This window comes from Ochlerotatus camptorhynchus, unplaced genomic scaffold (assembly GCF_037179485.1).
Source record: "Ochlerotatus camptorhynchus isolate MF236.1 unplaced genomic scaffold, CSIRO-AGI_Acam_v1.1 ptg000055l, whole genome shotgun sequence".
NCBI lineage: Eukaryota > Metazoa > Arthropoda > Insecta > Diptera > Culicidae > Ochlerotatus > Ochlerotatus camptorhynchus.
The window spans coordinates 2,665,764-2,781,120 of record NW_027040545.1 but is presented as its reverse complement, the minus strand read 5'-3'; the positions used below and the strand labels follow the sequence as shown (position 1 = coordinate 2,781,120).

The 115,357-nt window shown below is 40.4% G+C and overlaps 2 protein-coding genes across 2 annotated transcripts; both read left to right on the top strand.

Annotated features, from left to right (window-relative positions):
- The first annotated feature begins 23,986 nt into the window (after positions 1–23,986).
- Positions 23,987–70,882, top strand: LOC135717379 (dynein axonemal intermediate chain 7). Its single transcript, XM_065239438.1, has 10 exons — positions 23,987–24,050; positions 24,260–24,535; positions 24,859–25,182; positions 37,988–38,166; positions 38,233–38,426; positions 38,520–38,846; positions 50,078–51,251; positions 52,314–52,727; positions 70,567–70,630; positions 70,707–70,882. Exons 1-10 carry the CDS (start codon positions 24,048–24,050, stop codon positions 70,842–70,844), a joined length of 3,093 nt encoding a protein of 1,030 aa, XP_065095510.1. The 5' UTR covers positions 23,987–24,047; the 3' UTR covers positions 70,845–70,882.
- Positions 70,883–71,383: 501 nt separating this feature from the next.
- Positions 71,384–113,903, top strand: dpr14 (defective proboscis extension response 14). The gene is made up of 7 exons (XM_065239501.1): positions 71,384–71,810; positions 99,427–99,644; positions 99,796–100,034; positions 100,167–100,380; positions 100,563–100,740; positions 111,598–111,734; positions 111,831–113,903. Exons 2-7 carry the CDS (start codon positions 99,575–99,577, stop codon positions 111,935–111,937), a joined length of 945 nt encoding a protein of 314 aa, XP_065095573.1. The 5' UTR covers positions 71,384–71,810; positions 99,427–99,574; the 3' UTR covers positions 111,938–113,903.
- Positions 113,904–115,357: the final 1,454 nt, after the last annotated feature.

The window sequence follows — 115,357 nt, the reverse complement described above, 5'->3', positions numbered from 1 at the left end:
AGCCATTTATCCCCAGTAAGCGTATATAAATAGGGAAAAAATAAGGTTTCTGTTTACTTTCACAAATATGTTGCCGTTTTAGAAGAAGCCTGTTCTAACATGCTTGTTAGAGGAACATGCAGTAGTGCATTATTCGTACTACGGAGTTACACATAAAATATCTAGATAGAGCTGGAATTAGGGCGTAACAGCTTTTGTAAACAATGACTTCTCTTGATGTCTAGAAAGCCAATACTCGCTCACTCAAATCAACGTCACCATCGGGTAGGGGAAAACTTCCACTTCCCGTTGGTTATGTTGGTTTGCGAGGGCGCGCCTTAAGGGGGTATTCCCGATCTTTTTTTTCAAAAAATCAAATTTTTTTTTTCACGTTTTTTTTGTACTTTAGACTATATACTTTCATCCCTCCAAGCCGTTTTCCGATCAGCGAATTCGGTGTCCAGGCATAGCTGACTAATGGTAAGAACCCCCAAATGGTTTTAACTAAAGTCATAACTTTAAACGCGTTTTTCTCGAAACCACATTTTTTATCGGGCGAAGATTTTTCTCAGAAACTATAAGAGATATTGACTTGAATCTTTGCGCATTGTGTTCCTTATTAAATTCTTTGGAGCTTCTCCCACTTTCAGCCAAAAATATTAACATTTAACATTGTTTGAAGCACCTTAAAGCTGCAAAAAAGCGGGCTAAAAATCGCCTGGTTTTTCATATGGCCGCCATTTTGTTAATTTGCAAGATTTTTTGCTGCCAACGGGAGAAGCTCCAGAGAATCTTATGCAGATTATTAATTTCATCACGAAATCTGTTTCAGATGAAGCCGTTCCAGAGAAAAGTCTTCGCCCGTCCAGGCGTTTGCGGCGAGCAGGGGTCTGTTTGCCGCCATTTTGTGACGTCAATAATGTCTTTTTTTATGTCGAAAAAAATTTATTTGCAAACTTTAATGTTCAATAAACAAGAATCCCAAAGAGTTAGGCGCATTACTATTCATTTTCCTTGAAAAAAAAAATTAATTGAAAAACAGGCCGAAAAAAGGCAAAAGATTGGGAATACCCCCTTAAGTTTCGAGAAATCATCGAGAGAAGTCATTGTTTACAAAAGCTGTTACGCCCTAATTCCAGCTCTATCAAGATATGTGGAACTTGAGTCTCAAAAGTTTAAGCTTTGAAGTGCTATACATGATTTGTCAAAGTGTTAAATGCAGTTTTCAATCGACCCAAAGCATCAAAGTTCTTAGGGCGTTCACAATGCTTAGCTTAAAAATTGTTTCAAACTTCTCGACAGTTCTAAAATTTGAAAGTGTCAAAACTGAAACAGTAACACGATCAGCGCAACGCACAATTTTAAAAGGTGTTTGGTATTCATCTCTATAAATGTGAGCGTGTGTTTGCTTCGGTGATTTTAGCATGAACGGAGAAGGTGACTCTGATTCAAGAACATGTCCCCTAGAACAAAACGATTACAACAGAGTAATCCAGTGTCAGGTAACGAGTTTGAACCACGAGAAGAGGTTCCGGACAATTCTGCGAGTTACTCCATGGAATTGAAGCTGCTTGTGAGGTGAAAGCAACCTACCTCCCAGCGTTCTAAATGATAACCAGGGTGAACCCAAGGGGTAGGTCACTCCACACAGTGCGCCAAAGCACTATTTGGGCACACCTGGGCACCTTCATTGGCACTGTTTGGCACCCACACGGCGATAAAAAAGTACCCAAAATAAGTACATTTCCCTAAATTCCGGGGTTCAGCCCTATAATCCAAAATTTGAGTAAATCGCATATAGTAGTTGCCATTCAACACCTGTAAAAAAAATACCGGGACTAACGGCTTTACTTTCCTTCCGAAGGAAGACGTGACCAGAGATTTTTATGCCTCAGAAAAATCCCACCGACCTCGGCTATGATTGAACCCAGACCTATTGGGGTGAGAAAGCAGTCACGCTTAGCACTACACCACCGGTGCCAGCAAAAAAACAATTCTTAAGTATATTCTACCCAAAATTATGTTTAATTCACGTAAATTTGCGAATACGCAATTTACTCAAAAGTAACTTATTGGGCTGAACTATATTGTTGGGTTGAATCTCTCAGTGCAAGTGAGAGGCTGAACTCAATATTAAGTAAAAATAACTCAAATTTTGGGTAGTATTATTTCTCCGAGCATGGTTTGACATATGCATAACCTTTAAAGTTACTGGCAACACTGTTTTATCTCTACGCAGTGCGCATCTGTCAAAATTTGATTTAACCATTTTTGTTTTGAAAACTTGACCGTGAGTTTCCACCAAGGCCCGCCATGCATCAGCAATGCCTTTCCACAAACGATTCAGCCAGCGTTCACACATTTGGACCGCCGCGCATACCAAAACCAGGACAATCGCTAAAATGATCAAGAACAGCTGGCTACGGATTAATGCCCGGAAGGTCAATAATAAAACCAAAATTTTCTGGCTATCAGGACGTTTCTAGCTGTTCGTCATGTAACCGAGCGTTTAATATCCGTCTGATCATTCGTTAGCCTTCCAACATCAGCAGTACATTTCCCCAGCGGTTGTAGAATTCGAATTCCATCAGATGCGTTTCGATGCTGTTTTTCCGATTATCTGCAGCAGTCGGTGAAACTTTATCGCCAGCACGAGGGGATCTTCCGGTTGAATAAATCTATCTTGTATTAGCTTCTCCAACAGAGGTGCCTCTGGATCACCGTTTTGGTTCGGATTCCACTACTTTTGTTCTCACAAACCAATACCAATACTACCACCACATTTACACTGTCAAAATACCGGGTTGCCAAGCATGCCATTATTCACAAGCAAACAATGTCAGTTAAATGATTGGCACTCTCGCTACTGCCGGCACAGCTGCGGCACATTGTGAAAAAAGTTGGCGCAAAATGAGTGTGTAGAGTGCCCACCCCTTGGGTGAACCCACAGTTTTAGAAGACGTGGATGGTTCGATGCAGCAAAGTATGTGGGAAAATGCCGACACAGCATACTCTTGAACTTGAAGCTTTCAGTTTGGCGAAGAACTTTGAATTTGCATGATCCATACCGACAACCTACAAGCTTCTACAATGTTTTATCCACAAATTGACGACAAATTGAATTCTCTATACGATCAAAAAGGTGGTATCAGATTAATTTTAGATCAGGGAGATCTTCGATTCAACGATTGCGCAATGTAACCGGATATAATCTTGAACACGAACAGTTTCTTCGCGTATGATAGTCGGTAAAGGACGTGAACTTCCATATAGGAAAGCTGAAGATTTGGGTGGTACGTTTCAATACGGAACCACCTTCTTTGGATTCGAGTGCCAAGATCCGAGTCAAGATCTACAGGATGAGTTGTTCAAGAATGGTTGCAACTTCATTGGAAAGCATATCTTCTACTCCCTGTTCCACTCGGAAATCACCGAAGAACCTCTCGAAACGTACATCTATTCCAGTCTGGTCTACTGCCAGAAACTCAACCACTTAACCTAGGATAAAATGCACGTTTCTCTACCTAAAACTGCAATGGGCCTATCAGCTTTAGCAAACAAAACTTTGTAAGCCCTTTACTCGCATAGCATAAGCAGCCCACACAAACCAACATGGGCACCTGAAGGTCTTTCGAATAATTTCTGAGTAACCTAGGTCCATGAAAGGATATCTGAAAGACATGATTTCAATTTGAGGACAGTAGAAGCAAGACCAGAAGGTTCCGAAGAAACGTCCTCAACTTTTTGGCTCAGCTCTCGTACTGTCTTCCATTCCGAGCTAATCGATGCACCCCTCAAAACTTAGGAAAATCCACGAACCCCTCATTTTATCTGTCAAACTTTCATAGCAAATCAAAACACTTGGGACCAATAGGCTAGTTAAGTAGTGAGCCAATTTAAAATAGTTAGTTTCCCCCGGTAGAAGGTCTTCAGAAAAATGTTTAGATCAACCTGAAGTATTGTAAAATATCCAAGGCTTAGGAGTTCTCTGATCACCTGATGATCTTATTTTCTGAGACACCTGGTGTCATGAGACAATATCTAACAGACGTGATTTGAATACTTGGACAGTTTGAGATATTCATAATGGTACCTGATCAACCTCATGTCTTGAACAAATATCTTGAGGATTTCATTGAGATCACTGATCACCTGATGCTTTTTAAATAATTTCTAATCATCCTGGTGTCATGCTTGAATATCTGAGAGACGTGATTTGATTTGTCGAACAGTTGATTTAGAATAATACTTGATCATCCTGAAGTATTGAACAAATACCTAACGAAGTTTTTTGAGATATCTGATCACCTGAAGGTTTTTAGAATAATTTCGGATTCACGTGGTGTCAGAATATCTGAGAGGCGCAATTTGATTTGTTGGATACCTTCAGAATGGTACCTATTTAACCTGAAGGATTGAAAAAATACCTTGGGAATTTAATGAAGGTGTCTGATCCCCTTATGGCCTTTGAAATAATCAATGAGCAACCTGGAATCATAAGATAGTACTTAATGGAGATTCCGGATTACCTGAAAGGTTATGAAGTGGTTTCTGAGTCGCTTGGTATCATATGTGAACGTCGGAGATGAACCAGCCTACGGCTAAAAATCTCCTAAATAAAGAAAAAAAAAATCATATGTGAAAATATCTTAGGAATGTGATTTGGATTGTTGATTATTAATAGCGATTATTTAATGGAGATCGCGGATCGCCTTATAGTATTTTAAAAAAATCCGAGCCACCTGGTATCGTGGGTGAAATTTCTGAGAAATGTGATTTAAATTGTTAGACAGTTGTAGATCTTCAGAATAAGATATCATGAAAACTTTATGGAAATTTTCAAACACATGAAGGTTTTTGAAATAATTCCTGAGCTACCTGGTATCATATCAAAGAATATCTAAAAGATGTGATTTGGATTGTTGGATAGATAAAGATCTTCAGGCATCATGCCTGATCTAACTGAAGTCTTGAACAAATATCCATAGAAGGTTTTGGAGACCTATGAGCACCTGATGATCTTTGCAATAATTTCTGAGACACCTGATATCATGATAGAATCTCTGAGGGACATTTTTTTTGATATTCGTGGTGCGTTACTGATATAAGATCTACCACATCGAACTCTGGCCATTAGGTCCTGTTGACGGTTATAAGCCTCGGTTTCGAGATTGGAAACTAGAAAAGGCTCGTACCAGGGTTCTGATGCATGGTCAAACATCAGTATTATCGCTTGTTTTTGTCACTAAGAAGACCTATTTTGATTGATGAGAGACGCGTATTTATTTGAAATGGTCCCAGAACTCTTCAAATTATATAGAACATCACAATTGAAAAAGGATTTATGTGAGACCTTTTTTGAGAGAAGAGCAAGTAGGTGTGATTAAACTGTATCGAAAAAGGAAACTTTTCCATATAGTAATGAGGTACTACGAGATGCACTACACAAAGGACACGGACATGTTACACAACATCAGTGTGTTGTTCGCAGTGATTAAGACTAGGAACAAAGGGAAAAACACTTCAGAAAAATTGCAGGACCTTTACCAAGAACTAAGTCCAGAAAGCTTCAAAGAGTCCCATAAATTTTAGGAAAGTTGCGGGAACATTCATGAAGTTCCGAGAATTTCATGGAATTTCCGAATACTTTAGGCAGTCTCGAGAACTTCAAGGACGTTCAGAACAACAGTTTTATGATCTTAAGGGTAAGTTCTGATAGCTACAGGGCAATTCCATGAATTTCAGGAAAATTTCTATAACTTCAGTGAAGATCACAACCCAAGTAACAATCTAAATGCTTGGAAGATTTATTCTTATTTTATCATTGTTTTATCATAGCATCCCTTCCAGCCTGTGGTTGTATTACGGTTTTGTGTGCTTGTCATAAAATCAGGCCGTCAAGTCGTCTATAAAACTGCTTTATGACTACTAAATTAAAACTCAGACTTCATAGTTTTAACGGTAGCTGTAAGGTGGTTCTGCATCACTACTTATAACTGAAGAATAAAACCAAAACAAAACATACAATTATGTTTTATGGTACACTTTTTATGACCGATATAAAACTTGAAGCAGTCTTAGACCTTCATTAAAGCTTCATTACAACTATCATCTTTATCAGAGGCCTAAGATTCACAGATAAGAAATATACTGCTACAACAAAAAATACTCTGAAATTTTTTGTCATTATAAAAAACAAATCTATTCAGATATATGAAATTAAAACCCCTTCAGTGCTTCTGAACACGATGAAGATGAGACGATCGACAATATGAAACTCCTGGAGGAACTACAGTTATACGATCCCTACATAAGGCACAGTGCGGTGAAGGAGCTCTTTAAAATATTGAACAAGCGGCTTTCCGATACACTTCCGAAAGATCCACGAACCCTTCTTAAAGCAACGCCGACAGTTTCACAGAAATCCGTTTGGAGATGGCCAGTATTGACATCACGGCTTTAAACCTTGTATTGAAAAAGCTTTTAGTGGATCGAATAAGCATTTCTTACATCTTGATTACAAGCGAAAATAGGAGGATCGCTTGGAATGTTGACTTTTTGACAGGTGGTCATGGTTTTTGTTTTGTTTTGATTCGCTGTACCGAATAAAACCAGCAAGCTAGTTATATAGCTTAAATACAACTTAACGCTCTCAATTTGGACTACGAAATGCTAAGATACAACCATTAGGTTTATGTTATGCTATAGAATTCCAATCTAGGAGAATATGTTATATTGAGGTATTTTTAAGGAGTAGCAAGTTATAACGAAAAAAAATGTCGCCGTATGAACAAATTTCACACAGTATGAATAATTACGCTTTAATTGATAGGCAATAAAACACTTTCATACATCTATGTATAATTAAATAATATGTGACTGGTTATTGCTCAACAGTAGTAACAGTTTTGTACTAAATAGATAATCTTTGAATGACTCTTTAATGCATGGTGCTAATGCAGACAAATTAAAAATATCCCTATATTTTAGAATTCATATGGCGCACTAAATTTATGCTCCTATTTGGTATAATAATCACCATAAATATTGCACGGCATGCTGTGAAGCATATACAGATTGGTTTAAAATTATAATAAAGTCGTCTTATTTTCAATGTACAATAATATCAGCCATTATTACCAACTGACAAGGATCATGATTTCACATCAAACATCGAAAGAATAAAACCACAATAAAATATTTCTCAATATTAACTATCATCCAAAAACCCCAACTTAAAACCTTCAAAGTTGTCAAAATGTTTTGCGTATCATGTTTTATCAACTTCTTCAGGAGCGATTTATGCGGTTGTAATATAGTTTTATGGTAGTCATTAGAAGGCTGTTAAAACTTTCTGACCTGGAGGAGGTTTTATGTTTTCATTTTTAACAATCACGTCTAGAGTGTGATAAAACTGACATAAATCCTATGCTCCTAAAGTAGTTCGCATATCAAGTTTTAATGACTGCATTAAAACTGGGCCAATTGGCCATGACATGGCTGTATTGCGCTTCTCAGGAGATTGTTAAAGCAATGTGGTCGTCAGTGAAGGTTTTATAATTTGGTTATATCAACTGCTATAAAACTTAAATAAAACAAAAATTGTTGCTTGGGAATGCTTCAGGGCAGTTCCATTAACTTCTGGAAAATTTCTGAAACTTAACTGAAGTTTCCGAAACTTCAGATTCGTTTAAAGATCTTAAGGGATAATGCGTAACTTTGGGCAGTTCTGAGAATTTAGGGCAGTTCCATGATTATCAAGAAAATCGCACGCATACATTTTGAATGCTTAAGGGCAGTTGCATTATGTTCAGGAAAATAGAGAGACGCTTTAAGTAGTTTCATTCCTAGTTGAACACTCAGTCGGTTAACAACGTCCCGGTCTCAGTCGCGCGGCATCTAATTTTTTTCGGTGTTTTTTCCGCCCGAGCGGTTTTTTCACCCCCCCATTGGGTGCCCCAAGTGACCAGTGTGCAACAGAGGAAGTGGAATTCCATGGGCCGAGCCCCTTGGAGTTGCCATCCAGCTTTAATCCACCCCGGTAATCCATCCGGTCGTCAAGTCATTTTATCATCATCGTGCCGACCCACCAACACCAATCATCACCACCAGCAGCAGCAAACGGACCATCTAGCTGCAACGGCTGATAGGTTGTTTACAACCGGCATAAGTATTAGACAATACATTTTGCAAGTCCATTGCCTCCCTATTGTAGTTTAATTTTGCCTCGTGGCGCGTGACTCTGTCTCTCACCCCTGGTAGGGGAGTATGGGTCATAGTGAGACAACTTTTTGCAAGTAGATATAAGTTTTTTTTTTTGTTTCGATTTTTTTTTTTTTTCTTTTTGATTTGTTCGTACGTCGGGCAAAAAATTTAATTACTAGTAATTAAAATTAATTAATTAGTGAAGGTTTTATTTTTTTTTTTCCTTCTTAAGTGGTTGCGCACCGCTTTTGCGCAACACTTATGGCATCTTCCGATGCCTACGTTACGCGAACCAGATACTATGAACCGTCTTCGAAAGGACCATGGGTTGTCTTTTTTCGGCCCAAAAATAAACCTTTGAAAACTCTCGACATAACGAGAGATTTGCTGCGTAAGTATCCGGGAATCTTGGTACACAAAGAAAGATTCAACAAACTGCGTGTAGAAGCACCGACTTTTGATGTGGCAAATAAAATTGCTGATCACGAGTTGTTTAGTGTTGAGTACAACATCTACATCCCTTCTCGAGATGTGGAGATAGAAGGCGTGGTCTCCGACGCGAGTCTGACTGTCGAGGACTTGAAACATGCCTCGGGAACTTTTAAAAACTCGACATTCGCTACCGCGCTAGTGAAGATACTGGATGTAAGGCAACTGCATTCAGCATCTTTGCTAGACGGTAAAAAAGTTTATCAACATTCAGACTCGTTCCGGGTGACTTTCGCAGGTTCAGTTCTCCCAAACTTTGTTAAAATTGATGGTGCTTTTTTCCCAGTGCGGCTGTTTGTACAGAGGGTATATAATTGTACCAACTGCAAAAGGCTGGGACACTCGGCCAGCCATTGCGGCAACAAAACTCGTTGTGGCAAATGTGGTGAAAACCACAAAGAGGATTCTTGCCACAAAGAATCAGTAAAATGCGCTTACTGTGGCGAGAATCCTCACCCCTTGCAGGAGTGCCCGATGTACAAACAGCACTCCGATAAAGTGCAGCGTTCAATCTCTGGACGCTCCAAGCAGACATATGCTCAAATGTTGAAGGCTGCATCAGCCGTCCAAGATGCAAACCAATTTTCGGTTTTGTCAGTTGAAGAATCGGACTCTGACTCATCCGATGAAGGTGATTCTACGGTGGTACACGCACCTTCAAAAATAGACGGTTCCTCAAAAAGAAAATGCCCCTCCCCGAAAGTGCGCCGTAAGAAAACTAAAGTCACCTCCAGACGATTGCCAAATTCCCAGGGTAATGGGGATGAAAAAACAAAACCGAAGGCTCCTGTTGATCCAATCCCTGGATGCAGCAAGAATTTTCCGCCATTGCCCAACAAAGATAAAAAAAATAAAAAAGCTGCTCCTCAAACTTCTCAAAAGAAATCCAAGTCCGAACGAGGTTTGCTAGCTTTTTCGGACATTGTGGAATTCATATTAAACATGTTCAACATACAAGACCCTCTAAGAAGCTTAGTTTCTGCCTTGCTTCCAACGTTAGAATCATATCTTAAGCAATTGACTGTTTCATGGCCCCTCCTTGCATCAATCATATCTTTCGATGGATAATTCGTCGAACGAGGTTGAAGATATGATCACTGTGCTACAGTGGAACTGCCGTAGTCTAGTGCCTAAACTAGACTCGTTCAAATTTTTACTTCACAATTCTGATTGTGATATATTTGCTCTCTGTGAAACATGGCTTTCTTCCGATAAAGAACTCAACTTCCACGATTTTAACATTATACGCCTGGATAGAGACGATTCTTATGGAGGAGTACTTTTAGGGATCAAAAAGTGCTACCCTTTCTACAAAATTTCCCTTCCTGCTCTATCCGGCGTCGAAATCGTTGCTTGCCAAATAAATGTGAAGAACAAAGATCTTTGCATAGCTTCAGTATACGTTCCGCCAAGAACCTCCATTAGCCGTAGTCAACTCTGGAATCTAGTTTCGATTCTTCCATCCCCAGTATTAATTCTGGGTGATATGAACTCCCATGGTACTGGGTGGGGCGATCTATATGACGACAATAGAGCGGCTATTTTTTACGATTTATGTGACGATTTCAATTTGACTATTTTGAACACTGGTGAAGCGACACGTATAGCAAAACCTCCGGCTCGAGAAAGCCGACTCGACCTATCTTTGTGTTCAAGATCGCTATCATTGGATTGTCAGTGGAAGGTTATCAATGATCCCCATGGTAGCGATCATTTGCCAATCATCATTTCAATAAAGTGTGGCCCTCACTCTGCAGAACCATCTCGGGTTCCATTTGATCTTACAAGGAACATCGACTGGCAGAAATATGCAACGGCGGTGACAATCGGTGTCGAATCAATAGATGCGCTTCCACCATTGGAAGAATATCGATTCCTAGCCGATTTGATTTACAAAAGCTCACTGGAAGCACAAAAAAGAAAAGTTCCAAGTGCACCCTTTAAAAGGAGACCAGCCACACCTGGTTGGGACGAAGAATGCACAAAATTGTATGTAGAAAAATCTGATGCTTTCAAAGCTTTTCGTAGACACAAAACCTCCACTTACTTCGAGGAATATTCAAAGCTTGAGACAAAGCTGAAACAATTAATCAAAGCAAAAAAACGCGGTTATTGGCGCAATTTCGTCGAGGGACTCTCACGAGAAACCTCAATGAACACCTTGTGGAGGGTGGCTCGCAACATGCGTAACCGCTCATCTTTCAATGAGAGTGAAGAATACTCCAACCGATGGATATTCGATTTCGCTAAAAAGGTCTGTCCGGACTCAGTTCCAGCACAAAATATTCTTCGAGAAGCGTCTCCTAGCGGCGGCTCTCTGGATAGACCATTCTCAATGCTGGATTTCTCTATGGCTCTTCTTTCATCGAACAACTCCTCACCGGGAAGCGATATGATTAAATTCAATCTTCTGAAAAATCTCCCAGATATCGCTAAAAGACGCTTGCTAGATTTATTCAATTCCTTGCTAGAAAACAACATTGTACCGCCTGAATGGAGACAGGTCAAAGTAATAGCCATTAAAAAACCTGGCAAATCAGCGTCTGACCATAACTCATACCGTCCGATTGCTATGCTTTCGTGCATTAGGAAATTGTTGGAGAAAATAATCCTTCGGAGACTCGATCACTGGGTCGAATCAAATAACTTGCTATCAAATACACAGTTTGGGTTCCGCAAGAGCAAAGGAACAAACGATTGTCTAGCGCTGCTTTCCACAGATATTCAACTGGCCTTTGCGCACAAGGAGCAATTGGCTTCAGTATTCTTGGACATTAAGGGGGCTTTTGATTCAGTTTCCATTGAAATTCTGTCAGACAATCTGCACAGATGTGGACTTTCTGGAATTTTAAATAATTTCTTGTACAATTTGTTGTCAGAAAAGCAAATGAACTTTTCCCTTGGACAACTGACAACTTCCAGAATTAGCTACATGGGCCTGCCCCAAGGCTCATGTCTCAGCCCTCTTCTTTATAACTTTTACGTCAAAGATATCGACAACTGTTTGGCAGAACAATGCACGCTAAGACAACTTGCAGATGACGGTGTGGTTTCCGTAAGAGGTCCACATGCCGTGGACTTGCAAGGACCATTGCAAAATTCCTTAGATAACTTGTCTTCTTGGGCTATGAATCTAGGGATCGAATTCTCGCCGCAGAAAACTGAACTGGTAGTGTTTACTCGAAAGCGGTACCCAGCCCAAATGCATCTTAATCTTTTGGGCAGAAACATTACTCAATCATTGTCTTTCAAGTACCTTGGGGTCTGGTTTGATTCAAAGTGCACTTGGAATGCCCATATTACGTATTTGAAGCAAAAATGTCAGCAGAGGATCAACTTTCTCCGTTCAATTTGCGGCACATGGTGGGGTGCTCATCCGGGAGACCTCATAACGCTTTATAAAACAACTATTCTCTCTGTTCTAGAGTACGGCTCTTTCTGCTTTCTCTCGGCAAGAAAAAGTCACCTAATAAAATTGGAACGAATTCAATATCGTTGTCTGCGTATTGCTCTAGGCTGTATGCACTCAACGCATAACATGAGTCTCGAGGTTCTGGCAGGAGTAACACCCCTCCAGAACCGTTTCTGGGAGCTCTCTCTCAGAATACTAATCAAATGCGGAGTGACGAACACACTTATAATTGCTAATTTTGAAGAAATTCTTGGGCTGAACACACAATCTCGATTTATGAGAATCTACCACCACTACATATCATCAGATATGTGTCTTCCTTGTTATACTCCAGACCGTGTTCACTTCACCAATCGCAGTTCCTCAATTGAATATGATCTGACCATGAAACAAGCAACTCATGGGATTCCCGATCAACTTCGACCTATTATTATCCCACGTATTTTTACTGAAAAGTACCAACAAGTCAATTGCATGAAAAGATATTTTACAGACGGGTCCCGTCTCAATGGATCCACTGGCTTCGGTGTCTTCAATGAAAACTCTAGCGCCTTCCGCAAACTTCAGGAACCTTGTTCCGTTTTTGTTGCTGAGCTGGCAGCAATCAACTTCGCATTGGGGATGATTTCCAATATGCCCACAGACCATTACTTCATCTTCTCGGATAGTCTCAGTTCGATTGAGGCTATTCGGTCGATGAAACAAGGTAGGCACTCATCTTATTTCCTTTCAAAGGTAAGGGAGCAGATGTGTGTGCTGGTCGAAAGATCATATATGATTACCTTTGTATGGGTCCCCTCACATTGCTCAATCCCAGGCAATGAGAAGGCGGACTCTCTCGCAAAGGTGGGCGCGCAGGAAGGCGAATTGTATGACAGGCAAATTTCACACGATGAATTTTACCATTTAGTGCGTCAGAGTACCCTTTCGAGTTGGCAAACCGATTGGGACACTGGAAATCTTGGACGGTGGTTACATTCAATTATTCCTAATGTTTCTTCGAGAGCGTGGTTTAAAGGCTTGGGCTTAAGTCGTGACTTCATTCGCGTGATGAGTAGACTTATGTCCAACCACTACTCGCTAGATGCTCATCTCAATAGAATAAACCTCGTGGACAGCAACATCTGTCGGTGTGGAAACGGTTACGATGACATCGAACACGCAGTTTGGCAATGTACGGATAATGACGCCGCCAGAGAGCGACTTTTGAATACCCTCGAGGCCCAAGGAAGACAACCCTATGTTCCTATCAGAGACGTGTTGGCAACCCGTGATCTCTGCTATATGCAGTCCGTTTATGTTTTTCTTCAAATGTCTAGTATAAGAATTTAATTCCTTTTGTCTTTTGTCTCTCTTTATTAGTTTTTGTTTGTCTTGTCCCCCCGTCTCGACGAGTCTCATCGTCGCCCACTGGTCACCCACCATAGCCGGTCGAACTCCGGACGAAGCTAGAACAGCACTACCGTTCATACTGGCGACAACGCTCTGATGAGACAACGAAACCCTACCCCAAGCTCCTCCCCTGATCCTATCCTTCGAAAATGTACCCTTCTAACCTCGAGTAAGCCGCGAGTAATCGGCCCAACTCCTACTAGACATAGAATTAAGTGAATTTTGTTACACACAGTGAACAATGAATTATCGGCTCCGTAAAGCTAACGCGATTGAGCCTCCCAAATAAACGAACTAGATAAAAAAAAAAAAAGTAGTTTCAAAATTTATTGGTAATCTAGAGAACATCAAGGAAGTTTAGAGAACTTAAGAGAAAGGTCGGATAAATTCACGGAATTTCAGAAAACGAAGGGAAATTTAGAGAACATTAGGACAATTTTATTTATTTTAGGGCAATTCCAGGAACATCATCAGAAAAGTAACGAGAACTTCTGAAAAGGTTTGAGAAGAGCAGTTCCACGCCAAATGACGAATCGATTAGGCTCAACCTTCTCTGATGCGTATAAAACTTTGCATAATTGGGTGTTATGGGAAATCATTCATCGGCTATTTTGAATCTTGTTTTTTTCTTCAAAATGGCGTTTTTTTTTCATTTGAGCATTTTTAAGCCAAAGAGCAAAAAAAAAAGATTTTCAGAATCGTCCGTCTCGTATTTGCGTGAATCTTTACATAATTGTTTGTTATGGTCAATCATTCTTAATTACCTTACCAATCAGGCTAATACCCCGTTCACATTACAGCCTATATCACGTAATAAAAATGAGCACTCATACATAGGATTTCCAGTGAAAGTAAGTGCTCATTGCAAGACAGCGTATATCACGTGATATACGCTGTAATGTGAACGGGGTATAAGGCCTTGTTGTCCTCTGCTGTCCGAAGAAGTTGTCTGCACTCTACTCGATCCATGGCCTTCAACTTTGTTGATCCACCTTGCCAGCTGCGTGCCTCTTCTTCTTGTTTCTGTTGGGTCGCTTTCGAGAAGAATTTTCACTGGGTCGTCGTACGGCATTCTTACGACATGCCCAGCCTACTGTAGTCGCCCAATTTTCGCAATGTGAACGATGGATGGTTCTCCCAGCAGTTGGTGCAATTTATGGTTCATTCACCCCCTCCTCGTTCCGTCATCCATCTGCACGCCACCGTAGATGGTACGTCCAGGTCTCAATCATTCACATTTGAGCTAATACTAGGCCATTTTGAATCATTAATATTTTCAACAAATCATAACTCGAAAACATCGCTTCCAGTCGAAATGAAGTCTGAGACAAAGTTGTGGGAAAACATAATTGAAATTCAAGAAAAATGTGCACGGTAAACAATTTCATGTGTCCATCATGAAATGCTTACAGAAGGTTTATAAGCTTTTTAATTATTTTTTCCAATGCTTTACTATGGAGAGTTTTACCTAACTGGCTAGTTCAACTCCGAGCTTTTTAAAACTCCGAGCACGATGCCTCCGGTAAAATTTGTAACGGAAAGTTAGCAATGTTTAAAAAATACTTACTCAGCAATTTATCAATAGATTTAAAACCGAAATTCGTCAATAAATGACTCCACATTGCATTCCCATTTGCTGGCCGGACGGAACGAGCTACTGCAAATTGGCATCCGTATCAGAGGGACAAATTTTCAGTGGAGAGATCGTTTCAAATCTGTAGATAATTGTTTTATGCTCACGTACCGATTTCCAAAGTGTATATTTTTGATTCTGGAATGCATTCCAGGTATCCATTTGATATGCGGATGCATTCATGCTGGGCTTATTGTATATGAGATGACTTCAGAATGCACGTGTATGAACAGGCATTCTTGAATTGGGTCATTTTATTTTCAATAGAACTATCACCTTCCATCTCCAGGGTTAAATATGTTTGCATCTACTAATAAATCTATCAACAAGTAGATGCAGACAAGTTTCATCCACTAAAAAACTGCCGATTAGTGAAAGATGGATTGTACATGCAACTACTAATGAATTTCCAGGACCAACATAAGGCGAAAAATCACTGGATTGATCACGTGTGACGTCGGCTAAGCCATTGGCTAATTTTGATCCATAATTATGACGTTTCTTCTACCATCTGCACAATCCTTTTGCATCGAGTTTGTATTCACGAGTCAGTCAAACCGAATAAACAAAAATACACCGCTCAGAATCGCACACTTCCGGTTCTCTCGGAAGTACCATATGTTGGTTTCCGTGCTATTGTAGGTGGATAGCATATTCCAGCATCCTACTCCGATTCTAGTAGCTACATAACATATGTGAAATTCGATAGAGATACACCACGCGATACTGTCGGCAACATTCTCAACAAACGTCAGACTTGTCAATAGTCACCTCCTCCCGGGGAAGAGGATAACGACTTCTGAAGTTATCGGATTTAACGTCCTCTCATTTTGCGTTCGAGCAGTATTTGTTTCTACCAACGTACGCAATTTACTTCTGAAATGTGCGAAATGTGATGAGTTTATCTTCCCTTCGGCAAAAGCAGGCTGGGTGGGGGTAGGAGAGATAACTCGACAGCAAAAACAACCGAGTGGAGCTTGTTGACAACAGTTCTGATACTCGTACAATAGCCCCTCTTCCAGCTCCGGATCCCAACCTGCCCCGGTCGACAACAGGTGTGGAACAGGTTGAATGTTAATTTGTATTACATCCGCAGTGTTCGTACACACACGCACACGGAATGCAAATATGACATTCTGAAGCGTGACTGAGAATTAAGGGAGGGTAATTGTTCTTTAATTTCGTAAATTAATTTGATGTAGACTGTCAATGAAGCTAAATAGCGTTATATTATGGGATAACTGATCCTAATTTCCAGCTATTCTCTCATTCTATAGGCGAGTTTCGAGCGAAAGCAGTAGGCGGTTGAAATATTACTTTATATTTAAATATCCCACTCGCAATATTGTCTAGGCATGCTGTGATGATGTAATGAAAATCTTTTTGGGATGGCAATTTTCTAGACTTGACATCGCATCTTTAAACTCTTTAAGATGTTCCAACCTTTGCAACCGCCACATTCATCAAAATTAAGAGCACTCAACTTGATATGGGAAAACCTCCTCCACTCCTCCAGCTGTTTCCGTGACAGATGAAAATAATTTCTGGGAACTTCTAGTGATGTGATTTTTGGGTTTAATTCAAAGGCGCCGTTGGAACATACATGTCCACGAATGTGGTCTCAAATTTCTCTTATCCTTTAGCATAAAACTGACTCGAGGCTATAATTGGAACGTATGGCCATAGCTAGTGCACCTACCCAGCTAGCATAAAAAGTTAGCAGTTTTAAATTTTATAATTGTCTTAATTTTAGTAGAAATCGAAGGAAATATTTGAGCTTAAGAAATATGATTTTTCCAGATATTTTTTTGATTTTTTATCACTACATGTACGAAGTCAACGATTAGTTGAAGGAGATATACTTTAATAATTAAATTAAATCAATAGAAATTACAATATTGATAGATTGTGGTTTAGACAGGGCAAGTCAATTGATCAAGTCAGATGAATTCAACTGCCTTGAATGCGAATTGAACGTGTAAACCATGCCATTCAACTGACTTGATCAACTCACTTGAATTGAAAAAAGGTGAACCAGACTCAACTTTTCAAGCCAATTGAATTCAGCTGAGTTGATCATTTGGCTTGCCTAGTCTAAACCCAGCTTAACAGTAGCTTGTGCTCGTCCGATGCGTATCGTAATCAAAAATGAGCTAGCATAATCATTTACAATTTCTACACAAATTTTCACACTGACGTACCCCAACGGAACAATCAATTCTGAACTTTCATCACTTTCTCTATAAAAGATTTGTAAAAAGTATCTTAAGGTGACTCCTATAAAATCGGATTTATTATATTAATTCATGATCATTCTTTACTCGACTGTTGAGCTGTTCAGTCCGTATTTTCGCTCGAGTTCTCGTTTCGATTTTGTTTCGTTTTGTGCTGTCGCGTTGCGCCTTGGAAGTGTCGCCACCTTCTCGGATTCTAGCAAGTTTACTTGAACTTGCAAACACGAAACAAATGGTGCGTAAACGTGCCAATGAGACAGCAGCGCGTCACATGATGACGCCGGAAAACGGGTACTGCAAGCCAACCAGTATGCAGTACTCCCGGAAGAAAATGACGCTGTACCCATTGCTAAAATAGAGAGGATTCCCCCGCTTTTCACGCCGGTGAAGGATGTTGCCAAGCTGGGTGCCGAACTGGCAAAATACAAGCTGCTGTCTCGCTTCAAACTTTGCAGCATCGGTACCAAAATAATGTGCTCCAGCTTGGAGGAGTACAATCAAATAGGATGTTTCCTAAAGGACAACAACGTGGACTTCTTCACGCATGATCTGCCATCGAGCAAGCCACTAAAGGTGTTTTTGCGTGGATTACCGTCGTTTGAGACGGCTGCGGTGAAATCCGAGCTTTAGCGGATTGGGCTCAAACCTGAGGCCGTGTACCAGATGAACCGTCGTTCCAACAACAATACCAGCTTCCATGACCAGTTTTTCCTGGTGCACTTCACGAAGGGATCCACCAGTCTTGCGGCTCAGAGATCCAAAATCCGGGACCTGTTTCAGATCATCATCAGTTTGGAGGATTACAAACCCCAACATCGGGATGTTACGCAGTGTATGAACTGCCTCTCCTATGGCCTTGGCACCAAAAACTGCCATATGAAGACAAACTGCGGCAATTGTGCTGGAACTCACTCAACTGCGTTCTGTGAGCAAGTTGATGACATCGAGCCAACGTGTTTCAATTGAAGCCCGAGCTGAACGTCTTCCTTCCTGACTTTCGGCTCGTAAGGCGTGACCGCACCAGCACCGGGGGAGGGGGATCGGCCATCGCTGCGAGACGGAACATCAGCTGCCGGCATACCAAGCTTCCAGCTGAAAATTATCGAAGCCATCGGAGTTGAGGTGAGCACATCGCTTGGTCCAATCACCATCATCGTGGTCTGCTGCCCCAAGCAAACCAACATTGGGGACGGCTCGGCCGCAGACCTCCGAAGAGACATCATCAAGCTAACACAACGGAGGCAAAATTTCGTCATCGCTGGCGACTTGAACGCACAATCTTATGCATCTTACCCTTATCTTCAACAAATGTTTGGAGCTTGGCTACTTCCCTGCATGCTGGAAGTTAGCCAAAGTGATTCCAATACACAAGCCTGGCAAAGATCCTACCAGTGCCAAAAGCTATCTCCCCATCAGCCTCTTTCCCTCCATCTCGAAGCTATTCGAAAAGTTGATACTCAGCCGTCTGCAAAGAGTAATTCGGGTTTAGGAAAGGCCACTCTACCATCCACCAACTCGCACGGGTTACTAACATCATTAAGCGGAACAAGTCCGTTTCCAATACATCTGCCATGGCATTGTTGGACGTCTAGAAGGCGTTCAACAATGTCTGGCATGATGGTCTAGTGTACAAGCTGCATCGATACAACTTTCCGATCTACCTCGTGAAGATTATCAAAAAATACATGTCGAGTAGATCATTCCAGGTCTACTTGAACAATGTCCCCTCTGATACGTTCAACGTTGATGCAGGGGTTCCTCAGGGCAGGCTGCTTGGGTCTATCCTATTCAACATTTTCACGTCCGACGTTCCTCCCCTGCCGGGTGGTGGTATCCTGTCAATGTTCGCAGATGAATCCTCCATCATCTATAAGGGTCGAGTGATCCGTGCTCTGGCGAGTAAGCTACACACTTAGATTTTTTTTTGCCGAGATGGGCACCACCGAGCAGCTCGGCATTTTGTTTTGCTGGAAATTCAGCAAAAAAATATGTTTGTTAGCTGAGATCTCGGCAAAATTCCCGTTTGTTAGCTGAATCTCGGCAAGTGTTTCATTGAGATCCAGCAAAATAAAATGCCGAGCTGCTCGGTGGTGCCCATCTCGGCGAAAAAATCTAAGTGTGTACAATCAAGCGTGGATGTTCTGTCCGAATATTTCAAGAGATGGAAGATTTGTATCAATGCAGCTAAAACACAAACCATTCTGTACTCGAATTCACCTCGGCTTGTTCCGCCTGCTATCGTCAAGATCCATCTTGACATTCCGATAACATGTGGACAAGACATCCACCAAGTGTAATTCTTGATCAGGTCGCTCTACCCTCTGATAAACAGGAAGTCCACCCTGTCCCTCAAAAGCAAGCTTGCTGTCCACAAGCAGATCATTCTGCCGGCTATTTAGTATGGTATGCCAATCTGGGAGAGTTGTGCTAAGTGCCACCACCTAAAGCTTCAGAGGATTCAAAACAAGATCCTCCGAATGATCCTTAACAGTCCGCGAACTTTTAATTCTAAGATTCACCACATGGCCGGTCTTCAAACACTCAAGGAGCGAAAGACTTCCACGCTGGAAAGAGTCGCCTGTCTGTGATCAAACCACCAGATCATTCATGATTTGGCAACCTAGTTTAAGTAGTTAGGTAAGTTCGTGTGCTCAAGTAGGTAGGTTATCAAATTTTTAAATTCAAATGAAAACATTCCCATAAAAGGGTATCCTGTAAATTAGCGCTAAACCGAAGACAACAAATCAAGAAGACTGGCAACTTTGCCAGAATCCAAGCGACAGATACAGTAGCGCTGCGCTTGAGTGAACCAACGCATAGAAAAATGAGCAAATACACAAACCCTTCGTCTGAGGATGTAATCTTTACTATAAAATTCGTTCGAAGCATTTACCTTTGAGCGGCAGATGACGCGATTGTACCTGTCTCATAGCGTTCGTATGAGGAAATGGAAGAGTTGCCAGTCTTCTTGATTTGTTGTCTTCGGCTTAACGCAATCATCACATTAGAATAATCAATTAACTAGAACAAAGATGAAGAGCCAAACGCTAACCAATTGAAATGTTAAACCAAATGTTGAAACATAAAAAAAAAACCAGAAAATAAACGTAAATTTAACTACATACTACTATTATTTAACTATTTATTCATTGATTCATGGAAATGTTTTATTCGAAGCACTATCAAAAATTTAAATTGTGCTTATTTTCGCTGAAGAGACCAAACTCAGCAATCTTATTGTAGAAGGGCATTTAAATTTGTTTACGTCAGTTCAAAGCGTTGGCGTAGCGAAGTTGGTAGTATCAAGGTTCGCCAATGCGGTCGTCTCGAGTTCGATTCCAGGTTCCGGTAGAGCGTAAATAATTTGGTGGTGTACTTATTTATAAATAATTTCGATTAATTTGATTCGCAGTAAAATAAACATGATAAATTCCTCCAACAACAACAAAAAAACGTAAACAATATTTAACCTGGCGTCAAGAGAAAGCTGTGAAGTTATTATTGAATAATCGGGTAAAGGTTGAGTAAGCGCCTTTCAAGTTCACACACAACTAAACAGCAGGATAACAGCTCTATAGAAGCGTAAATAGATATGTAATAAGAGCTTGTCCCAACCGTCACAACAGTCATAAGTAGCTGACTAAGTTCGCCAGATTTGCTTGTATAGAGGTTGAGTAAAGGTTTCCTCATATCGTACCGTATCGTATGCGTGATAATGTTAATAATTAAAAAAATAAAAATTCATAAAAATTAAAAAAAAAAATCTCAAAAATTGCATTTTTTATTTTTTTTTTTTATTATTTGTTCAAAGGGGGGATGTTTCTCAGAGTCTTAAACTATGTTAATCATCGATCAAGTTTCCACTTGCTGCAATGACGGCCTCCACACGCTTCCGGAATGCACGGCAGATTCTAATAATGTAGTCTGGATTAATTTCTCTCCAGGTACGGGTCAATGTTTGTCTGAGGCTTGCTGTACTCGGGTGGCGTTTAGAACAGGCCTTGGCCTTCATGACGCGCCATATTGAGTAATCCAGCTGATTAAGATCGGGGCTGGATGGCGGCCACATATCCTTCGCCCAGAACGGATGATGTTCCTGTAACCATTTCTGAGTGCGGTTCGAGGTGTGGCACGGAGCCCCATCTTGTTGAAATACAACATTTGGCTTCGGTCCGTACTGTTCTTTGATCCACGGAAGAACATACTTACTTGTCGCCTTCTGGAATAAAACACCGGGTCCATTTTTTGCCATCGGAAGCCACCAATCCAAACACCATAACGCTAGCAGGATGCTTTGTCAGATACACGTTCTTGTGCTCGTCGGCCACGTCTTTTACCGGAAGAGAACTAATATACCGGTCGATTCTGGAATTTGATATATTATATTTGATAGTTTTCCTTCTCTTCTCGGTCTAAAACCCTTTTGACGGTCCACCGGGACACTCCCACGGTGATTGAAATGTCTTTTTGCGACATTTGCGCGTGACACAAATGACGAATACGCTGCCACTTCGTCATGGTGCAACTGTCAAACTAAGTAAATCATTTTCATTTAAACACAGCCTACTACCGTATGAGCTATAGGTTACGTGCATGCAAAGAAAACCAAGGCATTGTATGCACAGGTAAACGGGAACCTTATTTTTTCGATGGTGCAAACATTATCACGCATACGGTATAACATTTGAATACAGCTTGAGGCTGTATAAATGAAATGAGTAAAGCGTTTAAATTGCGAAAATTGTTAGTTGGGCATATACAATAACATTGACTTTACAACGACTAAAACCAAATTAAAATAATATTTTAATTCCCCGCATAACGTCAGCTAGTAATAGGTAGCATCCTCTGCAAAGTCTCATCTATAAATATTTTCTACAACTTATCTAGACATATTGCATTATTTTTCACATCCACTTATTTGGCAAAGTGGATGGTATTGTTTGTTTGTTTTTTTTTTCAAAGTTTTATTTAGGTCGTAGGCTAGTTCATCTCCGTATGGACACTGCTCTTATTTAATGAAATGTTTCCAAAAAATGGTCTTTAATTCGAGCTATGTGGCCAATTTATGAAAACTCTGAGAATAATTCCTTGGTTTCTAAAGCATGTGCCAAACAAATCTAGGGAATATGTCAATAGCGGATTCAAATAGAATTGTAAAGTGAAACCCAGTTTTTTTTTTTTATTCTGATAAAATTTCAATAATGTTTTACAAAGAAATGCTACAAAGTTGGGTATACCAGAGGAGAGCATGTTATTAGTATTTTGCAGATAAATTGAATATATAATGTTGTGCAGTAAATTTCAAGGGAATTTAAGAGTGAACCCAACATTAATCATGGGAATTTTAAAAGAACTCTGAAGAAAGCCTAGAATATGCCTATCTGGAAAAAAAAAACATTGACATCAACTTAAGAAGCATGTCAAAGATAAAATTCAATACCTTTAATAATTTGCGTTAATTAATTGCCGCTTATTAACGATATAAATTGTTAAATATTAGATCACACGCTAATCACAACCTGATAACCTTAATGATGAGTATAGTTAATGGTTAAGGAAAACTAAAAATAATAGCAGTTTTAAAATTATTCAAATATCAACAAAACATTATACAGATCATGATTCAAGCAATCAAAGAAATTTTGATTAAATTATTATTTTTTCTAGCATTACTTTAATAATGTAAAACTCAATTCGCTTTTACAAGCAAAAAAATAAACACAATTTTCAAAAAAACCTCCCTAATTAGAAATTAAGATTAAATTTTTTCGTGAAATATAAGAACGCATGAATTCCTGCGTCCCATCCAAGAACAGCCCACGTCCCGCCGATGGTTTCAAAACACTGCTGTAGAAAAAATCTTATAGAAGTGTTAGATAATATCTGGAAAATATCAAGACATTCAAAATTCATTTCTAAAAACAAATCTTTAATCCTTTTAACGATTAAACCCTTGAACCTCATTTATTGTAATGAAATCGTATTTGATATAACTCAAAAGTTCTACTTGAAGCTTATTTTGCCAGAAATTCTTGTGCCGAGTAAATTGTTCAGTCTGCTCCTATTAGCCAGTAGTAACAGAATAACAATTTTCACTTTCTGCTTTCGTGGAAAAATGCAATAATTTTACAAACTTTATTCATATCCGTATGAAATCTCCCACCCCCGGCTGCGAGTTTTCACAAACACCACTTACCATGGGGCAACTATGAATGTAAAACGCAAACCACACCGAATCACGCGTTCCATCGAAATGTCGAACCCCTTTGCCTGTAAGATGCGGCCTACTAAAACAATGCAATATAGCTAAATCCCAAACTCCCGGGGATCAAAGGGAAAAACGGTATGCCTAATTTCCCACCATAATATGCCTCATCGTATTAGACCCAGAGGGTATGCTTTCGGTATCCAGGGAAAGGGGAACAACTGTGTTTATAACAACCGACGCAGCTCACACACGCTATAGGTACCCCTTTGGATTCAGTGCCGAAGTTACAGAAGTTAATGCGTTCGGATATATGGTGATTTTTTTGTTCGACGATTGTCCTTTTCGGTTCAACCGGATCCTTGAGTGTCCCATGCGGTAGAATCTATGTAGTACATAAAAGTGCATAATTGGCCATTTGTTATGTAAAGAAAAGGTGGAACGTGGAAAGCAGCTCGGAACCGCAGTTTAGTCTGGATTCGACTTTTCTCCAAAATGGTAGTTGATATCGATTTTCTTCTTTTCGCTCGAGCTACCCGTATTGCTGGGACAGTCAGAACCAAAAATTAAATTACATCACCGAGTTACAGTGTGTGTTATCTTCTTTGTTTTCTTTCTCCTTCCCCCCCACAAACCCATCAACATTCTCCTCGATTTCCCCATCCCCCTGGGCCTTTGTATTGCTTGGTGTATAATTGTTTACACAGAGTCCCAAAAAGAAGATGTCGAAAAAAGAACGAGCCCGCCTGGAGGCCGAACAGGCCGAGCATCAGCGGATGGAACTCGAACGGGAACGGCAGCGAAAAGTCGAAGAGGAAAAAATGCGCAAAGTTCGCGAGAAGGAGGAAGCCGAACGTAAGCAGGTCCAAGAAATAATCGCCAACAAACTGAGGAAGGTCCAGCTCCAGGATAGCTACAAGTATTTTGCCTTAATTAAAGATGAGGTCAAACATCTGCATGGACAACAGAAGAAGGATCGAGAGGTATGGTTCGTCCGTTTGTTTTTCATGTTTTAGTAACAGCTGATTGCTAGTTTGGTAGAAATTGGGTTCGATTGCTTTTAGCTTCTCTTCACGTTCACATCCTCGCGGTTGGATCCTGTGTTATTCATCTCTGTTTATATATTCACGTAGATAGAATAAGCACACCCTCTGAGTGGTATTAGCTCTAACCAGAAACCACTTTGTCTTGGTTTCGATACGTCTAGCTATATGAGTACACACCGAAGTAGGCTAAATAGTAGACGCGGTGGAGGGGATCGCAGCATCCGGGTCAGATACTCATCAAACACCCATAATTATTTCAGTGGGAGCAGTACATGCGGTGCAATGGCTTACCGAATGCGTTTGATCCTGCGGATTTGAGAAAATATTTGCACATCTGGTGTGATGGCATTAGACTCTACAACGAACGTGAGCAAAATTGGCTCCTGTGCACCAACGAGCAGAGCATATTGACACAAGACGTTAACGTTGCCAACCTGTCACGAGAGAGTTTGAAGCAACAGCAGCCGGAAATCGGAAACGTGTATGCAGCGAAAACCAGGGAAGTTCTCGGAATACTGGAGGAGATAGACGACGCTCTGCACGATACGGATATGACACAGTCGATGATTGATGACTTACACGAGGTACATAATTCAATGGGTTGCAAACATGCCAATCGCTCGGCATGAATCATAAATAGCATAACGCTATGCTAAGCTCTGGCATTCCGATTTGGAGCAAGAATTTATTGAATGTGTGCTGTGCTCGGCAAGCATAGAATGTTAAACGTTTAATGGAAACTAATTTGCCTTTAAGATGAGTAGAGAATGCTTGGTTGGCTCTAGATGCTGTTCCGTTTCTTTTTTTTTTTATACTAACAAACCAGATGGCTGAAAGCAAAGTGTTTTTGTATGAGAAGCATTAGATCGTCAATGTTGTCGCCAAGCTCATTTTCTTTAAATAATCTTCTAGAAAGATAGGTACCTAACGTATTTCAGTATTATTTAAAACATATGTAGCCAGTCAAACGCTGTGCCTTGTGAAATTCGCCTGCACAAAAATCACCGATGAGTTTTTCGGTTCAAACATCAATTCCTGTATAGGATTTTTATGTTATTCATGATTGCTAGCCACTACTCCAGGCCCGTTTCCAGATATATTGATTTAAATCATCCAACAATTCACAAAAATTTAACATTCTGAAAAACTGATATCCGAAAAATAACATTCTTATTTAAAAAATAAAGACACACATTGTTTAAAGAAGTTGTGCTTGAGTTAATTTCAAGCAACTTTATCGAAAAAAGTTTTTTTGTATCCCTTTCCGTTTTCATTTTAGAGAATTTTTCTGAACTGCGTTAGGGTGCACCCAAAAATATCTGTTTTTTAGCTCTAACATTTTTATTTAAAATTGTTCGTAAAAACTTTCCAAAAAGAACTTATAGAAATCGTCAAAATACACAATTTTGCTGAAGAAAGTAAACCTGTAACTCTCGACTATCAAAATATATATAAGATTTTCTATACAAAATAAGCCCTATCAACCTATCAACCACTCAAAATGGAGCAAACGTACAGACATTCTTTAGCCATCGTTTGAAAGGACATACTTCAGTGTATATTATATATGAAACTGGAAAATATATAAGTTAAACTTATATAAGTTCTTCACTCTCAATGACTGTCCCAGTCCGCATTGTGCTCTCTTGCCGTGTGAATCTATTTGCTTTTCGCTGAAGGAAGTGTTACTACTACCTAAAGCTACAACAAATTTAAACAGTACTTTTCAATGCTCAATATTTACCTGTAAAATTTCTACCTTGTTTGACTCTTACTCCTCTTCGATCCTTGTTTGGACCCTACCCGAGGTGATCCTTCTTGGATATCGATTTGGAAAATTCCTCCTCGATCCTTCAGATTCTTATAGTAATCTGCTTGGAAGTCGATTAGGATAAACGAATTACTGTCGCTATGGCGACTTAGCGCAAAAGAAAAGGGCAATCTCTTGATCTCCCTTCGGATGAAATAAATTTGAGAAATCAATTTGATTTGCTCACGGATGATGAGAGTGATCCATCATCCAGGAAAAATTTTAGTAAACTTTCCCGGCTTAATGCCATCAAGGAAAGGGGTAGTTTGGTAAAGAAAAAAAAAGTATAAAATTCTTTCTTAATTTGAAGCCAAAGTTTTTGAAATTTTGGGAGTTTTGGACAACTTACACTATTTGCCATTCCAATGCGTAGGCCAGCAAACAAATTTTCTTTTCGTGTTCAGTATTCGTTCAAGTTTATGTATGTTATGTTTTTGTTTGTTATCTAATTGTTTTTATTATTTATTAATTAATCAATTTATTTAATTAAAATTAAAAGTTAACACAAATCTAATCCGCCAGCAGATATTTTTTGCATTATCCGGTAATTCTAAAGTAGATTGATTTGATGAAGCTCTATTTCTAAGGAGAATAAGGTGGTCTGATGTCAAAAGCAATCTCAAAAATATATCTTCAATATTAACGAGTCTATTGAACTTTCACGCATAAAATTCTCGAAATTTCCTAATCGACTTATTTCGTGTTTCCTGCGCTTCTTCGCTGCACATACCAATTGTTAGCATGGTGTGCTTAATCAATGTCGCTCCATGAATCAATAATTTATGGACCGTTGGCGACAGCGGATATCATCTATATTCAATGACATATGACCTACGCGTTTCTTCTGCGTAAGAATGATATGCTTCGTAGTTGATTTGGTATTCCCGTCGTTGGAGTTTCCCCCTCCAGGCAGCGGTTAAACTATCCGAAGCCCCAGCCGATTGCCTAGTTCTGTGGCAATATACTTTTTCCTGTCTTTTACTGCGGTGTTAGTTTTAGGGACCCGCCAAACAGGTGTTTCCATGCACAACCTATAGGACACTTTAAGAAAAAGCTCCATTGAGCGGATGTACGCATGCAAAGGATAAAATGCATGTTGAAACCGTTCAGGATCATTATCTGTTTCATTTTGATAATTGCTCAACTTTTTCCCAGAACGACCGCAGATGTAACATGCTAGGGACGCTGTTCCGGTAACGTCGCTTATAACTTTCGTGTCTGCCATAATAAAAAGCATTTTATTCGTGACGCTTACAAGTTTTTCACCAACATCACAAATTGATGGTTGTAATTTCTCAATCTGGAATGTTACCAAAATTATAATCAGATTTTTTTCAAATAACAAATTACCTTTTGCTCGAAAACAGACACTTCGGGCTTGGTCAATTCACTTCATTCCTTTTGAAATAATAATTGTATTGGTCTGCACAAAGAAACCGATGAAGGGTACTCAATATCCCACAGTATACCTTGGCCAAAATCATCATTTTATTTTTAACACAGTCGACCCCATTCTAGTCGAAATTCTAGTACTACACTATGTTTGTTTTGATTCGCTACGAAAGTTTGACAGATAAAATAATTTGTTTCGAGGGGTGAATCGATTAGCTTGGGACCAAAGAGAGTACCAGAGCTGAGCCAAAAAGTTGAGCACGTTATTTCGGGACCTTCTAGTCTTAGAGTTATTTCTATGCTAATCTGCCTATAATCGCAAATCAGTCCCATATGGATTTTTGCCTATTTTAAGAACGCTATTCACTATTAATTGGCATCTACTTTTATATTATGTGATAAAACTACGGACTTTAATCAGGAAAAAAATGTGAAAACAACATCAAGTCAGTTTGTCCTATTAAGCAAAGTAATCGCATATCAGTCCCATCCTGGAATGCAATCGTCCAGAGGTCAAGTTACAGTTCTGCTTTTTAAATTGCCATATTTTTCGCTGATATAACAAATCATGCAGCTACATTGGAACTTATTTTAAATTGACAAAATTATCGATTAATTTACTATGATTTTTTTTAATATTTACATAGAAATTGCACATCCTAACTTCAACTGCAATTTTCTCAATGCCTACTTTTTCCATATGGGATTGATATGGGATTATAGGTAGTAATACTGTTGTGAAAATAATATACTTACTCCAAAACGAATAACTGCAAATTCTTACAGGGCTTTTCCCAACTAACAATTTTCACAATGTAAACGCTTTACTCATTTCATTTATAAAGCCTTAAGCTGTATTCAAACACTATACGATATGAGGAAACCTTTACTCAACCTCTATACAAGCAAATCTGGCGAGCTTAGTCAGCTAATTATGGTTGTTGGGACAGTTGGGACAAGCTCTTATTGCGTATCCATTAACGCTTCTATACAGCTGTTATCCTGCTGTTTAGCTGTGTGTCAACTTGAAAGACGCTTATTCAACCTTTTCTCGGTTATCCAATAATCACTACACAGCTTTCTCTTGAAGCCGGGTTAAATACTGTTTACGATTTTTTTTATGGAGGAATTTATTGAGTTTAAATTAGTTACAAGTTATCACCAAATTATTTTACCCTACACAGGAACCTGGAATCGAACTCGAGACGACCGCATTGGCAAACCTTGACACTACCAACTGTGCTATGCCAACACTTTAAACTGACGTAAACAACCCAACAAACAATTTTAGCTGTAGATTAGCTTATAAAACCAAAAATTGGATTATACAGCTAATTTCTGCCTGTATAAGCTAGTATGTAGCTAAAATTGTTTGTTGGGAAATCAACATGCCGTTCTTCAACAAAAACGCTGAGTAGATGCTTTATAATAAGTGCACATGAATCACTTTTCTCGACTAGTTACTTCAGCTTTGTATAGTAGCAAAGTAAAAGCTGTAAAACTGCACACGTCTAAAAATAAACCTAGTTGACTGTGAAAATGCTTCCGAAGTAGCTCTAACACAGTTTATTAGCAGAGTACAGGATGTTTAGTTGTTGAAAAAGCACTTTTGATGTTTATGTTATTCAGCAAGAGTGGTTGGTTGTGTAGAAGCCAACAAATGAGTAATATATTCACTTTATTAGCTTTGTTTTGCAGCCACAAGTTGAAAGTTGATTAGGATGTGTATAAAAGTGACATTAGCGTTTATTGGCTGTTGTTATTCAGTGAGATTGGTAAATTGAATAATGGTTGTGAAAATGTTGAGTAAACGCTCTACAAAACAATTTTGCTAGCTTCTGCTTGTAGCTGTATCTGCAGCTTTTTTCAGCTACTTTACAGCACAACGCTGCAAAAGTTGACTTACAAAGCAGACAATGTTAGTTGGGTTAAATGTCAATTTCTTCATTTAAGAACCTTGCTTTCACAAATTCAACCAGGATATTCAATGTTCCTTTCAATATTAGGATATCAGCTAAGGCTTTGTATGTAATTTCCATTGTGCAGAAATTTACACAAATCGAACTAATAACAATGACCTCGCCTGCTACGATACACACGGGCTGAAACCACTAACATAAGAAGACAACTGTTTAACTGTTATTTTTACCCGAACATTGCATTAGGTCAAATGCAACATTGACAGTTTCTCTTGCGTGAAATAAAATACAACATCACTATTTAAATTCAAAAATTTTATATGTGTATAAATAACGTGAATTTCTGACGAAAGATGAAGGAGAAGAAGAACAAGAGGATGGATAAGGAAAAGAAGTACACTAAGCAAAAGTTAAGAATAACTAACACCTCAAAATTTGCCGTTTGGGTGGTCCTCTGAAAACTATGTTTTGACTGTTTCCTCACAGACAAACAGACGTAACTCTTCATTCTGGATCAATCGCATTTAACGATTGTTTTGAATGGTTTAAATTTCAATTTGACATAAAAGTGGTATTAGAAAGACTTTTAAAGTTTACAAACAAGTTTTTCTTTTAAAATATCGTTTCTACCTGGTTACTCTCCTTTTTCACTCCGTTGAAGGGAACGCTCCCTGGCGTAGTGGTTAACATCCATACCTCTCACGCCAAAGTTACGAGTTCAAATCTCACCTCCGGACAAGTCATGAATGACCCAAGAGTGTTAAAGTGACTATAATAAAAAAAAAACTGTAATTGCAGCATAAAAAAACATCAAGATCTGAATGAACGTTAAAGGGTTCATCGGCCAGGGTTGAACCTTCTAATTACACCGCCCTTACCTTTTCAAATCAAGAGTTCGGAAAGCGAGGGTGGGAAACTTCCACTTTGTATGAAGTTTTCAACGCAGTAGAACGAATTTAAATTAAAGGTGTGAAACCCCAGGAAAACTATCTTCTTCTACTAATAGGAAAGCTACTAATTTGTGGTTTGAAAATCGAACTTCTTACATCGGGTATTATTTATTTCCCCATTTAACTTCAATACAAACTACTACGTTATCACGTTTTTAACAATTTTCGTGTTTTGTCTTCACGCCAAAAAATTCTGAATGTTACTGGCGATGTAAACATCCATGCATGCAAACATTGATACATGTAAACTTCTTTTTCACGTAAACTAGCAGCTTGCAAGAAATGTTGCAAACAAAAGTGGACAGTTGCATACAATATATGAATATTGCATGACATGTTTCCTAAATTTACACGATCTATAATCTAAACTTGTATGATATATGACGCTCCATTTATGTGCATCATAGTAACGGAAATTTACACTACTTTTTTTTATCTGTGTATGTCCTAACTTTGCATGCATATCGGTTTTCAACAAAAGAAAAACATAACCAGCGTGACTTACGGTTCTTCAGGAGGGCGCTGTGGTGGTCGTGGGAACTTACGGACGCAGGTACTGATGAACTACGGTGCTGGTAGTTGTTGGTAATGCTGCGTGGTGGTGAAAATTGCCACCTGATCGTCGATCCGGTCAACCGGGAAGCCTCAGGTGATGGCCTATTTCAATGGCCCCTTTCCGTGGTGCCTTCCAGTAAAAATGGCCGAAATAATGGCCTTATCCAGGGGACGCAATTAAGGATCCCCAGAATGGCTGACACAATGGATGATCTGAGCCTTTGTTCTAGCGACGTGTAGCTCCCAGATTGGCCGAAACAATGGCCGGTCCTAGCCGTCGTTCTGCCTCTAAAATGGCGTACTGGGAGCGATGTGGTGGACCTTACCGCTCGAGAAAATCCCTCATCTGCCGTGGCCTCCAATGGAGCACCCGCAGGGACGATTCCTGGATCAGGGATGTATTTTCCGGAGGACAACAATGTTCACGTGGTATTTGACCATTGAGTAACGAGTTTTGTGGTCCGAGTTCTAGTTAGACGGACGGAAAAAGGTCTCACTTGGCCTGTTCAAGTTGAGATTAGTCTCACGTCACCGAATTTAGGGTACATTTCAAAGGTCATCCATAATATCGATAAAAAGGTTACCTTTTTCCAATTTGCACTCCGGTAATTCCTTGTATTGGAGATGCACAATGGTCCCTTTCTCCGGCACAGCACCCCTAGGTAGGTAATACTAACTTTTACGACATATTCGACTTTGCGCTTCGGTCAGAGAGCGTATAGGGCGTCGTTGTGCCAATTTGGTCGTGGCACATTTCGAGTATGAGAGAGTGATTGCATTTAGATCAAAAATGCCTGAGAAAAATGCAAGTACTTTCGCAGATTACCCGAAGTTGCGATAGTGAAGATATGAACACAGACAAGCAGACATAACACTCTTAAAACGTTCATCGAAATCGTTTTTAACGGTCAATTTAAATGTTTCTTAGTTGGTAGTACCGCCGCTTGTGGTGCACATAATTCCCTAGCGTTTGACGTTTACACACTACAACCATCTGTTGAGTATATTGCCCATCAAAGTACATATATACGACAGATGGCGGTAGGGTTTACATTTATAAATTTTCAATGTGTTGTGTCTGCTTGTCTGTGAAATAACATTGAGGTAACGTTACGATAAATTCAAAACATTGAGAAATATTACGCATCACTTTCAGAAATACTTCACTTCGCAACCGATGAACCATTCTGACGGCCATATGAGTACCCAAGTACCATATAGTCGCAATATAGCTTGTATATTCTTACTTTGCTTGAGTATGGTTAGTTGGGGAATCTGATGAAACTGTCACTTCCTGAAACTGATCCCTTTCGTATTTCTTTCATTCTCCTTTCGCAAACGAAGCGCTCGATGGAATCAGTGGCTTTGGACGTGAGCCTCGTCCTAGATCACCATTGCAATTCAATAACATATGGTGGACATCAAACCGACCAAAAAAGGCGGAATCATATTAGAACCAACCAACCAAGGACGGTCTACGGAAGGAAATTGCCGGTGAAGCACGGAATGAAATACGAAGCGTTAGAGAAAAAGTCCAAGGGATTCCAAAAGAAGCAAATAACGACGGCGGAAGAGCAGAATATGGAGAGAGCTTTCCATTTATTTAAAAAAAAATATCAAAATTACACTAAATACATGCCAGGGTTGAATATATCACAATGAACAATATCCATTTGATAACGGTGATGCATACATGCGGGGCTTATTGTGAGTGAAAGTAACCTCGGAATGGGCGTGACTATTCTGAAATGGGTTGCTGGATCTGCAATAGAGCTATCACCTTCTAACTCCCGGACTAAAGCTGTCTACAATGACCATAAATGCGACATCATGTAGATAGAGTTCTTCCATAATAACACTGCCGGCCAGTGGAGGTTAGAGGGAATACACCCACACACACATATATTTTTAATAACAAAATAACACTTTTACCTCTACTAACACGTACTAACACTAACTTTTCAAACACTCGACTTTTTGTAATAAGTAATCTAAAATAGAAAAAAAAAAATTACAAAGAGAACCATACACTTTTTACACAACGGACAATCTCGATTGTAATAATGCACCGCGCACTTCAAACTTCCTTGAAGTCTTGAGCCAGAAAGATCGAATCAGTCCGACCGAAGTAAATAGAAAGTTCTAGAATTGTAGGGAGCCTACAATTTTCATGTTCATTTTTTGACTCGCCCCCTACTGTTCAACCTGAGAATTATGTTTCTTCCCTAATTTGGATTTATAGTGTAAGACAAACTGGAGAAGACCCAATTCATTTGCTTAGAAAATGAACACAGATGGCAGCACTTGACTACCAAATGCAAGGTGCGTTGAAAGGAGTAGCTCTCCCGAATAAACATGTATTATAAAGCTATTATACCATTTATCATTTTATGATTATTCAAGTAAATAATATGATGATACATGTTATCTTGCAGTAACTGTAAACCTAAGATAAAATGGATCATATCGATGATAAATGTTATGATAAAACAAGATCTTACCATTACCTTAATAGGTCGTTAAGTATAGTTACCATACAAAAAACCACTTTTTTTCAAACAAAATGTTCGCGAAAGTATTCAGGAAACAATCGTTGTATGATCTTATTTTCTTCTGTTATATTATAACATATATCGTTCCATACTGGTAAAATTATAAATAATGTGTATGTACCGTGGCTATATCCGTTATTACTATTGAATAATAATATATAATAACAAAACTATAACGGGTATAATTTTGGGATAGTAATATTATAAGGAATTTATAATCATGACGATACCCGTTATAATTATCGGAAAGTAATGAATAATAATTATAATAATCTTTCAACCCAAATAAAATAAAAAAATAACATTATTGAAATTGATTTTAGCTTTATTTTCTGCTCGTTGTGCGGTTTTTTATGATAAACATAGAAAAAAATTATATAACAAAAACAATAACAAAAAACCATCGAGATTCTCGTTGAAAAAAAAAACCAAGTAAGATGAGTAAAATTAAATTAAATGCAGATTAATTTCTGCACACTTTCTTCAAATTGGAGATCTTCCGAGGCCGTTCGAATTGTAGCGGCATTCTCAGGGCCTACCCGAATAGCGGTTCTTTCAGCAACTTTATCTGTGGATAAACATTAAAAAATTATATTAGTCTGATGATCCATTCAAGCAATTCTTTCTTAACACATGCGTACCCAACCTTTTCAGCTTCGTCATTTATAGACCGACTTCGATTAAACAGCATTACCGCTTGTTACCTCTAATTTATATTGATTTAGCTTATTTTTCCTTATTTAATTGTTTTTTAATTCTTGGTTTCAAATCGATTAAAAAAACAACAAACAAGAATGAAGCATAACCATCACAAAATCTAAAACAAGAGACAATTCCCGATCGATTGGAAGTTGTTTTATCAAAGTTGGTCTAATAATGACGAAATTAGAGCCAAGATTGATTCTTTAGGCGGAAAAGGTTTGGCACGTATGGGTTACTTAATAAATATCGGTACAGTTGAAAACCGGAAAAATATACTAGTGACAGTTGATTTTATTCTCCATTTATATGTACTTATACACAATGTCGGGAATAGTGCGCTGTAATCCTACAATGATGCGCTATACAGTGCAATACTTCCGACACTATTTATAACGTACAGAAAAAGAGTAAAATCGAAAGTTTTATCGATCTGTTTGCTGAACATAGCTTGGAAAGTATTTACATGGCCGTGGGGATGCAAAGAGAAAGTCGACAAATATAATCTGTCAATGTTACTTAGGACCTAACGCAATGTTCAACTTGAATTAGTTGAAGTGAATAAATAATTTTGTTTTATATTCCAATCGGACCCACGACTATAATTCTAGATAGAGCTATAATTAAGGCGTATCAACCTTTCTAAACAATGACTTCTCTCGTTGATTTATAGGAGCTTAAGACACGGCCATACAAACCAACATATCCATCGGATAGGGGAACTCTTCCCATACTCGTTGGTGATGTTGATTTTACAGCAAGAACCATGACTTTCGAGAAATAATCGAGAGCTGTTACGCCCTAATTCCAGCTCTATTTAAAATTATATGCATTAACCCTAATTATAATTTTCAAACCTTATAAAAAAATAAAAAGGTGAATAACTAACCTCATCCTTTATGTCCTGTCGATTCAGCTCGGTGGCAGTATTAACCTCCAAATTCTGCCTCCGTTTTGGGTGTTTCGAAGGTGGGTTTTCTATAAATGAAAAAAAACATTGTCAGTCTGTTTCTGCAGGCAAAACGCGCAAAAATCGTGGCCAAAGGAATTCCAATGGCGACTGTTTCATCGTTTTGTTTTACGATGAAACAGACTATATTGATTAAAAATATTAAATTATTGCTTACCTCGCTGCGGCTGCTTGGCTCTGAGTTGTGTTCCTCGCTTCGGATGAGGTTTTTGGTTCATCTTTGAAATTTTTTTCTGAACGCCGACGACGATGGAAACGCGACTTTTCACTTCACGCGTCGAAAAAATAAGACCGTGTCGTCAGCCGTGATGCCGAATTTCTTTGATGTGTTACTAACACACTGAAACATTTGTACACAAAATTGTGTAATAGTGTATGTGACATGCACTTCAACCATAACCGTTATACTCCATGTACAGTGGGATGATACTCATGTAAGGTAGTAGTTGTAACAGAATTCAAGGCAATCAAAGGGAGGATTATAAAATCAGGCGTAACATTTTATAACGGCACAAAAGCTTTTGTAAACAATAGTTGTAAGGCCTTTTACACGCGAACCCAAGTACGCACACGTAAACCAACAACATCATCGGATGGGTAAAATTTTCCCCTTTCCTATAGTTGTATTGGTTTGCGTGGGCGTAGTTCGGTTCGCATGTAAAGGGCCTTACAACTTTTGTATACAAAAGTTTTTGTGCCGTTTTCAAATGTTACCGCTGAAATGCAGATGTATAGTGATAATATTTTAGAAAAGTGTACACACACTAGAAAAAAAAGATAACATATGTAATTCAACATATTATGCGGAATGAATTATATACGTTATCTTTTCTGCTGGCATTTATGTATTTGACTTTAATAATGCCAATACAATTATTATTATCATTCAATTGTGCACCAGTATTATCCTCGGATTAAAACCCGATCAGAAATGTCGAGCTGTTTTGTTATCGACGTCGATTTTAAATAATACAGCAAACATTTGACCGATTCTTCAATCAGAGCCAGTATTAACCCGAGTTGGAGCTAGCCGTCATATATCAACGAAAAAATAAATTTATCATATCATATGGTACATAAATCTTGAAAAAACTACATAATACTATATATTTCATATTCAGGGAATCATTACCATATCTAGAATGCTCCGTTTATTGTTATATATGGTTGAAATATTTTTTGGCCATACCATCCCATTATTCACGGATTGTTTATCTTATGGTAATTATAACAGGAATGGATAACTAATAATAGTGATCTTTCAGCTTATGGTATATTTCTATTCGGGCTATGTTAGTGCACTTGGCAAAGTCAATGCAAATGGGTATATGAAACCAACGGTTACAACCTCTATTTTAGAAGGAGTTGTTAACAAATTTCATTGCAAAAGTGAGAGAATTTGAATAAATTTAACTTAAAATAAAGAAAAACGTTTGCCCCATGTTGAGTGGTTGACAATTGAAAAGGGCCTATTTTGTATAGAAAATATTAAATATATTTTGAATGTAGAGAAATACAGATTTACTTTCTCAGGCAATGCTTGTATTTTGACGATTTCTAAAAGTTCTTTCAAGACAGATTTACGAAAAATTTTAAATAAAAATGTTAGAACTGAATACAGATTTTTTTGGGTGCACCCTAACACTGTTCAGTAAACTGCTTGAAATTAACTCATGCACAACTTCTTTGAACAATGTGTGTCTTTATTTTTTTAGTTTAGTGTAGTTTTTGGATTTCAAAATATTAAAGGTTCATCCTAATATTTGAAAACACCAAAAGAAGGAAAATTTTAAGTATAACAACTTCACTGAAGACACTAAACGCCTAAATCCTAAAATAAAAATACTAAAGATTTTTGTCTTACTAAATTCCAATCCTGTTCATTCAGAGAACTCAATTGAAGTCCTGTAATGTTTTTTCTAGGGGAAAAGTCAGTTTTACTAGACTACCGGTCGAAGAAATCAACACCCAGCCAGCAGCAAACATCCATTTTTTTTTTCCCTTGATTTGTTTTCCGTCGATCTTGTTTTCCGTGCTGAGCACCAATGCTACCGACGCCAGGAAGGCAGCTCCCACACCTAGACCCTACCTATCGACCCATCAACTCATGAACCGGGGACCAACGGCTTTACTTCCCATCCGAAGGAAGGCGTGATCAGAGATGTTATGCCTCAGAACATCCCGGCAGCGCCGACTGGGATTGAACCCAGGCCTGCTGGGGTGAGAGGTAATCACGCTTACCACTACACCACCAGCGCCGCTTGAAACTTCCATTCACTGGAATGACCGTAATTCGATTCAATTTTCAGCTCACTAATTTTACAATTTATTCCTTAATCAAAACCAAAACGCAATTGTATCCCGAAAACCAACAACCACATTCGAAGCACCAAAGTTGGGAACTGCCAGAGCGCTAGGATTACGTCTTAATTTACCACAATGGCAAATAAAACTTTTATTGGTCGTTTTCCATTTAAAACACAAACCCCTAGGGAAGTTCACTCATTTCCATATCTCGCTCCATCTCTCAAACTGCCCGCAGATGAAAACCGAATTCCGCCGGGTGCTGGCCAATTACATCGACGAGTTCGCGTACAAAATCCTGAGCAACATCAACCGGGACATGGCACTGAGCGGCCTTCTAGAGGTGACCCACAAATTTGAATCGGATGTGTTCAAAATGCAACTGTACGGACTACGGGATATGCCAACACCCCAACTGTAAGCCTCAAAAAGCCAGAAATTACAATATGGGATATTTCAATGTTTTATTACTTTTCCACGTAGCAATCCAAAGGAGAAGGCCAAAGAGGACAGCAAACACACTGATATTGATTTCCCACTGTTGGGATTTCATCTGGTGCTCCCAGCTGCCGTAAAGTGCCATCACTCGGCAATAAGAGGTTTATGGATAAGTTATGACCATTTCAGTGACTATTGCCCCAGCTACGACATGCCCTACAGGCAGGATCATCGAGCTGGTAAATTAATATGTCCCCCCTGTTCTGTACATTATCCTTGTCTCCATGAAGGAATGTTGTCTTTATTTATTTTTTTCATCCGTCCGATATCAGATCTGCGTATTATTAGCAGAATCGAGTGGAAGAAGCGGAAGGAGATCCTGAAGGCAGTGTACGAAGAGCCCCGGGAGAAGCGCCCGGACGACTCGGAGGAGGACGAGCGGGCGGGACACGATATCGATGTGGACAAAATTTACACCGAACACGCCGACGAGCTGATGAAGAAGGAGCGCGCCAAAAAGGGAACCAAGGCGCTGAATCTTTTCGAGCACGACGTGAACATGAGAAGCCATCGCATAATTGCCGGTGTTTATTGCATCGATTATCTGGAACAACCGATGCAGGAGGTCAAGATTGCGAAAAAGTCGCTGCTGAGGACGGGTGAGTGTGAGAGGATAAATGGCAACTGGTGATTGCCAGTTTTTAAGGGGAACGGAAGAGTGGCTCGAATACAGATATCAGGAGATTCAATGATGATTTCATTTTCACAATGTCTTGAGTTGCGTTGTTGGTTGCGAGCGTCGTACACAGCTAAAAATTAATTTTCATATCACATCAAATCGTATCAAACATATGGTGCCAATCATTAATACATTGCATGAACTGACATTACGCTGCTATTACTGCATTTCTTTATTTTTGTGGCCATAAAAATTACATGAGATTTTTGACATGATTGAAGTGCATCGTCTTGGATGTAATATTAAAATTTATTTTTTGCTGTGTAAGAGAAGTTTTTGTATTTTTCATATTGATTTTTGCCTGTTATACTTATGTTTCATATGCTTTTGATAGCGGTGTTTCATATATTGCAATTGAATCCAATTATTTTTCAATTGTACATTATGTATGTATGTTGTTGCATTAGAAACTGCTAATGTAGTGAATCTATGCGGCACATGATTTAAAAAGAAATAGTTTCGCTAATAACACCACCCCGATTATTTTACGACCGTCAATTAATCTTTAAAATGTTAAGAATTCCGATAGTTTATTATAATTCCTTAAGTTTTAAAATCTGTAAGATCTTAGGCACTGGTGAACATTTTTTTATTTTCAAAAAATCAGGCTTATAATAAACAAAGGCCGGTCTTAGCTAAAATTTAAAATCCCAGACGTGTAGAAATATATTTTAAAAGTAGAAGGGTCTGTACCTAGGGGCACGAGCGGAAGCTTGACGTAGAACCGTTAGTGGACGGAACAAATATGAAGAGCATTTAGTTCTTTTAATTGATCGATCATCTATTATCTTAACTCTTTCCGTTTTTGAATTGGTGGCCTTGAAAAGGGACTGTTCGAAAAGGGCTGTTGGAGTTGGAGTATTACTTACCTAAAGCAGTAAATATCGGCCGGTGTTAAGAGAAGTAGGTGATGAATCGTTTGCACCTAAGATCCGAGATATGTCTCATAAAGACCAGATCGATACAAGATCCCCCGAGTGTAGTTGGCTGTTGATTCGACGCTAGACTCAACTTGAGATAGTTCGCCATGAATTCAACGAATCCATAACCGTCCGGTTATGCAATGTCAATGTTAAAATCACCGGTCACCACGATTGGAATACCTTTATATTCGTCGTATGAGTACAGAAGCAAGTTCCTCGTCATGAAGATCTTAGACAGACTCCTCCCATCATGAGTAGTTTCCTATCTAGTAGCGACACTCTCCTTTTGCGTAGTTTGCCAATGTCATACCTTGAAAGGAACTCGTTTATGACGACTGGGTTTGGGAAGAACGTTTATTTCATGAAAACAGTGATAAAATTATCACTTTTCATTTGTACATTGGTCAATGCTTGATCACTCATCAGTCGGATCAGTCAAAAATCATCAGTCGGAAGCATTGCTATTGTACGGTTCTGCCTTCCATCCGGAGGACACCTTGCTCGTCTAAAAACGGGCTGACGTCGTACAAATTGCTATTCTTCTCCAACGGATGCCACTCTCTGTACGGAAGGTCACGGTTCTTCACAAGGATCTTTATTTCATCTTCGTAGGCCTCTGCCTGCGCCGACCGCCAAACGTAGGCTTCAGCACGTTGAAACTCCTCTCGCTTCAGTGGAACCAACACAGTTAGTATAGACCTCTTCACCAACCGTTGCACCCTTGGTGGTACTGAAATCACCTCAATCGCCAAGCCTTCCCGTTTCCTGATACAGTTGGACCTGAACCTGTAGATGCAGGCTACTGTTCGGACGAGAACCTTCCAACGAGAGAAACGCGTGGCATCGATTACCGTCTCGACTATCGAAATATCATGGAACAAATGGCATATTCGGGCTTCCTCTGGGGTATTCGGTTCTACGGTGTCTTGCTGCGACCATTCCTCTTGTGGCTGGTACAAGAATCGTGGGCCCCTCGCCACTCACTATACTTCGTGAGGCTCACAATCTTGCCAATCCGGAAAGCGACGAATGGCTCGTATTTGCGTTGCTCCGACTGAATCCAAGAAATCACCGTTCTGAAATCGGACCAAATGAACCGCTTCTTCACCACCAATGAATGAGCCTCGATCACCGAATTCATAAAGCTGGATCCTATGACTGCCACTTGCAGCTCAAGACGAGGTATTGACAGCATTTTTAACGGAGCGACCTTCGATCTCGCCATCACCAGTGAACACAATGGGCCTTCATCTGTTAACACACGGAAATATGCAGCATTGCTGGCATCAACGAGGACATGGAGCTGTAGAGTGCTGTAGTCGACTGAACTGAACCTTCGAAAATAGTGGCGTGGAATCTTTACATTTTCCATCTCCGGAAGCCAACTGATCCATCGGTTCCACTTATCACAGCATTCGTCATCAATAGGTTGATCCCAGTCGCAGCCACTACGCCATAAATCTTGAATTAGTATTTTTCCGTGGATAGTGAACGTTGCTAGCATCCCAAGGGGATCGAAAAGGCTCATGACACAGCTCATGATCACCCTTTTTGTCGGCCTTTGCTCTCCTGACAGATACGTCATCAGTTCATCCCGTAGCTTCACTAGAAACGTGAATTCATCCCCTAGCGGGCACCAAGCTATGCCCAAGACTCGTTCCAAACTCGTACCCATGTCTTCGGTGAGCTGAACACATTTGTTACTTTTCTGCTCCCCCATGCTCTGCAGAAATTCGTCGGAGTTGGCCACCCAGTTGTGGATTTCGAAACCAGCCTTCGAGTGCGCGTACTTCACCTCCTGGGCTCGCTTGGTCCCCGCTAGGGGATGAATTCACGTTTCTAGTGACGATAAGTTGGCTACATTTATCCAGTTCGGTGTAGTCGTTCAGCAGTTAGCGGATCATCTAGAAGCTACCGATCTCACTACACATCTAATGAATCCGATGCTGATCCAGGAGTTGACGGAGAAGCTGCCGGCTAATACACAGTTGGAGTGGGTTCTGTTGGAAGTAAGTAGTGAAAGCCCCTGGATACGCGCATCTATCATGTGAGTCTCTATAGTGGCTCCCAAGATCGAGAATGACAGCTGCCGTATGAGTGTGTATGAGTGCGTGAGAGTGAGAGACTGACGAAGCATAAATTGCTGATGTGTGTACAATTTATGTTTGTTGACTAGTCCATTGTAACTTGTAAATAAAGACGCACGTAGAACGTAGTCCGCGGTTATTTTTCTTCGTTATCACGCGACTCCCGGGACGGGTGTTTATTGTCCGGTAGTTCGGTTTGGATAACCTGTGTACACCTGCGCTGGGATTCCCACAGGTTATGGGCCCAGATCCGTGAAGAAAGTAATAGTGGAAAAGTGTTCTCCGGTGGAGGAGACATTTTGTGTGGATTGCGTTGCGTTTGTGCTTTGTTTACGAGAAGATTTCCCCCGGCGGGTGTATGTGCTGTTGTCCGCAGCTGAACGTTTTTGTCGGGTGAAATTGTGCTGTTGGCAGGGAAGTATCGGCCAAGTGTGTAGCACGGAACGGAATACGAAACGGAAAAAGTTTTGTTCGAGGAGGAGAAATTTTGTTTTTCTCTCCTGTACGGGCTGAAGTGCAAACTTATTGTTTGCTGGTCCGGTCTCTAAAAGTGCGATTGTTTGAACTGAAGAAGTACGCTTCGTTCGGAAAAAGCTTATAGTGGAATAAGAAAGAACACTTTGTGGAAAGTATCGAATTGTGAACATTGTTCGCTCGATTGTGAAGCTGTTTTCTTTGCCCGACCGTGCGCGTAGTGTTTTTGTTTCGTGGAAAATGGCCGAGACGAAGATAACATTAGACCGGTTGAACGATTTTAATTGGGCAACTTGGAATTTCCGGATGGAGTTGTTGCTGCTCAAAGAAAATCTGTGGACAACGGTGATTGACGCGAAGCCGGAGGTGGTTACAGCAGCTTGGACGAGGAACAACGAAAAGGCTCGAGCGACGATCGGTTTGGCGCTAGAAGATGGTCAGCTGTGCCATGTTATGGGAGCTGCTAGTGCAAAGGAGATGTGGGACAAGCTCAAAGGCTACCACGAGCGAGGGTCTCTGTCGAACAAGATCCATGTACTGCGGAGATTGTGCTCGATGCGGCTGAAAGAAGATGGCAGTATGTCGGAGCATCTAGTCCAAGCGTCAGAGTTGGTTCACCGACTAGCCAGCATGGGAGAGCCGTTGAAGGAACATCTTGTTGTGGCGATTTTGTTGTCAAGTTTGCCGGAGACGTACAACCCGCTCGTTACTGCTCTTGAAGGCCGTCCAGAAGAAGACCTGAAGCTGGAGTACGTGAAAGGTAAGCTTCTAGATGAGTGGCGGAGAAGATGCGAGAACAAAGTGCATGAAAAGGCCAGTGAAATGGCGATGAAAACCACAATGCGATCGGAAGAACGGAGAAGTTTTGTACGGGTTTGTTACCATTGCAAGCAAGAAGGGCACTTGCGGCGAAATTGTCCTGTGTTGATGGCGGAGAGGCAGCAGAACCAAGCGAAGTCGATGGTGGTTAAGCAATCGGATGCCGGTAGCATTGGCAGTAGTCGAGGAGTGTGCTTCACGACGACGACTGCAAGTGATGTGTCGATTGACGGTCGTTGGATCATCGACACTGGCTGTACGAAGCACATGGCTGGTTCGACGGCGAGCTTCGACAGCATGACGTTTTGCGAAGAGAAGGTGTCGTTGGCGGACGGGAGAAATGTAACTTCCAGAGGAACCGGACATGGAAGGATCGTTGGAGTCGGCTTGGAAGGCGAGTCCGTTGACATGCAACTGAAGGGATTGCTGTATGTGCCTGGATTGTCCGGAAGTGTGCTCTCAGTGAGCCAAATCACAAGCAATGGCTATGATGTGCTGTTTGGTGTGAAGGATTGCAGAATCCAGAAAGGCAAAAAGGTTGTTGCTATAGGTGACCGGATCGGAGGGCTGTACTACCTAAGGCAGCCGGTAGTGACGTAAAGCAGGAGGAGTGCTACGGAACAGGAGGAGTGTTGTAAGTAGATGCAGTAGTGGGCTTCACTAAGGAGGAGTGTTGGAAGTAAGTAGTGAAAGCCCCTGGATACGCGCATCTATCATGTGAGTCTCTATAGTGGCTCCCAAGATCGAGAATGACAGCTGCCGTATGAGTGTGTATGAGTGCGTGAGAGTGAGAGACTGACGAAGCATAAATTGCTGATGTGTGTACAATTTATGTTTTTTGACTAGTCCATTGTAACTTGTAAATAAAGACGCACGTAGAACGTAGTCCGCGGTTATTTTTCTTCGTTATCACGCGACTCCCGGGACGGGTGTTTATTGTCCGGTAGTTCGGTTTGGATAACCTGTGTACACCTGCGCTGGGATTCCCACAGGTTCGCTATCGTAGAAAGGCTCGAGTGATTGCCCTACGAACGTTGGCTGACTTTCTCTCGTGTATAGCCAGGGACGCAAGTGAAATTACCCCGTATGGCGATTCAACTATTTCGGCAGCCGATCAAGGATTCCGGTAAGGAAAAGGCAGAAAGGAAAATGAGGGATTCCTGCACACTCACAGTGCTGAAGCCAGTCATCGAGCTCATGGCAGAGGGAGAAGAAACCATGCAGGATATGCGGATAGTTCGATCATCGGATCCGCAATTGTGAAACCTTCAGAAGACTTCGGATCGCGGAAAGATGGGAGGCAGTACGAAAGTGGAAGTTATGCTATCTGTGCTTGAATGAGCATGGAAATGCCCGTTGCAAACTCAATTTTCGATGCAACGTGGGTCAATGTAGTGAGCCCCACAATCCTCTGCTGCATTTCGAGCAGCCTCAAGCCAACTCTATGGAACAAACCATACTGCTGTGAAAATTTATTTCGAAAACTAGTCCGAACATGCTTAGTAATATTTCTGATCGATTGGTGATAAAATTATTGAAATTGGTCCAGGGGCAGCTGAGTTATTAATGTTCAAAATCTTTCATAATTTTGTTACATGTTCCATTTTCGGTTATAACAAAGTGTACCCCCATATAGAAATCACAGACGAAATTCTACGTCAAAAACTATAAGGGACAGCCCTATGGGGTTGTACGCAATGTCGACGTAGGACTACGTGGTCTTATATAATAAATGTTATTTGTTAACTGCAGAAGGAGCTTGTGTTTTGTGTAGGAATAGTAATTTGAGTGGGGTTCTCTCTGTTTATACTCTTTAGTATGACTATGATTGCCCTGAAAAGATTCTTTTGATATGAATTTTAGTTGGGACGTGTTCAGAAATTTGACTCTTTTGGAAAATCTTGGTCAGAGCGTTAAATTATTTACTGCTTAGGCTGAATTGAAAGCTCTGCACTATTCAATCAATTGCTCTGTGCAGACCGTTTGTACCAAATGGTAAAGGACGAGGCAATGAAAGAGCCAACAAAACATTCAGTCACTCACGAATAGGCAACTCAAACCGCTTGCCTTCGCTCACACAGCCTGTAATTGAGGCATTTTTCTATAGAAAATGTAAGCTCAGTAATTCAAAACAAGTATTGGGTACCATCACAGAGTACCAGGGTTGAACTGATGTCTGCGACAGGTTGAAAGGCTACAGAATATCAGTGTCCATCGAACTAAAGCTCCTTGTAGTTTTTATCGTTAACTCCTTCTCTCAACAAGTTGATAAATCTTAGCCTTTACCAAACACTTTTTTCGGCGAATTTATGATCCTGTTGTACGTCATGATTCTTCTCTATGCCTGTTCAGATAAATTAGGGGAAACGCTCCTATAGTTGCGGTACGTTAGAAGCGTTAGGTTCCTATAGTTGTGTATGGAGTCTCCATACACAACTATAGAGATTGCTGACGTTTATCGTACGTAGTGTGCGTCACGTATACGTATACGCAAAATGTTTTCATCGGGAAAAAAAAACTTCATAGCGGAAAATTTTCCCGATGAAAACAAATCACTTACACAATCATACTTTAGCAATCTCTATAGGAACCTAACGCTTCTAACGTACCGCAACTATAGGAGCGTTTACCCTAGTACTTTTATTTATTTTCTCTACTGCGCTAAATCAAACGAGTAGGAATAAGAAGGGATGTCAGCTACGACAGGTTCGAAAAATATTTAATCTAGGATTGGGCGATCTTCAGAGAAAGATCGATCTTATATTTGGCTCTAGAATCGATCCATTGAGTAAATCAGTACCAAACGATCGATCTTTTTGTAGATCGATTTTTTATTTTTATTGAATACGCTTGTTTACGTTGGTATCCCAAGAAAGTCTGGTAAGGGGCAATGAGCACAGGACGGAAGTACACTGATAGGCAAAATAAAGTGCCCACCCCATCATTTTTGAAATTTCTCTCATTTATTTGGTTCAAATTCAAATAAACACACCGTAGTCTGTTTCGATGTCTTACCTTTATTATTCTTTTAAAGTTACACCTATGGAATACTGAAAATATAAAGTTTTACTTGAAGTAAAAGAAAATCAATTTGGATTGAAAAAGAAAACAGTGACAAAAAAAAGTGCCCACTTCAAAAATCGGTATGTTTTCGATAAGTTTCCATCGGAAAACCCCTCGATTGTTTTTGTTTTGAAAGTTTGACATGTATTGAAGCAAACGGGTGGAACTGGTGCATTTGTACACGTGATCGCATTTGAATCAGTTGAAAAAAATGGAGGACGTAGTGATTTCGAAAGCAATTCCCGTGTGTATCCGAAAATTGGTTGTTCGTGATGTGCAAAACGGTGAATCGCACCGGTCTGTCGCTAGGAAGTACAATATCAGCAAAACAGCGGTCGGGAAAATTCTGCAGAAAATGAAATCGTTCGGATCAGTGGTGGATCGCCCTGGCAGAGGCAGGATGCGCAAAACGGATGCGAGAACGGACACCAAGATCATGCGTGAAGTGAAGAAGAACCCGAAGGTAACTGTCCGCGAGATCCAGGAGGCTCTTCAGCTAACAGTTTCCAGTCGAACTGTTCGTCGCCGTCTCGTAGCACAGGGGTTGAACAGCAAAGTTGCTCGGAAGCGCCCATTTATCAGCAAGGCAAACAAAGTCAAACGGCTTAAGTTTGCTAAGGAGCATGCTGATAAGCCCCTAGAGTTCTGGAAAACGGTTCTCTGGACGGACGAATCAAAATTCGAACTGTTCAACCGGAAGCGACGGGTTCGTGTGTGGTGTAGATCGGGTGAGGAGCTTCAGGAGCGCCACATACAAGGCACGGTGAAGCATGGAGGAGGAAATGTGATGGTCTGGGGGTGCTTTTCGTGGGGTGGAGTGGGAAGCCTGGTGAAAATCGACGGGATAATGACGGCAGATTCCTACATCGACATCCTGCGGGAAAATCTGGAAGTTTCGCTGATCCAGACGGGCCTTGAGGAGAAATTCGTATTCCAGCAGGACAACGATCCGAAGCATACTGCCAAGAAGACTAAGTCTTTCTTCCGGTCATGTCGAATTAAACCACTGGAATGGCCTCCACAAAGCCCGGACCTCAACCCCATCGAGAATTTGTGGGCGATTCTCGATGCCAGGGTTGACAAAACTGGTGTTACCAATAAAAATAACTATTTTGAAGCCCTGGAGCGCGCCTGGGAAGAACTAGATCCACAGCACCTGAAGAATCTAGTGGAGAGCATGCCGAAGCGCCTGCAGCTGGTCCTGAAGGCCAAAGGAGGACACATTAACTATTAGGCTGGTATTCTTTTACTTTATTTTATGTTTTCTGGAGTTAAAATGCAGTGGGCACTTTTTTTTGTCACTGTTCTTTTTTACACCCATTTTGATTTTTTTTTCTTCGAGTCAGTCTCTTCTTTTTATCTGGTATTCTATAAGTGAAACTTAAAAAGAATATAAAGAATAAGATATAAAAAATACTACAGTGTATTTACTTTAATTTGAACCAAATAAATGAGAGAAATTCAAAAAATGATGGGGTGGGCACTTTATTTTGCCTATCAGTGTATCACAATCCTTCAAATGTTTCTGTATTCGTAAATATCGGAAACGCAAATAGTGACGTCATTGTAGGGAGTGATGCTGATTTTGACGTTATGTCCTTTAAATTTACCACGCAGTCTGGGGTGAGAGCAAATCGTTTTTACGATGTAAATACACTTAAAAAATTTAACATTATATTCTTTTGAAGATCGTAAAGATCAAAAGAAGAGATCGATTTTTTCGATCTTTTCGTGGGCAAAGAATCGATCCGAAAAATCAGAAATCGGGATGAAAAAGATCGATCCAAGATCGCCCAATCCTAATTTAATCAAATAGCTGGAAAAATCTTTACGATTAATCGTTAATCGAATAATTGGACTTTTAGGCATCCCTAGGAAATAGTGTAATTTCGAGTTTTTGGGTGGGCCTTCGAAAATGTCGAACAGCAGAATTGCAACCAGTAAGTGTAACCCAGGAACCAAAAGCAGTGCGATGCTCGTTTTAATTGCTATGACGACGACTGAATTATGGGACTTATAGCGAATTTGTTTATTATTCAGTTCCAACCTGGATCGGTATCAAGATCGGCTCTACTTGTTTTCTGACAAACGTCAGTTTAATCGTTCGTTTTTCAAACCCACCTCAGGTTGAGGTTCGCACTGACAAAAAGTTCGGTTTCACACTGGGTTGGAACTGGTTCCAACCCCGATAATAAACAAATTCGCTATTAGAAGCAGAGGGGTGAAAGTCAATTCTCTTCATTGATTTCCTCTTTTGATGACCATGGCATCACAAACCACCGCACTATTTCTGCTATGCTCTTCTATCATCCAGAACAACAAACGATGAATGTGTTTGCCGTCGAGATATTAACGAAACAGAAAGTCGATGAAGAGAATCGATCAAAATCATTTGCACCACTGCTACCAAGTTTGATTACAAGATTACAACTCTGGAGAGCATTTTGAGTGGTCGGTGGAGGTGTGTGGTTCTGAATATGGCGATGAGTGTGCAAAATGTTGCGCGATTGCATCCTTCCTGTTTGCACACGCCCGAAGATCGGAGGCGAATTCCACTTCGACTTGTTTCGTATACTAACGACTCTCTGACAGGCATGGAAAATCATTTACATTTATTTCATGCATTCATTTACATTCATTTGCCTCTAACTTCTTTCATCAACAGCATTCCGCAAAATAGTGCATAGAGTTTTTTTAGGATTTGTTATTAGCTACAACTTTTGCCCAGAATTCAAATCTGTATCTCTTATGCATCACGAACTAGAGCGTCCAGAACTTGTTACTGTTTTTCAGTGAATGTAAAATACATTCACTGAAAAACAGTAGGGACTTCTGTTCGCTCTGGTTCGTCATACCTAAGAAATACGGAATTGAGTTGTTAACCAAAGTTGTAGTTAATAACAAACCCTACAAAACCTCCATACATAATTTTGCGGAATTCTGTTGATAAAAAAAGTTAGGGACAAATGAATGTAAATGAATGTATGAAATGAATGCAAATGATTTTCCATGTCTGCTCTCTGATGACTGTGTTCGGGAAGCAGCAATGCTACATCGACATGTTTCGTCTAGAAACGATTCTCAGATGACTGTGTTGGGGAAGCAGCATATGCATGTACGTAATTGGTGGATTTGCTAGTTATTTCGATGCTTTTGGACAATGCTTGATATTTACCACTTTTTCAATAGTTTTTTGTTGAAAATCAACAAACAGAAACATTACTATCGATGGATGGAAATATTTCTGATCGATTGGTGGTAAAATTATTGAAATTGGTCCAGGGTCAGCTGAGTTATTAACGTTCAAAATCTTTCATAATTTCGTTACATGTTCCATTTTCGGTTTTCACAAAGTGTACCTCGATATAGAAATCACAAACGTAGTCCTACGTCAAAAATACTATGTCCATCCTCTACATCAAAACCTGGTGCATGAATTAATGAATTAGGAAAGAGCATCATTTACATGGAATACCACAAACACTCAATACGGCGGTTAAGAAACAGCCGAATAACAACGGTGGGTGGATGAAATAACCCTGTGTGCTCTACGAAGACTCCTGTCTTTTAAAACTTGAAGTAATTTCTAAGTACAATCACTCCCCATCAAAAATTTCCCAGAACTGCTAACAAATCCGAATCCGATCACACGCTTGTTTGAATTTTCAACAAACCATGACAATATGAATCATTGTCTTGTCGCGGATTGATCCATCACACCCTCCGTTCCATTCATGATACAATAACAATCACACTCCACCGTCTTTTGCCCTTTCTTATTGCAGTTCCCCAGCCAGGCCAACTGACGAGGAAGAAATTCTATCAGCCCTATCGCCCCCCACCGACACCCCAGCCGGGAGTGCGCCGTCTGCCGGAGGAAATCGAAGCCGAAATCAAACAAATGGAAGAAAACCTCGACAAACTGGCATTGATCACGTTGCAGCTTCCCGAAAATGTATTCTGGTTCGAGCCACCCATCGTGTGCCGGTGGGAACTCCGAGACGAAACACTCGAATCCGAGCCAAGCTTTACAAAGTACCTAGACAAATACAAACAGATGGTACAAGTTGCCAAGGAGCGCAAAACTAAATCGATGCGAGACAGAAAAACAAAGTACATCGAAGATTTCAACATCCTCGACATCCCGTCGCACATCCATCTCAGTTCCATTGTGGATGACTTCGTAGTTCCCAAGCTGCCGGAGAACTATACGGTGAAAATTATTCCCCAGGATGATAAAAAGAAGTCACACCTGTTGATGAGTGGTAAAAAGTCCCGTGAGAAAAAGAGGAAAATCACCAAAACTCCCTCCAGTGCGGCACTAACGAACATCATTTATGAGACGAAAATTCCATCCTATCTCTTCCCACCAGGCTGTGGCAGTAAAATACTGAAAATATGGAACAAGCGGAACAAACTGAGCTATCCTTGCGTGCCAGAGGAAAGCGATGACCAGGCCGATTATGATGATTCCGACAATGACTTTGCTTCCGCTGGAGGAGGTGGAAAATCGAGGAAAAAGCAATATCTGTTCTCCAAGTTTATGAAAGACCTAGACGAACTAATTGATGCAAAAACTCCGAAATTTGAATTTAAAATTGAAGAAATTGCTACAACAGTGTCCAAGGCCGAGCAGGGCAAGCAGAGTGTGCAGATTGTACGGTCGGAGGAACGGATGCGGGACCGAGATCGGAAGAAGGTCCAGAAGAGTAAATTCGATTCCGACGACGAGGAAGTGGACTACGGAGACATTCTGGAGGTGGGAAACTATGTCATGGTCGACCGGGAGAAGGAGTACGTCGGAAAGTGGAGCACCAGGGACATCCATGATGTGAAATTCAACGAGGACAAACTGACCATCCAGTTTCGGATCGGACGGCTGGGGGCGTTCGGCTTCGCCGCTAACCGATACAGCAATTTGCCATATCAGTCGTGGGAAGTGAAGCCGGACATCAAGAAGTATGGGATTTGTATGGGGGAGGGGTAGGGGGAAATCGAAACGGTGCATGGAATTTGTGCTTTTGTTTAGAAATTTCCAAGCTTGGTGTGTGGGTGTGTGCGAGTATGAAAGTACTCTAGTGTTCAGGGTAGGAGTGACACAGTGACCCTTTTGCATTTCAACGAATCCAGGATTTTTTCAAACTAGTCAGTCGTGTGTGTCACTTTGCGAAGCCAAAAATCAGTAATGTTTGAATTTACATTTTAAACAGCAGTAGTTCGAGGTTAGAATTAGGTATCAATTACTCGTGGCGGGCTCGAGTTTAATGGGTAACAATTTCGATTGGAATTGACAGAGTTATATTTGGTCAAATCCTGACCACTTTTCATACTGCGGTCAATTTTGGTTTTTTTTTTTAAATTGCCGAAAGACGTAATCCTACGTCAAAACGAATGTGAACAGTTTCGTTATAAGTTGTGCTTATGGCGTCAATTGAATAGAGTGCTTAGTAAACAAATATTGATCATAGTAGCCAACCAATGCTTACTCCCTGGTGGTAATATTTGCGAGTACCCGAGCAAAAAGTGGTAGGGTTGCTCGGCAATGTAAAATAAATAGATCAATAACTCGATAAGGCATGATTTTTCGACCTATCTTGCAGTTGTTTGCTGTAAATGTGGTATAGTTTCACCTCCTTTCGGGTGTAACACGAATTACCAGCCAACATCCACATCCACATACCATACATCAATATGTAACAACTTTATTCCTTATGAATATACTTATTTGAGTCTCTCTTTTAGCCAGATTCTGTCAAGTTGATTGAAATTTGACGAAAATACTACATAATTAAACTAACAAAATACTCTCAAAGGAACTAAAATAAGCTTCGTTTGATTCGTTGCAAGAGCTGTTCAACGTAGGAGTAGCCGGTAGGAATGCTTGCTCGTGAATTTAATGCGTATTCTACGAACTAAGTCTTTTGTTAGTTTTCCCGCACAATGAAACCTAAAATGAAATCGTTGTTGCGCCATGCCCTGCTCTAAACACGATATGTTTTGCTTCCAATCTCCCATTCCCAGCCCCGGCAGTGTAACATTTTCCCTGACCGCAGCCGTAGTCAATACGGAAATCACCATCACCGAGCATGGCTTCCGGGTCAATGCGTTGCAGGGCGGCCCGACGCAGGCCCTTCAGGAGATCCTGGGCCATGTCATGCCGATACGAAAAATGATGAAACAATTACGCCTGGCAGCTGTGGATTTCTTCCCGGAAGACGATGCGTTTAATTATTCGGAGGGCTCGTGCGAGAAGAACCCCATCATGGAGTCACATCTTTACGACTGCATGGGCCTGCTGGCGTTGACACATAATTTTTCCTGGTCCAGATGGAATCTGCTGTCCGGTTGTCGGATGTGCGTTCTGCTGATGCGTGAAATTATCGAACATCGCCGGATTCCGAACCATTCGACGCTGCTGGTGACCCCATTGAAGGCGTAAGTTTGCGTTGTGTGTGGCTTGTATTGAATTAATCGGTACCTACCTGGTAGATATATAAATACATACGTGTTCTTGTGAGTTTCAGTGATGATAGAATCATGGACTTTAGTTCGTTAGCATGGCTTCATCAAATGTAGGTCATACGAATTGAGCGACCCTCGCATTTGAGCCGTTCTAAATTGATCCTCAAATAATGATCCCATAGTCGAAGCATTCAGTTTTGCTATTCTATCCACAATAAAACATTGTTGAAATGGTAAATTATGACAATGAACGTAGGTCAGGTTTCATCACACAACAAACCCTGAATAAGTGCCTTTCACGTGTAATGTTAAATAGCTTCATTTCATATTCTGGTGACTATCGCACGCACTAAACAATGGTCCAGGAATGAAATTTTGGGGGAAAAAATATTTCGTCTTAGAAATTGCACCTTTCCCAGTGACTTCTGTAAAGTTGTTGCTTATAATAAAGGCTTTATTTTGATGAAAGTTTTAAATACGGTGGTCCATAAAATTACAAAAATTATAATTAAACTAATTCATTTCTGATTATATCATGATGAAACCTTCTATAAAGCTGTAGATTACGTAATTAAAATGGTGAGGTTGTGTACAAGACACATAGACTACGTTAAGCTGTGTAGTGAAATTCTCGTGCATTTTTCACCTCATAAAAATACGAATATTTACATATTCTATTACATTTGGTTCCTAAATTACAATTAGATATGAGTAAGGCTTTCTTCAGATGATTCATCGAAGCGTCTAACAATGACCGTCATGATGGCTGATATCCATTATCACTTCAAGATTACTAGGGCATAAATGAAATTAAAACTCCTTGTGTACTGCACTGCAGCAAACGTGAAGTTCTAGTTTCTTTGTTATAAGTTTCGTGAGAGCTGATATTTGTGCTCTAGAAATTTTTATGTGGTACTGATATTAATCAGAAATAAGGCTGCCTCAGCGATTCAACTTCAAAACGCTAAAAAAATAATGCACACACAAAAACGGAGTGCGCAATTTTGCACCAATGTTATGCAACATTTCGTAGTTCCGGAGATCGAAGATTTGGGTGTAATTGCTATTGTAAACAAATATTTCAATCGTTGATTTCTTACGAATAAACGCTCAATTTCGCGAACAAACTATTCCAAATGACAGAGGAATCGTTTCTCTACATGAGTGTGTTGTTAGTTTTCTAGGCTGAATTTTTATTCGCGAGAAATCGGTGATTGAAATATTTGTTTACATTAGCAATTACGCCCAAATCTCGAAGTTCTCCGGAACTACGAAATGTTGCATAACATTGGTGCAAAATTGCGCACTCCGTTTTTGTGTGTGCATTATTTCACAATTTCGCCCAAATCTTAAATCACTCTGGAGTTGATTGGGAGGATCTCTATTAGGCATAAATCCCTCCAATAAGTTCTCGGTACATCTTTTATCTACCGATTGAGCAAAAAAATATTACTAAATATTGCTGTTTTTTAAGATTTCGTTCGCGTTTTGTAGACGCACATGTATAATTTGTCATAAAAACACGGGGCGTTTCTGTGGTGGGAAAAAAGTGACTTCCATATCTATCACAGATTACAAATTCGACAGTGAGCATACATAAGGACGTAACCGTGAAAGATTTTCTCTTTTGTTAATAACTCGCTTGGATTAACATTTCTCGGTGCGTTTGCTGTTGCTTTTGATAACCAATACAACAATGAACCAATTTAAGATAATATTCAAGCTGAAAATTGCATTAGGTCCTAAGTAGTATTGATCGATTCTCTTCGTCGTCTTTCTCTTCCGTTAATAACTTGAGCACATAACCGTTTCTTGTATTTGTCAAATTATATGCTAGATAAAAACTTCTTTTATCGATATGTGTGCTGAAAATACCTAGGGCGAATGGATTCAAGGAGAAAGTCGACGAAAAGAATCTTGTCAATGTTACTTAGGACCTAATGCAACATTCAGCTTGAATTGTTTCGCTTAGCTGTAGCAATGTAAAGAGAAAATCGATGAAGAAAATCGACCATTACAAGTAGGCCCTTTTGAACGCTAACTGCCGAATTTCAGTACCTAGTACTTGGAGAATTATGCAATCGAACGGCTTGCTATGCCTCGCCTCCATCAGCAAAAAATCTGGGATTTTATAAACCGTTCTATGGCATAATTTTCCAAATAAGATGGACTTTCAAAACTAATCTAAAAGCATAAATAGAGATACCGTCTGATAGTTTCAGTGCTTGGTACAGTCAGTAATCTGTGTAGGGAAATCCTTTTTTTTTTCACTATAGAAACACCCCGTTTTCTTATGCAAAATAATGGATGTGTGTTCATAAAACGCACGAAATCTTAAAAAAAAACCATATTTAGTATTTTTATTCAATCAATAGATTAAAGATGTACCGGAAATTATATGGAGGGATTTCAAGCTAAAATGTTCTGATCGCGAGATACCGACGATCAATACCTAAATGTCACCTAAATTTACAACCCGTTTTGTGTGGTGTGTGCTGCTGATTTTGACTGTTGCTCAATGATTAGGAAACTTTCATAAATAACGTAGTAGTTGAGGGAGGAGAGGGGTTTCAGAAGTTGGGACCGGCCATGTATTAGGTGTATTGAAAAACACGCTCCGAGGGGGAAGGGGGGGGTTAATTGGTAAAAAAAAGTAGAAGGGTCTGTGCCTAGGGCACGAACGGAAGTTTGACGTAGGACCGCTAGTGGGCGGAATAAATGTGAAGAGCATTTAGTTCTTTTTATTGATCAACTATCTATTATCTCAACTCTTTCCGTTTTTGAATTGTAGGCGTACCAAATTTGTAATATTTTTTTTTCAAAGAGAAAGTTGATCAAGAAAATCAATCAAAATCACTTGCACCCATGCTTCCAAGTTTGGTCACAAGATTACAACTCTGGAGAGCATTTTGTGTGGTCGTTGGGGACTTGTGGTTCTGAATATGGACAAACAAGCACAGATAAATTCTATTCCAACTCTTTACTGATGTAAGCTTGATGGCCCTGAGAAGGGCCGTTGTATTGAAGAGGACATCCATGGCCACTTACGCTTGGCGTGTTTAGTGTAGGTGACAGCATCACGGACCTCATTTTTCAGGAACACCTTCAGCACACCTCGTAGATCAGACCGGAGATACGTTTGACACCACCACGGCGAGCCAGACGACCGATGGCGGTTATCTCGAAGAACTTTGCGATGACGCTTGGCGCCTCCTTTACCAGACCTTTTCCTCCTTTGCCACGACCAGTCAATTTTTGCTTGTTAGGTGTGAAGGAGTGGACTAGCCACCACCTTCCTACTGCTGCTGCTGTTCACCACGCCGTCCGAAGCGAAAATGAGCTAATACCATACAGCAGCGCTCTTTTATATCTTTTCAAGTTAAAGCAGAATGATGTGCAACCAAGTGGTATAAAAGCTACAAAGTCTCCTACCATTATGAGTAGTTTGCTATCAAGTGGCGATACTGGCTCTTTTCCTTTTGCTTACACGGCGAATGAGAACAACCAAATTTGAGTTTAGTTCACTTATAATCGCCAAATGTTCAGGAACTCAGCGATGAGTAAATTTGTCTCATGATTTCCTGTGGAAAACCAAAAAAAAACTTCCAGAAAATGAGGAAATTGACGAAAATTTCATTCAGTCTTGGAGTAGTACCAATAAACTGAGTGAATCCAATCTTTACTTTTCTCAAATTCGGGAATTTTTCCCTGGAAAATCCTGGAAAAACCTGGGAAAATATGAGGCAAATTTACTCATCGCTGAGTTCCCTGCACTCTATTTCTTATTTCTGAGAAAACTCATTCGATCTCATTCGCCGTGATATCACCTTGAAAGATATCGGCGCCGGTGGTTAGCGTGATTACCTCAGCAGGCCTGGGTCCCCTTCCACTGCGTCCTAGCAAGAAGTACGGTCGACTTAGTTCGCGCTCCGCTATTTTGGAAGTTTTCTCGCTATTCGCTTGATTTAAATTGTCAGTTTTTTCTCGCTTAGAGTTCCCGGCTAAATAATTAACTAAAAGTGAGTTTTTTTCTGAGAAGAAAGTGTGTTTTCGGCATCATCGGAAGGAAAATTGTTTTTACGATTGCCAATTCGCCAACCATTTTGCGCACCATCGGTGCGTGGTAACGCATACCTGCACACGGATCATCGTCATCGAGTGTCAGCATCTGCCTCCGCATTTACACCGCTCATCTATCATCGTGTGTTCAGCTGAGTGCCGACCCTCACATAAGCACACACCAACGAAGACCGCCCGCACACGCTGATCGAAGATCATCCACGCTGCGCGTCGCTCCGCTGCTGCCGTTTAAACGCTCGGTGGTAGTAGTATAGGATTATCAGATAAGTTTTTGTTCTTGTTTCTCTCTTTCGCCCACAGTTAAATTTTAAGTTTGTGTTCTGTGTTTGTAGTTTTTTTTTTGTGTATTGTGTCCGAGTGATTATCGTTTCAGTGGTAGAGCGTTTTTTGCTCCCACTAGTACGGCAAAATGGACATTTTGTCGCAAGACGAAATGGACGTTTTGTCGGAAGATGACACCACTTTGCCACGCGATGGCAAGAAGGGTCGAAAACGTACGTCATCTCTCCCTGGTTCATCGTCTCAGTCTGGCAAAGGACAGGCTCAGATAAACCCCCGATCGCGAGCCTATCCAGATGACTCGACTGGCCCATGGGTTGTCTACTTTCAGCCCAGAAACAAACCTTTGAATGTAATGCAAATTACTAATGATCTGACGAAGCGATACTCGGCCGTGACTGAAATCACGAAGGTTAGGCACAATAAACTTCGTGTCTCCGTCTCTAACCTGAAGCAGGCTAACGAGATTGCTGCCTCCCAGCTCTTCACGCTCGAGTACAGAGTTTACATCCCAGCTCGTGATGTGGAGATCGAAGGTGTGGTCACCGAAGCGAGTCTGACCCCCGAGATCTTGGAGAAGCAGGCGGTTGGCCGTTTCAAGAACCGTTTGCTTCCTCCGGTGAAGATACTGGATGTCCAAAAACTGGGCTCAGTATCTGTCAGCGAGGGTAAAAAGAGTTTTACCCCCACAGACTCGTTCCGTGTGACCTTTTCTGGTTCAGCCCTTCCTCACTACATCGAGCTGGGAAAACTTCGACTTCCTGTGCGTTTGTTCGTTCCCCGGGTCATGAACTGCCAAAACTGTAAGCAGTTGGGACATACGGCCTCCCACTGTGGCAGCAAGGCACGCTGTTCCAAATGCGGAGAGAAGCATGGGGATGACACCTGTGCAGCTACCGCACCAAAATGCGTGTACTGTAAGGGAACTCCTCATGGTATCTCGTCATGCCCGGTGTACAAACAACGCGGGGAGAAATTACAACGCTCACTTAAGGAACGTTCCCGGCAGTCTTTTGCAGAAATGCTTAAGACGGCCACGCCATCGACCAACGACAAAAATCCCTTTTCTCTTTTGTCAGATGACGAGACTGACTCTGACTTGGCTGAGGAGGGAACTTCTTTCTGTTTTTCAGCACGGAAACGAAAACGCATCCGTTCGCGGAAAGTTGAGAATGAAGAACCCCAAATCAGCTTGCCCAAATCAAGGAGTGGTGGAAAAAAGGAAGTTTCTACTCCTCCTGGATTCAGAAGAACTGACTATACCCAGGATTTTCCACCTCTCCCGGGGACATCCAAAACCCCTGATGTCCCATTTTTAAGAACAGAAGCCCCTTCTTCATCTGGGTTGTTCTCATTTGATAAAATTGTGGACGATATTCTCAAGTACCTGTCTATTTCTGATCCTCTCAAAAGCATTGTTCTGGCAATGCTTCCTACTGTGAAGACCCTCTTGAAGCAATTGACATTGAAGTGGCCCCTCATTGCAGCAATCATTTCCTTCGATGGATAATTTTCCAAACGAGGTCGGGGATTTGATCACTATTCTACAGTGGAATTGTCGAAGTCTTATTCCTAAATTAGACTCTTTTAAGTTTTTAGTTCACAATAATGATTGTGATGCATTTGCTCTTTGTGAAACTTGGCTCTCTTCAGATATAGATCTTCCTTTTTATGATTTTAACATTATTCGACTGGATCGTGAGGATTCGCGTGGAGGAGGGGTACTTTTGGGGATCAAAAAGTTCCATTCTTTCTATAGAGTGAATCTTCCACAATTTACAGGTATTGAAGTTGTCGCATGTCAGGCTATTATTAAAGGTAAGAGCCTTTGTATTGCTTCTGTTTATATTCCTCCTAGAGCCGTTGTTAATCGAAAACAACTTTCAGATATATGTTCAGTACTTCCTGCTCCACGGTTGATTATGGGAGATTTTAATTCCCACGGTACAGGCTGGGGGGAACTGTATGATGACAACCGTTCTACTTTTATATATGACCTCTGTGATAACTTCAATATGACAATTCTTAACAATGGAGAAGTAACACGTTTGGCTGGACCATCCTCGAATGGAAGTAAATTAGACCTCACACTTTGCTCTAACTCATTATCGTTGGATTGCACGTGGAATGTGATCCAGGATCCCCACGGTAGTGATCACTTGCCGATCAAAATTTCGATTGCCAGTGGGTTCAATCCGTCGGAATCCGTTAACGTCGCGTACGACCTCACCCGTAATATCGATTGGACAACGTTCAAGACCGCGATAGAGGAAGCCGTGTCGTCGGTAGAAGGGCTTCCACCGTTGGAGGAATATAACTTCCTCTCCAATCTGATCTTGGACAGCGCGCTTCGAGCTCAAACTCGGCCGGTTCCAGGAACGTCTTTGCGTAGGAAACCTCCTTCCCCTTGGTGGGACCACCAATGCACTGAGGTTTATCGTAAAAAGTCCGACGCGTTTAAGCTTTTCCGGAAACGTGGAACACCCGTGTATTTCGAAGCGTACTCGGCTCTTGAACGCGAACTCAAGAGCCTCATCAAAGCCAAGAAACGCGGATACTGGCGGCAATTCGTGGACGGATTATCGCGCGAAACGTCGATGAATACGCTTTGGAACGCGGCGCGAAGGATGCGTAACCGGTCTTCGAACAACGAGAGCGAGGAGTACTCAGATCGTTGGATTCTCAAGTTCGCGCGAAAAGTATGTCCTGATTCCGTGCCGGCACAGATGATTCCTCGCGAAACGACGAATTCTGTAGACGAGATCAGCCAGCCTTTTTCAATGCTGGAACTCTCACTCGCGCTCCTTTCGTGTGGCAATTCGGCTCCGGGGGCTGATAGAATCAAGTTCAACTTGTTGAAGAACCTCCCAGACGTCGCTAAGAGGCGCATGTTGAACTTGTTTTGTCAGTTCCTGGAGCTCAATATTGTTCCGGATGATTGGAGGCAAGTGAGGGTTATAGCCATTAAAAAGCCTGGAAAACTCGCTTCAGATCATAACTCGTATCGTCCCATCGCGATGTTATCGTGCATTCGAAAATTGTTGGAGAAAATGATCCTTTTTCGCTTGGACAAATGGGTTGAGACGAACCACCTACTCTCAGATACTCAATTTGGATTCCGTAGGGGCAAGGGAACGAACGACTGTCTCGCGTTGCTTTCCACAGAAATTCAGTTGGCTTTTGCTAAAAAAGAGCAAATGGCTTCTGTATTCTTGGATATCAAGGGGGCTTTTGATTCAGTATCCGTTGAAGTCCTTTCAGACAAACTCCACGCTTGTGGCCTTTCTCCATTAATAAATAACTTTTTGTACAATTTGCTGTCAGAGAAACATATGAGCTTTTCTCATGGAAACTCTACAGCTTCTCGATTTAGTTACATGGGTCTCCCCCAGGGCTCATGTTTAAGCCCCCTTTTGTATAATTTCTACGTCAGAGAAATTGACAATTGTCTAAGTGACAACTGCACGTTGAGACAACTTGCAGATGACGGCGTAGTGTCTATGACAGGGCCCAAAGGGGTCGACCTGCAAGGACCCTTACAGGATACCTTAGACAATTTGTCTACTTGGGCTATTCAGCTAGGTATCGAATTCTCCACGGAGAAAACTGAGTTGGTCGTTTTTTCTAGGAAGCATAGCCCAGCACAACCAAAGCTTCAACTTTTGGGTAAACCGATCACTCATTCTATGTCCTTCAAATATCTTGGGGTCTGGTTCGATTCAAAATGCACCTGGAGATCCCACATTGAGTATCTGAGACGAAAATGCCAACAAAGGATCAATTTTCTCCGAACAATTACCGGAACGTGGTGGGGAGCCCATCCGCAAGATCTTCTAACGTTGTACCGGACAACGATCTTATCGGTTTTAGAGTACGGTAGTTTTTGTTTCCAGTCGGCGGCTAAAACTCACATCATCAAACTGGAACGTATCCAGTATCGTTGTCTTCGTATCGCGTTAGGATGCATGCACTCGACTCATACGATGAGTCTAGAAGTGTTGGCGGGCATGTTGCCACTATCGGATCGGTTCTCGGAATTGTCCCTCAGGCTCCTCACCCGTTGCGAAGTTATGAACCCACTGGTAATCGAAAACTTTGAAAAGCTTCTTGAGCTGAACCCTCAAACTCGTTTTATGTCATTGTACTATGTGTACATAACACAGGATGTCAGCCCTTCACAGCATAATCCTCATCGTGTATGCTTCTCCGACTTCGGCAATTCAGTTAGTTTTGATTTATCTATGACGCGGGAGATTCGTGGGATCCCAGAACATCATCGTTCCATGATTGTTCCGTCAATTTACGCTGCAAAGTTTGGCCAAGTTGATTCCGCAAGATCGTTCTTCACAGATGGATCACTAATAGAGTCGTCCGCTGGTTTTGGTATTTTTAACGAATTTCATAGCGCCTCTCGAATGCTTCAAGCTCCTTGTTCCGTATATGTTGCTGAGCTGGCGGCAATACATTATACGCTAGAAACGATCGCCTCACTTGCACCAGATCATTATTTTATTTTTACGGATAGTCTCAGTTCTGTCGAGGCTATTCGCTCTATGAGGCCGGTAAAGCACTCCTCGTATTTTCTCATGAAAATACGAGAGCTTTTAAGTGCTTTATCTTTAAGATCTTTTGTCATCACCTTTGCATGGGTCCCATCTCATTGCTCGATTCCGGGCAATGAGATGGCTGACTCACTTGCTAAGGTGGGCGCTATGGAAGGCGATATTTACGATCGACAAATCGCCTACGATGAATTTTTCTTCATTTATCGTCAACAGTCACTCGTCAGCTGGCAGAATAAGTGGAGTGAAGGGAGTTTGGGACGATGGCTATATTCGATCATCCCTAAGGTGTCGAAGAGTTCTTGGTTCAAGGGGTTGGATGTGGGTCGAGACTTCATTCGTATGATGTCTCGCCTCATGTCCAATCACTATTCGTTAAACGCTCACTTGTTCCGTGTTGGGCTGAAGGACAGCAATCTCTGTGAATGTGGACAAGGTTACCAGGACGCAGATCACATTATTTGGTCTTGTGCTGAGCATCGCGGAGTCAGATCTGAACTGTACGATTCCCTTCGGGCTCGAGGTAGACAACCTAATGTTCCAGTTCGGGATATTTTGGCTAGACGCGATCTGGAGTTTATGAAACTCATATATGTTTACTTTAAGAATATTAACATTAGATTGTAAGTTTTATTAACCATGTGTTTAGTTTGTATTTTGTACGTGTGGGTTTTTTTTTATGTTTGTTTTCAAGATGAATAGAAATTCGTTCATGTTTTAGGATTAATTAAATATTTGTATCGTAAACCACATTTCAAACCTCCCTCTCCCTTTCCCATCCAAAAAAAATTGTAAATCCCCACTAACCTCGAGACAACCGCGAGTATCCGGTCCAGCTCCTTTAACTTTAAATATAAGAAATCAATAATGTATAACAAAAATGATAACTCGGCTCTGTAAAGTTTATTCGATTGAGCCTGTACAAATAAAGTAATTAATAAAAAAAAAAAAAAGGCCTGGGTCCAATCTCAGTCGGCGCCACCGGCATGTTCTAAGGCATAACATCTCTGATCACGCCTTCCTTCGGAAAGTAAAGCCGTTGGTCCCCTGTTCATGAGTTGATGGGTCGATATGTAGGGTCCAGGTGTGGGAGCTGTCTCCCTGGCGTCGGTAGCATTTTTAGCACAGTACGGAAAACAAATCTCGCGTCACTTTTCAATAGGTCCTATCTACGTTGATCGATTCTCTTCATCGACACTCTCTTTCGTAAATAACTCGGCTTCACAAATGTTTCCTGCCGTCTTCGTCGAATTAGATGCTAGATTGTTGCTTCTTCCATCGAAAATATCCGGCCGTGGCGATTCAAAGTTGATCAAGGTTGATTAATATAATTTGTACCCCTGCTTCCAGTTTGATTACATGAGCATTTTGTGTGGTCGTTGGTTCTGAATATGGACAAACAGGCAGTTGAATTCTATTCCTACTCTTTGCTGTAATAAGCTTGGTGGCCCTGAAAAGAGCCGTTTTGTTGCCAAAGTTGATGATGATTTAACCTCCGAAACCAAACAGAATGCGTCTCTGTCACTTCGAAACGTAGATGACATATATGGCCGCTTACGCTTGGCGTGTTTAGTGTAGGTAACATCATCACGGATCCCATTTTTCAGGAACACCTTCAGCACACTTCGTAAATCAGACCGGAGATACGTCAGACACCGCCACGGCGAGCCAGACGACGGATGGTGGTTATCTCGAAGAATTTGCGTTTGGTTCTGAACATGGCGATGAGTGTGTAAAGTATTACGCAATTCCATCCTCCCTATTTGCACGCGCCCGAGGATCGGAGGTGAATGCCACTTCGACTTGTTTCGTCTACTTACTACTCTCTGACGACTGTGCTGGGGAAGCAGCATATGCTACCTACATGCTGGTGGATTTGTTAGTTAATTCGACGCTTTTGGACAATGCTGGACATTCACCAGTTTTCAATAGTTTCTTGTTAAAAATCAACATGCGTAGCCATATTTCTGATCGATTGGTGATAAATTTATTGAAATTGAACCAGGGGCAGCTGAGTTATTAACGTTCAAAATCTTTCTTAATTTGTTACATGTTCAATTTTCGGTTTTCACAAAGTGTACCCCCATATAGAAATCAAAGACGTAGTCCTACGTCAAAAGTATACGTAATTTATGGATGCCCTAATTTTACTTCCAAGGCTGTGTCGCAATGGGCGAGTTGAATTTAACTCGTGGTTAAAAGTGACAGATGAGTTATCGAATAGCCCTGCTATACGAGCGTGGTTATTTTGGACCAACTAGAAGTTAAATTTTGGTAACCGTGGCTGAGTTCTGTTTGAAAACTGATCAATTTCCGGCATTTTCTAACATTGAAAATAACTTTCCAAATGTCACGTTTAACCACGAGTTAAATTTAATTCGGCAATTGGTACACAGCCCAAGAAGTATTTCGCGATTACTTTTTCGAACGGACGTATCAGCTTTTGTAAACAACGCATTTGATCTTCGATCTAGCGTAACTGGTAGCTCACCCACGCATGCTAACACTACCATCAGATAGAGGTGTTATATGTAAGGCGAGCTATCAGTTATGCCAAACCGACGATAAAATGCGTTGTTTACAAAAACAGATATGTTCTTTCGAAAAAGCAATCGAAATTTGTAGTTATCATTCAGGCAAGGAGCACTTTCGCCATAGAGGCGACGCCGCTACCAGCAGTCAGTGATCTCGACGGGAACGACGCGCTAGGTTCGAGGTGCAAAACTGTTGCTGCTGCTGATGCTGCTACCTGCTTACCCGTCGTCCGAAGCGAAAATGAGCTGAGGCACATTAGCAGCGCTGTTTTATAACTAATTCAAGCAGCACGATGTGCAACCAAATGGTACTCGATTATCACGACTGGGTTTGGGGAGAACGTTTATTTCATGAAAACAGTGATAAAATTATCACTTTTAATTTGTACATTTTCAAAACAGTTTTTATGAAAAAATGAAAAAAAGCGTTTATTGTAACAGCTTACGAGAGTTATTTCCTATCGATTGGTGTATTTGGATTTTAATTTCATCTATAAATGACAAAGTTATAAGCGTTCAAAACCTTACATCTTTTCGTGGCGTTCGCAATTTTAGATTTTCGATTTACCCCCAGTACCTTCCCGTAAGACGTAGTCTACGTCAAAAAAATGAAAGTGGAGACCAATTGGAACAACACTCTCATTGCTAGGCAGTCAAACCGGTTTATTAATCCGAGTATTTCAATGACTGGCAACATTTTTGAACTATCAAAAAAAGATCTCAATATTTACACTGGCTTAATAACAGGACACTGTCCATGTAAATTTCACTTGAAGCTAATAGGAAAACTTCAAGAGGACATACATGTGTCGATTATGTGGCATAGAAAAAGAAGACTCTGAACACCTGCTATGCTCTTGTACAGCAATCTTCAATAAGAGGCGTATTTTTCTGGATAAGGGGCTGACATAACCCTTTGATATTTGGAATTCAGTTCCCGGCCAATTTATTCGAAATATAATACCTGACTGGGAAAATGCTTTCGGTCAGTCAATATCGGTCACTTCACAAAATGGTGATACAACATGCCGATTAAGCAATATTAAAACGGGGAATAAATAACAATAGATCTAAATACTGGTCGTAGTGATCAAAATACCCAACAAGGAAAAAAAAAAGAACGAAAACCATTTGATGAAAAAAAAAGTTCAAAATTTGTACTAACAGTTTTTATTCTACGATGTTGGTCAATTTTGAAGTGTCCATTGTGTCCATTAATAAAAAGTTAGCAGTTTTGAAAAGCTTTCAAATAATCATTATTTTAAAATTCTAAAAATGCGCTTTTATTGCTACTGAAGTTTTATTATGTTATTTTTTATTTTGACGACAATTTCAGATTTCAGATTTCAAACAACGTAATTTTTTCTTTAAATACAATTTTCTTCACTTTTGTTCCAGACATAATTTCTATTAGATGAGCGGTTTTTGTGCTATGATTTATTGAAAAATATCAAACACGCCATTTTGATAAATTTGGCGTTAGTCAAAATGGATGCATTCCAGCACAAACTTGGTTCATTGCCTTACACTCAAAAAAGTCCACACGTCTGATCGAAGTGTTTAAGCACTTGATTTTTCATATGCACAATCACATTTATTTTAAGTGTATTCACAATGTTTCATTGTGATTTACACGTTGATTTCTAGTGTTTGAAACTATGAAATTCTGATAATCTTTCTGATTCAAGTGTTTTTCATTTCAATGCTATATGAATCCAGCTTTCCATGATCGGTAATGGCGGCCTGTTTGTATGAATAAATGTATCCATAACTGTGCTTTTTGACACTATCTGGATGTTCGGATTTTTAACCCCTCCCTTTCCCTCTCCCAGGAACAGAAGAAAATGGAACAAAATATGCCCTTCAGTTAGTGTCATAAAGCACAGTGAAGGATTCATTTATTCATACAAACAGGCCGCCATTACCGAGCATGGAATGCTGGATTGCATGTTTCGCAAGATAAACATCAAAAACATGAGTTCCCAAGTAAAAATTATGGTTTTATGAGGGTTCTGTAGACCATGATTTAGACTTGTAGAATGCTATAAAACCGCGAAAAATGTTACTTGGTTTTTGACTTCATCCTTATCAACCAGCCTCATATATGAGAACAACCGTGGGCCCAGTGATATCGAATGAAGGCAACGGTAGCAGCACACCCCAAAACTCCAGGATCAATTCCCAAATCAGACCCATTAAAAAAGGCATGTATAAGCTCTAGCCTCTGGCAGCTTTGTTTATATATTTGTCGATTCAATTTTGGAGTCGATAAAGTAGACTATTGTACAACATTGGACTATGACGTGCAAAGGTATTGATATCACCATGTGAGGCACATAGACTCCAAGTGTGTAACAATTCGAACCAATAGTGTTGAGGCATGCTTCACACATGAAAAGGATGTGTTTCACAATAAGTGATCAATTAAGTGTGAGACACATGATGATGACGTGTGGAATTTTTCTAGTGTGGTGAACATTTTTACAAAAATTCTTGGAAATCAGAGGGAGAATAATAAACTCGATTTGTCAATAGGCCTGGAAATGCTCTACTTTTTGAAGAAATGTAAAACAAAAAAGTTAGAATATAAAAAAAACTGTGTAAAGTAGTGTAAGATAGACTCTTAGATCTGAATACAGCCTACATTTTTGTAGAAAACAGCTTGTTACTATCTTTAAGCGTTCATGAGTTAAACGTTATTGTATACAGTCAACTCTCCTTAGCTCGTTGTTTAAGGTAGCATCGAGCTACGGAGAAGTCGAGATGTAGAACCAGCAATGCCTACAAGACCTTTTGAAGGGACTGAGATAACTATCGACATATAGAAAGAAAGTGGTCACATATCGAGATACAGAACATCGAGATACGGAGAGCTGACTGTAATTATGTTTGGGTATTTTAAAAGTTTTGTAACCCGACAGCCTTACGAGTTTCCCGTTTTTAGTAAAAATGGCTTAAGCGCCACTCCCGAGGGAGACCATCTACCGAGACTAGGGTTGCCCGACCGTATGAGACCTTTCAGGGAAGGTTCTGTTTTTCCCAAATGAATGAGCGGGAAGCAAGTTGGCTGTTGATCGATTACGATAAGGACGGGAATGCCCACGACCTATGGTCGTGAAAGAAACAAAAAGAAAGAATGAAGCATTCACGAAAACGATTTCTGCCACCGATGAATTGCTCTCGCGGATTTTATCATCACGGGCAGGCTTGACACAACACTTCGAACGGATTCCGTTCGAATAGAGAGATATCCTGGTTGGTTTCGGGGCCAACTCCCCCAGTAAAACTCTGCAAAAACTTCAAAAGAAAACGACCGGAAACGTGAAAAACCCTTACATTCGCTTTTCTAGATCTATTTGGGAAATGATGAACAAAAACTTTTTATCTGTAGTGTGTTGGTTTATTGAAAACGCATCCTATTCATATTCAAACTATCTCTTGTTCATCATGGTTTATTTTCGTATACAATTTATTATTCTAGGCCTATCTCAAATTCATTCCCTCTAGTGAGCTATCCTTTTCTTCTTTCTTCTTCTGGCGGTATTTATTTAGTGTGCTATGCGACGAATGGTGTTCATTTTGTGTGTGCTACAAAAAGCTGTTTGGCGTTACCGACGCTTGCGCGGATCGGAATGGGTAACGGCTGAACGAACAGCGGCCACGCTAGCGGTTATGCTATGCTAGGGGCTTTAACTCACCATGCGCATGGGAATTTTGTTAACATGCATGTTACTCACGTTTTGACTCGCTACTTGCGTGGAGGAATTGGCGGTTGCTCGATGATGCCGGTTGGACCCACGTGTACTACACGCGATACTCCTACGGACTCCGAAACTATGCTACTGCGGACTGCACATAGCCGATGTCGTTTTCCAACTACGCCTCACACGCTGAGTTTTGGTCTTCTACCTAGACGGGGTACGGCCGTCGCATCGATGGTCGTCACCGTCGACGGGAAACTGCGGAAAGTGGTTGCCGCTGGAGAGGGAGGTCACCGGTTCGGAACCAGTGGGTTGCTGCTCACTGTGCCTAGGGCGCGGAAATCTTTTGGCTGCCCTTTTCCGGCCTCTGGTACCACCGGGTATTCTTCGAAGCTGGAAAATGGGGTCGAAAACGGTCGCTGACTGATGTGGGTGGTGTGACGAGCTTCGCAACTTGCCACAAATCTGCCAAAGAGAAATTCCGTCGCGTGGCATTCAACATCTGCACACTGAACAAAGTTATGCACATAATATTACCTCGATTTCAAAACACCTTCGCACACTCCTAACCGCCGAACTAACGCACTAAGCACTTTCTGCTTTAATTTCGAAAACTAACGAACTAATCGAGGGAATTTATAAAGAAAATCTAAATTAGCAAACTTAAAGACAATTTTACGTTTAATAATTCACCTTTAAATTCACACCACGGCGCGATAACTGAAACTCGGACCGCTCTCGCCTCTTCCACAAACCAGAACGAAGTGAAAGAATCAAGTCTGAAGGTCCTCAGGTTAGGCGCAAGAATTGCAATCTTCGTCGCTGGAAATTACGTGAAATCAACGAAGTTGATTTTCACTAAGTTAAAAAAATCGCCTTCACGCATACTAGTTTTTTGTAAAAAATACAAAGGAAAGCATTCTCCTTCTATCAAGTTAACGCATATGCCAATTCGCTTCCCACCCGAAGTGCATGAAAGGATGGGATGGGTCAACAAATCCTGAAAGCAGAATTGTGCAGGTCGATGTCCGTGCGTTTACGCGTGGTTTGCTTAGACTCTTCGTTTGGCTATCGAATTACGCTTTGGCGCCCGAAATGGTACAGAGAACTCATTTACCATCTAATGAACATTTCGGTGAGTGAACTTTTTGCGAACGCTTCATGCGTCAAGGGGTAATTCGATTGTTTGAAAAATTTCAATTATTGTACAACTTTTTACATTTTGATTTTTATAATATGGCACCTGCCACAGTTTACATACTTCATTTTAAAAGTCGATCTCGCGACTTTAACTTTAAAGGTTGCGTTTTATGTGGTCTTTCAGATGCAATTTCAAGAATAAAATTATCTTCTCAACTACTTAAGATTAATATTTTGAAGATAACATATTTTTTGGGTTACCCATAACTTTTGAATAACAAATCCAAAATTTCATTAATTTTGGTACACTGGAACTATTTTAGATAAATTTGATTAGCAAAAATACCACCTTAGCGCCCCTCGATGGGAGTTTGTATGGGAGCAAGATGTCAATTTGAATCTCTTTCAGTTGATGTATAAAAACGGATAACTTTTTCAAAATTAAAGAATCCCTTTTCTTAAAATCCTTGGTAGAAAGATGACTCAAAACTGCTTGACTTGGCAATTAATACATATTTTTATCCGGGAAATATTTTCACGCTATGGCCTACTGTGATCCATAGCTCGCTCTGCTTTGCTCACTAATACTTGCCTAGTTTATTCTTCTCAACGTCACCGAATTACATAATCTTACTTAAGATATAACGGACTGTGAGAGAGTAACGTCATGAAAAATTAAAATTAATTGCTGAACACTGAACAAATTGGAAGCCATACTTTGGTCAAACATGAATGAAGTACTCTCTGGCAAAACTTCATCGCTATTTTCCGATACTTCCAGTGGATTATGTCAAGCATCAAGGATCCAAAGCCCACCCAGTGTCAGTTATATCAATTCGATTCCTTCTTACTTCCAACAAAACAATTCATCCAAAACTGGCAGTAGAGGAAATGGAAAATCATTCACGGAAAACAGAACACAGCGGCCTTTCTATGATGTATTCGATCATTCGGGTTTCAATCCCACTCACTCCAGCTCATTCGTCGTCGACGAAAATAAGCCGTACTCAAAAAGTTGCCATTGTTAACCACGACCGCCACTAAAGCATCACCTCACCCGCCTACTGCCTGTCTGTTTGCGGAAAAATCTTGTAACCATTTTCATCGCCCTTTTGTTTTCCTGGGAATGTAATGGTTATACATTACCGGCCAAAATAATATGATACCTTATTTATAAAACATAGAGAAAAAATGAAGAATTTTTTAAGAATAAATCTCGTTCAATACATTCCATGAAACATTGATGATTCCAGTACAAGTCAAAATTTTGCTATTCAACAGCTAAACACCACAAGTAGCTCTCAGTGACAACTGTTTTAGCCAACACTGTGCATTACTTGACATTCACTCCGCCTTGTATGTTCCAAAAAATGTACGTCAGTTGAAACATTGTTCAATGTCAGTAAATGGTTTATTAAATTACAACTGAGACGTACTTTGTACACCCATCACCATCTATTATACAAATGACAGTCTGGAATTCTCTATTTCCCCATACTAATCGCCTCCATTAAAGGACCGTCATCGATTCGGTAGAAGTTTCACCCGTTTTCAACAGCAGCCCGATCGACGGCATGGAGGTATCGGACCAAATCTCTCACATAAATAATAAAACTACCTCATAAAGGACTAATCTACGATTTAACCTCTTTCCAGCATTACGCCGACCTGTACCATCTGGGCCGGGAACACTCGCAGCCGTCGTCCAAAGTGAAGCAGGAGAACATGAGCCCCATCCTGCGAGACAACGTCGTGCAGCTGTTGAAGGCAGTTCGGCCGTTAAGCTTCTCCTAAATGAAACTTCTCCCACCATGAGCACGGCGCGGCCTTGAAATAAATACTCCCTCTAGAAATCAAACTGTTTTGAATCCGAAACGAAACAAATCCAATCATTTATTTATTAATTAAATCTTCTCAGTATAGTTAAAAGTTTTGCTATCATCGCTTTCAACACTGCTCCGGCAGGCTTACTATGCCTACTATGCTGTGAATATCCCATGATTGTTATGTTCGAGTCGAGAAGAGGCAAGCCATCTCCGCAACAAGGCCATGCCATGTGGCACAGTAGGTAGCTACAACAAAAACAGGAGCCAGAGTAGGCTATGAAAACAGAGAGTGTGGCGTTCTCTCGACTCGGCTTGCTTTGCTATCCTGTCGTTTCTCGATCTAGTACTGCACGACAGAGCACGGAAGTTTTCCTCTCGCAGCTTCGGCGTGGAAAGCGCCTTTCTCCTGATCTCATGGCTACTCTTCTTGGATTGCTGCTGTGATGATAGCGCTCATAGCTCCTCTCGACCATCGGCAGCATTAGGGCAGTAGTAGTCTTCGGCGGTTCGTCTCGGTTAGTAACGATTGAAAACTCTCGGGTGTCCGCAAATGCCACTGGTTCGGGCTTTCTTTCTTTCTTTTTTTTGTACGCAGTGGACTATTACCATAAAAATTGATCACGGACGCTGCGGTATTCAGGGATAGAAGAGAAAGTGTTTTTCGTACAAGAGAAGAAAAAATTGCTGCACAATTTCCAAGCGAATAATTCAATGATATAATTATAACTAGATCGGCATAGTGAACGTGAACCTGTGTGCGCATAATGAAAGTATGAATATTATATTCCAGCACAGAATGAGAGTGTATGATAAGTTGAGTTATTATTATTCATAAAAAGCCAGGCTGAATTTTAATGAAAGTGCTTCATGGAGTATAAAGGAATGTCGGATGTGGATTACGCTTGGAATAACTTGAAGCAGAGAGAGAGCAGAAGTAAGCCCTGTGCCTGTTGGAGTAAAATAAAAAAAAAAAAAACATACAATTAAATGAATATCTCTTCACCGAATGAATAGTGGTTGATTGCAGGAAAGTATGCATTGGTTTAAACTTCTTTTGCAAGAACTGAGTAATCCACCCCAAGGGCATCGAAAATTCCTCCGTACGAATAGTTCAGAAAGGAATTTTTACGCATCAACTATTTCGAAAGCCCAGCACACACTCTTACGCAATTTAAAGTGCACTTGTGATTGCTGAGAAATGTGTGCATCTATATCTTCCAGATCCCAGCATCCAGCCAGGCGGACAGGAAATTGGTTTCTCCCTGGCACACAATAATGTAGCATCTAAATCTTATTATCGTATCGTTTTGTGCGTGCGACCGATACGGCAAACGAAGCCGAAAAAAAGACTCAACTTCAATAAACATCCCATCCTCATCGATATCTCCATTTTCGTGGGATTGAAATTTGAACAAATTCGGTTAGCTCGGCAAGCGGGGGAGGATGGAGAAAATAGATTATCGTTAATAATCAAATTTTCGACACAGGTACACATACTTTACGGATGATTTGCGGTACTGAAAACCGGTTTTCATCGACGGAATCATTCTGATGAAAATGATGAAATGCGAGGAAATTTAATTTTGTCTGCATAGATTGATTCATGGCTGGGAAAAGTGACACCGGAAAGCTGCGGGAATGAAGGTTTTTATTAGGAAATGTGGAACAGAGTACCTGGATGTTGCTTCCCGCATTAATTTGCTAATTTCATTAAAATTTATCTGCGGCAATCTAAGCAACCTAGATTTTTTTTGTTCACCATGCAATCAAAACCAGTTACTTGGTTTGTTTGTTCAAATTTTTTACTGATCGAAGTATGCTTGATGAAAATAACTGTTTAAGGTGCAATACACGTGAAAAGTCATCATTGTACTCCTGGTGCAGATTTACACAAATATTATTATTATTATTATGTTATTTTATGTAATTCGTGATTTATTCAGAGATTTGAAGATTAGTGTGAAAGACTTTCACAAACATTTAAAGGCGATAGAAAATTAAATTGAATCGAAAATAGTCATGTTTTTCAAATTTCCTTACATATGTTTATTTGATTGATGATTCTTATTCAGGATTCTTATTTAGGTGGCAGGCTCTCAGTTCTGCGCCCCTCCCCCTGGCTCTATTACTTTTACGATTCTCTCATCACATTCCATATCGCAACAAATCCTCATTACAATACCTGTTTTCGCTGTCATGAAGTGGGAGTTATTCAGTCCAGGAATGCCAGGTGTATTTACAAAAAGTCTTCAACGAGACCGACGACCCGAGTAAAGATTTATACCAAATTGATAACATGTTCCGATACCCAATTATCAAGGTTTGATAACTGAATATGTTATCATTGCGGTTGAATAAACAGCCATCATAACAAAAAATGGTGGGATTGAGTACATTAAGCTGGTTAGTGAACGTCTCCTGCAGTTTTCTAGATTTTGATTTAACACAGTAGAAGTAACCTTTTATATCGGTCCTATGTACATATTTTGGATTTCATACTTAGTAAAACTTGGCCAAATTCAGGACCTAATACAACTGCAAATACATTTGGTTCCTAAATTGCAATTAGATATGAATATTATGATAGGAACATATGACAAAATATAAACATTTTATGGAAATTATTAATTAAATTTCTCTAAAACAATTGAGCAACATCAAGTTTAGTAGCTCACATAACAAATCAAACTAAAGTTGAATTTTACTACTAATTATATTTCTTCCTCACCTACTTCGATGACATATAAACCAACATTTTGTTCATTATTGAAAGTACCATTTCAGATAAGGAAAGCACAACTGCCTGTTGCGTTATCACTCTCTTCTTTGCTTCAGAGACTTAATTTAAAAATTAGGTCTCTGAAGCAAAGAAGAGAGTGATAACGCAACAGGCAGTTGTGCTTTCCTTATCTGAAATGGTACTACAGCAAGAAGGGCTCTACATCTTTGGTGGACTTTATGATTTTGTGTTGTACATGTTGTTTTTTACTGTGTAATGTTTTTCAATTTTCTTCTTGTGCAGTATGTTGTTTGAATGTTTTAATTTGTTATTCTACCAACTTAACCTAACTTAACCTAACGTGCCAGATCCTTGACGATCTGTTGATCGGATCGCCTACAGCAATCTCTGAACCTTGCGATGGAGTCAGCTCTCCGTAATTCCGGTGTCTGAAGACCAGCCAGGCGGTGGACCTCAGAATTTCTAGTCCGCGGGGGACTGTTAAGTATCATCCTAAGGATCTTGTTTTGGATCCTTTGGAGTTTGAGGTGATGACATTTGGCGCAACTCTCCCAGATTGGCATCCCGTATTCTATTACGGGAAGGGTGATTTTTTTGTAGACAGCAAGCTTATTTTTCAGAGACAGGGTAGACCTCCTGTTGATGAGTGGATACAACGATCTTATCAAGATGTTGCACTTGGTTTTGGTTTTGTCAACGTGCTCCCTGAAAAGAAGCTTGCTGTCTAGTGTTAGTCCGAGTTACACGACCTCTTTGGACCATTCCACCACTGAGCCGTTTAAGCAGATCTTATTATTTTCAGACGGAACAAGTCTGGGAGATTTTGAGTGTGGAAAGATGATGACCTGGGTCTTTGCCGCGTTGATACGGATCTTCCAGCTGTTGAAATATTCAGACAGGACGTCCAGGCCTCTCTGAAGTTTGGCAGTCAGAGCTCCGATGACCCTACCCTTGTAAACGATGGATGTGTCATCTGAGAACAGAGACAACGATCCACTATCAGGGAGAGCCGGCATATCGGAGGTGAACATGTTGAATAGAATGGGGCCAAGGATGCTTCTTTGTGGAACCCCGACACCGATGTTGAAAGCATCCGATGTGATGGTATTCAGAGAGACTCAGAACGTCCTATCCAATAGATAGTTGTTTATTATCTTCACTAGGAAGATTGGAAGACCGTACTGCTGCAATTTGAACACCAGGCCATCATGCCAGACATTGTCGAACGCTTTTTCAACGTCCAACAACGCCATGACAGATGTTTTCGAAACAGACTTGTTCCGTCTGAGAATGTTTGTCACTCGAGTCAGCTGGTGGACGGTCAAACGACCTATCCGAAAACCAAACTGTTCCTCGAGTAAGATGTTGTTTTGTTCGGCAGATGTTAGGAGCCGGCGGTAGACTGCTCTTTCGAACAGTTTTGATAACCCTGAGAGAAGGCTGATTGGTCGATAACTTGAAGGAGAGGATGGATCCTTCCTTCCTAGGAAGATTGGTTGCATTTTCAGTAACCTCAGATTCATGAGGGCTAACGATGTGTTGTCCGAGATTATAGGAGCTGACGAAGTGTTGACCTATCGCGGCAGCCTTCTCTTCAGGAGTTATCAGATGAACCACTGGGTTGCCGTAGCAATCCAGTGGGGTCAGTGGTGGAATGGGTCTTGGCTTATTTTTAAGGATTTTCGTTAGTTTCCAGAAGGGCTTTGCACAATCTGGAAGAGAGCGGATCCTGTTAGCAAAGTCCTAGTTTCTGAGGTCCACCATCCTGGATTGGATGGTTTTTGTTAGGCGATTACAGTGGGTCTTAAGGACAGGCATACCAGAGCGTTGGTACTGCCTTCGGATGGTGTTACGGAGTCTTATAAGATCTTTGGTAGATCTCTCAAGGTTCAGAGTATTGCTCACCTGTCTGGATACTGTTACGTGTTGTTCCCTGGCCCGGGATATCGCCTCCTCGATGGAACGCAGACACCGGTCAACGTATTCGGGCGTCTCCGGAAGGACACCGTAGTCGACAGTGGAGTGGACACAGTGTTGGAACTGCTCCCAGCTGACACGATGGTAGTTGCGTCGGGAAGCTTGGATTCGGTTGACGGATGAACCTACTTCGGCCACCACCGGATAGTGGTCCGAACTCAGCTCCTGATAGGTCACAGGTAGCGAAATGTTGACTCCCATGTTGCTGATGAAGATGTCTATTGTGGAATGAACGCCAGACCGGCACAACCGGGTGGGACAGTCCGGCGCTAATATGGTGTAGCGAGCCTTTTGCAGGTCGTCATTCAAGATGGTGCCGTTTTGGTTGCGTCAACTGTTGCCTCAAGCCTGGTGTTCGGCGTTTAAGTCGCCAGCGATGATGTATTTTTCGCGCCGTCGAGTTAGTTTGATGATGTCCCTCCGCAGGTCTGCGGCCGACCCGTCCTTGATGGTGACTTGCTTGGGGCAGTAGGTCACAATGATGGTGATAGGGCCGACAGGTGTGGAGACTTCTACCCTTAAAGCTTCGATGGTTTTCAGCTGGAAGCTCGGCAGAAGCCGACAACAGATGTTTCTCCTTGCAGCAATGGCCACTCCTCCTCCCCCGGAGCTGGTTCGATCAAGTCTTAGAAGCCGGAAGTCAGGAAGGTAGATGTTTACCTCCAGTTTCAGGTGGGTTTCGGTGATAACGGCAATGTCACATTTTGTTTGTTGAGGAAGTCAACGAATCCGATGATCTTGCTCTTGAGCGAGCAAGCGTTCCAGTTGGCGATCTTGACGGTTTCACGGTCCATCCCGAGCAGGAACGAATAACTCAATACCTCAAATTGGTATGGATGAGCATGACATAAGAGGTAAAATACCAAAAAATAATACCAAAAAAATGTTCCCACAATACCATTCCAATACCAAATTATGATAATGCAATACCAAAACAATAACACCCAGGTATTCTTTTGGTATCCAAATATCATTTTTTGGTATTTACAAAGTATTTTCCATGTAATTGTTTGGTATTATTCTTTGGTATTTTACCTCTTATGTCATGCTGGTCAATACCAAATTTTGGTATCAGATCAGAATTAGGTATTCATTAGTTATTTTCTCCTGCTCGGGATAACTGAGCATGAAGGTAGCCACAGCTTGGAGCTGGTCGGATTTGTTCTTGATGGTGTTGGCAATGTCGTGCATCTTGAGGAAGATGATCATTATTTCCGCTGCGGTGAACCAAGAAGCATCGTTGATTTCGGGCTGCGGTAGGGACAGTCCATCCTGACACCAGTTTATCCCTGCGGCTGTGGAGCAGCGGTCGTCTCTTGGCCTGAGATTGCAGGGACTCTGGCAGTTTGAACTTGAGCGGTGGCGACCGCCGCAGCAGCAAATCGTTGATTGAGTGGCAGTGGTGGCAGCACTGTAATCGGTCGTCGAGGTATCGGTGGGAAGTTCTAGTCATTAATTTCCGGCACTTTCTTGCGGCCAGGCTGGTTTCTCGTCGATCCTTTCTTCCGGATCTCGATGTACTCGGTGCGCTTCGGGCAGGCCTTGCTTGTAGCTTTGTGTTCAGCACCGCAGTTGGCGCAAATGGGATCGGCTTCATCGATTCTGTCGCAGGCGTCGGTTTTGTGTTGTTTGCCACACTTGATGCAGCGGCTGACCATATGGCATTTCTTCGTTCCATGCCCTAACAGCAGGCAGTTCGAGCATTGGGTGATTCCACGACTGACCGGCTTGTACCGCTCCCACTTCAACACTATGTTGAACAGGACGTGGATGCCCTGGAGGTCCATCAAAGTTGTTGAGTTCTTCTCAAGGTGGATCAGGTATAGCTGGTCGCGGTACTTGACGGCCTTGTTGTGGCGGGCCATCTTGTGAATTTGAACCGGCTTTAGTCCATTAGCCACCAGCTCTTCCAAGAGGACGCCTGTGTCCATGTCGTATAGTCCTCGCAGGACCACCTTGAACGGCTTAACAGCCTCGATGTCGTGGGAGAAGTACTCCACCTGTGCTTCGTCCAGCATGGCCTGAACCGCGTTGTAATGGTTCAACGAAAGAACCATCAATTTGTATCCTTCCGTGCACAGCTGGATGGTGCACCGGACGCCCTTCGTGATGCACATCTGTGCGGATTTACTCGCGCTAGTGTACTCACCAACTAGCACGAATTTCAGTTGCTCCTGAAATTTCATGCTGGTAGACGGTGATGCCCTGTTTACATTATGCTGGTAAGCGTTTTTGCTAGCAGCGAGGTCATTAGCGCTAGATAACTAGCCTAAGTGTAAACCACATTACCGAGATCCGTTCGATTATGGTCGAAGTGAGTCGAATATGAGCACGCGTCGTTCAAACTTTGAATGGCACCCATCCACGCAACACTTTACTTACTTTACACTGAATATGAGAAAACAGGACACTTCTGAATAATGATTAAAATGATATTATGCGCGAAATCGACTCAACCAAAATAGAAATCAGATTTGTTTGGCTGTTTTGCTGATAATTTACTCCAATCACGGCCATCTTGGTCTTTTCCATAATGGTAACCGTCATGTGTCAGAAAGCGGTGATTTAAATTTTATGGCGTTCAAGTGTAAACAGCTGGATAAACACTGTTGTAGGGGGCTTCGGTTATCATACGAAATTGATTTCAATAATAGCAGCCCGGTCTGTTATTGATGCTGTCAGCCTCCAACGATAACTCAATGCCTTCGCCATCGCCATGGTATTCAACCCCAACAAGTGCTAGTGGGCTGAATGTCAATCTCTCAACCTATTTCGATGGTCCATTTGATATCGAGCTATGGATAGTAGGCCATAATAACGTAGCAATACGGTCATAAAATCATTCTTATAACACAAACATCATATCTACGACACGAAAAATGATCTTTCGCTCATCAAGATATTTCAGAAGAACACATGTTTACAAATATTTCGGGGCCACATTAATCCTACGTTTATCTGCTTGGTAACTGAATGAAGATATCACTATCGCTGAAAGTCTCCAGGGAAATCACAAAGGAGTGGAAAAGTTCACGAAAACTCACTATGTCTCGCGAACTTTTCCCGTGGTGAACTACGTGAAATATCGGTTCCACAAGTGGTCTTCCAGCTACATGGTAATGTTCGTACACATCATGTCAGATAAATAACTCGCTTTCTATACGTGTTTTGCCCTGTTCCCATGGTTTTGCTGACTGTTTCCTTTCAATAATAATTGAAGCCCCCGAAGGGGATCTCTTGTAAACTGTGTTGTTGTTTATGTTTATGTTTCGTTTACCACAGTGCAATCCCAGCAAACGGAAGCAAGGTTGAAAATTCATCTAATGAACTACACACACAAATTATGAAATTTCATTCGCAAATCCATCGAGTCTACCAAAATTCCATTCAACTGCTACTTTGATTAATCTTATTTCGGTGCATCGAAGCATGCTGCACAAAGTAGGCTAAAAGGAACCCAAGTAACACAATTTGTGCTTGTTATTTATATGAGCTAAGTTTTTGTTTTTGCATGATTCCTCGTCCTTAAAAGATGTCCGCATTCATTTTTCCATGCCCCCCAATCCCCCCCCACCTTCCTCGCTACCCCCTGGCTTACAGTTGTCGATGGATTCACAGAAGTACGATTTAACTTCAACTGATGTTTGCTTATTTATTTTTCTATGGCACATGGTTGATTGTAATCCCGGCTCCCAGTATAAAGTGCGATTACAAAAGAATCAGCTTAGCGCTGCTTCCAGTCTACACAGTTTATTCATGTTGATTCCGTGAAGGCTAGATGCGAGGAGTTTTTTTTTTTTTATTTTTTCCTTTTATTCAGCTGTGTTTAATGGGTTCCATTCGGGCGTGGGCGCTAATTGCTGGGCATTTTGTTTTTCATCCACCACATTATGGATAAATAATGTAATATTTTGTGTTTGGGTCAGTAGCATTTTTTTTTTTAAAGAAAACCCTACCCTAAAAATCTTGAAAACGAGAGAATGCTTGCTGAATAACGTTGTTTTGCTGAAGGAAATTTACTACTTTTAAGTACCTAATTCATTAGCAGTTCCACGCCAACCAATTGTATTACTCCCTCTCCGAATTCCATGAAACTTCGCATAATTGTTCACAAGAGGAGATGAACAAGCTGGCGCTGGAACTTGACCATTTTGACTCACGCTTAATTTGTCAAAATGACGTGTTTGATAATTTTAAATAAATCATAACACGAAACGGCATTTAATCTAACCGAGGTCTGAGGCAAAGTTGTAGGAAACTTAAACTTAAGTGTCTATTGTATCCATTTCAGAAATTTTAGCATAACTGATAAACTTTCAAATAAACATAAGTTTAAAAATGTACGTTTTTGTTATTGAAGTTTATAACAGTTTTTTTTTATCGAAAATTAGTGTTGAAAAGGCAATCCAGTTTCCTAGAACTTTGTCTCAGACAGTTAAAATCTAATATTTGTTATGTTTTAGCTATTTGGACTGGAACTGCTCATTAACACTGATTCCTCTTTTAATCGATGCACCAAGTGACCAATAAATTATTGTGAGTGTGATTTTCTTACATTTCTTGGCAGCACTAACAATTGGGCTATGATGAAATGGTTTACTCATTATGTGCATTACAAACAACACAGATAAAAGTTCTGAATTTTAATAGTGATGTAAACATTCATTCACGTGAACTTGTATTTCATTTCACGCAACAGAGCAACTTGAAAACAATGCTGTTTACAATAATGGGCTTTTGTATATAATATTTGCTTCATTGCATGAAATGTCTCAGAACTTTACATGATATACAATGTATATGATATGTGAGAAATTTACACTACATTTTCAAGCTGTGAAGTTGAGCCTATATGCAAATTTCCCAAGTGCGATAACATTGCACAGCGGTCTAGAAACCATATTTTGGTGGAATAAATTGTGCACACAGTTGATAAGTTCCAAATATCAACTTTGCGTGTTCGTGTGCGTGTGCAAAAATGTGCGCTATAAAATTTTGCAAAATGTCTAGAACATATCTAGAAATCAATGTATAAAAAGTCACTCTTAGAAAAGTGAATATCATTTAAAACTTTGCATCAAAATAAGTTAGCAACTAAGTGATGACTGGAATAAGGTGATCTGGTCAGACGAGACGAAAGTAATGCTATTTGGATCACCATTGATACCATCAGACCATACCATCAGATACCATAAAATTTTGGTCAATGAAATGTGGTCCTGGGCCCACTTCAATCTTTTTTTGATATATATTGCGGACAACCATAGCTTCTTAAGAGCTACTCTGCCCTTAAGACGTTTCGTATGAAGACGATTTCGTACGGATTGTGATGTCAGTTGAATGGAAAAATCGCTTTCAATCTGTTTCGCAATTTTCGGAGCTGATAGTCGCCGGTCCAGCTCCGCCTTCTTCACGATAGCTCTGTCAATTCGGTCAGTTGTCTTTGAAGGACGCCCCGATCGCTTAGCTGGTGAGATAGAACCAGGCTTTTTGTACATCTGCACAATTCTAGCGACCTATCTTTGTGAAGCTGGACAATATCGGCAATATCACGGTAGCTTTTGCCAGTTTTGTGATGTTCAATAATCAAATTTCGGATACTGATCGAAATTTGTGCTTTTTTGGGCATTTTGCAACAATTAACTTCCAATTTTGAACACAAAACTAAAAATTTTGAGCACGAAAACTTCAAGAGCACTAAATGACAGTTAGACACAATGTTTACATTCGATAAAGTTGCAGAATACACACTAAAATTCTGTAAAACACACTTAAGTCATAGTATCCGTTTGGGGGTGGATAAACTTTTTTTGCGTAGTTCTTTACAATTTTTCATAATTTATCACATTACCGTATTTGCAATGGCAATGTGATAAATAAACATTAATTGATAAATCATGGAGGAACACTCATAAAATTAAACTGATTTTCACCAGAAGAACATAAAAAATGTAAAATGGTAGGGGGGTGGATAAACTTTTTTTGCATACTGTATCAAGGGGTAGGTCACTCCGCACACCAATTTTAGGTCATCTTTTTTGTCAGTGTGCCGCAAGTATGCTGATTGTGCCGGTCATAGAGCAAGCTACGATTGTTTGTAAAATACCCATCCCGGCAACCCGTTATTTCTGACACCTTGCATGTTTTGGTTTAAAATCGCAAGGATAAATCGGATTGAGGATGACGCGGGAAGTGGCGGGTGTGCAAAATTTCGGTGTTTTGTGATCCATAGGCAGGCATGGCAAATCATTTACATTAATTTCGTGCATTCATTTACATTCATTTGCCTCTAACTTTTTTCATCAACAGAATTCCATGAAATGATGTATCAAGCTTTTGTAGGTTTTGGTATAAGCTACAACCTTTTTCAATAACTCAAATCTGTATATCTTATGCATGATGAACTGGGGCGAACAGAACTTACCTATGTTTTTCAGTGAATGTTAATTACACTCACTGAAAAATAGTAACAAGTTCTGCCCGCTCTAGTTCGTCATCCATAAGAGATACAGATTTGAGTATTTGACAAAAGTTGTAGTTAATATCTAAACCTACAAATGTTTCATACACCATTTAACGGAATTCTGTTGATGGAAAAAGTTAGAGTCAAATGAATGTAAATGAATGCACGAAATGAATGTAAATGATATGCCATGCCTGTCCATAGGGTAATAAAAGTCCTGTGTTTTAGTGTTTTATAATGCATTCAAAGGCAGACCAGAAACCTAGCGTTTCGGCCGGAAAGAGTTGGAACCGGTGGGGAGTATTGTTGGAGACCGACTATAGAGGGTAATAGACTTCTTAAGTTTGTTTTGTGTGAGTTGCAGCAGTATTTGAATTAAGGGTACTAATGAGGTCTGATTAACTGCCTCTTCCTCTTGAGTCCACTCTAGAACCTTCATTTCGTAGTTAGATCTATAAGTGAACTGCTGGTCTGAGTTTCTCTGGTATATTCAATTAGAAGATGTTCCTGTTCTGAACAACTTCAATGACAGTTGTCCAGCAGTGCTCCCATTTTATTTACACCAATCTAATGCCTACGAGATTGTGCCGAAGGTATGCCGAAAATGTGCCGATGGATGTGACCAAGCTTTGTAGAATATAATATATTATTTTTGATTTGGAATAAACAATATAAAAATTCGTGATCACTGTTCGAGTCTTGTCACTATTACCAAGTCATACAAATTAACAAGGTCTAAAATGTGTTCCTTCGATTACTGAATAATCCTGTTCTGTCTGGACTAGACGGTGGTAGATCTTATAGCAGTAACGTACCAAGAAAAGGTGATCTGGTTTAAAAAGATAAAAATGGACGATAAGGAACGAAATCACCAAGTTTAGACAATTGAACCTAAAGGCAGAATGATATGTGTTGATGTAGAAGTCCAAATTGTAGACGGTTCGCTTGACGAATACCAACATGAACTAGTCCGGTTTGCGGTAGAGCTTGCACGGAATGTCTTCCCTCGGCTTGAGTTAAAAGATGTTTGGATGTAGTCGAATTTTGATGTACATTGGTAAGTCTTTTCATAGCCATCAGGCAGGTTCAACTTAACTGGACGAATGATAGGACGTCTAGGGCCCCATGGAGGTACTACTTGACTTCGAAACAGCTTGCCAGTGGCAAATAACAGGAACGTAGAACTAGATAGAATGAGATGCAGCTCTCACAGCACTTGATCTGTGTCAATTAACTCTCTGAGGAACTGGAAATCATATCCTACACCTGGTTTTGACCAGATCAGCAACCTATTAAAGAAAAAAAACAAACGTCACGTTCGATCACACACACACAGCCTACTCTCCATGTATTTTACGTGAACTCCATGTATAAAAAGTAACTCCTTAAATTGTCTGTACACGGTAACCGCAAAATACCCAATAATGACTATAAGAGGCGCAAAGTACGCATTTTCTAGGGAAACTGGGACTACTTTTTGTAGTTGTTATTACTCAATAATGGGTAAAATTTTACTCGTTTAATGGGTAGTCCCAGTTTCCCTCGAAAATACTTACTTTGTAGTCATTATTGGGTATTTCTGGGTTACCGTGTAGAGTAATGCTGGGTTTAGACTAGGCAAGTCAAATGATCAATTCAGTTGAATTCAATTGGCTTGAAAAGTTGAGCCTGGTTCAACATTTTTCAATTACAATGAGTTGATCAAGTCAGTTGAATGACATGGTTAACACGTTCAATTCGCATTCAAGTCAGTTGAATTCAACTGACTTGATCAATTGACTTGTCCTGTCTAAACCCAGCTTAAAGTTGTATTCCGTTTTTTGTTGATCTCGAGGCTCTCTGCAACATCCAATTTCCATGGTGTATATACGGTTCATAAAATCGTGATGTAATCCGTCGATAGTTGGTGATCCTATGTGAAGATGTGCTCTGCAACATTTGATTTGAAATAGTATGTTAGGCAATTTTCTTCTTGCTTTGTGGCTATATGCTCTTAAAATCTAGTTGCTAAAGTTCTCTTGGTTTGTGCTACATATACTTTGTTACAATGATTACAGCTTATTTTATATAAACCTGGTTTACCTCAAACATTAACTGGGTCTTTGGTGGATACTAACAATGTTTTTAACCGGTTATGTCTACCAGTGAAAACTAAATCTAATCCGATTTCTCTAATCAAATGTACCGTACACTCGTACACTGTAAATAATCTCTTTTGCAGGAAGTTTGCCTTTTTTAATCGATGATTGCCTGGATTGTGGTCTGGTTGTATCCGTTGAGTCGGACTGTTTCGAAGATGTACTGCAATTCCTTAACCTTTCCTGTTTCGCTGAGTGGAAGAGTCTGCATCCGATGAATCATGTGATGGAAGGCGGCCATGTTTTGCTGGAACGAATGGTTGGAAGTATAGGGGATAACTGGTGCTTGTTGGTTTCCTGTAAACTTGGTATTTAAATGAAGAAGATGATGACGATTTCCTGATGACTAGAAGATCGAGAAATGCGAGTTTTCCGTCTTTTTCAAACTCGTGAGTGAATTTTATATCCTTGTGAATACTGTTGATCTCATCTAATACACACTGAAAATATCATCGACAAACCTCCACCAACGGTTTGGTAATAGTTCTTTCTCCTTCAAGCTTGTCTCCAAATTAGCCATGGAAAGTTCACGCAGGAAAGGGGATAGGGGATTCCTCATTGGAGCTCCTTTCGTCTGCTTGTAGAAGTTGCCTCGGAAAGAGAAGTAGTTCTTTTCCATACAAAGGCGGGTCAGCTTAAAGTACGTCCGAACCTTGTTTCTCGATGCTGCATCTTCTCGTTGTGTTAGTGGCCAGTCATCCAAATGGTTGATCACTTCCTTGACCGGTACGCTGCCCGAGCAAAGCTGGAGATCAAATTGAAATCAAAATTTGCTGTTATGATGTAACATGTTTTGAATACTCCAGTTCAGGGCTCTACAATTTCGAAGCTCTAAAATGAACTCGTGTTTTGTTTCTCTCATACATACGTGTTCGACGCTTCATTTCTATAACACCTAGCTAGACTATCAGCAAGAAACGAAAATAAAAAAGAAGGACGCTTGGAAGGAAAGGCTGGCTGTGGAACTTCTCGTCGTTGCTTTGCTCATCGCTTTCAATGTAAATAACGTCGATTTTCTAGTTAAACGAACTTCATTATGGCTTTCAATCCCCTTTCACGAACACTCTATCGCCGCTCTTTCAATTTGTTTAAAATGCGTTATGTCCCGTTTTCGATCATTTTTTTAGATAAATATATGGATGGAAGATAAATTAGAAATATGACGTGTAATCTTCAAGTGTTTTGACGTGAGAAATGCTTTAAATGTGTTATTTCATTTTCCGTCATATACGTCATGAAACCTCTGTTGATGTGTTTCATGAAAGAGAAAACTATCAAAGTCGAGCGCTCTTTCGCTCATCCATTTCGACGAAGCTTGAAAGGAAGACCAATGGAGCGACGGGAGAAAGAGAGACAAGCGATTGAACATTTGTTTGTGCACGCCGACTGAGGTTCTAAAATGCTGCGAAGCTGTTCGACTTTAACAGAAAAAGAAAGCCAGCAGTCTCTTCGTCGCATCGATTTGGTCGATTGAAGCTGATATTGTGACGCCCTGCTCCAGTTGATCTCATTTTGGTTGACTTAACGGTTAACACAGCAAAAATGAGAGCAAACTTTGACACTGTTGAATCAAACGGAAAATTAGTCTTGCTTCCAAAGAAATCAATTTGATTTTTGATTTTGCATTCATAATGTTTAACTGAATACGGGCCTGGCGTTAATCGTTAGCATCCATGCTTCTCACACTGAAAGGCTTGAGCTCAAATTTCACCCCGGGCAAGTGACGAATGATCTAAAATGTGTTAAACAAAACAAATAAACAATAATCGTTAGTTCAACGACAGATGAGCTGAAATTAAATTTTAAACAAGACGTTAAGGTGTTTCCTTGTAGAGTCCAGTTTTCCATTTCACCTCACAATTTCAAGAGCACACAACTCAAGATCTACAAGGTTTATACCAGGGTTGCTTCCACTCACTTGCTATAAAACAATGGTTTTCTAAATTATGAGATCATTAGATGATGCAATGATATGCTGTACTTGTAAGTAACTAGAAAAAGGTGTAGAGGATGTGTTTGACTCATAAAACCTGACAATTTCGCTATCAGAGCGTCACAATCGGCGATCTTATGATTCGCGAGCGTTCACTCTGAGTGAGCGCTCACGAGTCGTTAAATCGCTGAATGTGACGCACTGAAAGCAATTTTGACAGGTTTAATGTGTCAAACACAAACAAACCTCTTCTTGTAACTTACAAGTACTAATTATCTAATGTTTTCATAATTCGGAAAAACAATAGCAAGTGAGTGTAAGTAACCCTGGTTTATACATCTGCAATTTTCAGACATTGCTTGCTTCTCCGCAGCAAACAACAAGTAGTAGTTTCAGCTACGTGCATTCACAGAAACCTTATTATTTTTACATGTGAAATTGTGAAGTGTAACCACAGGACTGCAACGCCTGTCATCTGCGAACAACTCGAGTGAAGCCAAATTTCTCTGGTGCTCTAGTGCTAATTTGACAGCTCCTCCTTTTCCTCTATGATGAAGCTTGGTACATGTCGCGCCGCGTTACGGAAAATAGATAGAGTTTTCTAGATAACATTACATGCAGGAAAGCATGATTGACGCAAATTGTGCTAGATAATTCGAAAACAACTAAATCATTTTTTAATTGTCCATTGTGGGAAAGTAAGAATGGTTTTATGGATCACCAGCGCTGTTGATGTTTTCGGCAGTTTCAAGAACTGGATCGCATTGCAAGGGGTTGAGTGTAACACGAAAAATGACGCTACAGGGAATTACCTTAACTTCAGAACTTCCAGTTATGTTGCTTTCATTTAAAAAGCCTTGACTGCATAATGAAACCACAATATGAGATTAGACTAATGTCGTGACAATTGAAATCAAAATGAGTTTTCATGATGATAGGAACTGCAAACTTTAATATCGATTTGCTTTCATTTTGTTAAACGACTTCTCTCGGGTGTTAAAAACTGCCTTACGCTGGAACTGATTCGGCCTACTCTGAGCCATTTCGCTAGTTTGTGGGTAGAAGAACCAACTGCAGACACGATATCTAGCATTTCATTCCCCGATTTGAGGACTTTGAGGAGACCTTTGATCCTGGGTAGAATGGAATTGGACTCCCGTAAACGACCAGCTCCATCTTCTAATATTGATTTACACTCCTTCGGTGTTTTCTCCACGTGTTTCACCATGCTTTGTAAAGAATCTACTCGAAGCTGCCTATACGGTCCGTTGTTAATCTTCGTTGTCATCTGATTGTAGTAATCGTAATCGTCTTTGTCCATGATTACGACCACGTTACCCTTGTCTGCTTTCACATAATATACTGCTTTAGTTTTCAGTTTCTTTGCCATCCGAATTTCCTTTTCATTGCTGCGACTTTGTTCCTGTCCGTCCTTGGTTATGTTCGATGTGATAGTTCTGACCGTATTCTGTGATGATGTTGGAAGTGTCTCGATAATCGCTGTCTCCACGTCAATGATGATCTGCTTCACGTCTAGCTTGGTTGTAACCGCGTATCCTAGTCCCCTGTTGAGGTGTGTCAATTGTTCTTCTGTGAATGCGGTCGTCGATCGATTGACAACCAACCCATCAATGGAGTGAACCCGCGGCGTCGGGGTGATGGTGGTTGGAATCTGCTCTCTCGTTTGGTGTGTCGTCCGTGTCCGTTGAGACTCGTGTCGTAGTCTGTTAAGCTTACTACCGTGCAGCTTCCGTTTCCTATCCGATTCGCACTCCTCTGCTACCTTGGCCCTAGACAGAAACTCCTGGAATTTAATTGGATACTCCTTGGCCAATTTGAGATGTCGTCTACTGCTATCCTTGATGAAATCTGCTTCCATCCTCTTTTCTACGCTGGGTGAGGTGGATGTCCGCACTTTAATCCTATGGCTTATAGGTATAACCTTATATTTTTTGGCATTTCTTCAGAAATGCTACGTCCGTATGAAGCGATGCGATGCTTTTCTTCAATCAAATGAATTTGTTTGGCTGTGTTGATTGATCTTGAAATCAATGTAAAAAAAAGTTACTGTTGAATAACCGATATTTTAGGGGCCACCCTAAGTTACTCATTAAAAATCAGAGATAGAAAGTTTCTATCTTGAGCAAACATGTTTCAAATAACGCAGGTCCATCTCGAATAACTAAAAAGTTGATATTTTTAATTCAGCAACTGTATGGACTACCCTATCAACCGGTCAGCACTCGTGTTTTTTTTTTCCTGTCAGCACTGAAATAAGATTAATCAAAGTAGCAAGTTGAATGGAGTTTTGGTAGACTCGATGGGTTTGCGAATAAAATTCCATCATGTGCGTATATTTCGCCTGTTGTGGAAGAATTTTCAACCTTGCATCCGTTTGCTGGGAGTGACAGTGCAATCGAAACGGTGAACGAAACATAAACATAAACAACAACACAGTGTAGAAGATATCCCCCTCGGGGGGCTTCAATTATTATTGAAAGGAAACAGTCAGTGAAACAGTGGGAACAGTGCAAAACACCTTATAGAAAGCGAGTTATTTATCTGACATGATGTGTACGAACATAAGCATGTAGCTGGAAGACCACTTGTGGAACCAGTGGTGGAATAGTTCGCGATATTTCACGTAGTGACATAGTGAGTTTTCGTGAACTTTTCCATTCCTTTCTGATTTCCCTGGAGACTTTCCGTGATAGTGATATCTTCATTCAGTTTGCCAAGCATATAAACGTAGGATTAATGCGCCCCCGAAATATGTATAGGGTAGGTATTCCCGTAATAGTGGTGTACCTATAGTTGCGGTTAAGGGGTTGTGCTGGAATGAGGAAAACCCGGATAAGGTTATTTTCCATCGGTAGCTCTCCTAAAATAAAGCAGATTTGCATATTTCAAACTTCACATTATATGTATGTATATACAATCCAACTTCCATTGTCCGGCAGTGTTTTTATGGAAGAAAAATGTTTGCAATATAATCTATTATTATCTTATACTGATCCCATTGCAAACAATTTTAGCCCGGAAGTTGAAAGGTGATAGCTCTGTTGAGATTCAGTAGCCCATTTCAGAATGCCTGGTCACTCACGTCCATTCCGAGGTTACTTTCACTTACAGCAAGCCCCGCATACACGTAGTACCGATATAAAATGTATATTGATACTGCGTGTACACTTCCATCATCAAAGCAATTCCTGCTTTGTAGATGGCACGTATTTAGTAGGATGCATTTCATATTTTTAAATCTAGTTGTAATGAGTTAGATCTCACCGCTTAGGTATTGTGTTCTTACTGCTGAATCTTTGTCATCTCGATTCTCGTTGAGTCCTGTTGAATAATCGGCATCTGTAGTGGAATACTCTTCTCTCTCTTGCTCTGTCACTTTTCGATGTTTTTCGTATCTCTTCTTGAATATTGTAACCCGAATAGTCCTTGAAGCTCTCGAATGCAGTTAATGTTATGAAACGTCTCTTTGATACTGAATAAGAAAAATCGCTACCCCTTGCCAGCCATGCTCTTCCCATCACGGAAATCACATGAAAACAACGCATCATGACCGGTCAAGGCGAACCCTTTAAATTCAAATGGGAGACTTTATGGTTGATTATTGGCAAAACGCACGCAGGAGCTTTTCTCCAACAATTGCACATTTTCCAGCGTAAATGTTATCCGTTGGCAAAGGAATATTATCTGAAACTAGTTTATGCGCGATGGAAAAATCTTCTTGTCCCCAGGCCCTCACACCCTTTTTTTAACAATAATGGTCTCGGTACACAGCACACGCATCTGTAGAACACACTGACGTATTACGATCCAACAAAGACATGATTTTCCACGGCGCACTCTCGTGTTCACTATCATTTCTCACTGGGGGAATCGAAATTAAATCTTTGTTTATCACCCAACTCCTATATATTTGCACAGAAATTTAGCTGAAACGAGCGAAAAAATATGACAGTGAAAAAAACAAAAAAACGTCCACTTGCTAGCAGAGCCTACTTCGATCTCCGCATTTTTCAAACTTCACATTAGCCCACAAATGGCGGAAAATAATTGATTTTCCTTGAGATTTTGACTCCTTTGCACCTATAGTTGCTGTATATGAGAACCATCTTTTAAAATTATTTATATGCTCATACATATTATACTTACACAAAGCTGAATGAATTTAAGCGAGAAAAGATAATCATTGTAACAAAAACGATCTACAAAGATGATTGACGACAAATAACCCTCCTTAATAAAGATATATTAAAAAAAGTAAACACAGAATTGCGAGTTGTCAAACGTTGCATACAAAATAACTTAGTTGACCGTGCAACCAGATTTACTTTTATTCTCTCCGCGCGTCTCTTATAAAACATCGATTGTTTCTGTAACCTACCTCAGGTCGAAGTTCACACTGACAAATGGTTCGGATTCGCACAAAAAAAACCATTATTCCTTTAACCTGTGTTATATCCATTCATCCCTCACGTAACACTTCCCACGTTACTTATTATGGCAATAGATAAACATTTGCAATAAAAACCCCATCTGAACCTCCTAGTCAAAAGGTTAGAATAAAATTCAGCAAGGTGATCCACGGGAGGCAGATAAGAACAAACTGGGGCTGCACTGAAATCATCAGCAATTTTCTAGAAACAAACAAACACACACACACTTGCTCAATCGAAAACATTAAGTGGGCAATGTTTTCAAGTGGGACGAAAAAAGGTATGAAAGGTGCGAAAAGGATAATGACCCCATTCAGGATAGGAGCATTATATGTATAAGGTATACTATACATCTGGTATTTCCCCTCTACACTTGTTAGCCACTGAACTCTGAAAATAGAAGTTTCTAAAACAACAGCCAAAAACAATACACCAAACAGAGAGGTGCTTGACACAACAAGCGGCACTTCAAGTACCTACCCTCAGACAGACAGACTTTACCACACACTTCAGTTCGTTTCGTAACCCAACACCGTTCACCGGGTGATGCCACAGATGCCATTATCGCGTAGGCAACATCCCAAGTTTTATCGAGGTTTTACAGATCCCTCATAAAACCAAAATTGTTACTTGGGATTTCACACCATGACTGCGGGCCTAGCCCTGCAAATTCAATTATTTGGGCCCAGGAGATGCTGCCTACTGTCAAACTCTGTTAGGCCCTGTCACTGAACTGGGCTTAACCGATGGTGCTGGATCAAATTAACAACTTTTCGCAGAAGCCATACTTTTCCAAACAAGATACACGTTGGCGCCTTCCGGACTGTATTGCTGTTGCTCATCTTCTTTGTCTATTCCCGATGACGACGTTGACGACCCCAACAGAGCACCAACCATCCAATCATGGTGTTATTCCAACGCCCGAACGGGCTGTTTTTCCACCGATACCGCACTACTTATGCTGGTATCCAATTATCGCTCTGATAGAACAACATAATTCCGCGAAAAGTAATCAAAATTCATATTTGTTTCCCGTTAATCCCGTTCCATCAGACGGAGGAAGAAAACACACAAAGAGGGAAAGGATTATAGGAAAAAGTCGATCTGTGCAAACACAGTTCAAGTGTTGGTTTAAAAGGAAACTTTGCCTGCGGAGCATAAAATTTCAAACCTTAGTTACCTTTATCATATTAATAATGTTCAGCATTTCGTTCAAAACGAAAACCGAGAGACAAAGTACCAGTACTGCGTGCTGTCAACAATGTCAATTGACGTAAGATATTAGTCTAGCACTGAATTTCACTTCCGACACTGATATTCATAGTAAGCATAATATCAGGTGGCACGAATTTGACATTACTGTCCATATGAATATCACTAGGGAAAAGTTGAACATCTTAGTTTTATCTCAATAAATCATTGACATTGAGGCAAATGATATTGATATTCTAACTGTATGAATTGTGAAATTAAGCAATTTGTAGGTATTGATATTGATATTTTGCAGCACTGATGCTTACAAACAACAGAGTAGATCGAAGTAGGCCTCGCTGCGAAAATGACGTGTTTTTGTTTTGCTGTGTCGTCAATTTCATTTTTGTAAAGTGTTAATTTGAAAGTACAGAAGTGATGTTGAAAAGTGCATTAAGTGAAAATTTTCAAATTCCTATTCGTTACATGTGGTGCCGAATGTTCTAACCTACGCGTAGCTACGCTCAGCTAAGTTTATTTACCTTTTCGTTCCTCTGTCCTCGATAGGAAATATCCATCTAATTCAATTCGATTCAATCTAATTCGATTATTTCAAAACTTACTAAATACGTGTCAATGTATTGCACTACTGCTTGATTGAAAGTTTCAGTACATTATCAATGGTGTATATTTGCATCGATAATGTATTTGAGCGGGGCTTATCATGTGTGAAAATAGCTTCCGAATGCTTGCGTTCTTGAAATGGGCTATTGTAGCTGCGGTAGAACTGTCATCTTCTAACTCCCGGGTTCAAGCATCTTTGCATTCATAAGAAATGATTACAGGCCGATTTTATCCATAATACCACTGCCAGACAGTGGGAGTTAGGCAAAGGCCGAATCTTCATTCTAATCTACGATTTCACATACTATTAATAACCTTTTACACATCAGAATGAATTGTGCATATGTTTAGGATCAACAAACATTTTCAGGCGCAAAGGAGCAACAGGATCGAGCTGATAACGTTTCTGAATTCCAAAATCTGAAAACTGTTTTGAATAATATGTTTAGGTAATGGGCAGCAACAACGGACAGATAAACTACTTACAGCTTCTATTTATTAAATGCTTGATATAACGAATGCCAGCAACGCTGGCTGGGCGGCTTACAAGCTTACCTACGGACATTTTTCAGACGGATCAAGAGCTGAAGATGGTCGTCTATTATAATTGAATCTCAATGGTAATTGAAAGTAGAGCTGTTGGGATTAGAAATTATTTTTTGGGATGTTTTAAAAGCTACTGGAAGGTGATCAGAACCGAAGTCAGCATGGGTAACCAATTGGCTACAAAGTTGACATGAATCAGTTAAGACGAAATCAATAGTTGAGGGATTTCTTGCTGAAGAAAAGCGTGTTGGGCTGTTTGGATATTGCATAGTGTAATAGCTTGAAGAACAATCATCAAACAGAATCAAAGAAGAATAATAGCCGAACAAGGTAGAAAATTGGCAGGTTGTTTAAATTTGTTGTAGCTTTAGGTAGCAGTAACACTTCCTTCAGCAAAAAGCAAATAGATCCGCACAGAAAGAGAGCACGATGTGGACTGATTATTCTTCGCCACACAGTGTAAATATTGCGAATTGCAAAACATATATTTTAAGCTGCGCGAAAACGACTTCTGATTATACATTAGGGTAGGTCACCGCTATATGGTAAAACGCAAACTTGACCTCATCAAACGAGAACAACCCTTTTTTGGTTCTATTTGGGGTCCCAAACAACTGTGCAAACTTTGGGGACGATTGCTTGTAACCCGGCTTTCTGCATTGCGATATAAATTAGTATGTAAATTAGTATGGGAAAACCTACTTGTTTGCATATTCATCCCTAGAGTCCATTGTGATTGAACCATGCAACTGCTCATGTAGATATTCCAAGAAGTGCCTAACAAATTAGCTTCCATCAGGCACGGTGCTATAAAGTCTCTTAAAAAGATTTAACTAAAAAAAGTGTTAAGGGTTGTGTCCCAAACACGGAATGCGGTTGATGTAGAACTACGAGATTGTTTTTGATACTCCATTCACTAATATATTAATAACAAAATAAATGGTTTAGAAACATATCTCCAAGCTGGACGATTCAATATTAAATTTTTTTTGAATTGGGTGGTTATTGAATAAATCCTAAAATTAGGATTACCTTTGGCCGCTTTCTTGTCGGCTCGACACATTCGAACGCGTTAAGCAACGGTCCGCGTCTGTTTCGCAGGTTTCCCTGCCTCCTGGTCTCTCATGCGCTTCCGATAATCGTGAAGATATTTAGCAGCCTTGTGTTGAGACATTTTGAAGATTTTTACAGAATTTTTCAATAAACACTTGTTTCACTTCGAATATTGACTCTATCCAATGCGGAGCGTAAACGCTGAAGCACTTATTGTACCAATTGGAGTTTACAGAGAATGCTACAATGCATAATTACGATATTGTTTCAATATGATGTCTGTGTATGGGAAACAATTACAAAATGAAATTTTGATTGCCTTTATTTTTGCCCATCATGAGTAGTTTGCTTTCAAGTAGCGACACTCTCCTTTTGCGTAGATTACCAATGTCAATACCTTGAATGCAAAGGGCAATTAAATCACTTGCACCCCTGCTTCCAAGTTTGGTTACAAGATTACAACTCTGGAGAGCATTTTGTGTGGTTGTTGGGGGCGTGTGGTTCAGAATATGGACAGACAGGTACAGATAAATTCTATTCCAACTGTAATAAGCTTGTTTTCCCTGAAAACGTACAGAGTGCGTCGGTCGCTTCAATAGACGACATCTATGGCCGCTTATGTTTGGCGTGTTCAGAGTAGGTGAAAGCACCACGGATCACATTTTCCAGGAACACCGTCAGCACACCTCGTGTTTTCTCGTGGATCAGACCGGAGATACGTTTGACACCACCACGGCGAGCCAGACGACGGATGGCGGTTATCACAAAGAACCTTGCGATGACGCTTGGCGCCTCATTTACCAAGACACTTTTCTCCTTTGCCACGACCAGTCATTGTTGCTTGTTGGGTAGAAGAGTGGACTTCCTAACCTGTAAAGCAAAGGGCCCAGCAGACTTCCTTGCGGAACACCTAGTAAAACCCAATTTCATTACTTCATTATGATGGAGTTGTATAAAACGATTTGGTATTTTTCGTTCCTTTATTTAACGTCGATCTCTGTTCCGCAATCTAGTGCCAATCACCGACAGACATTGCCTGCGTAGTATATCGCACCCATTCAAACACACATAAGCCGGGTCCAACGGCTTTACTTCCCTTCCCAAGGCAGACGTGACCAGAGATTTTTATGCTTCAGAAAAATCCAACCGACCTCGGCTGGTATTGAACTCAGACTTATTTGGGGGGTGGGGGGGTTGCGGGGAATCGATTTGGTATGTTCAGATTAATTATTATAAAAACAATTACTCTATCTCATTTGCATACCTGAAGAGGGGGAGGAGGCATACAACACCCTTCCCCCGCCCCTTACTCATATTAATGGAAGTAAAGTTTTATTCTGAAATAAGTTCGGTGTTTCTCATCTTGTCGAATTGGTATGTTCAGATATGTGTTATTCAAAAACAATTGCTCTCATAAGCACTGTAAGAAAGTGGGTGGTACGCTATACCCACCGCCTGCTCACTTAAAATTAATTTTTAGAAAAACTTTTTTTTTTCCTTAAAAATGCCCATCTCGCGATGGTTGGTAGTAAATATAATTATAAATGATAGTCTAGATAAATTTTGGAAAAATTAAGTATGCTAAGTTGCTTATTTAGGCAAGGTCCTCACATCTAGAAAGTTTCATTGAAATCTGAGAGGGTGGTGTCAGAAGAAGAACCCATGAGATCCAGCAAACCCTAGCTATCAGTTTCCGGTCGAACTGTTCGTCGCCGTCTCGTAGGACAAGGGTTGCAAAGTTGCCCGGAACCGTCCATTTATCAGCAACACAAACAAAGCCAAACGACTAAAGTTTGCTAAGAAGCATGCTGATAAGCCCCTTGAGTTCTGGAGAACGGTTCTCTGGACGGACGAATAAAAATTCGAGCTGTTTAACCGAAAGTGGCGGGTTCGTGTGTGGTGCAGATCGGGTGAGGGGCTTCAGGAGGAGGAAATGTGATGGTCTGCCCAGCTACCATTGACATCCAACGATTTGGTCTTTTTGACGTTGATGGTTAGACCTGCTTCAGAGGAGCGTTCCACAAGGTCGTCGAGCTTACTCTGCATGTCAGAGCGCCGTTGTGCAACATCATCAGCCAAATCGAACTCGTTGAGATGCTCCATAGTAAATAGGCTGCCACAGCAACCCACGGTTCGGTACACGGTCAACGGCTCCAACCATGATCTCGTCGATTACGATGAGGAACAGTAGCGGTGATAATATAAAGGGCGAAAACGAAATTATTGCGACACATTCAACAGGGCATAACTTTTTTACCATTGGGTAAAAATCAACCAAATTTTGCACACTTTCTCATTGATGTGTATTGTGTACATGCTGTCAAACTCGAAGTCGTGTTTTTCGATTCAACGAAAATGGAGGTGAACCAACGCGAGTTGAGAGAACAAATTCTTTCCAAACACCTGGAATTTCCTGACCTGTCGCACCGGCAGTTGGGAAAAATGTTGAACATTCACCATTCAACCGTCTCCAGAGTGTTGAAGCGGTTCCAGGAGTGGTTGACGTTGGACCACGGCAAAGGAGCTGGAAGAAAACCGGGACCGGAGAACAAAAAGACGGAGGGAAAGGTGAAGCGGATGATTAAAGCAAATCCCAACGTCTCAAGCCGTGATTTGGCTGAAAAGATCGGCATGTCGCAGAGCTACGTCCAGAATGCAAAGAAGAGAGCTGGACTACATACATAGAAGGTACAGAACTTCCCAAACCGCGATGAGCGGCAACAATCGACGGCTAAAACTCGGGCACGGAAACTCTACGAGAAGATGCTGACAAAATATGGCTGCTGTGTGATGGACGACGAAACGTATATAAAAGCCGATTTTAAGCAAATTCCGGGGTTGGAGTTTTTCACCGGCAAGAGCAAGTTCGATGTGGACGACAAATTTAAGAAGAAGAAAATGTCGAAGTTCGCCTCCAAATATCTCATTTGGCAGGCCATCTGCTCTTGCGGACTGAGGAGTGAGCCTTTCGTGACAAAGGGCACAGTAAATGGCGAGATCTACAAATCTGAGTGCCTCGAGAAGCGCCTTTTGCCGTTCTTGCAGCAGCACGACGAAGCTCCGCTATTTTGGCCAGATTTGGCATCATGCCACTATTCTAAAAGTGTCCTGGAGTGGTATGAGGCTAATTCTGTCCATTTTGTTCCAAAGGACATGAATCCGCCAAACTGTCCGGAGCTGCGCCCGGTGGAGCAGTACTGGGCAATAACGAAGCGGGAACTTCGGAAGAGCAAGAAGACAGTCAAAGACGAGAAGGACATGTTAAGAAAATGGAAAAAAAAAACTGAGAAACTGGCACCGGATGACACTGTAAAGACTTTGATGGAGGTCATCAAGCGAAAATGCGTTCAATTTTACACTCAAGGCTCCATCGATTAACTTTTCTTTTGATTTTTGAAGTAAATATATGTATAAAACTACCCTAAATTTTGGTTTGATTCTAAACATTATAAGAAAATTGGCATGACATTTTCGGTGTCGCAATAATTTCGTGTTCGCCCTTTACTCCCGCCGTTGAACCCGCGCAATGCGTAGGTGGATCTCACCGACCAGGAGATGATGGTCAGACGCGATGTCAGCGCTGCGTTTATTCCGAAAATCAAGAAGGCTCCGTCTCCATTTTCGGCTGATGCAGATGTGGTCGATTTGGCTCTCTGTATATCGATCACGGGAGACCCATGTGACTTTATGCACTGGGCGATGGGGGAAGAGCGAACCCCCGATCACCATGCCGTTGTTGCCACACAACTATGCTAGCAGCTCGCCGTTCTCGCTCATATCTCCAAGACCATGACGTCCCATAATGCGCTCATAGTCCGAGTTGTCGGAGCCGATCTTTGCATTGAAATCGCCTGTGTAGATCTTGATATCACCTCTTGAAGTCTTATCCACGACAGCATTCAGTTGACTGTAAAAGTTCTCTTTGTCCTGCAATTCGGCAGCATCGGTTGGCGCATAACATTGGATTATGGTAAGGTTTTGGACCCGTGTTCTGAATATGGGAAAGATTATTCTTTCATTGATAGGTTACAACTCGATGAGCGTCGTCTGTGACGCTAAGCAGAAAGCCAACTCACCTCGCATACCAGAATATAAAAGTACCTGTCCCGAAGGCAGCTTGTGTTCTCCAAAGTTCGGCAAGCGGACTTCACTAAGTCCCAGGATTTCTAGCTTCATACGGCGGGCCTCACTGGCGAGTTTTGCCAGTTTACCCTGCGTCAGTACATTCCATGTTCCAATTCTTGTCCGTTGTTTAGCGCTAACAGTCGTTGCCTTTTATAATCAGTTCGTAAGGTTTCTGTAACACATCTGATGGTTTCGGAGACAGTAGGTGGTTGGCCTAAGGTCTTCTATCCGCCGTGATGGGACTGCCATCTTGAGTATAGCTTTCGGGGAGAAGCATTTCGTATTCAGCCGCTGGATGCCAGTCAGACGCTGTTTGAGCCGCCCCTAACATGGACAACAGACGATTGGGTTTTGTAAGCCACATCCTCCGAAAAGGATGCAGCTCCCCCTTCCCTGTCAGCATACGACCAAAGTTCCCTCCGAGGTTGGCTACCCGATCTTCCCTAAGGTTACTCGAACCCCAGCCGTCGCCGCAGGGAAGAAAGGGATAGGAGCTACTGGGCAAGAGGCTAAGGACCACTTTCACTTGCGTGACGGGTCTATTTTATAACCTTCAAGTACGCGAAGTACTGGTGGTACGCATTATCTCAGTCATTTTCCAGAACGGTGGAGTAGGCAGCCTTGTGAAAATCTACGGAATAATGACGACAGATTCCTACAACAACATCCTGCGGGAAAATCCAGGCCTTGAAGAGAAGTTCGTATTTCAGCAGAACAACGACCCGAAGCATACTGCCAAGAAGACCAAGTCTTTTTTCCGGTCTTGTCAGATCAAACCACTGGAATGGCCTTCACAAAGCCCGGACCTCAACCTCATCGAGAATTTGAAGCCCTGGACCGCGCCTTGGAAGAGCTAGATCCACAGCACCTAAAGAACCTGGTGGAGGGCATACCGAAGCACCTGCATCAGGTCCTGAAGGCCAAAGGACGACACATTAAGTAAAACTCTTTTTTTTTGTATTTCATAAGTGAAAAATAAGATATCAAAAAGACTACACTTCATTGTGTCTAACAGTGTATGCAGAGGATGTAATAAATTCATCCTTGTGTTTCCCCGATCTATGCCAGCGGTCTATAATATCTCTTCTATTAGCAATATTCGAGCCTTGCTCCGTTTTGGAATAAATCGTAGATGTTAACCTCAGTCTATGCCATGCCCAAAAACTGCAATTTGCAACCACAGCCTGCTATGATTTTCTCCTGCAATTTCCCACAAACTTTCATGACATTCTGATTGGATAAACCACAAACAGCCCACGAAGAAGAATTTGAAACATTCACTCAAGTAGTGCCTTTTTTTTTATTACAGGTTGTGATTCATTACGATGCACAATAAAACATGAGTATTAATCATTGCCCAAACCCGACAACAGCAGCAACAGTCACAACCGCCAACAACTGCTCGGAACAATAAAAGATTGATAATAAAAACAGCACGACCACTATAAAATGCTGCTATGAGGCATCCAACGTTTCGGCTTATATTAACCCTCGTTTCGCTGCACCACCTCACCGGATCAATACAAGGTAGGACAAATTGCAATTTCCCCTTTCCAGCGAAAAACAAACCAACCAAATGAGAAAAATGCAAATAACCTCCAACTGAAAATGATCCTTTGTGTTTTTCTGCTCCATTTCACACGTTTGGCGCCGCAACCCCTTTTTGGCTCGTTTTTAGTCGGTAAAATCGGGCTAAATGATAACACTTTCAAAACAATACCGCGACACTTCTGGCAAGACATCTCCTCCCCGTACACCGATCTGCCAGATGACGACATCGAAGAGGAGTCGGAGGAAAGCACCACCCATGACCCGTATCCGTTTTTCGACGACACGAACATGACGGCAAATGTAACCACACAGCTTGGCAACGACGTGTATCTGCACTGTCGCGTAAACGATTTGAGGGAACGAACTGTATGTGTACATATTTCCTTTGAAGCGTAATTAACTCAAGAAGCCTAATTTGCACCATTCCTGGTGCTTCCAACCTAATGGTCGTCTGTCTCTTTCTCACCATTTGCCCTCTCGCTCCAACCTCTTTCACAGGTAACCTGGGTGCGCCGGAAAGGTGATGACATTCATTTAATCACAGTAGGCCGTCACACGTACAGCAGTGACTCTCGCTACTCGTTGCAGTATCAGACACCGAATGATTGGCAGCTCCTGATCCAGTATGCAAATGAACGAGATGAGGGCCTGTACGAGTGTCAGATTTCGTCCCATCCGCCTCTGGTGTTTCTTGTATATCTGATCGTAGTAGGTAAGTCTATTTGCATCCCAACCCAGACAGTAATCAACAAACCCCTTCTCGTCATTTAATCGAACCCCCATCCGCCCGGCCTACTGTGAGCGAGTGAAAACGAGTAGTAGGTATCGCTATTAAATAAAGATTTTCACATGGCCTCCTTTTCTCTTCATTTTCCAACTTTGAAACTGCAACAGTGCCCAGAGTGGAAATCGTCGACGAGCGAGGCTTAGCTACTATAGACAAATTTTACAAAGCAGGTAGCACCATCGAGCTCAAGTGTATCATCAGCAAGGTCCCGCAGCCTACGAGCTACGTGACGTGGAAGCATGGTATGAGGATGCTGAATTATGACACCAGCCGGGGCGGAATCAGGTAATTAATTTATAAAAGTTCATCAAATCATTTTCGAGCTTTGATTCAACCGACTCTTCTAATGTGACACACGTATCCAGTGTCCTGGAATCATCACTATTATCATCACCATCATCATCACGCCCATCAGCTGCTACGGTCCCACCAATGGGAAAAGAAAGTTTATAATTAGATACTTTGGAGACGACCTCCGGTTATGGGTGGGTGTCGTTTATCAGAATCATGCCTAAATTGATGAAATTTATTCGAATGAAGCGTTTGTTATCCTTGGTACTTTCATCTGGAATGGCTTAAACGGTTTCCTAGCGGAAGTAAACCAGATTTATGTTGACTTTTCCGGTATGACTAATAATGAAATCTTGATGAATTAAACTGATATTCAATAGAAATATAAGTTATAAATATCGCATCACGTCTCCGATTGAAAAACTTTTTATACAACATGGCGTTTATGTGATATACAGAAAAGTTTTCACTGTTCATGTAGAAGCACTGGGCACGCAACCAGTAGTTCAGCTGAAAAAAGCCAATCGGCAGCAAATTTTGCTATCAAATTTCTATATTTATCGAAGTTTAAAATTAACAAAAATATCTTATTATTTTCCAGCTACCGGTATCTGAAACAAAAGAGCCTTATTGCAATGATCGATTCTCTTCATCTATTATCTCTTTTTTCATAACTCATAAAGCGAACCCCACACGTATCAATATATTGGGGGGTTTGGAGCTAAAAGTGTTAAGGAAGAATCCATTTAGCATTTTCGATTTTGCCACGGTCCATATATTTTTTATAAAAATCTGTATGGATGATTTTCCACGTTGTTGTGGTCAGTCTCTTGGTTTACTCAGATCGCCTTTTCCACTGCCGCGTTGTTCCGCTTCCACTCTTATTTTCTCCTGCTTGACCTTAACAATGTAAATGAATATTTCATCAACATTGTTAATTGATTTGCTGGAGACATACGGTGATACAAAAGGAATGCTATTACTTACAAAAGTCTGCATGCTTTTTCTCGCGTGAAACACAAACCCACACACATACACTAATCATTCTCCTAATCCGAGAGACTAAATTTCCACCATCGGTTCTGGCTGTGCTGCTCTCTCTTTTTTTTTCTATTGTACGAAGAAAATTCACCAGAAACCGTTTCGTTTCGCGATAAAAAGAAACTCAATTGAATGCGATACACTTGAAGTGATAATACAGTAATGACCCGATTTTTTCAGCCCCCATTTTGAAAATCTATCTTTTCTAATGCTCTACGAAACCCATGCACTTTTTCAGTGGTCTTATTGCACCAAAATATTAAATTATAGAACGATAAAAGTCTGATGCTCTGATGAGGGGCTGCCAAAATCGAGTCATTACTGTACATTTTCCCGGAAAACGATGTTGAAGGTACAATTGCGCCAAACAGGGAAGAAAGCTTTAAATCACTTCTGCTTGACACCACGCCGACGCGGCCCACTATAATGCTTCTCGGAAGCAAAATTACTCGCTTGTGTGCTTTATTTTCAACATGATTGAATTTGGCATTGACAGCGCACAGCCAGCGCCCGAAGGATGTAATTTTCATTTACACCACCACTGCCGGTTCATTGGAACGAAAAGGAAGCAACATGTAGCAGGTGTTGTTCCGTGGAATTCTATTCAATCGTTGCTTCATTTGAACTGCTTTGAGCAAAATTTGAAGTAGGTAGAAGGAATTTAAATGGTTTTAATTGGCTCTAGTAGCGAACTGTCCATAAATAAATATATGGCGAAGTTAAATTCTGAGTAAAATGGAGTTTCAATGTTTTACGCGATAAATCAACGGAATCACGAAAATATTGTGCTTACAGCTATAATATATAATAAATAAAAAAGTGTCATTGAAAACCATGCCGTTGTGACAAATATTTAAAAAAAATTCTCCCAAAAAGTGGACCATATTTCTTTATTTATCTGGCATATTGGACATTAGACGGATTTCACGCCAACTCGACTAGAACAACATGTTCCAGCCATATTTCCGGAACCAGTCCATTTCAAAAATATTTAATTGCGTTCAAAAAGACCCTTTAACCTTTCGTTTAGAGGTTTATAAGTTCAATTCGAAATTCATCTGTTGAGATTTAATTCAGTGTAAACATGAAAAATTTGTAGTTTGAATAACTTTTATCCTGTAAAAGTTCAGATCTTGGGTCTTCATACACAACAATAGGAATCTAACGTTTCTAACGTACAACAACAATAGGAGTGTTTCGAATAATTACTCCATCTTTTACAAAAAAAAAATCTTAGTTTCCGGAAATGAATTTTTCAAGAAGAAATATTTTCATATTAAAAAAAAAGGATAGATAACTACTTCTGCCTACGCACCCTTTTGGGCCTATCAAACAGAAAACATCAAATAAATCCATGATTTAGGTGTTAACAGGGAAATTATGCGTTTAGTACGATACTTTAGTTCAAATGCTACCGAACGAGTTCAATAAGAACGCGTGATATGAATGTTTGCACCCAATATTCTCAAAAACAAATGAAGCGGAGCGACCGAATCAATCTTTAATTTCATCCGATAGGCCGAAGTGAATTCATTGGCGTTTCAATGGTGTTTCAATGCGTTGGAAGCAGTGTTAAACTTTTGACAATATCTCAACGATTGGTTTCTCTTTATTAAATATTACAGTACGTACGAAAAGGTAAATAAATTTAGAAGCCATCAGTAATAATAACATTCCTTTTGGTGCTAAACTACGTTAGATTAAGAAATACGAAGTGAGTGTTGTGCTTAATAGACCGGAAATGGGGTCATTTTGGGAATGATATTTCCAATGATTTGACATTTTCTGAAAGTGCACATAATTTTTGTAAAAAAAGTTGGTCAAATGGTCTAGATTTTTTTTAAAGAAAATTAGTATGCAAAGTTACTTAAGTAGACAACATATTTTCATCCACAATGTTCCATTAAATCTGAGAGGATACTGCCAACTTAATAGTCAAGTTCACGTGAAATTCGTCATTATTGTTCTCAATCCCTACACCCAACCGGAGGATGTAAGATTCGCTTACAATTATGTGGGATTTATCATCAGAGGATGTTAGTGGAGACCGCATGATGCGATACACTGAGCTGCGGTCCAATGCAAAAAAATGGAGAAATAAAAATGTGAAGTGTATTAGTGAGTGTAATTAATCATGTCGAAAAAAAAACGATTGCCGACTGGGGTGTGACTTGCTTCAACCACGAACGTGGTGATTAACAGACCTGTGCTTTCTCCACTGCTCTCTCCTTGCTTCGTGGTATGGACAGGCTAAAAACAATCAAGAAGCGCTCATGTCTTCGCATACTCGATTTCGTTTGCTCTTTCTGCTGGAGAGATTCGAGACAAGTGTGTGCGTCGTTCTACCATAGTATACATAAAAATCAAGGCAAATGATTGCTTGTGTAGGTGAAAGCATAGAAAGAACGCGGAATAAAAAAAGCTTAAAAGTCATTGCATCGTCTGCAAGGTCAACTTCTAACATTCGCTGAGATGTTTATGAATAGAGGATGATAGGAGATGGAACTAACATTCATTGTAATAAAATCATGGTTTGCGTGTAAAATTTCAGTTTTTTAACAATCTTCTACCACTGGATCATGGGTAGAGATCATACCAGCCAGGGGAAACAAACTCGAAAAATATGAACTTCAAAAGGAGCCAAAATCAAGGGTGTCCGCCCATTTGGCCAAATGCCGTTTGAACGAATGCTGTTTGGCTGAATGGGTTGTTTATCCAAATGCCGTTTGGCCGAATACTTTAAATAAGATTTCCAATTTTTTAACACTACTTTAACCTACAATACTATACCTACAGAGTCAATTTTTATTGAAGCAATGTTTATTGAGAACCTTTACGACATTTTAGCTGGGAGCAATCCACCCCCCCCCCCCCCCCCTTTGTACTGTATGACAAGCTTGAGACGTTTCTCAAAAGAATCACACGCGGCACGCACCTGGTTCATCGGGATCTCGTCCCAGATCTTGGAAATGAGCTTCTAAAATTGGTCAATTGTGCTCACGACGATATTCGCCGTGTGCCGTCCTGTTGAAAGACGTAATCCTTTCCGTAGAGGTCCCGAAGTGCCTGGTCCACAACCTTCTCCAGAACCTCGGTCTTATAGTACATGGCGTTGATTTTCACGTTTTTCTCGATAAACATCAGTGGGAGCTTCCCACACCTGGATACGCCCCCACACCAAACCATCACCGGCGTGGCGCTCTGGAATCGCGGGATGATTGTTTGTGACGGGGGGATGTTGGCCAACGTCGGCACCCACCGTTGATCCTTTTGGACATTGTGTGGCTATTGCAAGACAAAGAGTTTCTCGTCAGTAAACACGAACTCCTGAGCTGCGTGTCGCTAAAGTATCAGTTTGGCTCTGTCCAGCCTCTTCTTCGTTGTAGCCTCCGTTACCCCGTGAACCTTGCGTTTCTTGTACGGCTTGTATCGCAGGTCCTTCGACATGATGGTGTGGGCAGTCCCGATCATAACATCCACTTCAGCAACTGTCTTCCGGATCGAGCGGTTCATTTTTCGACGAACCCGCTCCCTCACCACCTTGATGGCTGCTGGCGTTCTCGCCGATCGCGGCCGCCCGGATCTCGCACGATCCTTGGTCGAGCCCGTCTCCTGGTACCGACAAATGGTTGTATAGATAAAATTCCGCTTCACCCCGTGGGATTTCAACCGCCGGAATATGCGCCGGGTCGCTCACCTCTCGCAAACAACTTTACTACGACGTCGCGGTAAACAAACAACAAATGACAGCAAGTCGACACCGTGCGCGTCGGTTACCCTATATATGATGCTAAAGCTGACACCAATACCAATACACAGACTACACATAGTGCGCACCTACACAACAATGAAAAGTTGTATTCGAACTTATTGAACGTACTGTAAATGACAGCCCTGTGGACTTTTTTTTACTTTCAACAATTATGGTTTATTGACATTATACATATGGGGTTTTGGTTAAATTGTATATTGTATAAAACTAAAATTTTATACTGTCGATGAATTCATTATTCTTATAAAGATGATCATCCTAAAACTCAAATATTACTTCTTTTACATACCCGATCTTCTGCTCAGTAAGCAAAAATGGTCGCTTTCAGGCCACCGTGCCCCTTACATCATTACGACCGACGATCGTTCATTATCGGTTACTTATCTTATCTTATTACAATGAAATAAAATCTTCGAAAGTAGTTAACAATGTCTTCCGAACCGGATCAGACACATTTGCCTAAATGTACTTATTACTATTCCGAATCGTTCTACAAATTTATATTATATATTATATATTATATACTAGATAGAGGCTTGTATAAATCAACTCAGTAATGTAACAAGTCTTGAGTTTCAACCCATGATCTTCTACTCAATAAGCAAAAACGGTTGCTCTATAGCCACCGTGCTCCTTACATTACCACAATCTACGACCGACTTAACGAAAAGCTATTCAAATGAAGCGACGTCCCCGTAAGCAGCCAACAATGTCTTCCTAACTGGATCACGCATGAACCTTTTCCGAAAATCAGGGTTTAAACAATTCAATTTTTGGTTATTAACTGCGCTTTATACTCTCGGAACCCAACGATGGCGGTTTATTATGTTGTGGGAGAACTTGGGATTGAACTCATGATATTCTAAAGGGCGAACACGAAATTATTGCGACACCGAAAATGTCATGCCAATTTTCTTATAATGTTTAGAATCAAACCAAAATTTTAGCGTAGTTTTATACATATATTTACTTCAAAAATCAAAAGAAAAGTTAATCGATGGAGCCTTGAGTGTAAAATTGAACGCATTTTCGCTTGATGCCCTCCATCAAAGTCTTTACAGTGTCATCCGGTACCAGTTTCTCAGTTTTTTTTTTCCATTTTCTTAACATGTCCCTCTCGTCTTTTACTGTCTTCTTGCTCTTCCGAAGTTCCCGCTTCATTATTGCCCAGTACTGCTCCACCGGGCGCAGCTCCGGACAGTTTGGCGGATTCATGTCCTTTGGAACAAAATGGACAGAATTGGCTTCATACCACTCCAGGACACTTTTAGAATAGTGGCATGATGCCAAATCTGGCCAAAATAGCGGAGCTTCGTCGTGCTGCTGCAAGAACGGCAAAAGGCGCTTCTCGAGGCACTCAGATTTGTAGATCTCGCCATTTACTGTGCCCTTTGTCACGAAAGGCTCACTCCTCAGTCCGCAAGAGCAGATGGCCTGCCAAATGAGATATTTGGAGGCGAACTTCGACATTTTCTTCTTCTTAAATTTGTCGTCCACATCGAACTTGCTCTTGCCGGTGAAAAACTCCAACCCCGGAATTTGCTTTAAATCGGCTTTTATATACGTTTCGTCGTCCATCACACAGCATATTTTGTCAGCATCTTCTCGTAGAGCTTCGGTGCCCGAGTTTTAGCCGTCGATTGTTGCCGCTCATCGCGGTTTGGGAAGTTCTGTACCTTGTATGTATGTAGTCCAGCTCTCTTCTTTGCATTCTGGACGTAGCTCTGCGACATGCCGATCTTTTTAGCCAAATCACGGCTTGAGACGTTGGGATTTGCTTTAATCATCCGCTTCACCTTTCCCTCCGTCTTTTTGTTCTCTTTTGTGAAAAACTCCAACCCCGGAATTTGCTTTAAATCGGCTTTTATATACGTTTCGTCGTCCATCACACAGCATATTTTGTCAGCATCTTCTCGTAGAGCTTCGGTGCCCGAGTTTTAGCCGTCGATTGTTGCCGCTCATCGCGGTTTGGGAAGTTCTGTACCTTGTATGTATGTAGTCCAGCTCTCTTCTTTGCATTCTGGACGTAGCTCTGCGACATGCCGATCTTTTTAGCCAAATCACGGCTTGAGACGTTGGGATTTGCTTTAATCATCCGCTTCACCTTTCCCTCCGTCTTTTTGTTCTCCGGTCCCGGTTTTCTTCCAGCTCCTTTGCCGTGGTCCAACGTCAACCGCTCCTGGAACCGCTTCAACACTCTGGAGACGGTTGAATGGTGAATGTTCAACATTTTTCCCAACTGCCGGTGCGACAGGTCAGGAAATTCCAGGTGTTTGGAAAGAATTTGTTCTCTCAACTCGCGTTGGTTCACCTCCATTTTCGTTGAATCGAAAAACACGACTTCGAGTTTGACAGCATGTACACAATACACATTAATGAGAAAGTGTGCAAAATTTGGTTGATTTTTACCAAATGGTAAAAAGTTATGCCCTGTTGAATGTGTCGCAATAATTTCGTGTTCGCCCTTTACTAAGCATAAACGATCCCTCCCTCATCGAGCTTCTAAAAACCACAACACTTCACGACAAAATATTATTAAGTTTTCGCTTGTTATGTAATGAACAACAAAGATACGCGATAGTTCAAATAGTTTCAGCGGTTAATGGATAATTTTAAATATACGAATGGTACTGCCAACGGCGACTACTTACCATCTGTCTAGGATATAACACCTTTGCACGACACCTACACTGGATCTTCATGTTCGCTATCTGTCACGGTTTCCAAAAATATCTAATAGCAATTACCTTTACTTGCATTGCCATCTGGGAGGAGGTTCGCGTCTAGTGCTTTCCCCAGAAACCGTTCACGGCCAACAGCTACCAACCTGGTCTATACAAGGTGTGGAATTGATGGCCTGTATGTATTGGTGAAGTTGGTTTTTCGCTCGGCTTTCAGTCGGCTTCGCACGATTTGCTTCTTTCGTACGCTCGTAGTTACGTCATAACGTTTGTTTCAATCAGCGTTTGCATTGGAAATTGAATATAAATTATAGAATTTCTGTATGAAGCCAAAATTTATGAATGTTTTTCCACTAAATGTTGAGATAATGAATTGATTATTTTATTAGCACACTGTATACCATGAAAAAGCAGAATACTGGTGAGTTTTTGCCTGTTTCCAAGTAAGGAGTTACTATAAAAATACAAAACGCCTACTGATATTTCCCGGATACTTTACAAAAGCATATAAGCAAGCGCTATCATCTTGCAAACATATCTAGAATTTTCTGTACTTCATTTTTCACAAATTTGCTTTGGAATGCTATGACGTCGTAGTCATCCTCTCCCAGAATGTTTACCTTCTTCCCTCTACCAACACATACGTGAGGGCTAGATCTCCACACCTTGTATAGACCAGGTTGACCAGCTACCGCCCGTCCGCTACATCCTTCAGATTGCTCGCAATCTTCGACACCGGCAAGAAACCAGCAGCCGAGCACTTTTGCAAGCCGAAAACTTGCTGGTTTACGGCAACGTCGGCCACCGAATCACCCAAAAAAACTCGCGACGGACACTTTATCAGCACTTTCCCGTACTAATCCGCAAACCGGATCGGGTTCAAACTCGTCTATGATGACGAGACTTTCGACAGACTACACGCTGAAAGTGTGGCATCCGAACTCGGAGAACCGGGCTCCCGGAAGGCAACTCAATTACAGCACAAAAAAATAATGTTTAAAGCAAAAAATTCCAAATCTTCGGAAGAAAAACACGCAGCAAAAAAGCGGCTGTCAAACGCGGCCAGCGCTGCCATTTATACAGATTTATCTGTATTATACAGATTTTTTAATCTTAATACAGACCCGATACAGAATACAGATTTATCACAGATTTTTAAATTACAATACAGATTTATACAGATTTTTATAAAATGCTTGAGAAAAAAAATTCAAAATTTATAAAAACAAAATAACTTGCTCGATTTTATCAGCGTACCCCCTTCTCTCCAAAATTAATTGTTGTGCTAAAAACCATATTTGGTTGAGTGGTAGTTTTATCAAATATCCGAGAGTTTTTGCCCCTCCAGTGGTTGGAAAACTGTTTTTGCAGTATGGAGAATATCACAAAATTCGCGACTCTCTACTAAATATAACGCCACAGAAGGAAAAAGGCGAACATGAAAGAAAACGAAATCCAATTTGGCTCAAAAGACTAGAAGAAGCTTACTCGTCGCTATGCTCCTCTAACATAAAAAAAAAATTAAAAAGTTTCTGGAACATTTAATCGATTCCACTGTGCGTTTATACAGCTGCCTTTTAATAACTCATGATGACATCAAAATTTAATGTATTTTTATTTTGTTTTTTCGGCATGCGTGCAATAACATGTTGATAACTAAATTTTTAATCTAAATAAAATATCTATATCAAAATAAGTTATCAAGCAGTTCTCACTAATATCAATATATGTTATAATTTTGATGTTCTTCGCATATCTTTTAGCTCTCATTTTTGTTCTGTTAGCCATCAACTCCATCAAAATGAAATCAATTTGAGTTATCAGGAATAATGAAAACAACATAATTCTTGTTTTCATTTTGTTCTCACCCTCTGCTCGGGAACCTATCAAATTTCCATCGACAATTAATCATGTTATGGTGTTTTTGACAGCATTCACAACCAGAGGACCAACCGCTTTCGGATGCATATGGAGCTGGTAGTAAACGATTTGAGATTGTATGGGGATTTACAGTATTAATTGAATATTTCCAATATAAGCATGTATGTTAAATACAAGAAAAGTGCCCGAGCACATTAAAATGGTACAAATACAAGTACTCGTAAACATTTTACTTGCATTGAAAATGTATTTCGTAAGAAATTGCGGATTTTCTGATATTCTCCATACTGCAAAAATGATTTTACCAGCACTGGCGGGGCGACATCTCTCGACTTTTCGGTGTAACTACCACACAAATGATGTAATTAATTGTATTCATCTATATTAAAAATATCAAATAGTAATGAGCTCGTGCACTTTTTTGCATTTAAAACTGCTTATCAGGAAGATAATGAATAGAAACTAAAATCTCCATACATTTTCAAACGGCTTCATATCACTCTTATAAATAAGTACGGACGATATCACAAATGGCGCAATTATACCCCGTATGGTTAGTACGATAGCCCGAATAGGTGGTTAAGCACTTTTTATGGTTATTTGGAATGCACTGTATTTGTAAAACTACAAAACATGATTAATTAAGAAAAAAATCATCAATACAGAAAATACAGATTTTTTAATAGAGTGGATACAGATTTTTTATAAAACCACCTGGCAGCTCTGAACGCGGCTTACTGCGATCACTTACAGTTATTACAGTAATTTATGACCTTTACGACAAACTACTGTTGTTTCCAGCTATATCAGTGCCAACATTTCAAAAGGACGTAATTACTTTGGTATCCAATGGTTTTAGTCCTCAATTTCTCGCGAATAAAAGCTCATCCATAAAAATCAATGACACCAACAGGTAGAGGAACGTCTCCTCTACCAGCTAGCATTGTTAATTTGGAGAGGTGAGCATTTATTTGCAAGAAATCGACGGCTAAAGCCATTGTTTGCTAATGCAATTACGCCTCTTTGAAATGTTGGCACTGACATTATTCAATGAGACACGGATTTTTAAACTCATTAATTGAATACATATACTCATATCAATATTTAAAGATACCATTAACCGAGATTTTTGACAAAATATTAAGTGGCATAATAAAATATAAAACAGAAAACCATATGTTTTCACTGCATACTGAACAATCTCACTACACGCTCAAAAGCTGTTTTTCTACTCATATTTTGATTTAATTGCAATGGCCCAAATTTTGATGACAAGAAAAACAAGTTGTAAAATGAATTACATACCATGCGATGCTGTTTATGACGATTTGGCAATGGTCGCGTATTAGCCGTTTCTTCATTTATGGGCAGCAAGTGGTTCCATTACAACCGTTTACCATCATCGAGCATTTGCGTTGTAGGCCAAGCGTTTGTATAACTTTTTATTATTCGTCGTTTTCTTCTTTCGTTCTACAGCGTAAAAACTGACCTACTGACAGGTGGCGCCATGAGCCGATTGTACATTGCGAACGCCAATCGGTACGACACCGGAAACTACACGTGCGCTCTGGCTGACATCGCCCAGGCAACCGTAGCAGTCCACGTTCTCAACGGTAACTGTGATTTTTACCCGTTCGTGCTCAATTCATGCATGGATTATTCCGGATTATTCGTGACATTTCAATTTTTCTTATGTTTGTCAATTACAGGTGAAAATCCAGCTGCCATGCAGCATGGTGGATGCACTGAAGGTCGTCCACTGACCAGTACTATGCTGCTGCTGTTTCTGGCGCTGGTAATCTGTACTATCCGGTGACTATAAGTGCCATCTGTCCTATCCACTGCGAATACTAAACACCCACATTTGTTTAATCATTTATCACTGTGCAAAATCGTTAGTTCAGCTACCAAAGACTATTGTGCAAGAAAATTATTACAAGCTAGTAACACTTAAAAACTACATTTACCAAACACGTATCTATCTGAAAAAAACGAAACAAATAACTTAAAAAAAAACTAAATTTTGTATCAAACGACCAGATGTCGTCCTGATCGACAAATGTCATGTAGCAATGTTAGATTTTTTGGTGTATCTTTCCTACGAATGTATAACAGTACCCATGAATATTAAAATTAAAATTATTTCCTCGTCATTCTTAGCTACGATATCGATGGAAGCAAATGTCATGACAAATGTGTTTACATTCGCGCTGTTAAATTATTTTTCATTTTAAAATGAAAATCAAGCAATACTTCTCTGTTCATTTTCGGGAGAAAAAATCAAATGTATACTTCACATACTATCCGCCGAAACCAATGAAAAAAAAACTAGGTAAGATGTCAAGATTCATCCTGAAAAGAATCTGAAAACATTTTGCATGGCAGGCAGGGGAAAATCGTTCAGTATTACACTCTAAACGTCATTAGCCAAAATTGACACTGTTTGTCTAATATTACAAAAAGTAACAATAAGAACAAAGCATGAATGAAAAATGTCAGCCAGTTTCAAAATGTCATAGCAAGCGGATTCAGCATATATCTTTATAGATAGTAATATTTTATGGAAATTTTAATCGTCCATTCAAACCATTTCTTGTCACAGAACGGTCTCCCAAAAATCAAGGCCAACTTGTCAAAAGTCGTATTTGTCAGCAGCATATTATCGAAGTTACTAAGGCAACCGAAACAAATGTCCCATATCAAACTTTTTCCGACCTTTTCTAATCTAATTAACAAACAAAAACTGCACTGTCAATGGTTTAGAAGAACAAACTAAATGAAAATGAAAAATTTATTTACTGTGTTTCAAGGGAAAAAAAATCATACAATTAACGAGTCAAGTTGCGCTACTAACATGTTTGTAGTTTCCAATTGAGTAGAATGTGATTCTACCGTGATGATTCTATTAGTAGAAATGAACAAAAGATAAAATTGGAAGAGAACCTTTATATACCGAAAACCAAATACGATGGCGCTTAACGAAAACGGAAACATTGAGTGAAATTTGATAGTGAGTAAATTCTATAGAAATCCAAATGTTGATTTTATAACCTGTATAAATATAATATAAAATAATTCCATATAAGTGTATTGCGCATAAAATAAGTCATCAAAAACAATGCTTGTATTGGGACATGACCAGTGGCTGCCAGACCAGACAGCCACTCGGAAAATTTAAAATAATACCCAGGAACTAACGAGTGAATAAAAGCTTTTATATCAACGAATCGCTACCATCGGCAATGGAACGAATGTTCCTAGCTAATTGCAAACACGACTAGCAATATTTGGAACCAATTAGGAACGAAATTCATTCATCGCCGTTGTTACGAGAGAGAGGTATAAAAGTAGAACCAGTAAATAAACCCTATTTATGAATAATCCCAATACGTTGATGGACAAACTGATATCCAAAAGCACACATGTGGATAAATTTATGCGCATGCAGACGGTGTTGTGACTAGAGAAAACCAAAAGAAAATTATGTCAGAATATTTATTTTACGAATCTCTGATAGATAAAGGAATATGCATTTTTATAACCACATATATAAATATACAGTTCAACAGAAAGAAGAAAAAAAAAGGTATAACTGCAAACCCGTACATAGGAATAGAGAGGTGAATTTTATATTCATTTTATATAAATTTAAATTAATAACAGAACAAACTTATCAAACTGATATGTAAAATGATGGTTGTGGTCAAAGCTATATGATTAACATAAATAATTCATATAATATTAGATATATCCGAGGTACAGTAATAAAAGTATATTAATAAATAGTCAATAAACGAAACAAGGAGTGTTTCTATTGGATCGTTGGATGCTTTGAAAGAAATAAATCGACTGGGAATTCTCATGGTTGTCATAATACTCACCCCTATTCTGCATTTTGTTCGAAACGAAATTCTCATACAAAAAAAATATTTTTTTGTATAGGAATTTCGATTCGAACGAAATACAGAATAGGGGTGACTAACTCAGATACGAAGTAAATATTCTGTGGCCACAGGACGAAATGATGGCCGTTATCAATATCGTACAACTAGTGTATCACATTAGGCATAAATACGTTTGGCATATGGACGTTAGACATAAATATATTGGACGTTAGGCATAATATACTCATGCTGTTGAGCTCTGGAAATTCAGCTTGCATTGTGATTATCGAAGCCTTCAGGAAGTTCAAGCTACGAATGATAGTTAATGAATGAATGAAGAATGAATGTGTTTATAGAGGCATCTGAGGAGTCAATTTTCCCATTAATACATTAACTAATAAAATTGGAATTTAGAAAGATCGTGGTAGGCCGCGATGAAAAGTTGACGTGTTTTGTTTTTGCAGCTGTATTTTTTCGAATGAAGTTTTATGATTTTATCTAGGATTTTATGCAATTTTCAAACGCGATTGATGATTTCAAAAGTGTTTTTAAGTGTTCGTGATTCAGACAAAAATCTTTAGAAATGTGTCCTTGTCGAGGGGAACCCGTTCCGAAAAATTAATTTCTAAAGCACGCTGTTTGTGTTTGTCAAGGAGAAAACGTTATTTCTCTGATCGAATCTTCCGGAACCGATTCGCGGGCAAAACGGGTACCTCTAGAGTGCTTGAAAAACCTGGGTGAAGTGCCTTAAGAAATTTAAGAAGAAGAGTGAAAATAGCGCATGCTCGCAAATAATGAGAGATGGAAGTTTGGTGATGGATTTGGATAATATTGAACAAGTGCTGGAATTTGGTGAGACTTACTCAATGAGAATCGAGATGACAAAGATTCAGCAGCAAGGACACAATACATAAGCTTTTTTTTAAATCTTTATTTAAGAGATGTTTAGTTAAAGGCTAGTTCATCTCTACAATACATAAGCGGTGAGATCTAACTGATTACAACTAGACATAAAAATATGAAATGCATCCTACCAAATACGTGCCATCTACAAAGCAGGAATTGCTTTGATGATGGAAGTGTATACGCAGTACCAATATACATTTTAAATCGGTACTACGGGGCTTATTGTATGCGGGGCTTGTTGTAAGTGAAAGTAACCTCGGAATGGACGTGAGTGACCAGGCATTCTGAAATGGGTTACTGAATCCCAACACAGCTATCACCTTTCAACTTCCGGGCTAAAATTGTTTGCAATGGGATCGGTATAATATAATAATAGATTATATTGCAAATATTTTTCTTCCATAAAAACACTGCCAGACAGTGGAAGTTGGATTGCATATTCATAC

Coding starts and splice junctions, on each gene's coding strand:
- LOC135717379 (XM_065239438.1), top strand. Junction 38,847..50,077: donor AAAGTCGCTGCTGAGGACGG/GTGAGTGTGAGA, acceptor TTCTTATTGCAG/TTCCCCAGCCAGGCCAACTG. Junction 70,631..70,706: donor GCCCGATCGACGGCATGGAG/GTATCGGACCAA, acceptor ACCTCTTTCCAG/CATTACGCCGACCTGTACCA.
- dpr14 (XM_065239501.1), top strand. CDS start 99,575: ATGAGGCATCCAACGTTTCGGCTTATATTAACCCTCGTTTCGCTGCAC. Junction 100,381..100,562: donor TGTATATCTGATCGTAGTAG/GTAAGTCTATTT, acceptor AAACTGCAACAG/TGCCCAGAGTGGAAATCGTC. Junction 111,735..111,830: donor AGCAGTCCACGTTCTCAACG/GTAACTGTGATT, acceptor TGTCAATTACAG/GTGAAAATCCAGCTGCCATG.